The 144,179-nt window shown below is 39.1% G+C and overlaps 8 protein-coding genes across 9 annotated transcripts; 3 read left to right on the top strand and 5 right to left on the bottom strand.

The window, feature by feature from the left end:
- Positions 1–16,433: 16,433 nt before the first annotated feature.
- On the top strand, positions 16,434–23,519 carry efcab14 (EF-hand calcium binding domain 14). The gene is made up of 9 exons (XM_053329899.1): positions 16,434–17,097; positions 17,937–18,085; positions 18,203–18,348; positions 19,080–19,178; positions 19,302–19,415; positions 21,249–21,401; positions 21,509–21,599; positions 21,687–21,818; positions 21,927–23,519. The coding sequence occupies exons 1-9, from the start codon at positions 16,922–16,924 to the stop codon at positions 22,103–22,105; spliced, it is 1,239 nt and encodes a 412-aa protein (XP_053185874.1). The 5' UTR covers positions 16,434–16,921; the 3' UTR covers positions 22,106–23,519.
- A 16-nt stretch (positions 23,520–23,535) lies between these two features.
- znf830 (zinc finger protein 830) lies at positions 23,536–25,323 on the bottom strand. The gene has a single exon (XM_053329900.1). It carries the CDS (start codon positions 25,289–25,291, stop codon positions 24,248–24,250), a length of 1,044 nt encoding a protein of 347 aa, XP_053185875.1. The 5' UTR covers positions 25,292–25,323; the 3' UTR covers positions 23,536–24,247.
- A 2,506-nt stretch (positions 25,324–27,829) lies between these two features.
- Positions 27,830–39,586, top strand: LOC128368846 (ankyrin repeat domain-containing protein 13C-like). The gene is made up of 13 exons (XM_053329736.1): positions 27,830–28,647; positions 28,739–28,780; positions 30,440–30,544; positions 33,111–33,196; positions 33,406–33,451; positions 33,668–33,734; positions 33,900–34,044; positions 34,129–34,260; positions 35,516–35,677; positions 35,758–35,837; positions 36,007–36,105; positions 37,746–37,846; positions 37,939–39,586. Exons 1-13 carry the CDS (start codon positions 28,275–28,277, stop codon positions 38,067–38,069), a joined length of 1,569 nt encoding a protein of 522 aa, XP_053185711.1. The 5' UTR covers positions 27,830–28,274; the 3' UTR covers positions 38,070–39,586.
- Positions 39,587–40,102: 516 nt separating this feature from the next.
- LOC128368937 (serine/arginine-rich splicing factor 11-like) lies at positions 40,103–47,543 on the bottom strand. 2 transcript variants are annotated; one of them, XM_053329862.1, is made up of 12 exons: positions 47,259–47,543; positions 46,192–46,325; positions 43,869–43,984; positions 43,211–43,291; positions 42,984–43,021; positions 42,718–42,851; positions 42,510–42,582; positions 42,304–42,423; positions 42,112–42,201; positions 41,888–41,971; positions 40,840–41,011; positions 40,103–40,752 (listed from the first exon to the last, which is right to left on the bottom strand). In XM_053329862.1, the coding sequence occupies exons 1-12, from the start codon at positions 47,378–47,380 to the stop codon at positions 40,561–40,563; spliced, it is 1,356 nt and encodes a 451-aa protein (XP_053185837.1). In that variant the 5' UTR covers positions 47,381–47,543; the 3' UTR covers positions 40,103–40,560. The 2 variants fall into 2 exon arrangements, with proteins under 2 accessions (XP_053185837.1, XP_053185838.1); XM_053329863.1 differs by lacking the exons at positions 46,192–46,325; positions 47,259–47,543 and adding an exon at positions 44,229–46,153.
- A 3,875-nt stretch (positions 47,544–51,418) lies between these two features.
- On the top strand, positions 51,419–55,703 carry LOC128369662 (retinoid isomerohydrolase). Its single transcript, XM_053330740.1, has 14 exons — positions 51,419–51,529; positions 51,853–51,940; positions 52,127–52,277; positions 52,631–52,738; positions 52,879–53,020; positions 53,105–53,252; positions 53,790–53,871; positions 53,958–54,090; positions 54,206–54,345; positions 54,442–54,571; positions 54,662–54,776; positions 54,873–54,967; positions 55,063–55,174; positions 55,558–55,703. The coding sequence occupies exons 1-14, from the start codon at positions 51,419–51,421 to the stop codon at positions 55,701–55,703; spliced, it is 1,701 nt and encodes a 566-aa protein (XP_053186715.1).
- Positions 55,704–57,032: 1,329 nt separating this feature from the next.
- Positions 57,033–62,014, bottom strand: LOC128369261 (RING finger protein 11-like). Its single transcript, XM_053330267.1, has 3 exons — positions 61,372–62,014; positions 60,128–60,297; positions 57,033–58,962 (listed from the first exon to the last, which is right to left on the bottom strand). The coding sequence occupies exons 1-3, from the start codon at positions 61,492–61,494 to the stop codon at positions 58,791–58,793; spliced, it is 465 nt and encodes a 154-aa protein (XP_053186242.1). The 5' UTR covers positions 61,495–62,014; the 3' UTR covers positions 57,033–58,790.
- Positions 62,015–66,574: 4,560 nt separating this feature from the next.
- On the bottom strand, positions 66,575–117,616 carry LOC128369204 (voltage-dependent R-type calcium channel subunit alpha-1E-like). Its single transcript, XM_053330203.1, has 48 exons — positions 117,201–117,616; positions 111,539–111,808; positions 107,595–107,700; positions 106,943–107,082; positions 95,794–95,897; positions 94,859–95,017; positions 93,030–93,220; positions 92,842–92,945; positions 92,636–92,751; positions 90,938–90,991; positions 88,879–88,959; positions 88,519–88,728; positions 88,259–88,371; positions 87,657–87,769; positions 87,397–87,528; positions 87,030–87,099; positions 86,498–86,615; positions 85,506–85,573; positions 85,328–85,395; positions 81,960–82,718; positions 80,921–81,156; positions 80,567–80,699; positions 80,363–80,492; positions 78,522–78,581; positions 78,257–78,363; positions 77,743–77,754; positions 76,699–76,795; positions 76,437–76,597; positions 75,447–75,584; positions 75,019–75,220; positions 74,764–74,928; positions 73,814–73,924; positions 73,624–73,704; positions 73,230–73,352; positions 72,369–72,434; positions 72,190–72,281; positions 71,895–72,069; positions 71,685–71,812; positions 71,212–71,308; positions 70,984–71,089; positions 70,412–70,519; positions 70,225–70,325; positions 70,002–70,108; positions 69,814–69,907; positions 68,685–68,789; positions 68,159–68,294; positions 67,855–67,994; positions 66,575–67,099 (listed from the first exon to the last, which is right to left on the bottom strand). Exons 1-48 carry the CDS (start codon positions 117,614–117,616, stop codon positions 66,575–66,577), a joined length of 7,128 nt encoding a protein of 2,375 aa, XP_053186178.1.
- A 7,768-nt stretch (positions 117,617–125,384) lies between these two features.
- On the bottom strand, positions 125,385–136,601 carry klhl14 (kelch-like family member 14). Its single transcript, XM_053330052.1, has 8 exons — positions 135,703–136,601; positions 133,646–133,767; positions 129,237–129,326; positions 128,486–128,564; positions 127,570–127,760; positions 126,754–126,912; positions 125,698–125,855; positions 125,385–125,525 (listed from the first exon to the last, which is right to left on the bottom strand). Exons 1-8 carry the CDS (start codon positions 136,578–136,580, stop codon positions 125,385–125,387), a joined length of 1,818 nt encoding a protein of 605 aa, XP_053186027.1. The 5' UTR covers positions 136,581–136,601.
- Between the last annotated feature and the right edge of the window lie 7,578 nt (positions 136,602–144,179).

Genomic DNA, 144,179 nt, shown 5'->3' with positions numbered 1-144,179 from the left:
CTCCAAGTCATTATAAACTCTGGCTTGTGAGTGTGTCAGTCATTAAAAAAATGGCTGACATGATTCTTTACTTTTAAGAAAAGGAATATTTTTGCTGACTTTTACAGATAAGACGCTGTGTGATGACGTTGGAAAGTCAACATATTAACATCAAACACAAATAAGGACTTTTTTTAATGCTGTATTTTGGATATTTCAATTTAAAAGTAGATGTTTTGATATGGGTGATACATGGCACAAATTTCACCCAGCAAGAAATAGGACTTCAAAAACCACTGAGGTACAACTAACCTTTACAATCAAGAGAAGACAATTTTACCCAAACTCTAATATCATGGTAGCAATAATATTTTGTCCACCAGTTATTAAATATTACAAACGTCTCTCAAGATAAAACCTACACCATAAATTACAGCCTCCATAATATCAAATTAATATGAAATTGAATCAGCACCTCTCTCGAGCAAAAGCTGTTCATTATAACCTTTATTCGGTAGGATTTGTATTATTTGCTGTAGTATTAGACTGCAGTAGTATTTTAGCTTGGTGTACCAAATAGTGTATATTTAAAGAAGTATTAATATAAGCTGAAGTGCAGCACGACAAAATGTATAAATGAGTTATCTTGCAATTTAGCATTTTTTAATATTAACAATCACTGGCTCATGATTTCTTTTCTTTTCCTTTCTTTTCTATTTTCTTTCTCTTTTTTGCTCTATAATGTTGGCATGTTTTTATTTCTTTGACATACAGTGACCTACCTGCTATAAATAAAAGTTGTGCAGCTTTCTTCGTGCTAATTAAACTGAACAATAAATATCACAATACTATTTTTTATGGATTGTGTAATGCAGCAGAAGCTACAGTAGATGTTGAACTCTATAAAATTCACAGGCTTGGCACTGAAAAAAAATTGTCAAAAAGTCATAAAGTATTTACCTGTTTTGCTTGTGAGAGAACAAAAGGTTATTTTTTTCCCCCTATTTTTGGAAGATTTTATTTATAATCTAAATGTTAACTAGGACACGAAGGAAGCAAGCACAGAGGGAAAAACAAATTAACCATCTTCTCATCTGGTTTTTAATTTTTTCTGTCTCATCAAGTAAAGGTTAACCTTCATCTATGGCTAAAAGGATTTCAGAGCAGAAATATGCACCCTGGTGATTTAAGACGAGACAATTAGATTCATAACATAGATAGAAAATTAGCAAAGTTGAAAATTCAACATTGCGGGGGGAAAAAAAGTCTGACATTCTTTTGGCTTCCCTGTCAATTTGCATTATGTGTGATCTGTGCTCTGTGCCTCACTTTGAGCACACGTAGAGAAGCAGCTTGTGCTGTTTATAACCCTGAGCGACAGGGAGCAGTTTGACTGAAGCCTATTGAAAAAAAAAGCATAAAAACTTAGATCTCACTTGTGAAAGCTTCCCAAATTTAGGTCTAGCACCCATTCTTCACCCTGTAATCAATTTGAAATAGTCAAGCGCCATCAACCCTCTGACTCACACCTGAATGGTAAACACTTCTTGGCTCGTTTTGCCTTAACTGCAATTTGAGTCCTGCTGAGAAATTTGTAATAATTGCTTTCCCAACTATTTTTGTTACTTTCAGCCACATAACAGCGGTGTAGAAAACAGCTACAGTATCGGTAGCAACATCTGTGGTATTTTTTAAAACACACAAAGGCTGCAGCTGCTACTTACTGTGTAATATTTTTATACTCCTGAAGCTGTGTTAAATTCAATCAGCATGAGTCTACATTTCTGACCGTGTAGACATTTTTTTTTTTTTTTTTTTTGCCCATTCTGCCATGAAAAGCACCCTCTCTTTATGCTAAGTTTCTCTGTATGTTGTCAATACACGAAGTCCAAGCTTTCTTCAATCTGAGATTTGGGAATTAACATCATTTCAGGAAGACAGCAGGTGAAAATATAGATAGATAAACAGATAAATCAATGAACCATTTTTTATTTTATTATATATATATATAATCCATGACCATGTGCTATATGATCTTTTCAGCAAGCTGCTTCACTTTCATACAGTTACACACATTCAAATCTGCACGCCATGTCATTTCTACTCCTTCTTCTTCTACTCCTGGATGTTTTACATTGTTTCACTGTTTCTTCAATTTTAACTATTTTTGAATATAAAAATGTAATTATAAAATTGCATATTGAACGCAAATCATAGAAGTGGCAAAAAATGGTAAAAACATGTTTATTGTGTTTTTTTAATACCTTTTTTCATTAACTTAATTATTAATTAAAGGTGTGAATTAACATATATTGGATATCCATATAAAAATATTTCTAGTGCAGGACTTGTTTTGGTTTTGAATCTGACTTCATGCAATATCGGCAGAGGATTGGTAGAGTTTTGCAATTCCGGCAACAGGATGTCAGACAAAGGCAGAAGTTGGGATGCTGCTTGGCAGGAGATTCTCTATTTCTGCTGGTATTATGGACAAATTAGATACGCTGCAGGCCTACTTTTCCCCCTATGGAAATGACCCGCATAGTGTAATTTAGGAAATATGCAGTTAACAGCATAAACGCTCCACCTTCCCTAGTAATCCCTCCTGCTGAGGATTCAGTACAGACTGAGCAAACTGTTTTGCACTCATACACAGCAGTGAGGTTTCTATTCAGTGCTACCACGGCTGTGTTCATTGTTTAAAGGAGCTTTGCCTTTAATCCAGCAAAGAAGACTTTTTAGCAGTTCAGCTCTAAGGCTGTCTCTGTAAACATTTTTATTTAATCTCAAGTGAATGGCAATGATACTAGTATTTTCATGAGCAATGTACTTTTTCAGATGTATTGCCTTACATTAAGTACAATTCACCTGCCTGTCATTTTTTTTTTAAATAAAGGGTTTTAATTTAAAGAGAGAAAAGTAGTGAATAGAAGGAGTGGATTTTGTATGAAGCAGAGCTCATTATTGTGTGGGTCCTTATTTAGCAGGAGATAAATCCAGCAGGGTGGGTGCTCAGGCTAATAACTATTTCAAGTCCCAATAAAGCCCAAACATCTGATATGACTTAGCAGGCTGATAGCAGCTTGGCAAGGGAGCTCACACAAAATGTTGGAACCCCTTTTCCAGAGCCATCCTGTGACAAAATCCATCCCTGCGCACATTCATAATCACCTTTCTCTCATTTTATTTATTTACATCTTATTATATTGTTTGCACAAATATAACAAATGCCAAATCAGTCACTCTGCAGGTCATGATTTACTGGATGTAAATATGGCAGTTTTTGCTCTTCTGCCAACATCCTCATCAATCAAACCTTTAATTACCTGGATTTGATAATAGGGTAAATGTGGGAATAGTTTAGTTTTTTGGAAGTTTTCCATTAGATTTGGCTTCTCTTTTTGGTCTTTTTAAGCAAATAAACACATGTCCCCCCTCAGTATACTAATTATCTCGATTGTAGAATTTGGACTAAGTTAACCTTGAAAACACCCATTTTTTGCAGGAAAGTATTCTAAACACTAGATTGCAAATAAATCTGTTGCACATGGTGAATAATACAAGCCAGTGATTTCCAAAGTCACAAAGTCTTCCACATTTCTCAGATATTTTTTCACACTCTGTTCATGAAGGTCATTAAATGATCTTTTAAACATGTTTCAAAGCTGAGGTGGTTGGCCAAATTTACTCGTAATTTGGAATGAATAGCAACAAATTAGGTAGTAACACCAACAGGATTTCCAGAGTTACCTTGAGATTTTTTTTTAAAATTTAGCCTCAGTAAAAAATGTTAACCTCGAGAAAAAAAAAAGGAAAAGGACATTTTTGTCATTATAAGCATCACAGAACTGTTCAAGACCTTCAGCACTTTTACTGTCTTGTAACTAATTAAAACAACATCACATCTGTTACTAACATCACTGCAACCAACCAATCCCAACGCCCCGCCTTTGTCTTGTGAATGTCTACGAATCCATTGTACGTCGCTCTTTTATGAGCCACAGGTATTCTGCAACAGGGCACATTCGTCTTAGTGGGAGGTTACACACACACATTATCAGTCCTAATCCTCTTATTTCCTTTCTTCTTTCAAAAATGTGTCTTTCCTCTCGACCTCATCAGAGGAGGTAGTATTTCTGTGCTACATGTCGCCTGGCAGCTGCTGTAGGCTCACACTTCATTTTGCGGGGGATCCATGAACCTCAAGGTCCAGAGGAACACAAATAACACATGCTGCCGAAAATATAGAATATCTTTTTCCATGTGCTGCTCCTCTTTACCATAGGCTGCATCACAAAAAAGATCTCGCTGACTGAGAATGCTTTGAAGGTTTTAGTCATACCCAAATGTGCTGGTTTTCCTCTCATGCGCCTCGTCAAGGTTTCTCCCTCGTGCATCTGGATCGTGGATGCTGGGAGAGGATCTGCTACAAAGAGAATTGCAGATCAACTTCAGCTTGACAGTAGATGAATGCAGCCAAGCACAAAGAGCCTAAACAGCGATGCCTGCACCTCAGCATAACTCAGAAGCACATTTCGTTTAGCATGCGATGTGCTGAGAGGAAATTATGCCTGTTTGTAAAACAACTATTTGCAAATTTCCCATTTGTTTTCTTGCTATTACAGTATCTATAGAAAATAACAATAATGTTTGCTAACCGGGGGAACATCTTTGCAAAACTTGGGAATTGTTATGAGAATATTATTACACCATTCATAAAAGTGAATCATTTCTACAGACAGTGAATCGCAGGCATATGGCTGTGGTTTGCAGGCTAAAGCAGACAGACAAGGCTTTGTAGAATTAAGCCACACTGAGGGTGCAGTAATTGTTCTTGCCAAGCATGATGGTTCCAGTATCTTATAGACAGACACCCCTCATGAGCTTTTCATATACTGCACAGCCGGCAAAACTCCAGACAGCAATAGTTCTGCGGGCAATGCAGCTCTTTATTGGCAGAAATTGAGTGAGTCTAGCAGGAATCGAGCAAGTAAACGGGTGACCACAAACAAACAAATAGCGGCACAGTACGGCATTCAGATAGAAGAACCGCATGTTTCTGGAGACGAGGGAGAAGCTTTAAATATTTGTGATTTTGTTTTCCTCCTTAAACGCATACGTGTGTCAGTTTGTGTGACTGAGATGACATTGTCAAGGCAAACACATCTATTTTTATGTTTGTCTTATGTTTGTTGACGCCGACAGACACAAGCAGCTTCTTTTCACTCTCACTAAAAGTTTACAACTGAAGCGTAAATCTTATTATATGTCACATAATGTTTGAACATTTCAAAATATATTCAAAGGTTTTACACCTTTAAATACTATCGCCCATAAAGTTGGAATAATTTAGTTTACAATACTCTATTCCTATTTAAATTTTCATTCTGATATGTTCAGAGGAGAGATTGATTAATAAAGTTTTGGGAATATATACACTTTATTGTCACAATCATTTCATGGAAAGAGATAAAAATATTTTTATTACAACTTTATGGGTGACAGTGTATTTAAAAATGTTTGGCAACTATGAGTTTTTAAATAAGTGGAGGTTTTCTTGAATAATTCTATACAGTACGGTACAAGTGAAGACAGAAATAACCTCAAATGGCTGTGTGTATGGATGTGATTAGACCATTAGCCCAGTGTAACACTCTTTTTCCCCTTTCTCCAATCAGGTGCAACCTTGATTAACACGGAGCAGATGTTCATGTTAGTTCAAATCCCACATGTGTGAAGTCTGTGTGTGATTGAAACGGGCAATTTAAAAGCCAGATTCCAGAAATTAAGTGCAATGAGTAATATTTTCAATTCTCACACTTGTACATGTTACATTAGTCGAAGTAAAATGATTAAAGTTAAGATTCATTAAGATAATTACACTTCAGGGCAATCTATGTTAGGTAATACTGACTCTATAAGACAGTCACCAGAATATGTGTACAGATTTTCCAAATGTATTTTATTTCACATTAACACACATTTGCAGTGGATGTTAAACTGCACTCAAAAGATGGTCGACAGGCAGGCACTCACATGCACATACACATACATACACACACACACACACACACACAGACACAAACACACAAAATCCAGTTTGTGTAAATGCCAATACAATTTACAAATTACAGTGTGTGGGATAGGATGTCACATTTCACTCCCTGTATCCAAGAAGAAAAAAATGCTCTGTATTTGCCCTTGGCAGTATTTTGGGATTTTTTTCCAGTTTTTTTTGGAAACCACCCAATTTGTAACGGACAGATATAAGCCTTTAATAGTAGATTTGGAGGAAGCACAGATACATGTGCAGGAATATGAAAAGTGATACAACCATCACAAGAATGAAGATATAATAGTAAAACTACAGCAACTCTACAAACTTAGAATTTCCATTTCTGATAACAACAGCTATAGCTAACGGCGTAGCAGCATTTCACAACACAAAGCTCATCAGCCTGTGTCACAGATGAGCTGCAGTAAAGGGAGTCTGGTCTGCAGCAAGCTGGAGGTACTTTACAAAATAGCCGCTGTGTGAACAAAATCTAGGCCAGAGCAGTATTTCTGTTTACCACTATTTACCCCCACTGTGCACTCCGAGGGGTTTCAGGTACAATGGCTGCAAAATCCTGTCACGGCTTATAAAAACAGTTGTGGAAAATTAGCATCATTCTTGTCTTCACAGAGCGTCAATCTGCAGATATGCTGCCATCAATAAAATCAATTTCCTCTCTGTCATGCTTTAATCACTCACGTAAATAGATTTTAATCAAATCCGCAAAACTTTGATGTGTTTTTTCCATCTCGTCAACCATTTCTTCCTGTTCTTTAATTCTTCTTCTGCCCTCTCTTTACTGTACCGCAAATCAGTAAACTTGCTTGAAACCGTTGCCAAAAATGAGACAAAAAGTTGATTATGTGGATCTGAATAACCTCTTTTTTTCCTCCTTTCTTCTTCTTCTTAGCAAACAACAGAATAACCAGAAGAAGAAGAAGATACCTAGAGCACTGAAGACATGACCAGGAAAATGATTTCACAGACATGGATTAAACTAATCCTGGTCTAATACACCAAAAAAGAGAACTTTGGCTGTCGGTCTGTGAAACCAATCCTTAAATCTCATTGAATTGAAAACGTCTGATATTTCTGCTTTATACTGTATTACACAATATGGGCGACCTATCAGTACAACTGCTTTATTAATAGCAGGGTCGTATAAGCTTCTCTGTTGATTTACATAAACATGTTTACGAGTGATTTGAGGAGCAAAAGATTTACGTTTAACAATAAAAGTCAGACGGCTCTTGAATTTACTGTGCATATGGTTTGCACTTTCCACAAAATCCAATCAAACAGCTCTCTTCCCGTCTGATTTCTTGCCCTCTCTCATCCCTTTCATTTGCTTAATATATTAATCTATTCTCTTTTATCCATTTCAGATTATATCAGAGTGTTGCTTTATCACTGTAGTGGTGGCCTATACAGTTAAGTGTCGCTACAATGTGATTTCTGGTAAGAGACAAGAGAATGAATCGCTAAATCATGATGTTCCTGTCCAATACATTTTCTTTTATGGTGAACACACTGAGCGTTGAATATAATGTCATCTCCCTCCCTCTGTCAATGCTTTCACACTGAAAATATTTGCAGGCTACCCACCCACAATAACAAATGTAACAATGCCGTTAAATATTCATGATTACATGATCTCAAATGCATTTCGCTCCCTAAACATAGCTGACTGTGTATGTCCTGTTATCATTGCTGAGGCTGGCAGTGTGTAAAATATGAGCCCTATTACAATTATAAGACCTCTGCACAAGATACTACAGTCAATAAAATAAAAAAATATTTGTACTGCTGCCATTAGATTAAGCCGAGCCAGTGACTCTGAGCTGATCCGTCCTTGACTCAAACGTTGGCTCTATGCTGCGTTGCTCATGTCTCCGATTCTTTGATGTGAGAACATTGCCCCCTGCTGATTTCCTTTTGTACACTATCACAGGCCTGACAAGCCAAGCTAACTGACAGCAGACATGTCAGATGGGGTCACTTAGAAGATGCAGAACAATCACTATTAGCTTTGACAACTTTTTTTTTTTTTTTAGGTGGGGAGGGGGGAAAGACTTGGCTTTCATGTCATAACTCTGTGTGTCATTTCTTTGTGAGTCTCACAAGCTGCTGCTAATGTATGCTGTTAAAATATGTTTGGACTTTCCAAACCAAAGCTGTTGGAGAAATCACACAGAATAAAGTTTCAGTGGTCTAAATTATTCAGCTATATTCTAAATAAATATTAATTATGCAGCGAAAACATACTAATTGATTCAGTGTATCCTTATTCTCACTGCAACATTAAACCAACTGAAAACTTGGTTTCAAATCTGAACTATTTCTCCATCATTTTAAATATTCATGACTAAATAGTCAACAATCAAAGTTCAAGTTTGAGAAAAAAAACATCCCTAAGTGTTATTTATTTAGAGTTAAACACTAGAAAACTCTTGGCTTTATTCTAGTTGTGGTTAGAACAGATTTGATTGACAGTGGCCTGGAAACATAAAACACACAGCTGTCTTACCATCATCACATTTTCAGTCAAATATCACAAAATCCTGTCATTAAAGAGGACTAAATATGCTCATTTCCACTTCTAGATTTTTATTCTGGGACTCTATTGGCGTAGCTTTGCATGATAAAAAAATATTTTGAAAAAATCTGATCAATCTTATACTGGCCCTTTAGCTTCCAAAAGCTGCATCACCGCCAACTCCTACCATTAAAAAAAGATCAAAATTGTACGAGTAGGATTTCACTTCTTTTTCTCATTCTTTACTCCAAATGTGAACTCATCAAATCCGTCCATACATGTTCATGCCTGAATCCGATCCAGAATATGAGAATGGACAGCACGAACATCCACAGATACAAATATTACATCAAGATGTGTCTGTTTGGTAAATATTACACGTATTACCTACTTATTCTGTGACATAACAGTAAGTTACATGTCGGAAATGGGCTCAAATGACCACTGTAGTGAAGAACATCTGCTGTTTGAAGACATTAAGGTGAGCTTTAGGGAATTGTTTTTTTAATTTTTGAGAATTTTCAGGCATTTTATAAACCAAACAATCAAATAAATAATCAACAAAGAAAAGTGCTCATTAATCAATAATCCAATAATCATGAATTGCAACCCTATTTTGTTTCACCCTTTGATCATTCAGCAGAAAATTACATTTATCAGTTGTCAATAAAGATGCTGCAGCAGTGACTGATAATGAAGCAGTAAACCTGACATTTTAAACCACAATAAACTTAAAATATCTTCTCCAAGCTTGTCCCAGTTTTTCTGTTGGCATTTTTCACAAATGTAGCTAGCTATGGAGAAGATGATGTTCCCTAATTTTGATCCTGCCTACAAAGCTCTCACTATTGGCTGTTCACAGATGACTCAGGTGTAAAACTAGGCTACAGACAGAAATCTCTCAACAATTATGAAAACTGTTCTTTTAAAATTGTGCATTTACATAGAAGCTTATTTCTCATATAAAGAAAATATAATATCAAGGACTTTAATAACATCACATTAACACACTAACCTCAACAGTTCAGCTCCTTTAACTTTTCAGCACTAGTAGTTAATGGTATTTCATATGAATATGTTTATTAGTTAAATTTTTCCCATTTTAATAAAACATTTCTGTCTAGCACTCTTTCTCACTAATTCAAGATGCAAGGATTTTGTATTATCATTCTAGCCATGTAGAAACATGAAAGGGAACAAAATACCGTCTCAGGTTCCAGTAAGTACTTGTACTTGGTCAGCTACTTGAGAGTTTGTATAACGGCTCTTTTGAGTCACTGTTATCTAATGTTTGACTGTCTTACCTCACTTCTAAGTTACTTTGGATAAAGACCAAATGCCAAAATGTAAATGCAAAATGTAAATAAGTAATAACACTGAAGAGAAAAAATTCTAACTAAAATCAAAAAGATAACTAATTGAAAACAAGGCTTACGTTTTACTGTAAATAATGTGCTGTCTCCTGATTTACTGTAAACAATGTGCTGTTTCAGACAACAGCTGTTGGAAATAAAAACTTCATAAGCTTGAGAATGTATTACTAAGTGCCATGTGGGTCCAATTTCATTTGTCAGCATCACACGCTTTCCTGGCCGATGACATTTTCATGTCTACTAGTTGAGGCATCCAACATAATAGTTGAAAGATTCTAAATAAATGGTAAAACGCCTGGTGAGAGAAATTGGTATTCGAACAGCAGCCCTGCTTCCAACTGATGATAATCTGTATTCACACTGTCCTCCATGTCAGATGAAAGTCTTCAATTAGCACTTATTCTATCCAGTATTTCCTATCATGCCACCACTATTTACATTCTCTGTCAGCACCCAATGCAGCTCCCTGCCCAGTAGTTGCAGGAATCACTCCTGGTGAGAATATGAGTAACCCTGCTGTGAACAAAGTGCGAAAACAAGTGTTTTGTAGTAATCAGAGTCGTGGGTTTCAACGCCTGATGCTCCCTACCTCGTGGCTGTAGATGTGAGGAGCCATAAGTTGAAGTGTCATCCTTTCAGTCTTAACCCCGGATAAAAAATTCAGACTCCAGTGAAGAGATGAAACACCTCTGATGCTTTGATTTGCAGCCTCATGCTGGCGGGGGTTTGTACAGGCCCTCAGCATGATGCTTGTCCCCTCACCAGGTGTTCTTGGTGGAGATGAGCCACTGATTGAATTTTATTCTGCTACCTACATGACACTGCTGGATTCACAGTCAATTCATACAAAACAATACAGTAACTGCCTCCTTGTTTAATGCACTTAAATCAAAGGGCAGACAGAGGGGTCTGGCTAAGCTATGGTAATATTAGCTTTGTATGTGTGTGAGTGGCATTGTGCTATTGCTGTGAATTGACAAGCATTGCTTTGAACAATTATTTTGGGAGGATATTAAAGCATCAGTAGTAGACCACATCTCAAAAATCTAACTCATAGAGATACTGAAGAGCATCTCAGTTCCTCTGTGTGTTTGTCCAGTGTGAACATTTTTGGCCAAAGGACATACACACAAGTCTCAAGTCAAGCCAATGCCCATCACGTCTGGTATGTTTCACTAAACTCTGGCAAATGATTATTTCAGAATTATATCTCTTTATTCATCTTCTGTTTTTGCTCATGTTTAAAGAAAGCAAAGAGAGAAAGAAAAACAACAATCATGAAACAAGGTCTAATAACCCATACTCCTATATTTGAATGATGCTGTTTAAAATGTGTGAAATCATGGTGTTGCCATGGTAACACGGACAACCACTGACTCTATCAGTATCTAAATACTAATATATTTGTATACAGACAGTATGGTTGTATTTAGGCATTGTTTAAAAAAAATTGGATGGGATATAACATGATTTAGTTCTATGGTTATATTACGTAATCAACATCACCATGGTAGCAATAGCCATACCCAAAAGCAGGTTTAAGTCCCTCCCGCCTCTACCCTATGCTGGGTGGAGGGGGGGGGGGGGGGGGTGCAATATACTGGCAGCAACCTTGAGTATGCAGAATTTTCAGTGAGGCAATAACATTACATACATAACGTTACATTCAGTTTCAAGTTAATTGGTATTCAGCTCCATTAGGCTACATACAGATTCAATTGTTTAATGCAATTATTCAAGTTAAACAATTCAAATGATGTGATTCAAATTCAGGTCAAGTTCAAGGTGAGCGGTTCAAATTCAAATATAAATCATTCATATCCAGTTTCAAGTGACCCATATCTCTGCCCATAGGTGAGACAGAACAGGAAGATTTTGAAAGCTCATCCATACTGTGGTGTTTTTGGGGAAGCAGTAACCCAGAGTCACAGCAGCAGCACTGACCAGAGTAGCAGTTTCAAATCTACATTGAAATTCGATTTTATTTAAGCTCATACAAGCACAAAAAACATTGGATTAGCATTGGATCCACTGTTAGTTTTTAAACAGTAGCTAATGATTATTCTAGATATTTTACTTTTGTTACAGCTAAATAAATATATGAAATAAGTCAATGTGATTTGCTTCTTTCATTTATTTTCACAAAATAATACAGGCCTGGTCATATTTTAACTTAGTGATGTCATGATAGCCAGCTTTGTGTATGACTGGTTTTCTGGAGTCACATTTGTGTGTTGTGAAGCCAGTTAGGGCAAATAAACCTTTAATATGCTGAACTCCCATGTGACAGGGCTCTGGCTATTATTTTTATAGCTATATTTGATGTTTTACTGGCACATGTGGTCCTATTGAGGGCCCAGAGTCCAGGGCCACGGTTCACCACTGATGGAATCAAATAAAAGTATGTGATTGATTATTTCTGGAGCTTGCCCTGACACTACCTACTGATTTTGTATTCCTCCCACTTCTAATGTATTCAGTCTCTCCTCCACATTGGCACCAGACTATTTCCAGGTGTTTCAGCATACCATAGACCAGAACAATAATAGTAGGCATGAAAATTCTGACAGAATATAAATCACAGCAATCTTGATCATCATGATAGGAGGCAGGCTATGATTACTATGGAAATAAGTTAGTATAACTTTTAGTGTTTTTATCCTGTGTCCTGCTTCAGCTTTATGCAGAAAACTCAGTTATATTTGCAATTTGTTTGTGTTGTTGCACGTCCTTGTTTTATGTCTATGTTTTGAATTGGTGTGCTGTTGTTTCTTAGTTTTTTTGTGGTGAATAGGCCTATGTGCCAAATAGCATAGCTGGGTTGAACGTGCAGTTATGCCCCCACTCCCCCTCCCCTCCCCCCCATTTTTTTTAAAGGGCTGTTTCAAATTAAGTTTAAGGAGAAACAACATGCTCTACGTATCTCACTTGTAAATTTAAACCATATATGGCTAATAAATCAATCAATAAAAAAAACACACACACACATTTCGGGAACTTTCTATGTGCTACTTGCCAGAGAGTTGATGTTCTTACCTGCTCATCTGAAACTCCCCTGTGTGCCAGACCACTGACCTCTCTCCGTCTGTATCACTGTGAGGAAACCACATGAACCAGAAAAAAATGTCAGACACTTGTATGGACAACTCGTATATGTCTTTTAGCCTGCTCTACAGCGTTTGCTTGCCACAGTATTTTAACTCTTTGACCTCGTTATCTGTTCACCTGTGCCTCCTCTCCCTTCCCGGTCACCCTGCAGCTACATTCACCTTCTTGGATCTGAAATTTTTTTTAAAAATTAAAAAAAAGTTATAGGCCTACCTGATATTAGCAAAATGAGTAGCTCCAGTAATAGTCTGATTATGGCACGGCTAACGTTAGCCTAACTAGCTTACAATTCAGCTAACAAAAACCAAAAACTTATAATGGTTGGTTGGTCTTGTCACTCATCTTTTCATTTTGTACATAAACTTGCACGAGCATTAACTTGCAGAGAGGATGTGGGACAGCAGGTTGGGTGCAGCCAAGTCTCACAATACTGTAATGCTTATTAATTTAATTGATTCAAGAAAAAACAACCAATTATCATGTTTTTTAACAGTTAATGTTTTCCATTCATCATAATGTTGTGATATTTTCAAGAGGTCCTGGCAGCAGGCCTCCACTGTGAGGTCGCTACCGCTGCAGGCTCCACAGACCCAGGGTACCTTCACTGTCAGGACAGGAAATGGCATGCACGGGATACATTTCAAAATAAAATCGCGAATGCACTTCCGGTTGAATCGTTTTCCTGGGACAAAGCCATTCATAACCTATTAATTCAAAGAAAAAAAATAAAGCTTTTGATTTGGACAATTGAAGCATTAGCCGTTGTCTTTTTCAAAACACTTCTCATTAATGACTGCCATATATGTAGACTAATAGATACTGCGTAATTTTACAACGTAGTCATTACGAAAAACAAACAGTGGGTGAAATGACTCGGGGGTCAATTGTCTTTGTAGCCTACTATAAAGCTGAGGAAGGCCAAATAGTTGATCAATGAAAACAATGGAGGGCAGGAATAGCATTGGTCAGTGCAGAAATGTTCTTTTAAGTTATTAGGCTACTCATATTCATAAGCCAACATCTCATAAGATGTCATAGGCATACATTTTATTGTGTAGTATACAGTACTTCACTGCCTTTTCATTATCATTTAACTTTGACTTTATTGCACTGCTCTTTTTCTATATTTTTTTTTTCAATTTGTTTTTCTGTTTTATTATTCTGTATTTTTATTCTTAACCACCATAAATTTCATGTTTGGTTCTATGTCTATACCAATTATGTTCTTGTGCTGCTGGAACACCTAAGTACCACTATGGCAGAGAACAGTCGTTTGTTGGCCTCAGCCCACTCTGCTGCATGTCTGCAATCGTGAAGAATGCGATATTCACTTCCCGTCCCCCAGTGAAGTCCTCACTCATCCCTTCATTGCAGGAGGCCACCACAACTCTTGGTACGTGTTTGTGTATGTGTGCTGAGATGTAAATGACACTGGTAGTGATTTGAGTATATGTTGTCAGACAACAGTGTCAGAAGTGTCACAGAAGTGTCGGTATTAATTTATAATTGGAAGATTGCATCCTTGCGTATTGTTGGGCAAAGTCCAGTTTCCTGGCTGTCAATGTAACGATGAGGATTTGTCTTTTGGTAGCAACAAAACTTCAGAGTCAGCAGCCGTTCAATCCTTGAAGCACCAGGCCCAGCTACAGGATCCAAAAGCCATTCACTACACCAAACTGGAAAACAGGGCATCTCAGAAAAAAGTAATAATCCAAACCGATGAACTTAATATAAAACTATCTTTTGGGTAAATGACCCAAGATAATCTGTGTTATGAAACATTGAAAATATTATTTAACTTTGAAATGGGAATTTACAGTACTAACACATACTTATGGGACCAGCAGCTCACCAACTTTATTTGTGACCTTCATGAGGAAAATACAGACTAAATGAGGCAGCTTCCCATTGACTTTGTGATTAACTGCATGTGTTTTCATTTAGCAGAACAACTAGAGGCCTCAATTCCACACAGTGGCCATTAAGTCCCATAATGCCTCAGCCTGCAGGAGTCACAGCCAGCCTGCAAAACACAACCCACATCCATCCAGACCACCACAGTCCATCTCCCACAATCCCACAGTCAGTTGTGATCATGGTTCGTCCTGCCGCAGCTGGAAACAGAGTGGAGATGGAAAATCTGGAGAGTGCAAACAGGTGAGATGACTTCTTCTGTTCATCATATTTGATTCAGATAGAAGAGACAGTTGGGAGTATGTGTACCTCTGTATAAACTTTACATGACTATAACCAAGATTACCACACTAACTGTGCATGAGTGTGTTTAGTTTGCTGAACAAAACATTAAGAAATGAAGGACTGGCCTGCCACAGGATGGACTCTGACTGTGACCCTCCTGCCCCTGATCTGAAGGATGACGACACCAGTTACATCCATCCAGACCACCACAGTCCACCTCCCACGGTCAGTTGTGATCATGGTTCGTCCTGCAGCAGCTAAAGACAGACCGGAGATGGAAAATCAGGAGAGTGCAACCAGGTGAGATGACTTCTTCTGGGTCATGATACTCATGTTTCAGACAGAAGAGCCAATAGTTCAGGGAGGCTGTAATGTGACCAAAGTTTATATGTGTGTAAAGTTTACATGACACTTACAGGAATGTGTGTGTGTTTAGTTTGCAGGCTGGGCTGAATAACATGTCAGAGTCCTCAATGGACGTCCCTGAAAGTTACTCAACAGCTTGGACATCTGAGAACTCCACCACAACTGGTAAGAAACAGTGACCTCAGAGGACATTTGAGATATTTAATGTCCTTTGATTTTCAGATGACACCATGACCATAAACAAGGAGCAGAAGAAGAAGAACTGCTTCTGGCGCTTCTTCTTTTGGATGAAGAAGAATTTATGCTCCTGCTGGACGAAGAGGAAGAAGAGTCGAAGAGGATGAGGAAGGTGGGAAGTAAAGATTTGTAGCATGAATTTCTTTAAAAACCGTCACAGATCTTCAAGGGCAGCACGGAGGCTCAGTGGTTTGTACTGCGGCCTCACAGCAGAAGGTCCTGGCTAACCTTGTCTGTGTGGAGTTCGCATGCTCAGGTTAATTGGACATTATAAATTGTGTGTGTGTGTGTGTGTGTGTCCCAACAGTCCAAATGTCTTGCATGGGCTTAATTAGTACAGTGACACCATGTAAACCCAGGTCATGATTTATTTACAAAATATAAAAAATATTGTTTTCAAAGAATTAAAAACAGCAATATATATGTTAGATTTATTTTGTAATTAAATTAGGTAACGTGTAAATGTAACTAGTTACTCTCCAACACTGGATAAGTTTGTCTCTATTAATGACACAAATGTGAGTCCACACTAAGTTGGCAGCAGTGCGCACACTCAATAAAGCGGAAATATGAACTCGTCTTCCGGGCAGCAGCAGGACGGATAAGCTGGAAACACAGAGTCGTATATTTTGATTTTAGCATAGCTGGGTTACACTCCTATATTTTAAGACTTTTTGACTGTGTTTTCGAGGCTGGTAAATTTAACCCCAGCAGAGACGATGTGATATCACGGTAATGTTAGCCTGTCACTGTTAGCAAGCGTTAGCACGGCTAGCTAACGCCTGTGTTTTCCCCGGCAAGCTAGTCGGAAAAAGTTGTTTTAGACACGATTATTTAGGAGAGTAACGTTATGCTGCTCGGCTATTAAACATTTTAGTGGCAACAAGTCGGCAGAGTCCGATGTGTTTCATCCTGTTAGCCTCTTTTAAAATAACCTGAGCTAGCGAGAGGACGCTGAGTTAGCTTAGCTGAGACATTTACACGACATCATCCACCAAACTGGACAAAACATTGGATCTAGTCGGCTTTAAATCGGGCTCGGCGGGTTCGCTGACCCCCCAGAAAAAGATGAAGAAGAGGAAGGAGCTAAACGCCTTGATCGGACTCGGGGACAGTAAGAGGAAGAAGACCAAAAAGGGGTCCGGTCACAGGCTGCTCCGCACCGAGCCTCCGGACTCAGAGTCGGACTCGAGCTCGGACGACGATGAGTTCAACAACCTGAGCAGCGGAGCCAACTTTGGGAAGTAAGTGGTCGGGTTTATTAGGTTTTATTAGTGTGAACACCAAGCTTGTAAATCTGGCACATTTAAATGAATAAGAACATGATATGGGAATTTAAAATGCTACAAGGAAAAGTAGTTAATATAAATAATTAGTTATCCATTTATGTACAGCAACTTCCCACTGTAGATCATTCATGTAATTATGTTGACTTTAATGTCATCATTGTTTTTATTCAACTTTTATATATTTACCTCCAACCTTTATACCAGAGTACATTTACATTTGCTTTACATAGGTGTATTGGGTTATTAAGTGATATTAATAAACTCAAGTCTCAACTATTACCCACTGCTCTTAGATTGTCATATAGTTGTATACATTTTATTGTTTTTACTCTGTTCCTGCCTTGTGCCTTATGTCACATGATCTTTTACAATGTTATACTGTGCAATATGCTACACTTTGAAGCACCTTTTGTGATTTTGTGTTGTCGTGTATGTTTTGTTTTTCTGTGTTTATTATATATTGTTGTATAAGTGCAGCTGCACCTGGCAATTTTAGTCCAAAGTTCATCTTAATATAATGTATGTGCTGAAGCAAACCGCCCTTAATGAAGACAATCTGCAAGTGGAATATTTATTACATGATATCAGTCAGTAGAATTAATCTTAAGCACTTTGAGTAAGACATGATAGCAGAGACTATGTAGCAGCCACTATTTTGAAGCACCATTATTGCCTGAAACCTCATAATTCCCATGACATCGCGTGCAGCCTTCTGAAAATATCTCTTTCATCAATAATGAATAAAGCTGTGCAGTGTTTCATGTCTAACGTTACTACATTTCTTGTCTTTACAGGAGAAGCTACACGCAATGCTGTAATGTCTGCTACCCGCTGTTTCTGTTCATCATACTAGCTGCCTGTGTCATGGCCTGTGCTGGACTCATATGGATGCAGATCGCTCTGAAAGAAGATCTGGACTCCATGAAAGAAAAGTTGCACAGTAGTAAGACATAATGTTACACATCTACAGACCCCTTGTGAAAGCTCATGAGCCTTTATACACATACCTGTGGTTGTTTTAACACCGCTATTAACTTGTTGTAATGTTGTTTTGTAACAGTGGAGTCCACCCAAAAGGTGTCGTCAGGTGAAATACCAAAACTAAGTGAGGACCTGAAGAGCAAGGAGAGAAAGCTTGACGACATTGAGAACGGGGACAAGGGGTTGAGCAAACTCTGGTCTAACTTAACAGAAATGAACAGAAAGGTCAGTTGTCATTTTTGCCCAACCGTTTTGAAGCCAGCTTACAATTCACACTGCCACATATTAACTAGACAAACTGTTAAAGAATATCCAGATTTTCAGTGTTGGTCAGGTGATTCAGCTCTCATTAAGGGTACCTTTTTAATACTTCGCAGGTGAGAGTCTCTGTTCAATATAAAACATCATAAAAACATTGTGACACAAAGAATTGATTTATGTTAACAGTAATGGTGATTATTGGCTGTGACATAAGGCTGAATGAGTCATGTTTTCTTTGGTTTGTGTAGCCCAAGAAACAAAAGAAAAAGCAGTACAGAAAGCATTTTTGCAGATGCTACAATAACACACAGATTTAGTAAACCAGTTCTCCTTCCTTTAGTTAGAGAACTAGTGAGTGCCCAGTGGATTTCCTGTTTTTCAGTATGGCAATTATTTTCATGCTTAAAAGACAGCTTGGACTGGTTAAACAAGAACTGAATGTATGTCACAGGTAAACACAACTTAAGCTTTCATGTGGAGTTTTACATCAATATAAAGTTCTTTAATCACTGGACTAAAATATTTTTGTGCTCCTCCTGTAGAATTGATTTTAGCTACATTAAAGTCTTCAAACATGTTTTTTACCTTGACATAATAAGTATTTTGGAGGAATGTCAAATTTAAGGGGCAAAAGAGATTGAATGTTATATCTTTTGAGGTGTAACTGAATAATTTTTGTCATTTTTCTTGTGCAGATCAGTTTGCTGGATTCTGCCGTAAACCACTTAAAGGCCAACTTGAAATCAGCTGCTGATTTAGTCAGCCTGCCCACAACAGTTGAAGAGCTTCAAAAGGTAAAGCCGTAGGAAAGTGGAATAAAAAGGGACATTTGATTGAGGAAGAAAAATATTTCGAAAATTTGTCTCATAGACATCTGATTTGCATCGTTGATCACGCAGCATGTGTTTCCTTTCCAGAGTGTCGCTACAATTGGCAGCACGCTAACAAGTGTACAACACGATGTGAAGACTATGCAGGACGCCATTGAAAATCAAAAGAAAGATGATGATGGCTTAAAGAAGAAGACAATGGTAAACTCAAGCTTATGACATTTCTTTTTTTATCTAAACAATATACTACAGACAGTTTGAGTGCTGATGTGCAGATTAAATAAGATTTCAAGGTACAGGCCTCAACAGATTCATATGTGGGTTTTAATAATTCATCTGAAATCATTTTGTGGGCCTTCACCTAAAAAAATCTACATATCTTCCATTTCTTATAGATATTCTATTGACTCTATTTGAATCTTTTATACTATCCGGTTGTGTGCTACACATTTACAACATTACAGTTTTATACATTCACTCTTCCATTTAAATAAAAGTCTGAAATGAGCGGCAGAATAGTAAATGAGAATAGATTCACCAGATGTTTTAACTGTGTTGTTTAGCTACTAAAATCTCAAGGCATAGTTTTGAGCGGCTGGCAGACCTCACAGGAGAATCACAAGATACTTCCTTCGTAAACGATATAGCGCCGAGAGAGTTTCAGATGAGCAAAGCTGATGGATTTTTCATGAGCTGAAAGAAAGATGGATTACACTTATTTTGTTTGACAGCTTGTCTTTTTTCATTTACTTCTCTGTGGCCATGGAAAGTATTGCTGGAGGCTGCTTTTACCACACATATCATTCATGTATGAGCGTATAGGGGGGGGTGTAGCACTTGTTAACATTGCATTGTGCTCAAGTTAATGTCTAATGTACTACTTCTCAGCTGTAGTGGAGCCTGGGCATATTTATCTTGCTGAGATATGAGGCAAATCTACATGCATATGGCCAAGATGATACTGTTTATCTGCTTAGCTGTGGCCTGAATCCAAACCAGAAGCCAACGTGGTGAACTTTGAACCGCAGATGAATTTATTTGTTTACCCACACATGCACGCATGAGTTTACAGCTCTTGTCAAGCTTACATTGGAAAAGGTAATTTAGGTTAAGGAGGTTCTGTCATTTCTTGGATCCTTGTGTTGGCATTTCATTTATAATACATGAAACAAGTGCCAGTCTATTTTGGGAGCTTAGATTCTGTAGTTTGCAGAGTAAAACTAGGTCAAATATCTGAGACAACTGCAGAATATTTTCACCTCTTTATTTTTTTATAAGCAAAATTGGCTTGAAAGAGATGATCTGAGAATAATTACACTTTGATGTATTTTTTATACACCTCAATAATTATATGATCAGGAATGAATTGTTTGCTAGTCTCTTGAATTTTTAGATACGCTGTTAAGGGTATGTTAAGGGTAACTACACACAAAATCTTTACTTTTTTTTCTACACCGTACACATAATCACATAGCTCATTGCTGGCATTTTTTTTTTCAACAATACGTATTTATTGTAAAAAAAAATGTTTATGCTCAGGGTTTGCTTACTGCTGTCTGCTTGAGTTTTATCAATCAATGCAGCCAAACTTTCTGCCCCTCTCTAATTGTTTCGTTTTACCAGCCAAATATAAATAGTAGAACACTGGCTAACTGTACACTTAGTTTGTGCCACTCACACATAGGCGCTGTTAGCTTTAGCAATTCTGATAAGCAATAGCTGAAAGGCAACGTTGTACATGAATGTAGATTTATTCCTCTTCAGTTGCAGTAAGCACAACACTCGGGCAGGCATATAACTGCGCTATATTCAGAGCTTAAAATGATATTCAGAGAATTTGAGTGTGTAGTCACCTCTTAAACTTGTGAATATGAATTACTTTGTATACTATTTCTGACTACCAGCCTGGCACCTGACACCTGATCTCACTCATGATCTGCATACTTGAAACCAGATGCCTGTTGGTCTCTAAAATCTCGTTAGCAGATTAGCTGTTAGCAGGTTGCTTTACATGGATTTATTTTATTGTCATAGGACTTAACAGATCTGAGAAAAGCTGTGAGCGAGGCCAACAAGACAGAGGAGCAGCACCATACGTGGACTGATGAGCAGATCCACATCCTCCTCTCTACAGTCGCAGATCTTCATGTAAGAGTGTCAGCATTAGAGAATGGGTCAAAGCAGAGTGTGAGTATTATAACGTTTTTTACTTACCTTTTTTAAATAAAAATCTTATTATGCGTCTTAAATTTATGCATTTCACATTTTATCTTCCATGTGCTTTCCACTTAAAGGACAATGACGCAGCAAATCGACTGCCACATCAAACAACTGAGCCGGTGAAAGACGTTGCAACCACCATAGCAACACCTGGGAGTGTGCACGGTACAGTATAGGATAAAGCAGTTTGTTACAGTGTTTGGTTTTGTTTTGATTGTTTTTTGCCTCATGTTATTTATGCTATTTTCACAGAGGGATCCACACCACTGCCAGAGCCGCAGACGAGCAGACGTCCACGCTTCTTAACTCCAAACCGCGCTAAGAGAAATGCTGAGACAAGATGCCCAAAGAGGGTGTCCCTGCCTGGTGTCACTTCTCTGAAAGGTGCGTACACAAATACTACAAAGTTTTAAATCTCAGCATTTGGTAAAAGCTACAACCTGATTTTTTTTTTTTTAAATCTATCTAAATGAAAATTACTTCTTGTCACAGACCTGGAGGAAATCTTCCAACAGGCACGCATCGGACGTAATTCACTCGGCTTGACCTACCAAGACCTGAACAAAATATTTGGAACATCAACTCCCAGCGCTCGAACCTTGGAGTGCTTCGACAACGACAGGGACCAGAGGTACTCCTGGACGGAGCTGCGAGCCGCCATAGGCGTGTGAGCACATCATCGCTCGATGGCGGTGAACAGTATTGGACACCCAGCGGGGTCTGGGGTTCGGATTTCCCGACCCTTTTCTGTAATTGCTGCACTTTTTGTGAACTGAAATATTTATCATACTGATTGTGGAACAGTGGCGCTGGCATGCCCCCCCCCCCTCCCGCCCCCCTGGTCCATTCAGCACAACCTCAGCCACAAAATACAAGCTTACATTTTAAAATGAATCCATGGTTACCTGTATGCCGAATGTTCAGCGCTTATTTTAGCTAACCCCTTGGTTTATATGAATATACCATGGAAAAGAAGTGTTGTGAATAATTTTGAATCCAGTTTTCCACCTTCAACTTTCCTGCACCCAGGTTTTGTTTTTTAACCAATCTTGTCTCCTTTTTGATGTAACATTTTTGAATATTTAGCTTCTTTGGAGGCTGTAATTGTCAGTCTCTTGCAGTTTTCCTCGCCCATCGACACCACCAGGTACAACTCACCTGAACCTTATTTATAGAACCCGAGGTAGACTTTTATGAATGTTTACAAATGACTACTACAAACAGGATTTGTGAGAGGCTTCGGTTTAGTTTTTAGCCAGTTTCCTATCTTAACTGAAACACACAATTGAGCATGAGAGTGGTGACTTTTGTAAGTTAAACATAGTTTCAGACTATTTTCTGTTCATTGTGTTTTCCTCATTCATCATCTGTTAATCGCTACATTTTAATCGGGATCATACGTTAAGTCCATCTGTCCATTTATCTGTAGTGTTTTTTGTTTTTTTCTTCTCTTTTTTTGCTCTGTTTTTGCAGTTATACTAGATTTGAAGGGCTATGAACACTTTGAATCATTGAGTAAGATTTTTGAAGTGGTAATTTGAGGCATATGTAGCAATAACAAAAAGACTTAGATTATAGCTTCACTAAAAATCGCAGTAGATCTTTGGACGCAGACAGAAGGCACACCTAGCTCACAACGTGTAACAGGTAGTACAAGAAGCACTGACCATCACTCTTTACTTGATTCATTTTATTCCATTTTTATGGGCCTAATAATGGTGTCATACTTTAACATTGTTGTACTCTGTAAAAATGGTTTAAATGTATTCTCAACAAATTATCTTGTGAAGGGCGTTGGGTTGGTAAAAGTTTTCATTACCGTCTTAATCTCAACATTGTACATTTTTTAAAATAATTCTGTTGTGCTTTGCATGTTGCTTATAATGTAACATGAACAAATTATTTATAAACTTAACATAGTCAAATCCTTGTTTTTTTTTCCGCAGGACAATGGTTAGTTGTGCTCAACGTGTAACAGCTTTGGCCATCATGACAGAGATTTTGGGTCCATGCTGCTACTGTATGTGGGAGGTTTTATGAATGTGTTTTTGTGTGAGCACCAATGAATAAAAAGTTAAAAGGTTTGATTTGATGTCCGTCTGCTGTTTTAAGTCACAAACTAAGAAATCATGTCTTGCTGTGACACTCAACTGCATCACATTTAATCCAGTCGGAAATAAAGAAAAAGTACATGTGATCAAGACATATTTACAGTTGGTGGATTACCAAAAGGCTTTTACAAAATGAACCCCTCTAACATCTGTATTTCCAAGTCTTGAAGCAACAGTCAGGTGCCCATAATGAACTCTGGAAGAGCTTTTTCCTCGCTATAATAATTCCTCCTGTTAATACTGCCCTTAGTGCAAAAAAATGCATTTAAAAAATTAATCTGGAGAGATTATGAGGTTACAGCAGTCAGGGAAAAATATCAAGTGGATATCTGACACATTTACAGTCTTTTTAAATTCCCTGTTTGTGTTTCCTCTTGAGCAGTGGTGGAAGTATAGTAACAAAAAGAGACTATGGCACTCAAAAGACTGACATTGAAAAATATCTCCATAATTTGACTCGTGGACTGAAGCTTTGTATTAGCTTCAGATTAACTTTTACATACATTTTTGCACATGGGGCATTTGAAGGGGATCCTTTAACAGCCAGCAAATGACTATGACAAGAAAAAAAACTCCTTTAAATATACATTTGGGCTCCTGGCTGCTGTTTTAAGACAGACTTGTGTACCCATCCTTTAAACATAATGTACAAACATCAGATCAGTCACTGGTGGGTTTTTTTTATAGTTGAAAGTATGAAATTTATGCCAATGCCCCTTTGGCTCTCCAGTCCCGAGACAAAAGCCCCAGCAGCTCTTCTTCATTCTCCTCTTCCTCCTCCATGCTGGCATCAGTGTCCATAGGGTCATGCTTCCTGGGCAGAGGTTTGCTCTTCACCACATCTCTCTTGTCTCTCAGCAGCTCCACTCTCTTATAACACTCAATTTGTTCATCGATTTCGTCAATCTGACGTCCGAGGCGACCCTCCTCGTCGTCCTCTGCTACGATGGCCTCAGATTTTGTGTTCACTTGCCGTATCTCCTTTTGAAACTCTTCCCACTCCTTGTCCATTTGGTCTTTGGGTGCGTCCACGTTACGCACTTTGGCATCTCTCACAGGGTCGTCGAAGAAGCCCTCGGGTAGCGCCTCGGCTGTGTTTTCTTTCTTTTCTGGTGTTTTCTCCGTCGCGTCCGCTTTAAGGATGGATCCTGAGTGGGAGATGGCCGGGGTGGACGGGATGGAGCTGTCAAAGAAATCCGCTGGTAGTCCTGAAGCTTCAGTCGCCTGAGGAAGGGCGTCTGCTGCTGTCCCCGCCACTGCAGCCTCCTCTCCATCACTGTCCCCATCATACACCCCGGCTAACAGACTCAGACCTGCAGATGTTTGAGCAGCAGCTGGCTCTATCTTGCTGGGTTTCTGGAAGAAGTCTCCAGGCAGATCCGACGCAGCAGCCCGGCCTGCAGCCTGCACCGCCGGTTTCACCTTCTTCCCGTTGAGCTCCTCGTTGTCCGGTGCTTTCCTCTTCACCGGCTGACTCGGTGCTGGTGCTGGTGCCGGTGCTTGTTTCGCTCCTTTCAGCTCGGCAACTTTCTCTTTGTGCGGTTTACCGAGGACATGAGCCGGCCACAGGAGCTCCGACTTCACCTGCACGTTGCACAGGACGCAGCTGAGATGTCCCAGGCTGTTGTATTTGGCGAAAGGAGACTCAACACGCTTCTTCTCCGTCGTCTGTCTTTGTTTTTCACGCATTAATCGACGGAGCTCCTCCTGATTTACAACTTTCTTCCCCTTCTTGGAGGTCGCCATTCTTGAAAACAAGTTAGCTGCTTGCTTGGACGATAAAACGCGCGTCTCATAAAGATGACACAGGCGGAAAAACTTTATTAACAACACCAACAAACACAGTCTATGACGCTAAAGGATGTTTTCTTTTCCTAGGATGGCGAAGACATAACCCCGCCCTTCTCTGCCTCTGATTGCCTCAAACATAACCAACCCGATAAACAAAGGGAACGAGCTCTAGCCAATCAGTGGTGAAGGAGGGCGGGTCATGACTTCGCTATCCCAGGGAAAAAAAAGGCAAACAGCACAGTGAGAATTGGGAGGGGAAAAAATGAAATAAACTAATCACAAAACACAAGCATAAATAAAATAGTACAATGTAAAACAAACAATACAGAGGAGAAAAATAAATATATATAGTAAATAAGCAATATTGCAAACCATCTTAAATCATCTGGCAATGTTGTCCATTATTGTCCCAAGAGACGAGATGTCTTTTTAAAACTTTTTTGTTTTTTTTATATACTCTACAGCAGGCGTGTCAAACATACGGCCTGTGGACCAAACATTGGCCCAATGGATCTAATCCAGCCCACCAGATAACTTTGCAAAGTATGAAAATTGTAGAAAAGTAATAACATTTTTCCTGCTGCTTCAGAGGTTTTTTTCCACTAGAATACAATTCTCTGAAAAAACAATGAATATTGTCATAATATTTAAACCATTCATATAGCCTAGTTTGTGCAAAATGTTGTTAATAACGTCTGTGCAAAATAATCTGAAAAAAGGGCCATAATATGGTTGAAATTGCACAAATTTTTCTGAAGACATCCCAGGCTGTTCTTGTGTTTTGTAAATAGATGGGTTAGTAGCCTATAGAAAAGTTATTGCATGGTTTAATTCAAGCCCGGTTCATTGTCTGCATGCATGAGACAAAGATTTGCTCCAGAGTACTAGGTTCTTATACCTTTACAGATAGGTCAGGTATCTCCAGTAAGCATTTTAAGCAGAATGTGATACATACTTAGGGCTCTGCCAGCTATTCTGGTCTGATATTTGTCATTCGTAGACATGTTTTTCTAGACAGGGTGGCACCTTGCACATCCAAAATAAGACTGCTATACTGTTTGTAAAAATACATACTAACAATATGTTTGCCCCAAGAGACACAGCAATTGTGTCTATTAATTTCATTGTTGCTCAAAAATCAGATCATACTCTCTGTAATAGGGATCTTATAATCAATCAATCAATCAATCAATCAGTCTTTATTTGTATAGCGCCAAATCACAACAAAGTAATCTCAAGGCACTTTACACAGAGCAGGTTCTCAACTGAACTCTTCAGGTTTTAACTTTAAAGAGACCCAACATTCCCACATGAGCAACAGTGGCAAGAAAAAACTCAATTTTAATGTTAAGGAACCTCAGGCAAAACCAGGCTCAGAGTGGGCGGCCATCTGCCTCAACCGGTTGGGGTAGAGAGGAGAGAGAGGAAGGATAGGAGAGAGAAGCACAATGAAAATCAACAATGAAGCTAGTAGGTCCAGGACTGGAATCTGTCATCCGGACGTCTACAGGCCCAGATTACCTGTGAGACGAGAAAGCACAGACAACTCCGGGGGAAGAAGTTTAGGTTATTGAATGCATTAATAGTACATGAATGTTAATGGATATAGATGGATGGATAGAGAGAGGAACTCAGTGCATCATGGGAGTCCCCCAGCAATCTAAGCCTATAGCAGCAGCTAAGAGCTCTAAGAGCCCTAACTATAAGCTTTATCAAAAAGGAAAGTTTTAAGCCTACTCTTAAATGTAGGGAGGGTCTGCCCCTCGGACCAAATCTGGAAGATGGTTCCACAGGAGAGGAGCCTGATAGCTGAAGGCTCTGCCTCCCATTCTACTACTAGAAACCACAAGTAGGCCTGCATGCTGGGAGCACAGTGTTCTGGTAGGTACATAAGATACTATAAGCTCTTTGAGATATGATGGAGCCTGACCATTAAGAGCTTTGAAGGTGAAGACAAGGATTTTGAATTCTATTCTGAATTTTACGGGAAGCCAATGCAGTGAAGCCAAAATAGGAGTAATATGATCTCTCTTTCTAGTTTTTGTCAGAACACGAGCAGCTGCATTCTGGACCAGCTGGAGAGTCTTTAGAGACTTGTTAGGACAGCCTGATAATAATGAATTACAGTAGTCCAGCCTAGAAGTAACAAATGCATGGACTAGTTTTTTAGCATCATTTTGAGACAGGATATGTCTATTTTTTGCAATATTACACAGATGAAAGAAGGCAGTCCTTATAACTCTACAATATTAAAATTTGAGTCCAAATATATTACTTAAATACAGAAAACTGAGTACAGAATGGAAGGATTAAAGGACTGAACCTCCTTTTTGCTGGAACATCAAGGGGAAACAACTCGCATTCAAAGTATCGGAGGTTAAATAATATCGCGAGACTTGCTGCTGCTAATATGTTAGCTCAGCTGGCTAGCACCGACCCGTCCGCCTGAACATTTGCCGCAAAGCAAACGGAATCGGTACCTAAACGCAACGCAGCGTAGCGTATACCTAAGAAACGGTGGATGAGACAACGATGATGTAGCCGCTGCCTATTCGTTTTCATTCACAGTTGTACGTTTATTTAGTGCGTGTGTGTTTGTCTCTCTCTTTGTGTGTGTTTTTATGTTAAGCTTTATTTTGTGTGTTTTCAATACCGCACCCACCATGTTCATTTTTTATTGTGGGCTAACAAGCTAACCGTCTGCTGGGAGCTAATGTTTGCACTGGAGCTTAGCAGCATCAGCAGCAGGTGTAACGTTATTTGAACACCAGAGAGCAAACTGTTACTAGAGCTGCGATTTGTGTGCCATTGTTGAGCACCGTTATAGCTTGACTTTAACACCAAAATTTGCGGATATTGCATGTGATTTGTAGCCACATCTTTCACCCTTCTTGTAGCCTGGTAACGCGTTGGCCTGGTAACGTAAGTGTAGTTCATCATGACAGGCGAGAAGATACGCACCATGCGAAAGGACCACAACAAACCCAACAAAAATGAAGATATTATGGACACGTACGATGAAACTTCAAACGGGACTATCCCTAACGGTACCAGTAACCATTTTAAATTCAACAAGGCTTTCCAGAAATCAGTCAAAGCCTCGGTACTGCAACAGCAGCTCAACGCGAACAACATCAATGGTAATTCATCCTCAGTGGGCACCATTGTTAATGATGACAACAAGAATCCGATCATCCTGACTAATAATGAGGACTTGGAGTTTCCTGTTCACGAGTGCGTGTTCAAAGCTGATGTGAGGCGGCTCTCCTCTCTCATCAGGACCCATAGCATCTCCCAAAAAGATGTGCACGGTAAGTACCCTGCTATAATTATATTAATATTTGTTTTTAATTATTATAATGATTTATATGCACTCTTTTCTAACGTGTCTCTTTTTTTTAGGGAACACACCTCTTCACCTAGCTGTGATGATGGGCCACAAAGGTAAAGCTTTTTCTTTCTTTCTTTCTTTCTTTCTTTCTTTAATTTATAGACATTATTCACATTTTAGATACAGAAACCAAAAAGAGCAAAACAAAACAAAAAACAAATACCAAACACAGAAAAATGGAAACAAATATCAGGTCCAAGGCAAGCTTGCTTAATTAAAAAAACAACAACAAAAAGCAAAACATACATGATAGATATAATAATTATAAATAGTAATATTTGCTACAGTTTTTCTCCCAAATCTTTTTGGAGTCGTATGGAATAAGTAATTTGTTCTAAAACATGTAAATGTTTAACAATATTAACAAAAATATAACAGATATAGCTTGGCAGTTTTTCTGGAGCCAGTATTTTGTGATGGCCTTTTTGCTTGTTGCTAGTAAGACCTTTAGAAGATAAGTGTGATTTTTACTCAGTCCTTCCAGACAAAGATAAAGCTTAACAATAAAATAATAATAATGATAATGCATTTAATTTGTAATGCACTTTTAATACACAGTGAATCTCAAAGGGCGGCAGTGTTAAAACATATAACAAAGAAAATAGCAAGAGTAAAGATGAAAAAGTTAATGAATGTTATTAGCCTGTTTTAAAGAGTCTGTGGTCTGTGCTGTTGCAGAGCTTGGTGCCCAAAAAGCTACAACTAAATATTATTTTCATTATCGATTAATCTGTAATTCTTCTTCTCGATGAATCAATTAATTGTTTGGTCCTTAAAATGTCCACACACAAAAAAAGATGAAAAAATATTTCTCAAAGTGCAATGTGACATCCTCAAATATCCACACGACCACACCCAAAGATAGTATATTTGATTATTCGTTACTGTTACAGAAGAATAAAGAAACTAGAAAATATTCACATTTGAGAAGATGTGATGAGAGAAATTGAAAGTCTTCTTTTTAAAACGATAAATAGTTGGCAATTTATGTAAAGTATTAAAATGTATTGAACTTGCTTTTCATTCTCAGTAGCCCATTGTCATACACACAAGATTAACCAAAATACACAAAAGGCTCCCGAGTCATTTTTAATCTACCAATCTCTGTTTGAATCCAGGAAATTGCACTAAATCTCCTGTGCTCTGTGGCCTTGCATCTGTCCTAATGTGGCTTTATTGAGCAGTCTTTGGCACCCTCATTAAAGGCCCATTTTACAGCACTGTCAGCACAGTTCTTTTTTTGTTAGTTTTGTTTATTTGTTTTGTTTTTGAGGTAGCTTCCATACCCCTGCTACACTCAGTATGTCTTATCTGACCTCTAAGAGTGCAGAATAGTGCATTCATGTCAACTTTATTTCAGGGGCAAAATCACAAATAACAAATTTGCCTCAGAGGGTTTTACAAAGTGTACAGCACGCATGAAAAAACAGCTCCTCCGCAGGAAAGACGTAGTAGTTCCTGATATCATTGTTGATGATTAATAATGAGTACTACAAAATATGCATAATGAAGGTTAGACTTAGGGGTAACATGAAGCTTAGTAGTCAAAGTTAATACTGAAATCTTGAAATTCACTGTTTATATTTGGCATGACTGTTTAAAACCATGAAATGACAGTAAAGTGGGGACAGTACAGTAAACAGACAATAATGTAGACTTAATTACATTTGTGTTTACGAGATATATATTTGTGTGTGTGTTTTTTCCTTCAGAGTGTGCCCTCCTGCTTCTGGCCCATAATGCACCTGTAAAGATAAAGAACGCACAGGGATGGAGTCCTCTAGCTGAAGCCATCAGCTACGGAGACAGACAGATGAGTAAGTTATGTGAACAGAGCTCTCAGTTACCGCCTTGGTTTTCATATTTTAATGTATTTATGGCACCTGGCACTCGCACACCCTCACATTTGAACATTTAAATCCGACACCGCCTGTTTTAATTGTCCCATTTATTTAGAACGATGTCCACTTAAATCCATATTCGTGGACTACTTGGTCATTCTGACACCTTTAATGGCTTTCTATATGAATGCTCATGTTGTAGCTGCGTTTGTCAATGTCAGCGTGTTTATTTGTTTTGCTGACCGACTCAAAAATAGATTTCGGGATGAGAAAAGGAAGTTGAAATATTTATGTGACGCTCTCCGGTTTAATAAAGTGGATTAGATAATCTCATTGCAAATATTTATCTCCCAGAGTCCTGGAGTTTCTGATATTAGGTGAACAAATCGGTTTAACTGGCCTCAGCTGGAGTCCAGTGAAGCTGCAGAGAACATCTTAAGATACAAGAAAGAATTACAACATCTTACTTACATTATAATTATTAGCATAATTAACCAGTTAATCTGTGTTATGGTTAATTCTTCTGTCACTGCATTCAAATCAAGGAGACTAAATGTTTTTCAGTGTTTGAGCGTCGAGTGTTTGAACGACTGACTTCTTTATGGGTCATTTAACTGTTTAAAGATTGCGACTGCAGTCTGAATGTCGGTCCAGCTAAAGAGCTAAAGGTGGGGGATTTTCTCTGAGCGCTCGTCATCCAGATGGGTTGGAACGGAGCCTGAATGATGGCTTAGTGTTAGGAAGCCCAGAGCTTACAGCCTGGTCACTACCCTGCTTAATGATGCTGCTGCTTTTAGATCTGACATCCTGTGAAAAGAGACAAATGACATGTGAAAAGCAGCAGCTAATGGCTTTGGGATGAATTCACTGCTCTGTTCTTTTTCCTGGTGCTGTGTTAATTTTGTATAGACCAGTGAAGATAAAAGAGAAGATGAAGGCCAGGCTGAGAACCTCTGTGCTACTGAAGGGGCCGCTGAATAATTTACAGGGTCTCAAGTTTTTTTGTGACGAAGCTGAGCTGGCTCATTTCTGTTGTCGCTGTGTAGATAACCTCGCTGCAAATCGTCAGCATCCACATCTTAAACAGCCTGTGAGGCAGTTTGAAAAATGACCCTCAACCTTGTTAGTATGCATGTCGACTTTCCATCCCTGCTGTGGCAGGCCGGCTTGGGACCGGGACCAGGAGTTTCGCTTTGAGAAGGTCACATCACTCACAAGGGTGAAGGGGGGAGACGGGGGAGGCAAAGAGGGGGGCTGGGCACATTAACATCATCAACAAGGACATGCAAAGAAAGTCAAACTCGAGTGATGTGGTGTATTTAGATTTAGGTCTTTGGTTAAATGAAAAGCAGCTTTTAGCGAAGGGGACAAGTGGAGACTAACGTGTGCTTAATACCAAACATGTGGGTCACAGTTTTTCACGAATCACTGCAGTCATGTCATCAGTCATCATCACCTCTCGCTTTAACACATGTGAGCGTTGTGTCAGCAGCTTTCTCGCTGGGTCATCTCCGTGTGCAGTGACGAGTGCAGCAAGCGCCTTGTCAGCACTCCACAGTCCAGTCCACTCTCAGTCCAGTATTTCCCCCAGGTCAAGTTAACCAGGATGCATCTGAGATACATTATATTCATATTTTATCAGGGCTGCACAGCAACACATCCAGGACGACTGAAGTGGTCAGTAGATATGCGAGAGAGCGGGCTGTACTCCATGGGAGCAGTGGGTTGTGTCATCTGATCTAGTCCCTGCTGCACTAATGCATGTAATATGAAATATGTTCCCTCTGAACAGGAATTAGCTGGAGCTTTACTGTATATCTCCAACACTGGTGCAGCATCGAACTGGCTGTTAGATTTGTGGCTTCTATGTGGAGGGTTTCTGGTGGACAGGCAAAAAAAAAAAGAAGAAATACATGAATAAGACTCATCTCTCCCTCAATATGATGCAACATCGGACATTGCAGGGAAAGAAACCCGACTGATACTGATCTTTTTTTAGGTTTATAATGATGGAAAAAAAATATCATGGTGATAAAGTGGCCAATATTCATTTAAAATCTCACACTTAACATAAAGAAACACTGGTGGTAAAGAATCCTTCAGTTAGATGTTTTTTTAATTATGTTTTGTGGGAATTTTTGCCTTTTATTTGATAGTAGATGGCATAGAGGCCGACAGGAAACAGGGAGAGAGAGAGGGGAATGACATGAAGCAAAGGTCCCTGATTGGAGTCAAACCAGGGACACTGCAACTATGTGGCATGTGCAGGAACCACTCAGCAACCAAAACGCTCCCCAAATTTTATAATTAAAGAATTATGATCAAGTGAAATTCTACAGTTAAAAACTAAACTTGTCAGTGCACTTCGGTGGAAAAACTAGCTCAGCCGATAATCTAGTTCACGAGCCAAATTCTCTTAACACGACCATATGCTGATGTAAGAACTGGACCGCACACTTAATGACAGTGGATCTTCCAGATGTGAATGTGTGTAACCGAGTTGATTCTTTCTCATCCTCTCTCTTTTTTTTTTCTTCCTCAGTCACAGCCATACTGCGGAAGTTAAAGCAGCAGTCCAGGGAGAGCGTGGAGGATAAGAGGCCAAAATTACTGAAAGCTCTTAGGGAGGTGAGAATCACACTTACTCCACTCCCACAGATGCTGATACCACACCAAACGTTTGCTCCGTTGTGTTAAAATCTCCTCAGGCTTTGATTTGCATAAATTACAACTGCCTGTCCTTGAATATGCGTAATAACTGCTGAAATGTATAATTAGAAATCTTCACTGTGGTGTACTCTTTTCCTCCAGTAGCATGTGTGTTTGCTTCTCTGCAGCTTGGTGACTTTTATCTGGAGCTGCACTGGGATTTTCAGAGCTGGGGTGAGTTTTAATTCATGACATAAACCAAACATGGGTGAATGTTGTATTCTCACACATTTTTGAAGCATCGTAGCTGTTCAGAGCTTAAATTTTAAATCATTTTGCTGATTTGTTGTTGTTTGGTTCAACTGTTGCTTTACCTAAAGACTCAATTTAATTAAATCAGTCAAAAACTTACAGCAGCCAAAGTCATTCACACTCTTCTCTGTATTGTAGTGCCTTTGTTGTCGCGGATGCTGCCATCTGATGCTTGTAAAATCTACAAGCAGGGCATCAACATTAGGTAAGACATCAAATATTAGTCGAAGGCTGTTGCTGCACCTGTGAGAGGATGTGTTTCACAGAGTGCTTAAATCAGAAAATGTTACAAAATTCAGGTCATGGACTTCTTTTAGATATAAAAAGTAGGACATAATCTTCACATATAGTCTCCTCTCTCCTAATTTAGACTTGACACCACTCTCATAGACTTCACTGATATGAAATGTCAGCGTGGAGATCTTAGCTTCATTTTCAACGGCGAAGCTGCTCCCTCGCAGTCCTTTGTGGTTCTGGACAACGAAGCAAAAGTGTACCAAAGAATACACCATGAGGTGAGCAAGCAGTATCGTTAGACGTCTGTTTCATGTTATATAAATAGAAATAGGACGACCTAACTTTCCCTGTTGTGCCTGAAGGAGTCAGAAATGGAGACTGAAGAAGAGGTGGATATTCTGATGAGCAGCGACGTCTACTCCGCAACTCTGTCCACAAAGTCAATCTCTTTCTCCCGCAGTCAGATCGGCTGGCTTTTCAGAGAGGATAAAACAGTAAGTTTTATGTTGTAATTATGATGAGCACAAAGAGATGTAGTCTGGTGTCTGCATGACACATTTCACATAAGTTAGCCACATATATATAAAAAAAAAAGTGGACAGTAAAATGTTTTTAAAGTACCAGTCAAAAGTTTGCACACACTTTCTCTTTCAAGTGAATGGAAAAGTGTGTCTAAACTTTTGACTGGTACTGTACATAAATTCCTATATAAAAGTTGAATAAAGTGGGTGGAGGAAAATACATAAAATTAAAAGACGAAAGGAAATATAAAGAATTGGTTCACAAAAGTTACAATAAGAAAACCTTTACTGTTAAGCTGCTGTATTAAAGATATATTTTAAAAGCCAGTTCACAGGCTTTTGATTGTTTATTCCACATTGTTGTTCCTACGACAACACTCAAAGCAAGTGAACTTCTGCTATACAATTTAACGTCCCAAAAAATAATGCGAATGAGGCCTGGTTGTTAATAGCAGTGGTTCCCAACCATTTTTAATGTAGTACCATCTAAAATAAACTTAAGTTAATTTCTTTCCCTCTCCTGAGTCCTGAGGGTGTAAAAGCCCGTAGATCTGCAGCAATTAGTCGATGATTGATGGAAAAATTATGGGCAACTATTTTGATAATCAATGCATTGCTGAAGATTTGCTGTTTTTTCTTCAACATTATAAAACATAATTTTAAACACTTCAGGTTCTGGACTGTCGGCCATACAATAAAAATGAATTGAAGGCGTCACAGAGGGCTATAAGAAACTGTGAATGGTCTATCAGATGCAAAACAATGAATCGAGAAGATAATCAGCAGAGTAATTCATAACTAAAATTACCATTTTTGCAGCAGTAGTATCCAATACTTCACTGACAATCAGATCTCAGAGAAAAGAAACTTGCTATTGTATGTGTTGCGTCTTCTTTCTTGTCCCAAGTCCCCTATAGTGTAAAGAAAAGACCCATCATATTTCTCTGTATGGCCTCTGCAGCACAGTCAGTGTTTTTGAAGTGTTTTCTTGCTCTATGAATCTGAAAGGCCTGTGCCTACATTCAGTGGTTTTATAAACTCAAGCAGAGATTTCACTCTTTGTGGGGATGAGAGAATTTTTAGTCTTCTGAAAAGAGTCAGTATTGTCCTGCCCTCAGGCTACTGCTCACTGTATTTGAAGGATTCAGCAGTGGGATTGAAAGTCAACGGGTAACTCTTGATTGAAATTGTACCATCTGCTTGTTTTATTTGTCTTTTTCCTCTATAGGAGAGAGTCGGAAACTTCCTGGCTGACTTCTATTCAGTCAACGGTCTGATGCTGGAGTCAAGAAAACGGCGAGAACACCTAAGTGAAGAAGATATCCTGAGGAACAAAGCAATCATGGAAAGCTTAAGTAAAGGAGGCAGCATCAGCGAACAAAACTTTGAGGTGAGCTGAAAGGAATTCAACATGTAAAGATGCTCTAATGACTGCGATTACACCACTGACTGATATTTTCTCTCTCGTAGCCTGTGAGAAGGCAGTCTCTCACAGCTCCAGCCCCAAACACAATTTCTTGGGAAGAATACATCACCGCAGAGCACGGAAAGTACGCATCTACTGTGTCTTTTTTTACAATTTCATCAGTCCTCATTATAATTTATTCAGGGCTGTTACAAGAAATTCTTTATAAATTCTTAATCTGAAGTCCTCGTGAACCAATGAGGATCATGAAAAGCAACGTCTTTGTGTGTTTGTCTGTCTCTCCCCTCCTTCAGGCCACCTCATCTTGGGAGAGAGCTCGTGTGCAAGGAAAGCAAGAAGAACTTCAAAGCCACCGTAGCCATGAGCCAGGATTTTCCTCTAGGCATCGAGTCGTAAGTACATCCCTTCCTCCTTAGATCTATTTACAAAGCTTTCTGCACAGATTGATCTTGGGTGAATACACTTGGGTACACATGGAATATTAGAAGAAGGGGGGCGGTGTAGAGATGAAATGATTCGTATCAGATAATTGGGCCAGGTAGACTCAAAAGCTTCTCTGATTGTGTGTGACAGCTGCCAATTAGATGCTAACAAAATCAGCTGCTTCTCCATACAAGAAAAAAAAACAAAACCGTTTTGCATAATTGTTTAACTCGATAAGGCCACCACGTTATTTCTATGTCATGTTTAACGCATGCATCTGCAAACTTGCTGCATTTGTGTTGAAGTTCTCCTTGATCTGCTTCTCCTGGATTGAACCTCATTTGTGAATTTCTTTGCCCAAGTGAATAACTATTTTTGAGGCTGATAATTGAGCTGCAACCATTAGTCGATTAGTTCATGAACAGAAGATTACGTGGAAACTATTTTGATAATTGAATAATCAGCTACGCATTCTTTCAACCAAAAATACCAAACATTTGTTGATTCCAGGCTCTCAAATTTGAGAATATGTTGCATTTCTTGGTCTGACATTACTGTAGCTTTAATATTTAAGACATATGACATCACCTTGCACTCTAGAATGTTTTGATTAGTGTTTTTCAACGTTTTCCTATGTTTACTGACCCAATAATTCATCATTTAATTGTTAAAATAATTGCCAGATTAATCTATAATAAAAAATAATCATTAGTTATATATCCATAAACACATATATTATAGAAGAACTCCATTTGGCTTATTAAATAAACTGTGACTAGTATTTTACAGTGAGATATTTAAACTGGTCAGTCCTCTCTGGTGGACATACTCTGTGACGGTGACACACGGTGAGGTCATTATTGTAAATTTGGATCCTGATTAGTTGTTACCATGACAACAGCTACTCCTCCGGTGGTCCAAAAGTAATTTCCTGATACAGATGAATCTGCAATAACCTAATATTGGCGGATGTTTATGGATAATTGATTTGTTTTGTATTTGTCATACATACACATACAGACAATGGCAGTGAGTCGTTTCCCCGGTAACAGACTGAGTAGAAAAAGAGCTTTGACTCAAACATGATGTGTTTGTTTTTTATTTATGATGTAACATGTTACAGCACGGTACAATATTTCCATGACATAAAACAAATGGCTTTTTCTCCTTTTCTGAATGAACCTTACCAGAGAAAATAAAACCTCCTCCTTTATTAAGATAATGGATTTTAAATGGGATTTTGTGCTTATGTAATGTTAAAAAATGCTGTAGAGAAACTATTTTATTTTGTAAGATGATGTACACAGACATACATGTTGCATCTCCTTAAAGAGTCGCAAGCTAAAAAAAACTTGTGCAACACTGAGTTATTCCTCATGATTGTTCCATACTAGTTTAGTCTGATTCAGCTACCCGAGAAGAAGTACAGTAGGGCCCTAACCCTCACCTTTTTTTTTTTTTCTTCACTCAAGATCTCAAATTGCAGTCGCATTTAATCACTTCATTGTTGTTGTTCAGATTTGCGAGGTCGTCCGTACCTGACAGGAAATGTTGGCGAAGAAAAGCTGTGAAACACACAATGTACTGATTCACTCTCCTCCGCCTCCAGGTTACTAAATGTGTTGGAGGTCATCGCCCCGTTCAAGCACTTCAACAAACTCCGAGAGTTTGTTCAGATGAAGCTTCCGCCCGGGTTTCCAGTCAAACTCGGTACGTGTGTGTCAACCTACCGCTGTGCTCCTGTGAGCTTGAGGGGGGAACGATCTCAAAATAACCTTTTTATTCTGTTTTCTCCCTCGCAGACATCCCCGTCTTCCCCACCATCACAGCAACTGTCACCTTTCAGGAATTCCGCTACGACGACTTTGAAGAGTCTATTTTCTTCATCCCCGCTGAATACAAAGAAGATCCTAGCCGCTTTCCCGACCTCTGACCTGTAAACACAACTTACACACAGGAAATGACCAGCGAATATGTTTAGGGAAACATGAGGAATCAAGTGTTGTTTTACTCCTATTAATATATATTATCTGATTAAAAAAGAAAAAGGAAAAAAAAGGGAACTGGTCTTATAGATCAGTTATTGTTCATTATGCTGATGGATCCAAAGCAAATCAATGCAAGCAGATGTTACAGAGTGCCATCTCACACATAGATGCGTACCGGCAGTCGTTTTTTTGTGAAATGAGTGATAGCTTTCATTGTACTCGCTGTTCGCCAGCTGAGAAGTTTAAATCTGTGCTGCTGTTCTCTCCCATGAAAGCTGTCAGACGACACAGCCTGGACTCGTCATTGTCACAATTTTAATGACTATATCTACTCTCTCCCCTCATCTCAAAGGACTGATGACTGACTTCTCATTCTCAAAACTGCTATGACATCGTCATCTGTAAATAATTCACCTTCTCATCTGTACTTCATAACAAAAAGAATCACAAATATTGCTATATCCTTAAACTGAGCTTAATATTCATTTATAAATTATGTATTATATAAATATACATATATATATAAACTCATGGAGTAACACTGTGTAGCAATACATTTCCAGTACTTAAGAATGTTTTTAACCAGCTGGGAGAAGGTTTAGCATAAAACACATTCTTAACAGTTCGTATATTCAAGCCTTTCCCCGGTTCAGGACGCAACCTCCTGTATTTTCAGGTTAGCTCATGTTACCTCTCGGCCGTCTCCATGTTTGTCGTGATAGTATGAATTCTGTGCTCGGTGTGAGTGAATAATTGTACTGTATCGAGGATTGTTGTATGTACGTTTGTGTGTGGGAGAACCCAGGTGGGATATCAGGGAAACTGTTCTTAGTTTAATACTGCACTGATATTAAGTATATTTAAGGCATGCTATGGCTGTGTTGGCCTGTTGGATCTCATGCATCTTTAAGCTATATTCTCTGAACATTTGTTACATTACCTGCAGACTTATTGGTATTTAGATTAAGGAAGAACTGAAAAATTCTAACACTAACACTTTGAAACACCTTTTTAGTGCTTATTAAATCTCTCCTTAATAGTAGTCTGCATATAATTTTCCTTTGTTTTTTTTCTTTTTTGTTTTTGTGGGGTTTTTTTTGTTTTTTTGTTTTTTTTACAACGGAGAGTGAACTAAGCTGTGAAGTTGATATTGCTGGATATCCCAAAACTGTCCAGAGGAGAAATAATCTGATCTGTTGAGTTGTCTCTGGCTTCAGCTAATATGTACTGCAACCATACCTACTTCACATCCCTTTAAATAAAGCACCAGCATCATGTTTCAAATGACTTTGTGTAAGTATAATTCAAAGACACCGTTCTACACCAGGCCTCCAGGTGGATGATATGACAATGTGTATCGTAATACGAGCCGACGGAAAGTTGTTAACTATCAGATATTTTGCCATACTGTTTAATTGTGTAGCTGTACCACTGACATGCTCAGAGTTTATTTTGTAGGCAATGTTACAAATAAATGAGCAGCCTGCCTAGTCATGACTGCTTAATGGCTATATTGGATTTTTTATGACTTTGCATAAATGTAATGAAGTACCTTGCCAGATCTTAAAGGTCTGGATTGCTCAAAAAACACCATGATGGGGATTTTATGTGTTTTTTCCCACCATGCTTCCAAATGCTTAAGGTTCAATCAATGGTATTAAATTTGTTCTCCCATCAAAAACCTTGCAATAGTGTTTATCATTGTTGGAGAAGGATTTAAATCTTTTACTTGAGTTTAATTTAGTAAAAGTCCTGCACTGAAAATACATAATGTAATACCAGATACATGCTTCTCATTAAACAGAATAATCCCTGTGATACTAAATGTATTTGTGATTATTTCTCTATTAATGTGTAGATAAAAAGAAGCTGTTTATCATGTTAACAATTTGAGTATAATCTGGATCAATGCATATTTTACTAAATGATAAAATATAAAATTACTGCATATCACCACACAACCATGAATTCAAGTCTTGCTTCTCCAAATTGTTTTTATTATATAAAAGAAATCCTTGATAAAACAATCAACACTTTCAAATAAGAAGAAGCAAAAGCAATATCTTTAGATAAGGTGAGAAAGAGGCCTGAGCAACACGTCACAATACACAACAAAAATGTAAAGATACAATATATGTGAAGAAATGACAACACAAGTTCAAGAGAAACAAAGCAAAGCGAGTCTACTTCTGGTTTCAACCGATTACATTTGTAAAGAAAACACCACAAACTGAGAGGAACACAATATGTCAGGAAAACTCGAGGCAAAAATGACTTAATAATTCTGCAGGAAATGGCTCTTCTGTGCAGGGAAAAAAAAAAAAACTAAACATTGAGCACACTTTTCACATTTCAGATTAACCCCAGTGCGGGTGAAAAAGTCGTAACACGTTCACAAATGAAAGAGATCATGTGGGACGAAGCGGGACGGCGCACTCAGTCGCTGACGTCCATGTCTTCTTCATGGCGATCGTCAGCGCCGTTCACTTTAGAGTGCTTCCTGTGCCGCGACGTGCCGTTACCTTCTACAGACCGAGGCGACAGAGCGGAGTCGTCTGAATCCTTCCTGTCCTCCCCGTCCTTCTCGCTGTCGTAGCCTTGTTCTTCTTCATCGTAGTCCCTCGTGATCTGTGCAAGGAAACAAGTGGATGCAACATTTTAAAGCACTGGTAAATCACAGCAGCAGAGCTCGTGGTGCATAAAGCAGCTGCCGACCTTTACATCGCCTTTCTCTCCATCCGATTTCCTCTCCCGCTCCCGCTCTCGTTCTTTGTCTTTACTTTTCATTTTCTTGCTGATGGAGCGCTCGGGTTCATCTCGACCACGCTCCTTATCGCTCCTGCGGTCCCGGTCTTTTTCCTTGTCCCTTTTCTTCTCCTTCTTGTGCCTGGAACAGAGTGGAGAGAATAGAGCTATTGTTTTTTTGTCTTCATGATCTAGAAAATAGGAATTAGCCACAAATATTTCACTTCAGCACACTCATACCTGCTGTTCACCTGAATAATAAACTGCACTGGGCTGTCAAATTCACTATATAAGAAAAGACAGAGCAGACTATCTGCTGCAGAGACTCAAGTCTTTGGGAGAGCAGAGCGCACTCCTGATGACCTTTTATGACTCTGGGGGAGCAGCTCTCGACTGCTGACAGGAAGAAACTTAACAGAGTGCTTAAGAAAGCCAGCTCCGTCGTGGGATGCCTCCCTCGACCCGGTGGAGGTGGTGGGAGAACTGAGAATGATGGCTGAACTATCCTCCCTGATGCAGAACACGTCCCGCCCCGTGCAGGACGGCACTGGGCAGCTCCTTCAGCAGCAGGCTGCTTCACCCGCAGTGTGTGAAAGATACTGTAGGTCCTTCCTGCTGCTGTCAGACTTTATAATGAGCACTGCTCCCAGTAGACCACACACACACACACAGCAAAACTGACAAATTCACTCAAGCAATATCAATAAAAATTAAACTGAGCAATATTAATGTTTCATATATGCAATAATGTGAATTCAAACCACTGAGTCTACTGATGTATTTATCATATCTTGCTTTATCACTGATGCTTCTTGTTCTTGATATGGCGCTATCGCCTTTGTTGTTGTAACGCTGCTAATTTCCCCGCTGTGGGATTAGCATAAAAGAAAGAAGAAAGTCTGCACACTGTCGCTCCCTTTACAAACACTGGTTTAATGTGATAACCAGGTGAGTGACGTTTCGAGCTGAACTGACTCCCACTGTGGGTTTAGTAAAGGATTATCTAATCTTATCTAACCTTCGAGGAGATGGAGACCTGGAAATTCTCCTTTTTGGGGACTTCTTAGGAGATCGGCTGCTGCTGCGACTTCTCCTGCGTCTCCTGTGTGACACAACAGCAAAAAAAAAAAAAAAGAGAAGTTAATACCCTCACTTGAAAAAAACAGCTCTGGGAAGTTACAGTATAAAAGCTTGTGTGTGTCCATTTAACTGAATTCCAACAAAGCACCCGACTTTACTCACCGGCTCACGCTGCGTGACCTCCTGGTGGTGCTGTAGCTTTTAGGTGGCGTTTTGGATCTTCTTCTCCCCGAGTCGTCTTTCTTTCTATCTCTGTGAATAAATTGAATGTCTTAAATTTAGACATGCTCCATCCTCAACTATTAATCCCTTAAAAGGAGGCTTAAAAAGCAGCCTTTGAGATGGTTAACTCACCTGGATCTGCTTTTCGATCGTCTGCTTCGTTCTCTGGAGTGGGTCCGTCTCCTGCGTGGGCTTTTGGAGCGCCTCCTGCTTCTCGAGGTCGATCGTCGCCTCGATCTGCTCCTGGTTCTCCTGCAAACAAACATTCACAGACTATTTAACTTCATCCTAAAACATACAAAAATCTTGTCCATTTCACAAGTTTAACAGTAGTTCACCTGTGTCTTGAATGTGATCTGGACCTCCTTCTTCTGGATCTGGACCGGGAGCGCTTCTTTTTGCTCTCCTTATCTGCAGGAGAGCAGAAGCAGATATAGATTAGTATTCATAGGTGCAATATAACGTGTTCAAAATAAGATGATGTTAATTATCACTGATCAACATCGCAATGCGGAGAAAACATCCTCTAAACGTTTGAGAACTCACTTCCAGGTTCAATAGCGGCAGAAATGAGCGACTGGGCCTCTCGAACTCTCTTCATGGCCTCTTCAATTTCTTTATTAGATGCGTCGGCCTTCAAGCTTTGATTCAGATTTAATCCTGCAGCCAAGGGATTCAGTCTAAACAAAGCAATATTAATTAGTTGAGTCATTATTACAACAAACATGCTCACACATCTATTTCTTTCCCCTGGTGTTAAACCTGCATTCACAACTTTCAGGGCACAGATGAGCTTCTTCATACTGACTTACTTTGGATCTGTCATGAGCTTTAACAGCTGATCAGCAGCCTGTAAAGAGACAAACAAATGGGAAAGGTTTGTTTGATGAAATCAGGGGGGTAGGATTGGGTAGGGACGGTAGGGACACATCCCTACCAATATCCAACCACTACTGTGTAGTCCCTATCGAAACACCCGCTGTCCGTAGTGTTTAGGCAATGATTATGGTACGCAAAGAGTTAACAGTCGACCTCTCACCTGGGGATTCATGGAGGGTCCTGGGAATCCAAATGCAGCCATTGCATCCATGTTTGGACCACCGAAGGGGTTTGCTCCAATCTGAAATTACACACACACACACACACACACACACACACACACACACACACACACACACACACACACACACACACACACACACACACACACACACACACACACACACACACACACAGTACTTGTATTATGCCAGCCTATTGTTGAGACTTAGATTAGAGTATCATTATCTCCACATTTTGATAGATGATGACAACGTGGCCATCTTTAACCATTTATTTGCTAATCGCTTTCAAACAAAAGATAACATGGCCTACCAACAACTGTCAATTTTCAAGCTTGAAAACTGCCACTTTTGTTACATTAATTTCCCCCCACTAACTGCCATGCTCACTTTAGACCTCTAAGAAGGAAACCAAACTCAAAAATTAACTCTGACTTTGAAGCCAACATGGATGAGGAGGCCTTTCAGTGCCTAGGAAAGAATAACTACAATCTCTGTGACAACTGGGCAAACTCCTTCTGCTGATGAAGCTCATTTCATATGATCGCTGCTAAATTATTTTTAAATGAAATTGCAAAAATAACAATCTGATATCTGACAGAGAACTGGTACCAAACAGTGAGTATGAGATCTTACAGTTGGATTGGGGATGGGGTTGGGTGTTGGAAGAAGTCCTCCCCCTGGCAGAATTCCTGCAACAGCATTTGCTGGCGCCAACAGTGACAAAGCTTTCGCCTCATCTGGAATAGATCCTATAGGGAAATAAAAACAGGCATTAGGAGAGAACGACATCTTCTCACGCATCAACTATAGAGAAGACATTTTTGGAAAAGGACAAAAAAAGTCTTCACACTGCATTTCTTCAAATTAGGTTCAAAATGGTTACCTTATAGATCTTTAGAAGACTTCCCTTAATTCAACATAATAATTGCAGTGACATAACTATTGCTGGAATAAATCACACTACTCCAATGAACACTGCCAAGAATATATCACCTGAACGTGTTTTTTAAGTCATGAACCAAACGTTAGCAAGCACAGCTGCTTCTCCAGTTGGGTGTGCCCTCAATTTTCATATAGACGTTTACTGAAACAAGCGACTCACGTTGGCGGCTTCGCTACTAAAAGCACACAGAGAAAAATCGAGATACAAACAAAGAGAAATTTAGGGATTTGGCAAGAACACTATACAAGCCATCAGTGTCTACTTACCAAAAACACATATCAGAGGATATAGTGGAAAATACTAAATGACAATAGCAGAGTTCAGGGTAGGTAGTGTGTCTGCTGTACATCATTATTCTAGTATCCTTACCTGTCACTGCATCAATTAACCAAACCTAGGCAAAGGATGATTGGTTTGATTAATTTGAGCTACCACAGTCAAATAAAAAACTCTATTTTTATATGTAAAATTCCTCTGATTTCATTTTTTTTTTTTTTTTTAAATGGGCCAAAATGAATAAATAAAGACCTCATAATCATCTCATAGAAAAACCAACCCCAAAAACAACTTTCACAAAAAGACATAACCAAAATTTGGACACACAACAATGACAACATGTAAATAAAAGAGCACACTGGAGAGAGAAATTTCTGCAGGAGACAAAACTGTTGGATGGTATTTTCAGCAGGGCCTGGTATACAGGACTGGCTGAGCCAGGAAAAAGAACTGTAAAACACAACAACAAAAGAAAACCACTGTTAAAGAGAATACTGTACCAACATTGTGTCATGTCGGGTGGGCATCTTAGACAACTTAAGACGAGATGTAGTATGACTATTATATAATATAACCAATCATTGACTCAGGTTCCCCTTGTTAATACCCAAATTATTATAAATTAATCAATAAACATCCAGTCTTTTTGTGTAACCTATGGCCACCAGACCAAAATAACTTACTGCCTTTCAAATTTATTTCGTAGTGCCACCTATGGAAATCAAAGACTGAACTATATCAGGTTTGGCTGCACAGACAAAACATGTTGGAATAAATCATTGTTTGTTTTGTTTCTTTCATGGGATTTTTTGACATTAAATATATATTTATGACTTTGACAGCCTTGTTCTTTGAGAAACAACACTTAAACCATCAAGTGAAGTGGCTAAGAAGTGTTTACGAGTGTGGCAAAAGAGTGCAGGATGAGCATTCTTTCAGGTTATGCCCCCAGTATCTGACCTTCATACTCTTAACTAAACCACCTAGAAAGGATCAAATTAGGCAGAAGAAAAGAGAAAAAGAGAAGGCAGAGAAAGAATAGAGGACACAAAAAGAGAGGGGTGGGGCTTGAATGCTTCCTGGCCTTTGCATATGTCTACAATCCCCTGTTGGCAGGCAGAGGACCACTTTCAGCCATCAACGAGGGGGCTGCTTTTGCCTTCTTCACTACAAAAACCACACACACACACACACATACACACACACACACAAATAACAGAGAGAAGTTTAACAGAGGATAGTCCAATATGGGGGAGAAAATAAAATGCATATGGTTAAATGTTTACATAACTTCACTTCTGAACTTTGAGGGGTCTGCAGCGCCCACAGCTGGGGAATGTTCAACTCCTACTCTGTAAAGCAGATTTTGGTATACTGCGCTTTCTAAAATACAAAGCAAAAAAAGGTGTTTTTTTTCTAGGCAGAAAAATAAAGCCAGATATGTATTTTTTCCAGGAAATTAAATCCAATACATCAAGAGAGTTGAACAGTATACCAAAAACCTGAGATTAGTGGTCTACTTTCCACACTTCTTCCATGAGCTATAGACAATGGGAGGGAGTGTCATTTACATGTCCATCACAAATAATCTATTCACTTGCGCAATTCACTATTGGGAAGACGAAATCTTTTTTTTTTTTTTCTTTTACTCTTTTTACATTGTCCCTATTCAAGAGTCATGCCATTCAATCCAATCATCAAGGACCACTCATACATGGGATTCATTATGAGACAAACCTTCAGCAAACGGCACCACGATCAACGCTCGGTCCACAAAGACGGTGTTTGTCAGATGTTGAGACACTCCGACAGACTCCGGCTCCTGGAACTTCACGAAGCACACCCGCGACGTCACCGGCATCGGAGAATCACTGAGGAAATGAAATATGTCGTTATTAACAAATGAGTCCTTGTTTTATTGTGTCTTATGGTGATCTAATACAGTCAGATTACAGTCTTCCCTTTAAGGGGACAAGGTGAACTCAAGCCAGGATAGCAAAATTCCCCCCCACAGCATAACAGAGCCACCGGATCCCCTCACTGTAGGGGTCAAGCATTTCAGACCTGTATCAAGTTTTCCATTAATTTGTCACCCATCTGTATTTTTTTGAACATTATGCAAACCAACACCTAGGCATGTAAAACTTATGTATGAGTAAACCTGATATGGTTAAAAAGTACTGGGATAGTGGGAAATAATATTTTTTACTTAAAAAGTAATACTTTTGATTCTAGATATATCTTGCATTACACTGCCTCACCTCATCTTTTTTTTTTTTAAATAACTTCAATTTCCTTTTGGCGGAAATGAACTTCCATATTTAATGTTACACTGGGGAAAATGTAACAAGGCCAACATTAACAAGATGGAAGTAGACGATAATGAAATACAGTAAGGAGATGATGAAAATAAAACAAAAACACATTTAAATAAATAAATAAAATAATGAAATACAGTAAGGAGATGATGACAATAAAAACAAAACATATATAAACAAATGAATACAATACTCAAAATACAGTAAGGAGATGATGAAAATAAAAACAAAACACATATAAATAAATAAAATAAAGTAATATAAAATAAAATAAAAAGACAGTAACAATAAACAAATGACATCACATAAAAGCAAATCTGTGCAAATGTGTTTTTAAACACCAGAAAAACGCCATTAAATCTGGACTCAGGTTAGCATGTCAAGCCAACCTTTCCGCTAAGATACACTCTTTAACAAACTACACAGCTGATATGTGAGTGCTTTATTTCTAACGTGAAGTAGTAAATGACTAATCAGTGTACTCACTCTGGAGGAAACAGCTTCAGCTCTTCGATGGTTCCCAGAAACCCGAACAGTGTCCTCATCTGCTCCGATGTGGTGCTCGGCGACACATTGGTCACCTGGACTACCTTCGTGGTGTAACTCATGTTTTAAACAACAAAACACAGCATAAACAATGACACTAAGGTTAACCACTCGAGTTTACGAACAGTAAAGCGTGTCTGCTAGTGATTAAATCAGCCTGTATGAGGACAATTAGCTGGCTAGCTGTTAGCTTTCCACCACAACAAGACTCCAGCTATAATTAGAGACAGAGGAGTGCGCATGCGTAGAACTGACCCCAGCTGCTGTAAAATAAGATAAGATATTCCTTTATTAGTCCCACAATGGGGATATTTGCATTGTTACAGCAGCAGTGGACAGCAAAATAGAATATAAGAGCAGCAATAAGAAAAGAATAAAGAACAATAAATAATAAATACAAAAACAATAAGAACAATAATAAATAATATGTAATATGTAATAAAGATAATCATGGCATTATTTACAAGAGTAATATTGGTATTGAGTGGTAATATACCAGAGGTGATATTTTTCTTGCACAGATTAAAGTGAAAATTAAATTTACATAAAAAAAAAAATCAATCTCATATATTGATTATGTGTATTATATAGCGACAAATAATCAACACTAACTGTAATCCATTACAGTTTCTGAGAAAAAAAAATTAAATCACAGTTACTTAAATGTTGATGATTATAAAGGAGGTTACATCTGAAGTTAGACCTTTAAGATTTTGCTCAGGGGGAGGGTTTTTTCCCTCAATATTTAATATGTCACTGAAAACATCTATGTCTGTTTTTAGTTCTTTGAAATATATATATATATATATATATATATATATATATATATATACATAGTAAATAAATCATGACATGGGCTTATTTGGAGCACACATAGGTTTAAATGGTGTCACGGTACCATAAATATCTTTATATTCCAAAACCTACATGAACTAATGAATACATTTTCAAATGAGCGATAAATCTTGCTTTATAGGAAATGATCTTCCTTATAAATCATTTCAGTATCCATGAAAAACACCTGAACTTTTGGTTGGCTTAATGGGTACACTTACCCCAATAGTTGAAAACATTCATTAGAAAATTACAAAAGTAATCAAATGTAATACGTTGCACTACCTTTGATTAAGTAAATAGTTACATTACTTATTACAATTTAAATAGGGTGACTAGTAATCTGTAAACTATTACATTTCCAAAGTAACCTTTATAGCAGCTGTCATCTGCTATAAACATCCAGCAGAGGTCGCCCTCTGTTTTGAACTTGACATAAACAAGAAATGTGATATGAATGGGATCACATTAAGAGCACAGGGCCAGCACCTTTGCCACACTTGTAACATCACCATCATAACCTGCATACTGCTTCTCTTCTGTAGACCCCCCTACTGTTTTCACAGATAGGGTTGATTGGGGTCAGGGTTGGAAGAAGTATTCAGATCACTTATAAGTATCAATACCACAATGTAAAAAAATACTTTATTATAAGTAAAAGCCCTGCATTCAAAATCTAACTTGAGTAAAAATGCATAGCCAACATTGTATTGTTGAAGCTGCTCGAGGTGGAGGTCATTTGAACTACTTTGTAAGGGTCCCAAAATAAATCCGAGGGGTCTTGAGGTGATCGACTGGGTAAGAAACAAGAAAGAAAAACAAAGCTCTGATACATAATACTGATTTATTTGAAACCATGTGACAGGAAATCTCTCTTGGTGGAAGTGCAAACAACTCATAGCCCTCTGTGACATGCCAAACAGACACAAATACACATTTATTTTATACACACAAACCAGAAAGTTTGGGAATCAATTGTTTAATCTTTAATAATACAGTGTGATTTATGAGCTCAGTATTATGTTTTATGTTGTTTATGTTTATCATAATTTAAAAACCTCTTAAATGTAGTGGAGTGGAAATATAAAGTAGCATACAAGGGGAAAGCTCAAGTAAAGTACGAGTACCTGAGAATTGTACTGATGCAGTACTTGAGTAAAGTTACTTTCCACCTCTGGTTTGGGTTGATATGTGTTTATTAGATTATGATTTTATAACCAGGATTGTATAACCTTTCAGCACTCCCATATTTTGCTGTGTGGCAATTTGTTTAAACATACATTAATTTAACAATGTGCCTCATCTAAGCACAAAACTGAAATAATAGAGGCTGTAAAACTTGACTTTGGCACTGACCCTCTTTAAGACAGGGCCTCAAGATCAGGTAATCTAGACCCACCTTGAAGTCATTATAATATAATTTTGTGCATCAGTGATGCATATTATCAAACACATTGTCAATTAAATTAACACAAAAGGACAGAGTTTTTATGGCTTCGGAATAGGTGCCTGATTTGTTTGGCCTTGCTTTGGTTCTATTTGTATCTTTGTATTTGTATAACCACAGAACATCATCTGTTTTCTTTTTGTATCTACATCTGGCTTAGACTATATAAACATTAAGCAGAAAAGGTCATTCTTGGCTTTGGACATTTTAATTCAACATAAAAGTCTTAATTTAAGATCAACAAACATCTGTCTCCATCTTGTCTCCATTTAGATCAGGGAAAACAATGGAAATGTCGAGGACCTTATCGTTCTATCTCTGACAAAATCTGATATCTTGTCTTTTTTTACTTAAGTGTTGTTAGTAAGCCTAAAACCAAAAATGGTCTACTTCATTGTTATTTCAACTGTATCACATGGTCTTCATCAGCGGCTGGTGTTGGCTCAGAGATGAATCTGTTGGGGGAGATGGCTCTTTAGATATGAGGCTGGATCTCATCATCTCCATGACAACTGAGCAAACTCCCTTCGCAGATGAAGGCTATGTGATATGGCTTACAGCTATAAAAAAAAAAGCAGATCAAATGACCTTGATTTTAGACTTTCAAACTGCTATTTCCAAGGTCAAGAATTACCGTTATGCTTTTGAAAGCTGCTATGAATGAAATCATAGCAGCTACTGAGCTCATATGTCAGCAGATCTGTGTCCATGGTTGAAAGCCCTGGAAAAGGCTAGCAAATTTAACTTAAGAGTAATTGCCAAAATGCATGATTGTTTCCCATAGCTAGAAAGCTCGACGTGTGATTAAAAAGTGATGCTCTTTTAAAGGTCTTGCCTGGGTTTGATTCCCTGTGACAGTAAAAAAAAATAACACTTCCTGAGGTATGACTAAACACCAACTGAACAAAAGAAGTTATAAACTTTCTTTCTGGAAAAAAGAAGACGTAATCACAAAAATGTTGCATATTACTAATTAAATTCAGTCCACCCTGTATTTAACAATCTAACATGTGTTTAGGGTCAAGAAATGCCTTCAAAATCTTGCCAGAGACACAACAGCGACTGGCAAAACTCTCTCTACTAATGGTGTTTTTTCCCAGGAGAAACAATACAGCTTTTGTCTTGAGGCTACGTAGAGAATAATCCCTACACCTGGATTATGGTTGCACTGACACAAGCAAATTGAGGCATTTTGTGTTCAGACCAAAGAACAATTGGCGTCATTTAATCTAATAAGCATTGTGCGTAACTGCCATTGAACAATATCTTCTAATAATAGCAACTGTTATTGTTGGGTCATGTTGAATATTATTTTTATCTTTGGTGTAATCCTTTGTTTTCTCAGAAAGCTTTTAATTTATCCAAATAAAGTTGCAGTATTCTCCTGAAATACAAGCAGGTTTTAGTCAGTTTATGGTTCTTTGTATACATTTAGACCTTTAATAGTTTAATAGGTGAGCAGTTGTTGCTCATGTAAGCAAGATTGTCAGTTATGTGGATGGTAATTAATCTGAATTACTGCATATAAATCCGCATTGGGTTCTGTTGTTTTTAAAGGCTTGCTTTATGCTGTATTAACGCCTTTACATTGCATCAGTACTCTGAAATATACTTTGTGTGACTCAGCACTGCTATATCTTAAGGGCCGCAATATGAACAATAGATACAATTGAAAAAAGAAATCACATGTACCATTGCAACACATTTTCCAATTCTCTACAATAGATATTCTCTGCAATAAATCCGGTTTCAGAGGGGTGGTCATTGAGTCATCCAGCAGAGGATATTGGCACAATGGGATTCTTGTTCATGGTGCGACATGATTGGCCAGGAGAAAAAGGTTTACAGCACAGATTGGAGTGACTGTGAGAGGGACTGGACGAATAAATACGCCAAATCCACTGAGAGGTCAGAGACTTTCAATTCAGAAGTGACCAGAGGTTTTCCTAAGAGTTTGCTTTGTGTGTTGCCACAACAAGAAGGAGAAACCATGGCTAGCAGGTGAGTTTCTTATTAAATAGAATTTTAAAATGGGGACTGAATATTTGAATAGCTCTTAAATTTCCTTGACTTGATCCTGTGACTTTACACAATGACTTGAATGCTTAGTGTCTGCAGCTTTTTAAGCTCTTGAGGTATTTAAAAGCTTAGACCATAAACTGCATAACCTGTCAGAAAGATGTTTTACATGGACTACAACATTTAACTTCATCCACTTGACTGTAATGATGTTTCCCGTCCTGATTTATCGAGAACAGATTTGAACATCCAGCTGGTGGCTACAGGAAGATTTTTGAGACATGCGAGGAGTTGTCTGAGGTTCTTCCAGCAACAGTGACAGGTTTGTTTGCAAGTTTAAGACAAAAAAATACACTGCAGGCAAATTATTCTTTGACATCCCTCAGGAAGCACATTCCTGTAACTCATTAGAGACTGAGACTACAGCTCTCTGAATGCATCTTCACAAACATATTCTACAAATTTAAAAAATGAACTGATTTCTATTTGTTGTCTTGTCGTTTTACAGGTAGGATCCCCACATTTCTGAAAGGAAGTCTTCTCCGTTTGGGACCCGGCCTTTTTGAGGTTGGGGATGAGCCCTTCTATCATCTCTTTGATGGCCAGGCCCTCATGCACAAATTCGATTTCAAGAATGGACAGGTCACCTACTATCGAAAGTAAGATTTTAAAGAGAGTACCAGCATTTTGCCATGTTTCAGTCCATTACTGACAATAATTTTCCAATAATGTTTTTGATTTTGGAACCTGCCTTCTGAGTCGCCATTAGTTTCCACTCAACGCCAAAATCAATCTGCAGATACTTGAAATCTCAATCATACAATGACATCATGACTTTGACAAAACAGACATGTCATTGTAACACCTGAATGTGCCCGACAGTTAAAGATTTGGTGTTAAAATAATTCGGACCTTGAGTATATTGAACAATGATTTTTTTTTTCTTTTAAAAATGGATATATTGTGTATTGGCATATATTTTATTAATTTCTTTATGCTCTCCTCTATTCAGGTTTGTCAGAACAGATGCTTATGTGCGAGCTATCACAGAGAAGCGTGTGGTCATCACTGAGTTTGGCACATTTGCATACCCTGATCCCTGCAAAAACATTTTCTCCAGGTGAACACACAGCTTTTTTATTTCCTCAATCCTCATCGGTGTCAATTTCCCTCTCATCATTACACACCTGACCTTTAAAAGCTTGTATTTATTTTGAACATCTTTATATATGGATTTGTAATATTTTCCTCTGTCTGCAGGTTTTTCTCTTACTTCAAGGGTGTTGAGGTCACAGACAACTGCCTGGTGAATGTATTTCCTGTTGGTGAGGATTTTTATGCTGTAACAGAAACCAACTACATCACTAAAGTAAACCCTGACACCTTGGAGACACTGAAGAAGGTATATCAGAAACAAATTATTTTAGCTCTTATAAACGTCTGAGCTGGTTTATTCTTCATAATGAGCTTTTCTTTCTCTATGTAGGTTGATATGTGCAACTATATCAACATTAACGGAGTGACAGCCCACCCCCATATCGAGAGAGATGGCACTGTGTACAACATTGGGAACTGCATGGGGAAAGGAGCAACTCTGGCCTACAACATTGTCAAAATACCACCAACACAGAAAGGTTGGCATCAGCGGTGGCAGCATGTGACAATAAACACACACAGGCTCTTAAACAGCAGTGGCCTCTCGGGGTTAAATCAGTCTGTTAAAGCAGCAGTGACCTCTCAAACACACAGATTTCAAAAGATTTTGTCATTACAGTCAGTCGCCCTCAGCCTGCTAAACTGAAGTACTTCAAAATGACTCTTTATTGAATGGAGAATACATGAGTTCACCTTTTTAGACATTATTTGGAAAAAAGAACATAGCATTTATTGTTTCATTTTAAATAGAAATTATAATAGGAAATATCTTGACACTTCTCATTTGAGGCAGCATTGGTTGGGGCTGAAGACTCCAAGTTGAAATGATTAAAAAATCTGGTGATATGAAGTTAGAAAGATAAGACGTTACCATACCTCTGTAGCCCACTTCTCATCTTTGCTTGAGGCTACATTAGCATTGTGGGTAGTGAAGGTTCTGGGTTTTGAAAAAAAATGATATTATGAAATATCTTCATACCTGTATCATCACAAGATTCTTTTGTCATCCTTCTTAGACAAGTCTGATCCCATCGAGAAATCCAAGGTGGTGGTGCAGTTCCCCAGTGCTGAGAGGTTCAAGCCCTCCTACGTGCACAGGTGTGTGGTGTATACTGTAGCTGACAGGATTGATGTCAGTGGTATCGCTTTAAGTGTAGGTTTTGATGCTCTCTCCTCAATTTCAGCTTCGGTATGTCAGAAAACTACTTTGTCTTTGTGGAGACTCCTGTGAAAATCAACCTGCTGAAATTCTTGAGTGCCTGGAGCATCCGAGGCTCCAACTACATGGACTGCTTTGAGTCCAATGAGAGCCAAGGGGTAAGAAAATGACAACAGATTGATATGTTTGGTCATTTTAAATGTACTAACCATTCATTATCATTAGCTCTTCTCCTGAAATCTCATAATGTTTATTTTCATGTACGTTTTAAAGACATTGTTCCACATTGCCAAGAAGGACCCAGGGGAGTACATCGACCACAAGTTCAAAGGGGCAGCCATTGGCATGTTTCATCACATCAATACTTATGAGGACAATGGCTTCATTGTTTTTGACCTCTGCGCGTGGAAGGGGTAATTAGGACTTTTTGGATTTACTAAGCCGTAGCCTATATCATCTGTAGAATTGCTTGATACACAGATATTGCTGTCATCCCTCCATTCTTGTAGCTTTGAGTTTGTCTATAACTATCTGTGGCTGGCCAACCTGAGAGCCAACTGGGACGAGGTGAAGAAGGCGGCCATGATGGCGCCCCAGCCAGAGGTCCGCAGATATGTTATTCCCCTGGATGTCCACAAGGTGACCCATCTTACTCATAGAAAAGAGTTCAATTGTCATCCTTGAGGAGTTTCATCTTGTTTCATTTTGTCATTTTACCTTTTGTTGTAGGAGGAGCAGGGGAAGAACCTTGTCAGCCTGCCATACACCACGGCCACAGCTGTGATGCACGCTGACGGGACAATCTGGCTGGAGCCTGAGGTGCTGTTCTCTGGACCTCGCCAAGGTACCAGCAAACACACATCAAAATGAATTCACTCAGTATTTAAAAGATGCCTAGAGGAATGTCTTACTCATGTAACCACTGGCATGTTGTTTGTAGCTTTTGAGTTCCCTCAGATCAACTATGAGAGATACGCAGGGAAGAATTACACATACTCATACGGCCTGGGTCTCAACCATTTCATACCAGACAGGGTATGTTAACAAAACACCTCCAATGGTTAAAGACTCAAAATGTAGCAAACAGCTTCCTCTTTCATTTACTTTTTTTGGTCTTGTCTTTTGTTTAGATCTGCAAGTTGAATGTGAAGACCAAGGAGACCTGGGTATGGCAAGAGCCAGACTCCTATCCCTCAGAGCCCCTGTTTGTTCAGACCCCTGATGGGATCGATGAGGATGATGGTATGTCATTAGCAATAAAAATGTACTATGGAAGGTTTGTTTTAAGGTAAATTACTGGTAATTTAGGAGGGACTTGCTGAAGGGGAAATCCAGCTGTACAAAGTCTGTTAAACTGCCTCAATGATGTCATTTGAGGACGTATGAAAATCTGGGGGTATGAAGTTAGAAAGAAGTGAGGTTTTCATACCTCTGTAGCCCATTCCTCATCTTTGCTTAAGGCTCCATTATCCACTGCTAACATAACATAGTTTTGACAAGGAGGAAGAAAACATGGAATAAAAAGGTGATGATTTTATCCTTTTTTAAAAAACTATCCTCTGCGAGTCTGACAATATTAAAGGAGGTTAACGCTAAATCAAGAACTCTGTCTGCTCTGTCCACAGGTGTGCTGCTGACCATTGTGGCGGCTCCTGGGTCCACGAGACCAGCATACCTCCTCATCCTCAATGCCAAGGATCTGTCTGAGGTCGCCAGAGCAGAGGTGGAGTGCTCCATTCCCGTCACCTTTCACGGGATGTACAAACCGTAATGATGCATTGCTCAGGGTGTCAACAGTAGTTAACCATTCCAGGGTTATCAATTGCTACTCAGAGTTAGAACGAGGATAAATAATGACTAAATACATCATGTCAAGAAAAATACATCTTTATGAGGGAAAATGATTGTCCCCATTTGCTGTCAGTGTGGGGTGTTAAAGAAAAATTTAAACTATTGAGTGAATGAATGTTTCTGAGATTCTATGCCCCAACTTCATGTACTAGAATTCATAACCCTGAATTGTTAGTATTGGTTTAACGCAAAAATGTACAAATTTGTCCACATGCTGTTTCACAAGAGTATTTAATTGTTGGAAAAATAAACTTCTAAATAAACTCAAAATAAAATCAAAACATGCTGTTGTTTTCTCCTTTGTCATGTGGCCTGTTTATTAGCTATTTAGTAGCTGGCTAACTGGACAAAGAGAGACTCCTTCATGTGGGATTCAAGCCTCCATCATGCAAAAATGTTTTTAAACAACACATTCAATCCCTCACAGCTCCAGGGCTGCTGATGCTGCATCTTCCTGTTTGAATCTGGTAAAAAGATGTTTGGAGAAAGGGGGCACAGTGATCTATATTTGTAGTGTTTTCTTAGAAAAAGCAAGCATTTCTCTTGATATGTCACAGATCCATTGGAGGTTCAGCCAAGACGATCAGCACAAACAATCCTTCAGCCAAAATTCTTGAGATATTTGCAGAGATTTAATGTTGCCACACAAAATCGCATTACTGTGTTTAAAGGACTGACCTTTCTATGTCTGTCCTTATTGTGTTACTCAAAGTCCTCTCAATCTCAAAGCTGATTAACTGTGTCAGTGCTTAATCTTCAGAAAGAAAGAAAGACAGCATTTTGCAATTACTACATAAAGATGGATGTGTGACACAATGAATAAGAGGTCTATTTCATCTGCATGGATACGTCTCAGCAGGGTCAGATGAGATTTTACTTACTACTTTTTTTTTTTTTTTAATTCCAATCTCAGATGTTTTTGTGTCTCTAATAAAATGCTTTTACTCACATGGACACATTTCCTCACCAGCTGATGCAAACACAGGAAACAAAGCATTTAACATTACTAATGTGGTTTTTGGCTTGCCACATCAGTCAAATGGGGAACTCTGATTATGTAGTCACATTTTTTAACTCCACTGCCAGATTTTAGGATTGCATTAACGAAAGGCTAAAAGAATATTTTGCAATTGTGTATTACTCATAATCTCTCATTTTAGTAATCCAATGCCACAAAAAATGCATTCAGTCACCTTTTCTAGCAGGGAGTGGAGTGGCTGCCTATTATTTAAATAAAAAATACGAATCATATTTTTTCCTCATTTATTTTTTTACATGAGGGCTTGTTAGCCTTCCAAAAATTAAAAAGAAACAAACAAACAAAAAAAGAAATAAAACAAGATTACAGGAAATATTAATTTTCAGGATAGGTTTAAACTTAAATTGAAAAACACAGCAAAGGAAAGCTCAATGGAAAAACATGATATCTCATTTAAAACTCTCACACCATAAGAGAAGTCTCTCACACTCTGAAATTCAGTTGAGACAGAGGTTTGCACAATCAGGCTTCAACCAGTGTAACAGCTATACTGTCCCAAGTACACAATTAAGTTTACACAAATGTAACAAAAAATATGAAAGGTAAAACAGACAGTAACAGACAGCCACACTACCACCAAACATTTCCTTGTAACTGCTGCTACAATGTAGGGAAATAAAGCAACAAATAAACATCAATCATTGTGTAATAAAACAAAAAAAAGTGATGTAAAATAAAGAAAGTGACATTGTATTTTTGTGGATTTGAAATTAAACATCTTAAAATTCACCTTACGTCTTGCCTCGTCCTTTTTTAAACCGGAGCAAGCCTCTGTCCCTTCACTTCCACACAAAAACACACAAGTCAAATCAAGCAGAGCGAAGCAGAGGCTCACACTACTGAATCACAGATTTCATGAAATACATCTCCAGACTTACTGTAATGTGATAAGTAACTACTGACAGCTTTGAAAATATCTTTATCGGCTATATAACTTTTGCATCTCAGGAAAAAACAGGAATGAAGTATTGATAGTGCAAGGTTATAAGGTACATATATTAATATATTGTTTTAGATACTGTCCTATAAGTAAAGTGCAAATATCTGGATCAGATGAAAGTGTGTGCAAGCATTTCTAATCTTTTTTTACTGACTGATCCACCTGCCCATGCACAAATGAGCCCTTTACATTGGCTGCCAGCTACGTTACACACTGTCTGGTGAAACATTCACGTTACACAACAATGGTTTCCTTTTTCAACACAAAACGTTATTTTTTTTCTGGCCATTTAAGAGCAACCAAAGACAGATATCATACAGCCTGTGTATTTAAAATTTTTGGGTGAAACCTGCAGCGTGTGCACATATTTTTGTGTAATTCTGGCCAATCGAGCAGAAAAAAGCTAAATTTCTTCTGTATTATTTAACACGAAAAGTGCCAGCTTCACTTGTGTATTCCCATATCTCCAAGTGTAGGGCCATTTTAACATGAGAGTGTGTGTTAATGGAGATCAAAATGTCGAGGAAGTCTTTGCAATCTCTCTGCAGTTTGGTCAATAATTTGTTAACCTAATTGTCCATTTAGATGACGAGTAAGTGGGAATGGAGGTGAACTGGGGTCGGCTGGAAAGTAACACCACTGAGACCAGCTCAAGTGGGAATGCACAGTCACCAAACAGCTCGCAGACACACAAATCCCACATGCTCTCCACATAACACGACACTGGACACTGCTTCAGCACAACAAACACACACACAAACACAGTCATGCAGGGTTGTCTGGAAACAGTTTCTTACTGACTCGTGTTGATGTTTAAGACCAGCTTATTTAATGCCAGACCAGGGGGCATGGAAGGCCAACATTTGGTGAGTGAATTTTGACATTTTGAAAGTGCAAGACGACATCCAACATAATTTTTCAGCTCCTCTCACTGTTTGAGAGGGCAGTTGTTGGGTTTGTGTGTAGGTTTGGAGCTGGAGGGGCCACGCTGATCTAAGCACGGGGAGGGGGGGGGGGGGGGGCAGGGATCAGTTGGTCTCGTAGGTGGAGAGCAGGGCAGCATCCACGGGCTCCATGCAGGAGGGGCAGGTGAAGGATCTCATCAGCCAGTCATCTATACAGTCCATGTGGTAGATATGCATACATGGCAGAAACCGGATAGGGTCCCCGTACACAAAGTCCAGCATACAGATCACGCATCTGCAATCAGATGAAATAAAGAGTTTAAAACACACCTGTATACAGCAGTCACTGAGATATGATAATACAGCTCTACAAACAAAATGTTTTAGTAACTTAATCCTCTTTTTAAGACTTCAGTGTTAATAAATCTAAATGACAAATTAACTGGGAATAATTTTGGTATTTGATCATTTAGGTCATTAAACTAATACAAATTCCCAAATATTCTCTGGATCCAGCTTGTCAAAATGTGGAGATGTGATGCTATTCCTGTTTTATTTAATTACCAATACATTTTTTGGACTGTTCGTTGGCCAACACAAACACTTTTAGGGTGTCGTCCTGAACTCAGGGAAATGACAGATTCCTGTGCTCTTTTATGACATTTTATAGACTCAGTAATTAAAAATATATTGTTAGATTTAACAATAATCAAATTGTTAGTTGTAGGCCAACATATATGAGTAATGTCTCTGACCTTGTTTGATTGGTCAAAGCATATCTTATATGATGGTCAATATATTGACCTGTCTAAAGATTTTAATGATATTAGTATCAAACTATCAATCATGTTCATTATTGATCAGCAAAACAGTTAAGTGGTTCAGCTCTAAAATGTCTGCAAATAGTAAAAAGTTACAATCACTGTTTTCCAAAACCCAAAGACACATCTTTAAATTGCTTGTTTTGTTCAATCAGCAGTCCAAAATATAAACATTTATACAACAATTATTATTATTATTATTATATTAAACAAAAAAAAATCTGTATAACCCAACATTTCAGAAGCTGGTAGCTTTCACCTTTAAGTCAGGTTATATTTATACAGCCCGATCACAAACTTACTTCAGTGGGCTTTATAATCCTTGAGTTTGACTTAATGATGAATAGATTTTCAAAATAATCATTCATTTTCTGGTATTTGTCACATTAATTAATAATTTCTGCACAAGTAAAATTAAACAATCACAGCTTCACTCGTATACGCTTGACCACTGGGCATGTTAGGAATGATTCGTTTCCCATGGACAATCTAATGTGTCCTTATCTGATAATAAATATTAATCACACAGGGTTAAGACTGCAAAAGATATTATATCTGAATAAGTTCATAATGCCCAGCTCTAATGATCTATAACTTTCCTGTGTGTAAACATGTCACATGAAAAAAAAAAATCCTCACTCTCTGATCTTTTTCTCAGAGCCGTCTTGCCCTCCATCATAAACGCCCTTGGGCAGGTGCTGGATCAGGCCAATGCGCTGAGCTATGCGGATCTGCTCCTCCTCTGTCAGCTGGGTGGCCAGACGGGCCTGACTGGGCGTAGGATGGTACATCGGCATGTGAGCCTGCTCCTGGTAAAGAGACACAGAAACACAAAAATGACACAGTCCGTTCACTTGGTATAACTACACAAAGTGGTCTGACTGGTCTGGCTCTGTGGATGAGTCATGATCAGAATTATCTATATTGGCCAACTATGATCATGCACACAAGGTATTTAAGTCTGGTTTAGTGGCTCTCAATGTACCTACACAAATAACACAGCAATCTTGATAATGGGTCCAATGACGTGTTTTTTTTTTGTGTGTCCATGTGGTGTAGTCAAATTCAAAGGGGTTAAAATTTGAAAATTAACATATGAATAACTTGCGCATATTATTTTTTTGTGGACTTAGTATGAAATTTCTGCTTTTAATCCATTTTGAGAGAATATTTTAGATGATTAAAGCAAAATGTCTAAGTGGTGTAACCATAAAAAACTTTGTATGCCAAATTATCAACAAAACACCATATCACCTAGTTTGGCATGATCCTACATTATAACTGTTTTATATTAAATAAAGGTAATGGAATACTATTCATATATATAATATTTTAATCTGGGGAATCATATAAATCAGGAACCATTTCATTTTTTTTTTAAATTAAGTAATTATTTGTATGAGTACACTTAAATACACTGTGGGTGCATAACATATTTAATAGTTATCATTATTTTGTGGTTACACCATTTGACATTTTCAGGCGCATTCAGTTTTAGTTTTGGTTAAAAATGGTGCAAATGTCATTCAAATGACATAAAACAACACATTTTTTTTGAGTCACTCATCTTGCCAACCTTTATTTGCCACTGACCCAAATATACCCTAGGAATGACTATATACAGGTGAAACTGGATACTAATAGTGCAAGAAGTGAAGGAGTGCTGAGATAAATGTTATTTATGTAACTGTCTGTGAGATTAAACATTAAAACAAACACTTTTCTCTTCCCTAGTGTCTGTTTTGGACCTGGGGTCGTTTAGAAGAAGCTCAAAGACATGAAGCTGGTTTACTGTCATAAGAACGGACAAAGCTAGATAAGGCAAATACTTTTTATTGTTTCCTTTGAGTAAACAACCTGAGGGTTTAACTGATAAGTCTCACCTGGTAGGGTGGAGGAGGCTCGAGGTCTGGATCTGTCCCGTCCCCGAAACTCGCCCTGTCTGACTGGGAATCATGAAGCAGAGAGATATCGTCGGATGTCGGAGACTTGAGACAGTTGCCCATATCTTCGTGTTGTCCCCGTCCTGTCCTGGCTGGCGTTAATAATGAGGATCTTTGTTGCTAAAGTTGCGCTCGGGTTTTTGCTGCTTAGTTGTGTTTTTCTGGCAACTCAGAAACCATTAATGTTCACTTCATCTACCAGCTGCTAAAGAAACAGTGTGCATGATTATAATAGCTCCTAGTTAAACGCTCAGATGCTCGAGGAAGTGTCCCCTCTAGTTTTTCTTCATGTTTACACGGACATCCAGCTGAAAAACAAAACAAAGAACTCCTGCTAAAGCCAGCTAGCAGCCGAGCTAGCTACTTTTTCGCTAGCCAGCTGAGCGACTTCCTTGAAAAGTGTCGCTCATTCCTTCGTAGGAATCAAAATTTCAGTCAAATATCTACTTCAGTGGCGACTGTGGCTGTAAGGCTGCACGGTCTGAATGTCGGACACTGGCGACATTTCCGCGTTTTAACTTGGTGAGTGATATTAAACAGTTTGCTTCCTTGCTAGCTCTTTTTTCTTCCACCGGAGGACAGGTTATCGGTCCGCTGGCTATGACGTAAGGGTGAGATCCTGCCCGCTGATTGGACGAATTGTCACACGTAATCTCAAGAGAACGACCAAGTCCCGCCCCCTCTCAGTGACAAAAACAAACACGAAAAAAAATGTTATGATTATTATTATTATTAATAATAATAATAAATCATTCAAATAAATAATCAACAACAACAGTAACAATTTTAATAATGGTCATTTTAATTTTAAATCTATGTTGTATAAAAAATAGTCACGAAAGGAGCAGAAATTCAATGAAGACATACATTGGAATAACGTTTAGTCATGATATACTAATTAATGCAGCATCCCCTAAATTAAACGCACTTGTACCGTTTAGACATTATAACATTTTGATTTTAAACATTTAAACATCTACTTGTAACTGCTTTGTATAATTATATTTTATGTATTTCTTCTTCTTCTTCTTATTGATTTATTTTTCTTCTTGACTTCTTTTTTGCTATTGTTTTCCTTTTCAGTCCTAACTTGTTTCGATGTCATTGTAAATGAGGGCTGCCCTCAAAGATCTCAATCTCTCAACAATCTCCCAATGAGGATAAATAAAGTTTTAGTACTACTTCTACTAATATAAACTGTTTATGTCCAATTAGGCTGAATATATACTTGCATAATTAAAAACAAACAACTGATGAAAAAACTACTGATATCAATATTATTAAAGCATAATATAAAATCATCAGAAGGGTATTTCATCTAGGTTTATAAGTAGGACACAACTGTTTTCCAGCGAAGGGAAATTCTCATGTTATAGCCTTTTTGAATGACATAATTAAAATATAATGCACAATAAAGTATATAATATAAAGTGTAATAAATATAAATATTATTATGTGATATAATCTATGGATATAATCCTGTACAATATGTTTTTTTGTAATGTTCTTGGTTCTTTGTACTCCAGAAGCCCAGAGGTATTACATTAAAAACACACTATTATATATTTAACAGACACAATTAAATTAAGTTTACAGTATGGGAAAAAAACATGATCAGACCAGAATTGTGCAATAAAGTAAAATTGGAGAAAGTACGAGCAATCGTTGGGAGTGGTCACCCCAGGTATTTGTATTGTTGTTTGGCTGCATTGCATTTTAATTATCCTAAGAAACTTATTCATATGTTCACATTTATCCAGAAAATAGTAATGTGTCTTGATGATAGTAAATCACTTAATCAGTTCCTACTGAAATTTAATTGTTGAAAGAGTGAACTAAGCAACAAGTTTGAATACACACACATGCTTTAACTGTACATATATGGATCTGCTTCTGTCAGCCTGTTACTGATGATCTTTTGACAAAGAGACGTTACAACATTTTAAAGGTATACTCCTGTGAAAACCTGTTTTGGTATCAAAGAGCTTGCATGTTTAAAAGGTAGCTTGGAAATGTTTCACTTGCTCTTAAATAACAGTTTTTGTTTCAATGGATGCCAGGGTTTATCCAATTTCTATTGAAACTTAAAAAGCATGATCCACCTATGAATTGTCCATCCATATGCTCAGTATGTTTCCTCCAAGCTTAAAGTGAGTGAAGGATATTCAGTACAAACATGTATGCCAAGCACTCCTTTATATCTTGTTTCATTGCCTCATCAACCTCACCTCACCTATTTTATGTACTATTGATCCCTTAAACTTTTCTTTTTTCCCTTTTTCTTGAATTATAGTTTTTTTTCTTGTATTTGCACTGTTTCTGAGACTCTGAAAGTAACTGTGCTGCAAATGGAAATAAATTGTTACCTTTTCCATAAGAATTTAGTGCACAGTTAATGATGTCTTTTTAACTTTATGGATGTGCTGTTATCTGTCCAGGGTTCTTTGATAATTGCTGCAGCTGAATAATAATAATAGTAAAAATAACAACAACAACAACAACCACAACAATCATCATACTTGTTGCTGCTGCTGAATATTTTGATATATAAAATGTCAGAATCACAATCCTCAGATTTCTTGTTTGTCAGATCAACAGTCTAAACCCCCAAACGTTTAATTTGCTATAATAAAAGACAAAGATAAGAAACAAATCTCACAACTGAAAAGCTGTAACTAGATAATGTTTGAAATTATTGCCTGAAAGTAAGTGAAAACCATAAATTGAGCATCAAAATTATTTTCCTACAATCAATTTATCATTTCAGCTCTACAGTATGTACTGTAAGATGTGTTTTTCCTGTTCTCAGCCTGATGTTGGAAATACGTGTTAATGTGAAATAACTGCTTTTTTTTTTTTTTTTTTTACATTTTTAGAGAAAGGAGGATCGAGGTATGATAAATGCTTGGAGGGAAACTCTGGTAGTGAGTGGCGTTTAGAGTTTATCTGCTGGTCTAAAAAAACTGTCTACTTCAGCCTCAACCTGATGACTTCACACACACTGATAAAATCAGAAACCTGTAAAAACTGTCACTTTGACTTTGACTGCAGATCACACAATGACTCTGTTCTATTCTAAGTGTCCCCAGTAGTCTACAAGTGTGACAGAGAGCCAGCCTGCACAATACCAGGACCGTGAAACTGAACTGAATTAAACCATCAATCATTTTATTGTTTACACTTGTGCTTTTCTTACTGTGAGCTGTCAAAATGTCCTGCCAGTTGAACACAGTGTGTAGGTGCCCATACAGCTGTTAGAGGAGGGCTAGTTAAGCATATTAAGTGAAAACCCCTGGGTGTGTACGCCTTAAAAAACAATTATATATTATAATTGTATTTCTTAAAATCCTTTTTGATTTGTTTCTATAAAAATTGAGTTTAATGTTGTCTTTTTTCCACATGTAAGCTATACATGCATCTTTTTTTTCACTATTGTTATGATATATGAGCACAATATGGAAATATGTTGCGGACAAAAAAGATTTGAGGTGAAAGCTGTTTATAGCCTCTGTTTTATTTATCTCTGTATTTGCCAGCGCTGAAATCTAAAGGACTTTAAGAAAACCATTAATGTCTCATAATGTAACACAATATAAAACAGCATCTGCATCCCTCAGATACCTCCATGTTCAGTGTTTGCAAACAACAAACATCAGCACAAAATGACAGTTTCTAGATATACTTACACTGGTTTCTGAGTTTCTGAGTTATTACTTTAGCTTCATAGTCTCACTTATCAAGGTGTTGTCAGCCCTTGTCAGAAATAAAAACACATCCAATAACTGTGACAACTTGAGGACACCTTTATTTGTATATACAGCTATTGTACACATAAAAACCCACAAGTATTTGCATTCCAGGAACTTATGATACAAATCTCCATGTTTTTGGTTAAGTGAGTTTCACAGAATCAGCCTTCTTCAGGCAAAATAAAACAAATACACAAACCTTAAAATGAACATTCCTTTACCTTTAAAGCTCGTCAGCTTATACTGTTTTTTTTCTCTAAATGTTACAAACAGCATAATTTCTCTGTACATTATTAGTAAGTAATAGAGCAATGTTAATTTGTGAAGCAAATGTGTCATGGCATGTCTACAGTGTTTCTACAGTTATTGTCTGCAATGATTCAATATCCACAAGGAAGAAAAAAAGGATGAAAATGGATGAAAGATCTTTTTTTATTTTTTTTTATCTCATATCATATTTATTATTAGCGTAATGTAGATCATACACCCAACAATTTCCAAAACTGAATGGTAAATATAATTGCTGGAAAATTCTCATTAAAGGGTGCAGAGTGGCAAAAATAACAGAAACAGGTTGTCTTAGAAGATGAAAATGAAGGAAAAATTTCAATTTTAAAGGTTCAAGAGTTGGTGGAGGCATGATTTAACAATGACGCAGGGTGGAAATAACAGATAAGCATCTTCTCTATGTTATCCTATAAGTGTATCCATATCTCACAACTTATTATGTTTAATACCAAAGGAATTGCCAAAAAGAAAAAATGATGGGGAAAATCAGGCAGTTTTTCCCCTGCACATTCATTCATACTGTAAAAAAATCCAGCATTATTGAGTGTTACTTATTAGTACCCACATTGTCTGGTAAAGTATCACATCGCCTTCTGATGGCTAGTTGTATTGATACGGTCTAAGAAAATGGCAATGGTGTGATGATCACAATGTATTTACAAAAACAATTAATTTATAAGAAAATGTAGTTACATATTCACACACCCCACAGGTAAACACTGTTTAGAGCAACACTGAATCATTTAGAAACATCTTCAGAAATGGAAAATACCTATTGACACAAATGATATAATTTGATTCATTCATTTCATTTATTTTCTGCATCTCGCAACTATTCGAGATGAATTATTACTCTCTATCATCAAGTAGAAGTCAGGAAATAGACCTTATTTATAGTCAGTGTTCTGTGTGAATTGGCAACTACAGTTTCAGGAAGTATTGTTCTTGTTTTGGGTTCACATTTTATCACACATCCAGAAGGCTCATGGCCTTGATGTACTGATGTAAGAAGAGTCACATTAACCTTCACTCTATACACTGTAGTACAGCGTCCTCTAACACCTCTCTGGGATTCCCCCTCCTCCCCCACGCTGCGCCTCCTGTCCCTAGCACCTGTCGTCCTCCTCTGTGTCGCTGAGTGGATCACAGCCCGCAACAGAGGCTGTCTGCGCCAGACGTTTTCGAAAATGTCCATTTGGGACCTGCCAGCCAGTCCGCAAGCACGGGCGGGCCGAGCTGATGGTGTTTGAGCGTCCCAAGCTGCAGGCCACAGCCGCCTCGAAGGTCAACGTCTCCATTGGACCAGAGGGGTCCGGGCTGTGGTCGTCCTCTTGTGAGGCTAGGAATGGCTCGGAGGGGTAACGACGAGGCGGGGATGGGTGTAGGCCAGCCTCGCTACCCCTCTCACCTGCGACCCCTGCCTGGCACTCCCAGGTGAGCTTGCCCCGCCTCATGGTCTCTGGGCTGCCCTGCTCGTCCTCATCTTCACCAACGGAGGGGTGTGTGCGGCACACGAGTGGGGAGTAGGAGATGTGAGGGCGAGAGCGGGTTGGGGTCTGTGATGAAGGTCGTCGGCCACTGGGGGTGCTGGACTCTGAGGTGGAGGGCACCGGACTGTCGGAGCTGTTACCCTGAGGACAAGAATAAAGACAAAAATTACGTCAGCTGACTTAAACCCATCAATTTAAACAGAAGGGAGAATTTTTAACGAGTAATGCCCCAATCTCCTCCATACCACCATCCATCTTCCATACTTCAACTATTTATTTAGTTTATTGTTTTACATTTTCTGGTTTATTGTGGACTGCGGATGTAAGATAAATTTATCTTACAAAAATAAAAGTAAAAAGAGCTCACAGCTCAGTCGGTGGAAGTCTCTATATGCACTTTCAAATAGCCAGAGTAGGAATGTCCCGTCCGACATGATTTAAAGAGTCTGTATAATGTGAAATACAGAGAGATTTACCTGGAGGTGAGAGGCTTAATCAGTATTGTGTGAACTTGTTTGGCAAGACCTCGCATGTAACAGACATATTTCATTTATATGTAAAAGTTCCACGCTGCAGGTTTAAACTAAAAGATTATTTCCATTGTGGTCCTCTTAAGATGAAAAGGGGAAAGAGAGTGAATTTTCAAGTATGGCAAGACGAGCTTTAGACTGCATCATCTGTTTTATAATTACAAAATGCTTAATTACACTTATGCATCCATTATATATATTAAAAGACTCTCCCGTCATAGGTTCTCATCAATCATCTCTGATGGTGTACAAACAACAAAGATTCATATGTGAACACTGATAACTCACCAGATAGAATCAGGCAAATTTATTAGTTCATTTTCAATTACACAGACTTCACAGTGTTTTTGGTCCAAACTGACCAACCTGTTTATCTTGGGTGTGTTCTCTCTCTACGCTGGAGGAGCGTGACGGCTGCTGGCTTCTTTCCTCTGAGTTACAACGAGATGTGTCTGGAGAGAGGAGGTGACAGCACTCCTTGGACCGGCCACGCTCAGACCGAGAAACTTGAGAGAGAGAGAGAGAGACATTTAGGAGAGGACAAAATGATAGATTAAGAGACGAAGGGATGGATCATTCAACTAATATATACAGGGCTGGCTCCGTTTGATTAGTAGTAGTGATATGACTTAACAACCTAATCTGATGAAAACAGGTGAGCAGGACTAACCGGCAGCCTTGTAGCTTTTGTGACGAGGTCGATACACTCGCTCTGGACTTTTCTCCTCCTGCCAAAGACCGTTTGCCCGCTGATCCGCAACAGTGGAGACGGAACGCTTCAGGGAGCCGCTCGCAACCTCCGTCTGCTTGTATGTGAAAACACAGACAAACACACAAGCACAGTAAACGTACACAAAGAAAACGTTAAAAATACTCTAATTACATGGAGATGATTTCATTCAGGAACAGGCTTTGAACAAATTCTCTTGCATGCGTTACTCAGTTTAGTTTAGTCTTTCTTCTATTCTGGAGATGACAGAGATGAGATCGAGGTAAGGAGGCGAGGCATCAGCATTCACGGATCAAACCCCCGTTCTAACATTTCATTGAGCCTCAGTCAGACTCCCAAAGTAGCAAAAGACTGATTTGAACTTCTTGTGCACGTAAGGAACAAGGCACTTTGGCATAAGAGCCCATGCAGCCACTGAAGTCCTCGAGATCCAGCACAGAGGCCGTGTCATGGAAGATGTGTGTACCTGCGACTCTACAGCCAGACGGGGCATGGAAGAGGCCCGCACACACAGGCCCCTCCCTAGCGGAAGCTCCAGTGGGGTTTCAATCCCCCTACTGCACTCGCCCACCTAGGTGAGTACAAAGACAGAGAGGAGGGCAAGGGGAGACAGCACGAATCAGGCTCGTCCCCGCCAGGACTGCCTCTTAACACGGAGGGCCAGCTCAGGTGAAAGGAGGGCGAAAAAGCCATTTCATATCACTGAGGGTCTATCTGTCATAGCCATCACCATCGCCATCCAATCAGAAGCCATTCCAGCCAAAAATATGAACAGGTTAACAACTAGCAAACAGGAAAACTGACTTCAAGGAATAGAAACAGTGTGAGGTTGTATAAGTGTGGAGTGTAAAAGAAGACAATAAAATGGACATTACAAGGAAAGATGGGGTTCCATGTTTCAGCTCGGAGGGACATACAGTCATGCATGTTCAGGTCTTATAGCTACACAAACAGAGCTAGACAACATCTGTCTAGGGGCAGAACGCATTCCTCTGCAAGAACAAACATTATTGAGCAAATATTTCAGAGTCATTTCACATCATTCATCTAGCAAGCGGTGTAGACCAGTCAAATCAGACAGTAAAAGACAAAGCAAAACATCAAAAGTTTGACAGTCTGCCTTTACTATTCTGACCTCTACGGAACTAAAAGACAGGAGCACAGAGAGCCAGCGATGCCGTGCCCTGCAAGGCACTGTGAGAGCCGCAGCAATTTCACAAATCAATTCATATTTATAATGTTTTTTGTGGGGTTAGACGTTTGTAAATAAATGTTGTGCTTTGGAAATTGTTTCAGATGCAAATGTGCGTCTTAAGACAGTGATTCCCAACCTGGGAGGCAGGGCAAGATAAAACTGAGGGTCGTAAAATTAATAAAAAGGTAATAACATATTTCTGCTGCATTGACCTCTAAAATTATTTTAAAATAATCTGAGATGGAAAATTTGCTGTTTTTTTAAACTGAGGACCTGAGAGGTGGCAAGAAGAAAATGCTTTGTGATAAAAAGGTTGTAAGTCAAAAAGATTGGGAACCACTGCTCTAAGACGTAGTTGTTGCGATAATGGTTGTTTGCTTATAATTGTCCCATTTCTTACCTGCTGCTGACCAGCTTCAGTGTCTGAACTTATAGGCTGCAAAAACAGTTCCTGGGGTGAGATGGGGCTCAAAGCCACAAAGCCTCCTCTTGTCCTAAATTGGGAGAGAGAAAAGAGTAAACAATCACATAAAAAGAGACACACATACAGATATAACCTGACACAGCTGCACACATGAATGGACTCACAGTGCTGAGCCAGCGCTGTGGGCCATCATCGGCAGCGGCTGGGTGTTGGAGAGGATGTCCTCCGGGAGGGTCGAGGCATCCAGACGCTTGAACATCAAGCTAGCCTTCTGAAATTAGAGAAACAGAACGCCGCGAGGCAAACACAAGTCAGAGAGCTCCTTTTCAATGTCGTTTTTCAGGCCCTGTTAAGGTAAAAGAATCTGTCGCAGCATGTTGAGCTGACCTGAGCTTCTAGCTGTTGTCGGAGCTTCTTGGCTTTGTTCTGTTTGAAGTAGTCCATTATCATCATCGAAGCATAGATCTTACCCACTGTCATGTCCGTATCTGTGAGGGCAAACACACTACATTAACTGTTACTGCATGTTTCTCTGGATTATATCGACTGTTGCCTCCGTAGTTTAGAGCCAGACCTTTGTTGATAGGTACCAGTAGGTCCAATGTCTTCTGGGGCAGATAAGGCCAAATGATACTGATCTCCTTTTGTAGTTCAGCATCCAGAGCGATACGATCCTCCCCACCTGGGAAAAACATTTACATTCAGCCACTCTGGCAAATATATGTGATCAATGCCATTAAGTCTGCAACAACCAATCAGCAACTATTTGATCATCAAATAAGTCATTTTTTAACATAAAGTAGACAAAACAAGCAATCTGAAGACGTCATCTTGGGCTTTAAGAAATCATAATAGACAATCACTTCATTAGGTACACATGTGCAATCAAATTTATTAATTAAACACTATAATTCCTCTTTTTGGTACCTTTAACTGGATGATAGCACATGAAGAGATAATACAGAAAAACTAAATTATATAAAATATGTCTTCATAGGAGAAGTTTAAACATGTCTTTATATGTGCTTATAACTTGATTATAGTGTGTTATATAATACTTAATAATGAAAATCATCATTAGTTGTAGCTCTGGGTGTCATATAATATACATAACATGTTTGCAACATGCTTGTCAGTGACCCTGACCTCTTGCTATTTTGATGTCCAACGCAGTGCGGATGAGTGACATCAGCGTTGAGGTGAAGTGGACAGACATGTCTTCGTCCACAGGCATGTTCATCAGCACCAACCTCTGAGAGCCAATGAGGACAGATGGACCGAGGGAGACCGAAGGAGAAGATATTTTTATGTGAGAGTTTTCATTTCATTAAACACAAGTGATCAGGGATGAGAGGACAGTGGGGTTTTTTTTACCTTATAGGCGATCTTGGCAGGACATTTTTTGCCCAGGCCCAGGGGTGGGGACATGTGAGTTAACATCTCGTACATGGCGGTGTAGTGGATACGACCACTTCAGAAACAAACATAGGTGATGAGTGAGTAGAGGCACAGACAGAGAGGAAGAGAAGTGGCAGAAAAATTCACATCTAATACAGATGAAAAGAAGCTGTGAGTATTCTTTTAGAGGGTTTGTACTTAGCATTCAAATATTTAATGATTTTCACAAGTTTTTCTTTTTCTCTCAAAAGCTGACTTTAGTGTTGCTCCATTGGACTTGGAGGCAAATCTATCTTGTACTCAGCATGACAGTTCATTTCTCTGAAACTTTAAGACATTTCACTCACATTGCTGCCCCCTGCTGGATAAAGATCGAACATGACTATTGAAACTAGGGGGAATTAAAAAAAAAAAAGTAAATCAGCAGCAAGAACAAGATCAAGTCTCACCATGCTAAACGATCGTACTCTCCCCAGATTCGGACAAACTCGTCCAGGTGATGGGGACCCAGGATTGAGGAGTCTCGTGTTAGGTACTCAAAGTTATCCATAATCACAGCCACAAACAGATTCAGCATCTAAAAAGTAACATAATAGAAGATCTGATGAGGAAGGCAGAGAGCAAGACCACAGAAAATTTGACAAAAGATATGAACTGACCAGGAATGAGCTGAAGAAAATGAATGAGACAAAGTAGCAGTAAGCAAAGTCGGTCCCGCAACCTCCCTCGTGGTCTGGAGATATGGTGAGGGGGGAGATTGACGGGTCTGGTTCACACTCCTGACCCGCCAGACAAGAGAGCATAATCTCTTGCCAGGATTCGCCTGTCGCACTCCTGGTGGTTTAAACACAGACAAACACCTACTTGACATCAAATGAAGATAAACTTAGCAGAAAAATAGCCTGATGATCATTTTTATAAACTGTCTTGGAAGATATTTTTTGACGGGCCCACCTGAAGAGCAGCATCAGTGCGCTGAAAAAGGTCTTAAAATTGTTGTGCTGATTGATGTGACTCTCATCATTTAGCTTGATGTTTCCAAACACCTGCATGAAACAGCTTCAGTAAGACGATAATCTTTTTCTGATATTAAAGAAGTGCAATTAATATGATTACTAGTTGAAAAAACATACCTGCATTCCGATGATGGCGTATATGAAGAAAAGCATAGCGATGAGAAGACAGACGTATGGAAGAGCCTGTTGGAGAAAAGGCAGCAAGACAGATAATTATCTAACATTTGTCGTCTAAAAAATATTATTATAACACTTTTATGAGACAATTAAAATGACAAGAAAAGGAAGCAGACCCTGTAGTCCAGTTCAGACCAAGAATTCACAGTTTCAGATCATTGCAGGGAAAGTTATAGCAGCCAAACGGCTTGTAGCAAAGTCAGCATTTATATTAGATATTATTAGTTATTTTTTGTGGGGTTTTTTTACATTTTAGATTTTTTTTCCTGTTTTTTAAATACCCTATATAAATGCTGCTTGTAATGTGTTTTATGATGACCCTAATGAAGGCCACAAGCTGAAACATGTTGGCCTGTTAATAAAGTTAAAGTAAAAGCTTTGACTTTCTTCAGACTTTTTTCCTTCTCCATGCATCTTGGAAGTAGGTGAAGTTGTGCCAGAAAGCTCCACCCTGTTTCTACAGAGTTATGGATAGAGGAAAAGAAAGCCTCAAAAAATCATGTTTTCTTGCTGTTTCATCAATACTAGTAATGCAACTGTAGCAAGTAAATCACTTTCACTATCCTTGTTCATATTTCAAGATGCTACAAATTATATCCAGCTACAAAAAAAAAAGCCTGAACAGCTATCAGTTAGAGCAGAGGTACAGGGAGTCATTACTATGGAAACGATACACCATCTCGTCTAGTCACATTTGTGTAATCTGGCAGGTTTTTGCAGTCCTGCTTATTGCAAGTCGTTGCAGGTTTCAACTTGGCTCATTATGAATCTTAGATCTGAACTGGACTTAAAATGTCTGACCTTGAACGATTGTACGAAGGTCCACAGCAAGATACGAATGGTGTAACCCTGTCTCAGCAGCTTGATCAACCTGGCTGTTCGGAAAAGCTTCAGGAAACTCATGTTGATGTTGGTGGTCACCGACTGCACAAAACGGTTAGAGATAGAACGATGAGAGAGAGAGAAATAAAGAAAGAGAGAGAGAGAGAGGCAGACAGAGGGGGAGAGACAGGACGTAAAACACAGATGGCGAAATTCATCACAACATGACTTAAGTTGTGTTTAGAGGCAGGGATCGTAACACATGAAGAAACTTGGAAAGAAAGAATACTGTGTTTAAATCTTGCTATTAGAGTGTTTTTTTTCTTAGGGTCACAACATTGTGAAAATGAATGGTGTCTTGGCAGTGTCGTACCTGTAAATCCACAATTATCTCGGTGATGCTGCCAAGAACGGTGATGAAATCAAAAATATTCCAAGTATCTCGAAAGTAGTTCTGCGGTAAAGACAAGGTGGAAACAATTTGACTATACATATAGACAAATTTGATATTAGTTTAGCTATACTAAACTCATCATTCAATCTTTTCTTGTGTAAATACTCACCACTAAACCAAATGCCATGATCTTCAGTATGCACTCCAGGGAGAAGAGAACAGTGAAGGCTGTGTTCAGGTGTTTCAGGACTGTGTCGTAGGCTGTCGGGGCTGAGTGGTACTGAAGAAAACAAGACAAAAGGTCACAAAGTCAGATAGAGATGTCATCACTACATTAATGATGTCATTCATTTTCACATTGAAGACGAGATTTTGCTGAACCACAAACTCTTAAAACAAACACGGTGGATGTGTAAATGTTTTTAGCTCACACTGTACATTACTGCTGCTGACCATTTTCAAAAGGACACAACAACTTAAAGACTGATCTTCTACCTTCCACATTGCATTTGGTTTCAGTAATTATTGGCTGTAAAAGTACACCAACAGAGATTTAAAAACTTTTGTGAAATGAATGTGCTACACGGTTTGTGAGTTGGTTTGTTTTCTTTAAGTTAAAGTCTTAAGCCAGAGATGGTCTATTCTGGTTCTGCCTGAGGTTTCTTTCTGCTAAAATTGAGTTTTTTCTTGCCACTGTTGCTCATGTGGGAATGTTGGGTCTCTTTAAAATTAAAACCTGAAGAGTTCGGTTCAGAACCTGCTTTATGTGTAAAATGCCTTGAGATTACTTTGTTGTGATTTGGCGCTATACAAATAAAGATTGATTGATTGATTGATTGATTGATGTCAGGTTTCCTTAACTGCAACAACAAGGAAGATTGTTCAAATCAGCACTTGCTTTTAACTGCATTACCTCCTGTTCACAATGTAGCTTTAAAAAATGGAAAACAAAAGCTAGAACGTGTGCAATTAAAAAAAAAAAGTTTTACTCTCAAGTCTCTGCAGGTGTTTCTAGCATGCAATGAATGAGTTCACAAAGTCGAGTATTTAGAAAACACAAGCATCATCCTTTAAGGTGTCATTATTACTGAATGAATTCTGCAGTCGAGAGTGTTTTACCTTCATCATGAGTACCACAGTGTTGAGTGCGATCATGACCAACACTGTGTACTCAAAAGAGGGCGACGCCACAAAGTGCCACAGCCTGTACTGGAAGGTTTGTCTGTTCTGGGGCATGTAGCGAGTCATCGGCTTGGCACTGATGGCAAAGTCAATACAAGCCCTCTGTAACAGAAACAAACATGAAGATGATCTTTAACTGCGTGAATTCATGTCCATGTGTGTGTCTGCATGTAAGATTTCACTGCTCCACACCTCGTTCTTCTCCAGACTGCACTCCTGAATCATCTTGTCACCCTGCTCCTGGAACGTGATGATGATAAGAGCCACAAAGATGTTGACGAAGAAGAACGGAAAGACCACAAAGTAGACCACATAGAAAACTGACATCTCCATCCGGTTCCCTCGACTTGGCCCCATGCTTTCCTCTGTAACGTCAGTAGAGTGCTGTAGGACCCTGGCAGAAAAAAAGACAGAGGAAAATGAAATATCCTCTGAAGCATTAAAACCCAAAATGCTTCAAAATTTCAATTTATTTACATTTTTTATCCTTTAATCTAACATTTGTTGTGAAATTGTGCATTTCCAGTGGTAATGACAAAGCATTAATAACTGGAGTACATAATGAAAAGCTGCAAAGAGTTGCAAAAGTAGCAGTTAAAAGCATTAAAAAATACACTTACTGAGGCCATCCCTCTCCAGTAGAGACAGTGAAAAGAGTGAGGAGCGCCCAGCAGACGTTGTCGTAGTGGAACTCGTGTCTCCTCCACTCTCTCCTCTTCACCTCCTTTTTGTCTCTGCTGTAGTCAATGTAGTAGCCTCTGTGGAGAACAAAGCAGCCCACAGGTCATCATTATTTCCCTTGATTCACTGATTAAACCAGTACCTTTAATGAAGTGAAAGCTATTAAAGCAGTCTTTGTATTGTATTGTGTGCTATTTGTGACAGGACTTCATGTAGATTTAGACCGTAGCTCTCTCTCGTACAGTACCAGTCAAAAGGTTGGACACACTTTCTCATTCAAGTGATTGCGAAAGTGTGTCCAAACTTTTGACGTTCTTGCCAGCCAGATTTTATAAATGGGTTAGTTGTGTTTTTAAATGTGATCAGTTAAAATATTAAGTTGTTGTTTATGTTAAATCCTTGCAAGACATGTCTGTAGTATATGTTGGTCATTTTGTGTCCTTCCTTTTCCTTCTGTTTTTGGGTGGTTAGTCTTAGTATTGAAAATGTAATTTGAGTAGTTTGTTAAGTCTTTCGGTTATTTTTTGTAAGAGCTGGTAGTTTTGTGATTTTGGCCTGGGTTTCCTCTGAAGTTCACTTTACTACAAACCCTCTCGGCCCCTTATATCAATCACTGCTGGCCTTCTGTACACCCCCATGTCCAACCTTCGCAGTTATGGGGACATAACCCCCTCCACCAAGACCTCGGCTGTTTTCAAATCCTGTCTCTAGATCCATCTCTTCTCCACCGTATTCTCTTAGCCCCCCCATCTATCCTTGTGTTTATGTTATGTTTGTCTCACTAACTCCGCCCCTTAGTGAATCGTGTAGTGTAAAACAACTTTGAATTCTTGAGAAGTACTATATAAGTATCATGTATCATAAAAATAAAAACTATAACAACCCTGGTAGGAAGGAACAGTGAGACTGGTTAAGAAATATCCACTTACTGGCATTCCTTCTCTGAGTTCATGGAGCTGTCGGTACAGTAGAAGAACTTCCCCTTAAAGAGCTGCACAGCAATGACAGCAAAGATGAACATGAAGAGCTGGTACACGATGAGGATGTTGAAGACGTTCTTCAGAGATGTGACCACGCAGTCAAAGACAGCCTGCGGAGACGAAGGAGGACAAAACAAAAACAATCTGTCAGAGAGCTGTGCGATAACACTGAAATACTGGAGAGTGTTTTTAGATGTAAATATCACGTTACCTTGAGTTTGGGAAGTCTTTTGATAGTTTTAAGAGGTCGCAGGACCCTCAGAACTCTGAGGGACTTTATTGTCTTGATGTCTCGACCTTTGTTGTTTCTGTTGACAGTAAAACGCAGCATTTAGTCACATATTTGTGGACTCATACATTAATGCACCAGGACACATGGAACTGACACATTTTTAACAGTTGAGAAAAAACATAGTTGAAGTAAAAAATGGACATAAAAGCTTATCAATACACATTTTATACACAATGAAACACAGAACTTCACTTTGAGTATGTTTGTACAGAGCTTGGCAGGTGTCAAGGATAATAGTTTTGGTAACTGATGAAATTTGTGGCAGCACGGTGGTGTCGAGGTGAACGTTGTAGCCTTTGTGGGTTCCCTCTGGGTACACCAACTTCCTCCCACAGCCCAAATACATGCAGGTTAGGTTAATTGGTGACTCTAAATTGCTTGTAGGTGTGAATATGAGTGTGGACAGTTGTCTCTCTCTAACTGTCCAGGGTGTACCACGCCTCCATCTCCCCTGTGACCCTCTAGAGGATAAACAGTAAAGAATATGGATGAATGGCTTTAATCTGTGCCCTCAAATTATTGAGCTAGAGCCTTCATACTTATTCCCTTCAAATTAGGCTATGGCTGTGGTGTTTTAGCATAGCTTCCCTCAAGGTAAAAGCATTAATTTATAGTAATTATTTAATTTGTCATTGTAGTAAACCCAAGTTTGAGCTGCATGGATGTATTTAGATTTTGGACCAAAAGATGACAAACTTTGGGCTTTTGTTTTTATAGAAAACATTATGTTCTTTTAACAGATTAGGTATTTGGGGGTAGAAATTCATATTTACAAATAAACAAAGATGTTTACCCCTGATACGTGCCAGGCTCTGCAATTTGGTGAGATTTAGAAGACACAAAAAAGAAATAAAAACACACTGAAAACAAAGAAAGGAAAAATCAAGTCACAGGACAATAAAAGACGTGATAAGTGAGAAGTTTATGGGAGAAGTTTACGTTTAGTGTGACTGAAATTTTTACCCCATCACATTGCTGGTCGCCCCAACAGTGAAAAAATCCACAGGAACAACAGAGAAAAAAATTGAGGCATAAAGAGAAATACACTGTGAGCAAAGCTCAAAAGATCACAGTTATATTCACAACAGAGAAATAAACATACGGTACGGTCCTCTACGGTACAACGGAAGGAACAAAAGGCTCAGTAAGTGATTTATCACACTCACATTGAGAGAGACAACAAAAATAATTATTGCAGAGGCTTTTTAACATTAGGCATGATAGTCCACCCATGTGTAAACCCAGAATTACATAGAAATCCATGTTTTCCATTTGTTGTGAGGCTGAATCTGCGTTACTGCACAGGACCATGCATGCCTCCATATTTGCAGTGTTTGAGCTGACCCTTTGTCAATGAAGCTTTTCTTTAAAGCTGAAAAAGTGTCTTTGAGGGAAGGTTGTTTTTAACAATACTGTAAGCTCAAAAAACGATTTGCTGCAGTGAGTCATCACCAGGCAGCACTATGTAGTGACTCACGTTAGAGCAAAGGCTATCAGAGCTCCCACCACCACAATGAAGTCCAGGATGTTCCACATGTCTCGGAAATAAGAGCCATCGTGCAGAATGAGACCCTGGTCTATCATCTGGAGGACAAACACACACCCACACAGACACATAAGGTGAACGGATTGAATACGCACAGGGACCAAAATCTATGAGTAAATCTACAGTAAGTTCAGTTATTTAAAAGTATGATAGGTGTTAAAACAGAGAAAATATGTGTTTTATTTTAGGTTCCCACCTTAATGATCATTTCAAAGGTGAACACTCCGGTGAAGACATAATCAAAATAACGAAGGACCTGGGTAATTCAAAAACAAGAAACACATCTTAAAAACTTTTATCAACCAAAAAAGACTTTTCTGAAGGTGCACTGTCTCATTCAGCATCACTCCGACACTCACATTCACTCACACAGCTTCACAGGAATACGTAGATAAAACTTACATTAGTCCCATCCAGTCAGAGGCAATGAACTTGTTACCGCTGGTAGGCATGTTTCTCACGCCTTAATGGTGGGTTTGCCTCTAAATAAACCTTTACAGGATGAATCACTATGTTTGCAGGAAGTGTCAAAGCGTGGCTATAAGATATGTAAGGATGTAGTAAGAGTCTCTGCCTCCCATGTCACTTGAGTCATTCATCACCCCAATATATGTGCTTGCCAAAAATACCATAAAGGGATATTTCAGTGATGAATCAGATTTATAAAACAATGGTCAAAGTCAACACAGCACACGTCAATATATCCTGATTTTTGTCACTATTGAGAGGGAAGCTCCAAAAAAGTGTGATCCTACATTTCCCATAATGCAAATCAATAGCAATGTTTGTTTAATCACATTACAGGTTGGTCTTGTTGGTCAGGTTTGTTTGTTTTTTCTTCTATATTATCAATTTAGAAATCGAATACATGTTTCAGTTAGTTTCCTAGTTGTAATTACGACTTGGATGCTCACATTAATGCTTTTGACAGGCCGTGAACTCATTATTATGATGACTATGATATGACATAAACATGGAATCAGAGGAAATCACACAGCGAGTAGCACCGGCGACGATTAGTAAACTGAGTCAGTGGAAAGCCCCTTTAAGTGTTTGTGACATATTTTGGATTATAATAACTCAATTCAAACAAAGAGTGGTGTCCAGTCTGTGGCACCAGAGTGGGAAATGACAGGCAGCCATACACAGATGGTGTTAAATATTCTATAGTAAATGAATGTGACTACTCTGTCTCTCTCATAGCCAAACACAGTGTAGCTTTTACTAGTTTGTACTTATTTGGTCACTCTTGACACTTTTCATGATACTGAGTTGTGAAAAACAAACAGCACAGCTACTTCCCTGGCAAAACTGTCGATTCTCACCCTGTATGTGCGTGAAATCAAATGTGTCACGACACACTGTTGTCGACACAGTGTTATGTCAACTTGAGATCAAACAGTGAACCTGAGAGATTTGAATTGAGCTAAAACGCCATCAGTGGTATTACACTAAGGGAGATTTTTTTGGTCAAACTGTTAAAATGTCTACTTGAAGATAAATGTCATAAAAGATAATCAAAACCACATATCAATGCGACTGCAGGAAAGGGATCCCATTCATTTTGTACGGAGAACTGCAGGGTGCATGATGGATACAGCACGGTGAGCTAATGACATTTATGTATTATATCCATGGTTGACAAACCAACCATCATATCTGAATTTGCATATTATAACTCAACCTAAACTATATAAATGAGGTCCATCCAGCGCAATATGGCCGACTGACAAAAATCACATGAAACTGTCAAACTGGGCCATGCTGATCAAATATAAATCAATATTCTGTTACTACATTGCATATTTCTTGCATCAAGTGTTTTCAGAAACATACTTTAGTGTTCCGTTTAGATGCAAAATGAAATAGTTTCAGATCCGTTGTTTGTTTGTGTCTGCAACATCAGATTAATTTAATGTTGCTGACAGCAGTACCTCTTTATACCAGGTAAACTTTTCTCTTGTCCCTGTATTGATCCCACACATCTGATATCAGAAAATGAACACAACTATTTTCAGCTTCTTCTTTTGATTTCACCTTGTTTCTATCTGAATTGGTGCACACAGGGTCCTCAGCAGCCAGTGCAATGCTGCTCGCCACGATCACCAGAAGGATTGACATCTCAAAGTAGCGCATCGTAACCACGTAGTGGCAGATCCTTCTGATTCTGCGGATCAATGAAGGGGAAGGCGTTAATTGTTGGTTTGATGACAGAGGATTTTTTATGTTTGAGTATCTTACGGGTTGGAGGCCTTAAAGATGAACATGCTGTCAGGAGCTACAGGTTTGGGAGTGATCGGAGGTTCTTCATCCTCTGTCTCTTCGTCCATGTCGTTCTGGTCAGACTGGTACGCCTCCAACTCTTTGCTGTTCACTAAAAAGCAGAGAGAAGTGAGAGAGGACAAAAATGCTTTAGCTGTACATGGACAGCAATGACAAAGAAAGAAGCATGTGAGTCACCAGCAACAGAGTGGTACTATTACCGGATGTCAGAGCACCTACTCACAGTGTCACAGAGTGATACTGACACTAAATCCCACTTTATGATGCACAGTAAAGGAGTGTGACAGCAGAGAGAAGTGATCACAGCGCTACCTGTCATTGGTGTGAGCTCCAGCAGCGGCTGTGCAGACATTTCGATGGCCACGCTTCCCTCCAGGTTGGACTTGTCACGGTTGAGGGAACCTGGGTGGTTCTCAGATTTAATCGCACACACAGTGAACTCTGTTGCCTCTATAGCGGTCTCCACTGGTTCATACTGGTCTGTGTGCCCACCTTCACCCTGCTCTGCCCAGTCCAGCTGCTCACACTGAGGAGGATCAGGAATGTCTCTGAAAAAATAGGAAAGGAATGATCACTAAACAGTTATAGTAGAAAGAAGTTGTATCAATTATCTTGACCTCTTGTATATTTCTACCATCCTTTTCTTGTTGTATAATTATCAGATAACGGTGCATTTGATCTGAAATGTCACTCTCTATATTGTACTCTCAGTATGTTTTTGGTGGCTCTACAGATCCACCACTTTGGTCCAGACTGAAATATCTCAGTAAGGATTGAACAAATTGCCAAGAAATTTTGAGCAGAAATTCATGATCTCAAGAGGATGAAGCCCAATTTTTGATGACTCTCTCCAACCTCTCTGAAATGTCACAAAATCTGTTACGTGGCACAACATTTTGCAGAGGCTAAGATGATAAAATGGTAAACATTAAACCTGTTAAACATCACCATGTTAGCATTTGTCACTGTGAACATGCAAGCATGGCTGTAGTCTTGTTTCTTTTAAAGGATACATTCACATAAGTCTGTCTTAAAAAAATGCTCACTTGCCCATATATACATTTAAAGACTTAATATTCACTGTAATTGTTCCTCTTATCTATATTGGCTGTAAACAGATCCCTTTCTAAGGTGACGGGAAGCAAAATTGCATTTTTATTCACATCTCCTCCTTTGGAGCATTACAAAGAACTAATAACACTTTCAATGGATATTTGGGCATGTGAGTAATGTTTTATGATACATTTAAAACATAAAAAAGCCATAAAGAAAACAAGTTTCAATTCTCTTTCAGAGGTTTGAGAGGGTCTTTTGACATATTTTTTTGTATAATATAAGAGAACAGCCTTACCTGCTACAGTCTTCTCCAACATCTGCATACGGGTTGATGATGCCACAGTCATCTTGGACTGACCCTCCTTCTCCCTCTGCTTTTTCTCTCTCCTCTCTTTCTTCCTTTTCTTCCCTTTCATCTATCTTCCGTTCATGGCTGAATGATCGTCTGACTTGTTGCACCTCATGTGGCGTCCGGGTATAGTCCAGACTCTTGGCCTCAGTGCGGGCCTCACGGTGACGGTGGCGTCTGTGCCGCGCCCCTTCATCCGGCCCCTGACTGGGCCTGAACTTTCGGGCCACCCTGTGCCTGCCCCCACCTGTATTCCGGTGGTTAGCTCCTCCAGTTTTCTCCTCAGACAGGTTTACTAGAGGCTCAGAAGTCGGAGGCTCAGGTATGGGGATGGATATGGACATCGGGGGCTCAGGGAGGGGCATCCCCACAGACATGGGTGACTCAGGTAGATGAGCAGGGCTGGCCTCTGTGGAGAGCGTGGAATGGTGTGCAATGGTGGGAGTTTCAGCTGTTTCCTCTGTGGGGCTGCTGAACAGCTCCTCTTTGCTTGCCTGCTGGCGCCGTTTGCGTAGCTGGTTGGCCCTCTGCTCCCACACTGACATGTTAACTTTTCCCCTCCTCTGTCGGCGATTGGCGAAGGCGTTGGAGCCATTGAGTGGCTGCTCGTCTGCGGCTCCTGGACCACCCTCTGCCTCATCTGGGAAAGCTGGTCGGCCTCGGTGTATTGCCCGTTTCCTGTAGAGGTAGGGTCTTCTTCTCCCACTAAGGAGCACAATATACACGGCATCACTATTTATTGGCATCACACCTTTAAAGGAATAATTTGACATTTTGGAGATGTGCTTATTTGCTGCCTTGCAGAGAGTAAGATGAGAAGATCAATGCCACAAAAATATGAAGCTATCACCAGCAGCAGGTTAGCTCAGCTTAGCATACAGACTATGAACAGGGAGAACAGCTATCCCGGTTCTGTCCAAAGATAAGTTGTTATATGAAGGACTATTTCTTGGCCGGGAGCAGTGACTTCCTGGAGTCTCAGCTGGTTGCCTGGCAACCTTGCAGTGACCAAAAGAAATAGTCCCACAAATAATCCCTAATAAAACAGCAAAGTATAACCATTATATTTGTTGGACAGAGCCAGGCTAGCTGTTTCACCTGCTCTCAGTCTTCATGCTAAGCTAACCTGCTTCTTATTGAACAGATAGATATGACAGTGGTATCAATCCTCTAACATAACCATTTGCAAGACAGTAAATATTTCCCAAAATGTAAACTACTGCTTCAAAAAACTATTGAAAACAAAACAAAGAAAGAAAAAAACAACAACTACTGTTATAGCATACCGGTTGTACATTAATACTCAAACAACTGAAATTTGCAAGAAAAGGACAGTCCTTTTCATACATAATGTTAGTTGATAAGTAACACAAACAATTTCCCATGGAAAAAATATGCAAAATACATTCAAAAATTAAAAAAATATATACCTGAGAGGTAAAGACAGATAAAAAGAAAAAGAGAAAAACTAAACTCACAATAACAAAAAGGGGGGAGGTGCAGGATTAAAGTAAACATAGTGTAACATCTAGAAAATAATAATAATAACAATCTCAATAATTGATTAAGGAAACTTTGAAAAATTTGAGTGACAGAGATGCATACAATTTTACTTACTGGTGTTCAGATTCTTTTGTTGTCCATGTAATCAATGAGTGATTATTTGAAAACAAGACATTAGTGTTGTGCAACATACACAGAACATTTGTTGTGGCTCAGTCCAAAATATTTCCAGGGGCATAAAACTTTAAAGGAAGGTGTAAACACACCAGAAATCATACAATTATGATGAATTATTTAAGTTTAATTTGAGGGGGAAATCTGGTTTACGCCAATTACTATTTTCAAACTTACAGTACGTAGGTTAAGACTGTTTTCAGTCATGATACGCAACATTTCGGTCAGTGCCACATAACAGGCATAAAACAAGACAACATGATGGAACCAGCAAAACACAGCAATACATATCAAAATCTGCATCTTGATAGCTGCAACACATACAGGACTAACATTTAAATATGTAACAGACAAATGATACATTCAGTGTCAAAGCTAGAGTTTTTTTGTTGTTTTTTGTATGTTTTAGCTTATGCCACGTTATTTTTTATTCCTGGTAATCCATCATAGGTTTTTAGGGAAACTATTAGTGTCTATTCTTTTTAAGTGTGGTATAAAAATCAACTTGCAGAGACCTAAACACTCAGGATCAGTCCCTTCATTACTCAAGCAATTTTCAAGGCTCTGCATATTGAGTTTAACAGATTGTGCTAGCATGAAGATATGCCTATAGATTGATAAATAGAAATAAAGTTATGTACTAAAATCATTGGTGCAAATGTAAATGCACAGAGTTTGTAATTAATGGGTTAAAACATGCAAAAACAATTAGTACAGTGCTTTAGCCAGTCATGTCAGTGCTCCAAAAAAGGCATGTGTGCGTCCTTGCAGTTTATTCAAGTACACTTCAGCAATGGCTGTTTTAGGAAACTGTCACTAATGCCCCTGATGATCATGTAGTAGTTTTTGTCTCCCTACAAATCTGTGTGGCCAGCATGACAGTGGAGTCAGGAGCCAAAATCTGACACACTCCAAAGTGTGTCTCCTCCCAGTAGAGTGACACGTTCCCAAAACCTTTGAAAAATGCCTCGTGCCCTCCTCCGCCCAATTTACTGGATCATTGGACCTGCAGGAAGGTCAACAGGTCACTGAGAGGAGGAAGGTCGGTGAAGAATTACTTCTCTCATTAACAAAAGAGGCTGCCCATTACAAATAGCAGGCCAAGACAGTCACACAGGGAGTTTCAGTGATGCTGTCTATAGAGGGTCATGCTTTTTGATCAGGCACATTCAATACACATTCATAGCTGTCACAATGATGCCTAAAGCATGCCTTTCCAACTTTGCATTCACCATGCAAGTGAAAGAGGAAAATGCTGTTTAGCATTCACCAGTTAAACCAACACCTGGTTCTCTGTGCCCACAACCAATCATTTTGCAGAAATATATCGATGTTATTGGCTAATCTCACTGATTTCTAGACATCTCCGATCCAATAAGATATGTAACTTGTGTGAACCTCCGTCAGCATCCACATCTTAAGTAAGTCTTTCACTACTTGTGCCTGCTGCAAAAAGACAAAACTGTGAGCGATCGTGACATGATTATTTAGTCCAATTCCAGTTTTTTCTTTTGCTCAAGAGGAGAGTTGATTTGAGAAACAGTCGTACACCGGAGAGAGTATCAAAGAACTACTTAAGGGCTGTGAATGCTCTGGGTATCTCATCCCAAAACAGTGACTATTAACCAATAACTTACTCAGATATTAAGCCATCTCTTCCTCTGGCGTACCTCTGGTTGAAGAATTCCTCTTCCTCCTCTTCATCCTGACAAAAACAAATACAAAAGTAGTGATTTACTTTAATGATGACATACACAATAAAAACTAATTCTTTTACCTGTAAAATGGCAGAACACAGATGAAAACAGGGCAAACCTTTGTCAGCTCCTGTGCGTTGGCCAGATTATCCACGGCGATGGCCAAAAAGACGTTGAGCAGCGTGTCTGTCATGAAGGCAGTTAAGAACAAAACACGCTAGAGTTTGGGAATCTGTCAGGATTTTTACTCCCCTCTGTTTTAGATGAACGTATATTGATCAGATTGAAATACATTTTGAGTGTGCGACGAACAAATTCCAAATCAATGTCCACTTACTAGTTTTTTTTTCTTTTTTTTGTTCATCAGTGACTAGAGTGACTAGAAATGACTCAGGTAGTAGGATAACATCTGATGACTTATTTCTAATTTCTAGCACAGGAAATGAATGGTCTCCTTGATATGACCTTTGACCCTGTCCCAGCTGATGCTGTTTCTTGCATTCGGTCTGTTGTTCATGGTTGTTGCAGTTTCACTTTCGTTGTTTCCCATATACCACCACTGGCGTACCTCTATATGACCACACTCTCTATCAAACAAAACTAATGTCACATGACCACACCTGAACCAGTTCTATAACCTGACCAGGAGATTTGGTAAATGGACCATTGGGGACAGGTTGAGATTATTTGGTCCTAGCAGATGAAGCTCCTTAAATGTTCACCGAAGCACACAATATTTTTCATTGGATCACTTTTAGAAAATACAGCCTGTCTTTGTCATTTGTGGAGGTTCACCGAAGAACCCTTTTAATCCTGAATATTGATTCAGACATTATGTTTATTCCACTATATTCATTTTATAGTTATAGTTACTAGTTACTTTTCAGATTCAACAAATGATTCCACATCTGTCAACTAAATTTGAGCCTGTTAGCTTAGCTTAGCAACCCTTGTACTATGCTGATCTTACTATATACTTGTAAGTACTGTAGTACTTGTGATGGAGTATTTTTACAATGATTTTACTACTTTTATTGAAGTAAAAGATTTAAATAACTCCTCAACCACTGATCATGTACAGGTGTTGCAGTTTTATCAAAGGAAGGATACAATTTCCAAACAGGGTGAGCACTATAAAGTAGATTGATGACCACATGCCATACTGCACACCACCCTGCGAGCGAATCCCATTATACATCACCTCGTTCCAGTCCTCACCAGTCAAAATCTGTGGGCAAATGCATTGAATACTCAGCATTATTAATTATCCTGATCATATTTGATTAAAGGGAACACCGGCCTAAAAATACACCAAACAGTAGACATATACCATGTCTACAAACCAGTTCAAGATATACAATTAAAAATGGCAGAGAGAAAGCTAATTACTGTATACGCGGATCAAAACACTCCATCACAGCGTGGTTGGTTTTGCAGCAGATCTGATGTGGATTCGTTCACGTTTCACTTGTCTGATATTCATGTGCGCATATGTGTGCATGGATGTGTGGGAAGATAGAGGAGGCAGGGGGTGGAGAGCGAGTGAGCAGAGTTGTTTAATCTGCGCCTGGGGTGAGAAATATCCCAGGGTGCAATGTGTCATGGAGAGCAGGCAGAATGAGGGGATCTGTGGGAGCCAAACCTGAAACACTGTCATGATGGCAGCTGGAAACGTGTCAAAGTTGGTGGGAGTGTAATCTTCAAAGATGAACCTAGAGGAAAGGCAGATAGAAAGCAGGGTCAGATATGACCAAGGGAAAGATAAAGGAGGAGGAAGAAGAGGAGGAGGAGGATGCAGAGCTATTTTCATCCGGATATGTAATTTCCTCTCCTCTCCATCAAAGACACCATTGAAGAAACCGCTGTTCAAATCGCAAGTTGTAGATATTGTTTCAACAATCTGATATGTAGGTTAAACACACTGCAGAAATCAGCACCACAGAACAAAAACAGAAGAGATTTGTCATTGATGATTAAGATGTGAAGATGTCAGTTTTGATATCTCTTACCTTCCTCCAAAAAGCTGCATCCCCAGCAGAGCGAACACCACGATAAAGAGGAAGAGGAGAAAAAGCAGGCTGATGATGGACTTCATGGAGCTCATGAGGGACACAACCAGGTTCCTGAGAGAGGCCCAGTATCTGACAGGAAGAAATAACACGTGTCTTTTTCAACTGAGATCTATAAAAATACTACTACTCTACAACCCAGGTGTAGCTCAGCTGATATCTTGTGCTTTTCATGTGAACAGTCTTGTTACCCGACTTACTTAGTGATCTTGAAAATTCTCAGTAGTCTCAGCGCCCTCAGTACACTGATGCCAAATGACATGCCGGGCCTGAAGAAACCCCAAACCACCTCAAAAATGCTGCCAACAATAACCTGTAAAACACATCACACACATATAATGAAAATAAAAGACTTGGCTCCATCTGACCAGCAGAAAAAACAGTCAGGAGCAGATGAGAAATGCCAGAGAGATTTGGGTGTGATTGAGTCACCCACCACCATACTGCACATGTAATGACATGTATGTGGCACAGTTATTGATCTTAACCCTTTGACAGTATATTGTGGTCCTGGAAGACATAAAGATCACAGCTAACCAACCTATAAAACAGCTAAAGTATATGGCAAAGATAAGAGCGAGTGATGTGTGCATGATTTCAACTGCTACTTCCTCCCCTTTTTGGCTTACAAGAAGTTAAACCACCTTTATCAAGTAATTAAGATTACCCAAATTCCCTAATTTTGGACAAGATATTCAACATTTTCATTGCTGATATAAAACAGAATCTCCCTTTTCCCAGAAAGTCCCTTTTTGCTTTTCTAGTGTAGTACAGAGGCAGTATAAGAGATGAATGATCTCACCCCACAGTCGAAGCAGTTGAAAGATGAATGGAAGTAGAGCCGGAAACCCAGACCATAAATTTTCAAAAACATCTCAGCCAAAAACAGCCCCAGGAAAACAAACTCTGCATAGTCTGGAGTTGAGAAAAAAAGGGGAAAAAAGCAATTAAATCAAAATAGGATGTCTATCTGCTAAAAATAAAGCATTTATCAGACATGACCTGGATTACTCTTCTGGTAGTAAGTAATAAAATAATAAATAAATAAATAAAATAACCCACAGAGGAAGATGGTCAGCCAGTCGGGCTGGTTGTGGTGGACTATGGCCACACAGATGGTGTTGAGAGCAACCAGACTGAGCACCATCAAGTAAAAAGTGTCTGTCTTCACCATGCGGCGGATGGAGATGCGTAACATGCGCTCTTTACGCCTCAGGTACGCAGCGGGTCCACGACGGCCGCTGCGGAAGTTCATCCTTGATCGTGACATGCCTGAAAGAATGAGAGATAATCAGAGGAGAGAAAAAGAAAAACAAGGCAGGAGGTTTAAGAGCGTAGATAAAATATACTTAACTGCTCAGAAAAGGAGATATTATTAAGAAAGGAGGAAGAAGCCTTCTCGAAAATAAGTTTTTCACTCACTGGCAGTCGACATGTCCGTATACTTGTCATCGCCCGGTGCTCCTCTCCGTGCACCAGTCTTCTTACTGGCTCTCTTTAGCACTAAAATGTTACACAGAAACTCAAGTTTACCAACCTTCTCAGTGTCTGAATTTAAAGAAATTGCAAAAGAAATGAAAACCACAAATGACTATATAATTCCTGCTGAAGTATACCAAAGCTATTTTGTTTTGTGGTTTAATTTCTCATTACATTAATCATTACATTTGATCACTGAATGGGAAAACATGCACACAATGTGAATAAACTAACATTGATAATTAATAATAAACATTAATAATGGACATGGCTGCTCATAGTGAGTTAGTTTAGCCCATCTCATATGGGATTTCAAGACCTTCTGTATATCAGACATTGAAAACTCAATAATAATACAGGACAGCTTCTTGTAACACATATACTACACTAAACCAAAAGTAAAACATTACCATATATAGTATAATATATATATATATACTCATCTACTGTAAATAATATTAGGTATTGTGTTTGTGTGTGAAATTTCAGATCTATTGTTGCTAAAAATAGCAGAGAAAGAAAAGCTAAAGTTTTTCCAAATAAAGATCTGGTTTCTTCATGTTTCAGGTTTTCTCTGGATCACTTGAAGTCCAACTGAAATCAAATTTTAGCATTTCTATTTGCAGTCAAAAATAAAAGTCATCAATAGTTTTTTATCATCAAAAGGAAGAAAAAAAAGGTCTTTGGGGAAAATATCATAAGTACTCATTTTCCTCTCCGCCGTCTGGAGGAGCGTGTTGGTGTCTGTGTTTGATTGACAGCAGCTGGCAGGCTGAGCTCCAGCAGGGGACGAGAGACAAAGTAAACAAACTTCTTGAGCTGTATACAGTACGAGTCATGAGCAGACAGTGTGCTGTTCACAGTGATTTTGAAGAATAAGGAACATTTTTCCCCACTGAGTGTTTGTTTTGGTCGCTCGTTCAACAAGCTAAGGTGCAGGATGAGATATGTGTCCATATTTATAAGTTAGAAAAGAAGGAGACTTTAGCAGAAAAGCTAATCTGGGTTGTTGTTTAGAGTCTGAGGCTGCTGTCTGGTTGTTAGTCATTGCTGCTTTATGCAAATATGGTTTCAAAGTAAGCAATTTGATTGGCTGTATGGAAACATAGACAGATCTCCATCTGTGCAGAGAACTAACAGTATCCCAACAAATGAATCCAAAACAAAGGAGCACTATCATAAAACCAAAAATATATAAAATATATAATTTTCCCTTTTGGTTCATGATTTAAGAATGATGAGTGATTTACAGAGCAGATATATGTGCTGTAGCAGAAAACACATGCAATATAAATTCAGCTGGACTGCATGTGGGGGTGTCAGTCAATCATTTATGTTAAACCCTCAGTATATAAATTGTACTGTATTATTTAATTATCTTCCAGTATTTTTATACCAAGACCAAGACAAAAATATATTAGCACATTTAGTCCGTGGCAGCTCATCAAAGAGAAAAAAAAACAGTGTCTGCATTTAAATTAGCATCCAAGTGTTTTTGTGGTCAGTTTAGCCCACAGTCAAGTTAGTTTCACCGATGAGAGTTGCTGTAATATTAAATGTAGCATGACACACTGGGATTGTTGCTATGGTTACTTACAGCTTACACAATGATTTAGAGACGTGGTTATAACTGCTACTGGAAGCATATTTGACATGTCCAAATATGCAGTCTTTACAGACACCAGTTAATCTGATCAGACAGAGGAGTGTTTTCTGTGGCTTTTAATTCACTAACAGAGCACCAACAAAAGTGTGGATTTGAAATTATTTCATAGATAATATAAAACCAGGAGAACTGGGATGGTGTCGGTGAAGGAGGAGTGGATTGAAGGTCTGGAGGAAAACGATAAAAATAAGGAGGGGAGGGTTGAGGGATGAAAGAAATAGGATGTGTACAAGGTGTGGTCTTTTCTCCTGAACTTAGTTATTAAACTTCATTAATTACAGTCACAGATGTTAGCAGCTGTAGATGTTATCAGTTATCTGGAGTGTGTGAACTTACCATCTAACGGTGATCTCCCCGAACTTTTATTCTCCTCTGCAAGCATGACCTCCTCTGTAATACAATAAAACTGGAGATTATACACAGACGTATCTGTTTTTATCTAAAATAAATAATTAGATATAGAAATGTACGTCTCAGAGTTGTGTTCTCTCAGATGTCTGCAAACATTTACGGGAACTGAGGCCAATCTGATGTAAATGCTACTTTCAGAAGCCTGTATGACCTTCATCAGAGAAAGCTCTTATTCTCTATTATATACTCTCCCCATCTCTCTCTCTCTCTCTCTCTCTTCCCACACTCTCCCACATCTACGCACACGCCAATATGCACAGCGGCTCTCTCACATACACACGCATGTCAACACAAAAACACACACAACACGCGTGCGCCTAAAGACATGCACACAAATTTAAGTCAGTGAGTCAGTATCACCTTTTTCTCACCCTCTACTTGCGTGGGAGATGAGCAATGTAGATTGCCATTACAGCACTTTGTGTGCAACTCGACAGAGCTACTCTACGTCCAAAAACTCTGAAAGAGTCTGTAGTCAGAGCAATCACTGAAAACTAGCTGTTTCACATGTACATTAATCTATCAGATCATGTATTATCTAAAACATGATTCTAATCATGTATCAGGTGTAATTACTGTGGTATGCTTTTTTATCACAATGTAGTTTGTTCTTAATTACTGTACATATTGTATACATTTCATCATTTTAGGATGCCTAACAACATTAGGCAAAGGGACTAATTAACTGTTGATTGATGTACAGTGGCCCTTTCAAATAAAATGAATTAAAATTGAAAATTGAAATCTAAACATCTTAATATTGTCCTAAGGAACATTTCAACATTTGGTAAATACAGGTATTTGATTTTTTGTTGAAAGTTAGATGAAAATATTGATACTACTCTCATATCTGTGGCCAGAGGACAGTTAGTGTAACAGCTAGCTGAACCAAAGTTCAGAAAAATACCTAGCAGCACTTCTAAAGCTCACTCATTAACACATTAACCTGTATACAAACCAAGGTGTAAAAATGACAGTTTGATTTGCAGCGGGTTATTTTCTAGACTATATCTTAAACCAACATAGAGACTGACTCCTGGCTGTAGTTTCATATCCACAGTATAGACGTGAAAGTGGTGTCAATCTTCTTATCTAAATCTCGACAAGAAGACGAATAAGTGTTTGCCAAGATGTCAAACTATTTCTTTTCTTGCTTTGTACTGATTCACACAGTCATTGTGTCACTGTCAGTGTTTTATGCTTTCTATGTTGCCTTACTTTTAAACTGATTATACATTTATTAAGTGTAAAGGTGGGAAAGAAATTATATAAGAGACGGTCACACTCATCCACAGCTCTTCCACAAGCACTTATTATGCATGTATATGTCTGAAGGCTTTTGCACATCTGGTCATGACAATCTTTAAAAGGCTATTAAAAGTAAAAAAGTGTGAATCCATATGGAATAAAGTACTGCAGGGCTGACTAGAAAGTTGAATTTAGAGTTAGTTTAAGTGACAGGACAGTCGTACCAGTCATTTTTAGTCCAGGAACAGCTGTGATCAAAATATCCCAGAGCAAGACAAAATCCTGCCTGCTCACTGTATTCCTTTACTGTATGCAGCTGTATACCTCCATGCAGCTAAGTCATAAATGCGTGTAAAATTGTCAGCTGCCCAGTACCTGCCCTGTCTATCCAGGCTCGGTAGCCGTTCAGTTCTCTCTCCACCTGCTGCTGACGGCGCAACTTCATGAAGGCTCGCCTGTTCTCCACCCTCTCCCTCTCCTTGGCAAATTCTCTGAGGAGGGAAGCATAAAAACTGTTCATATATCATCCATAATACAGACAGACACACCAACATTACACACATAGGAAGAGTCATACTCACCCAGACAGGACACCCAACACCAGGTTCAGCACAAAGAACGAACCAATAATGATGAGAGGAATGAAGTACATCCAGTTCCATGTGGTGCCCAAAGCGTCATTAGTCTGAAATTAAAGATATTACACATGAACACCATCAATTAACATGATGTTTTTGGGATTCATTTGAAGACTTCACCCTGAACTTACATTATAGAGAACGGCCGTCCATCCCTCCATGGTGATGCACTGGAAGACGGTGAGAACAGCAAACAGGATGTTGTCAAACTGGGTGATGCCATCATTGGGTCCGATCCAGGTGTCGTTGCAGTCGTACCTCTCCGGACATTTTCTTACTCCACATGCGAACGCCAACTCAGATGAGTCAACAGTCTCATTTTCTATATAAAAAGATATACATAATGTCCAGATTAATAGAAATTCATGTATTAGTCTGGGCATTAGGTTACTGATTCATCACAAGCTCATTGCAACTGATCCTCCCAGTGAAAACTATTGATTAGTCAAATATTATATCGTGTTTGACTGCTCTGATTCTCCATACACAGAATCTACACCACATGCTGTCATGATGCATGTGGTATACATCTATGCCTCGCACTCCAGTCATGTCCCGTTTTTGCCAACCATCTGGTATCACCAAATATCAACTCTACCCTCTGACACTGCAGGAGTTTCAAGTTAAAGGAATAATTTGTCATGTAGGAAAATCCGCTTATTCTATTTATTTTTGAGAATTAGATGAGGAGAGAAGAGGAGTCTGTTTAATATTAACCCAGGGCCAGCAGCTGGTTAGTTTATCTTAGCATAAAGATTGGAAGTAGGCAGAAACTGCTAGCCCTGCTCTGTAAAAAGGTAACATCTACCTACTAGAACCTGAAAAGCTTACCAATTAACACATTATACCTTTTAAACAAACAGCAAATATGTTGAAACAAGTGAGATATAACCTGTTCCTGTCTATTTTAAACTAAGCTAATCAGCCGAAAAACAAAGTGGCTTGGATCGAGCCACACAACACTATTCCAGCCAATCAGCAAGGGGCGTTAATGCTTGTGCACAGGACAGGGGGAACTAATCAGAGCAGCTGTCTGTGTGAGGACATGACAGTCTCTTGTCTCCAGCACCCGCTGAATGGTGGGGAAGGGCTGGCGATTCTGAGAAAGAGGCTGTGGCCAATTCATATAAAAAGCGTTTTTAAAAGCGTTCGTACATCTCATGGAACAGATACACTTCCATTTTATTAAAAGTATTAATCCACACCGATTTTCTATTTCTATTGCATTTACTTAAATGTAACCTGAGTAAGTAGCTGTTCAAATCACACAAATATCCCACTGTATTAGCAGTATCTACACTGACTGATCATTCTCCAGAATCACTGACTCTACCTTTTAAGGGATTGGTGGATATATTGTTCATGCTCTGAATTCTTTGAAATGATTCAGGCTTTATGTCTCGATCCATCTTCGAGTAGTGTTGGGCGATGACAGTAAATGCTATGGTGTGGCTTGTGATTACAGAGTAGTTGTTGACTAATTAAGTTGTAGCTAAATCAGACAGCAACAACTCTAATAATACCTCTGAGCTCCCTGCTACTGTAATCTATGAAAGCCTCAGTTTCTCAAACAAAGATGTTCACACCCTCTGTTTGAGAACAATGAATAAACCACACATATACCTGCTGGCACACCAGCTGTAGTTCAACATAAATAAAACAAAAGCAACACAGCAGAGCTACATTCTTCTAAAGGCGTTCATATTGTGATAGAAGCAGGTGCCGCTTGGGACAGGGGGTAAACCTGCCACCAGATGGTGAGGTGGTCAGCCAAAATTCATCCTTAGACATTTAGACTGTTGGCTATCTGACTGCCTTCCAAGAATTACTACAAGAAGGTGATAATTGTTGTAATTTGTACAATTGGAAACATTATTTTAGTGCCTGATACCAAAACCTGCTGTTTACAGTAACGTTTCAAATATCCACACATTTGTCCCCTTTCACATGCAAGTCATACCGAGGATTTCGGCAGATGGCAGGCATGTTTGGTGAAGCTTCCCGCTGTAGAACTCCAGGCCGATGATTGCAAACATGAGGATGGCGAAGAACAAGAGAAGGCCGATCTGGAGCAGCGGGATCATGGCCTTCATGATGGACTTCAAGACAATCTGCAGGCCTAAAGGTGTCCACAAAGAAAAAGAGGATCTGATTTAAAGGTAACATCAGTGAGGTTTATTTTTGTCATGCTTACAAATGAGAATTACAACTCCACTAAGATATTAAGTTGTACAACCTACTGTATTGTAGTGCAGGTTGGGTTTATTTCTCAGTATTTTTAGTCTCAATTATTAAACGTATTATTCTGCTAACATGAGATTTCAGAGTACATACAGGCTACTGCATATAGATGAACTAAACTGTATAGAGACACATTACTACTGTAAACTGACTGTAACTACAACTGAAAATGCAGTAATTAAATGTCCAGATTGACAAAAACTGCCATTTCAACTGCTTTTCAACTTATTCTTAAACATGTTTTAACATGTTTAAGCAATTTTTAACAAATTTTTATAACATATTTCTGGTGCACATCAGTATACTTACAATGTAGCGCATACAACAGTGGGTTTAAAGGGTTAGTGTTAGGGTTAACTCTCTTTATTAATAGAGAAATTATATCAATGCTTACTCTAAATCATAGATGTCAAGTCTAAAAGACGTTATTCATGCACAAAAGATCTTTGATGGTCAACCTTGTACTGTCTAAGCAACAGTGAATGTTTTTTGTGTTTGACTGAATCTATTGAGAAAGTAACTTTTTAACCACACACATCAAACAACCAGCTTTGGATATAAAAAACGATCCATGATGATGATGATGTAACTTGCAGTATTAGACCCGTTTGTTGGACCTTACAGCACAAGATCAGAGGTCAGTAACTGACTCACTGGGGATGCCGGAGACGAGTTTTAGCGGCCTCAGGACTCTTACAGCCCTCAGTGTCCGAAGGTCTACGGGGATGTTCATGTGGGCACCAGCAGTGGCCAAGATCCTGATGAAAACGCACACACACATAGACAGACAGAGTATGTATACGATACACTTGACTCAGAGATATAATCTGTTCTTTAGCTGTCATCATGTGTGATGGCCTTCAAGGAAGACATGTGGGTCAAAATAGAAAAATATGCAACAGGGACATAAAAAAAGATCCATTAGCTTGGAGCTTAATATGGTGCAAAGCCTCTCTTTCCTTCCTCCGGATTAATTCTTTTTGTTCATGGTGTCTGACAAATTTAATCACCAAAATAGGTAAAGGGCAACAAATGTGTGTAAGTAAAAAGGCAAATAATAAACCAATTTGACAGCCATTGAATGCTACAGTATATCCATTTAGTGTATTACAGATGCAGACTTGTACTGTACGGTGAGAGACAAAGAATGCACAGCCACATACACCTGGCAGGCATCTCTACTCGCATCTGCCCACGCGCACATTGATGTCCCTCCGCCTACACACAAACACTGAAAAACAGCATTCACCAACAGGAGCTCTTGACAGGCAGTTGCTCACCAGAAATGATGTTTCTTGTAGCAATGAAAAAAAATGATAATGCTATGACATATTTTACAAAAGTGTAAATCTGTAGTAGTATTTCAACAAATCTGCAATAAGCCAGCTACAATTTGCATCTAAATTTGATATCAGCTGAGCTAATTTGGTGACACGTAACCATGGATGCTTTCACTGATGAGAGGGTCAATATCAACTGCTAATTTGCTAAGTAATATTTTAATTGAGCTGTGAAAATTATCCTAGAAATCATCATTATTTTACAGATTTGTCCATCTCTGTGTGTGTGTATGTGTGTCTCTCTCTTTCTCTCTAGCACACATACACACACCGATACAAATATACAAACTGATAAAATCTTTGGACAGCGTGGGGAAGTGTGGGGGAGGGTATAAATGTGTGTGTGTGTGTGTGTGTGTGTGTGTGTGTGTGTGTGTGTGTGTGTGAGCGAGAGAGCAGGGGGTAGGAAGCACATGGCAGAAACTCAAGTGTGGGCCCACGCAGAATCTCTCCTGAAAGAAGTGGGAGGGAGAGAGGCCGAGAGTGAGTGAGTGAGTGAGTGAGTGAGTGAGTGAGTGAGTGAGTGAGTGAGTGAGTGAGGTGTTCACACTTATGCAGTTGAATCTGAAAACACTGATTAAAGTCTTCAAAGCTCTCTGTGCTCATCATAATGTTGAAGGACTTTTAACTCTTTAACTCTTAACATTAACCATCAATAATGTCGACTGAGCGATTGGAACAGCCGTTAAGATTGTCACCACCGAGGTGTGAACATTTTCTTTTCACACTTACATTTTCAAATGTGAGATGGTAACTTTGGAGTATTTTCACAAAAATTGGCTTTAGTGGGCGACAGTGTTGCATGGGTAGAAGGCCAAGACTGAAAAAAAGCTTTATCTGCATTATTCAAGGTGAGTGATTGGCACATCTCATTTCCTGAAACTGGGGGTAAGTAGAAGTGTTTCTGCAAATGTTGTAATATTGATGACACGAGTTGAAGTGTGGGTGCAATCTGGAAAAGTGACTGAGGCAGGATGATTACTTTATTTGCTGGAAGATGCTGCATCACCAGGTGAGTTTGGATTGGTTTAAATAATGACCCATCACATTAAATCATTTCCTTTCCTTTTAAGGTTTTAATGAGACAATTACGTAGAGAAAACTTATATCTGTAATCCCAAATCAACACAAATATTTGTCATGGCAAACTTTAAACACTTGAAATGTGGTAATAGGTCAAATTAATTTATTTGTAGAGCACATTAAGGGACCACCGATGTAAATTCATATACAGAAAAAGTAATTCAATTTAAAAAATATGAAAACACATAAAAATGTAACAGACACAAAGCAATCATGTAGTCATACTGACGATTCAGGAAACTCAAAAGAAGTTCAACAGTCTGAGAGCGAAAAAGGAAAAGGCCGTCCTCTTCTGTTCTGTCCTGTCTGTGCTCTCCAAAAGGTTCATCACTCTTCCTATACGGCACAAGTGGGTTTATTTGTACTCATAAAATTAGGAAATGGGCCTGAACACACACAAAAAGACAAAGGTGGTGTTGCAACTGCATGAACCCTCCTGCTGACTTTACAAACTAGCAAACACACTAATAATTCAATCACAATGAGATTATGACAATACTCAGATTTATTATTATATGTATAATTATTATGATGTTATTTTTTAATCAGATTAAGGTTAAAATTGGAGCAAAATGTGAGTGATTAACAAACATTACAAATTACTAGGGCATGAACAAACCTTAGCCTAGTTTCTTAATTTCTGCATCTTGACTCTGTGCCTATGTCGGGGTGTTGTCTCTACACACCACCGGCAGCATGGCTAGTGGTGGTTGGATATCAAATTAAATTAAAGCAATCAGCAAGACAAACAATAAACATCAATTAAGTCTCTCTGTTTCCTTTCTCTTATTTTGAAGGTACTAATGAAGCTACACAACATTCGCCATTACCTGAGTGTGGTTATTAGCAGTAATTGGGTTTTACAGTGCATGTAAATGTCCTGCAGTGAGTAAGTGAGCCAGCGAGCGAGCGTCAGACAAAGAAATGACACAGTGAGAGACATTGAGACGGCACGGGAGCAGAGGAGTGGGAGTCTGTGGAAATAGCCTTCAAACCAAACACTCTGAACAAAGGCAGGCAGCAGCAGCAGCTCCTTCAAGGCTGCACTTTGAGCACAACAATTCAGTGGAGGCTCCCTCAAAATTAAAGCAAATATTCTGTCTGCTTGTGGTTGCTCATGAATCATCGCTACACACACACACACACACACACACATACACACACACAAACACACACAGGGGTCATTTTCTTTTGTTTAAAGATTGTTTGCCTGTCTGAGACAAAATTCAGACCACAATTTCAGAGTCTTTCAGCTTGAGATACTAAATAGATATATTACATTTGCAAAATCTGGACAGACAAAAAATCCACGAGCAACTAAAAGGGCCAGTTCTATATTGGTTTACATTTTATTTACAAGTTAGGAGCTTTTTGTCTCTAATGTGAAATTCAGGTCTAACAACAGAAAGACTTCCTGGATTCATGGATCCATGGTACTTGCTTCTTAAGTCTTCTATTCTGCTGACCAGATGAAGAACTGCATGTCCCAGTTTTCAGTACTTCACAACAGGCTAAAGATTAGTGCTCATTGTAGCTGTGCTCAGAACAACTCAGGATTCAACAAGATCGGCCTTTCATCATCGTAAAAATATAACAAAAGGGAGACGACCATGTGGGTATTATAATAAATTGTATTAAAATGTGTAATAAAGTCATAAAATGCCAAAAACCAAACAAAAATTTGCTTCCACCGGCTCCTCCGAGATTCAAATTAAAAAAAGAAAAGAAAAAAATATATATATATATATGATCTGTTTAGCTTCAAGAGTAAAATAAATAATACTGTATTAATTAAAATCATGATATAGACTGGTAAGATCCCAAAATAACAATAATAACCTAATTTAGTAAATCACTAGTTTGAAACCAGCTAGGAGTTACTAAGAACTTTAAATGAGCACACGCACAACCCAGTCCTGATGTTTAAATATGACCTAGAAAAAAACGAATGCATGCCTTTTATTAGTTTACTGAAATGAACCTTTTTCCTGGAGTAGAAACTCTTACACCAGTTCTTTAGATATTACATTTGCTTGTTAAAATCCAACTGCTTGTATATAAACCACAAAATGTCTTAGCCCCAAAATATATTACTGACCTGTTGAACAATATGAAACAACTGGACTTCTTAAATCATCAGCACCATATGACACAAACTAACAGAGAATAAGGTGTGTCTTAACTCCCAAATATTACACTTATTCCATCTTTCTCTTTTGTACATCAAGATTGTCACTAAATTTGTGCACATGTTCACTTTTTCCTTTTTTTAGCAGTTTGAAAATGTTGTTCGGACATCAATGATATCGTCCCGCTTGGCTAATCCTGCATTTTGTCAGCACTCCTGAAAAAATCCAGTTTTGAGTGAAACTTGACTCGATATAAAGAATTCATAATGACATTAAACCTGACAGAGATGTGTAAAATCTCATACTGATAACATCACTAGCAGGGCTCCCAGTACAGTAAAGAGGCCTTAAAACACATAGGGTAACTACACAAACACGCCACTCTACAGATTCAACCCTTTAACAATTATTCAAGTTATTTTTCATGCTGAGAGGCTAATCTCTTCCTAGTTGGCTCTTTATTTGAAGCACTGTTGTACAGTATTGTACTAAACTGGCTCTGGAGAGGCTGAATTCATTACATGCACAGAATGCAGCCTCTCCCACACACTGCCACCTACACTAAGAACACCACCAAAAAACTACAGTAATCAGCAGCATCACGTTGCTCACCATTTCAGCTCAGCTCCGCATATGGTAATGTGCAGCTGAGACAACATCAACACAATCCCATCAACAAATTAATGGCTTTGTATTAAATCTGGAAAACAACATAAACCATGCGTCTAATGGCAACATTAATACTGTTCTGTTGAATCGAGATTACATAAAAAAAGAGGCATTTATTCACTATTAGTCACAGAATAAATGGCTGGGTGTATGTTTTCCCAAAGAAAACCCACCAGGGACTGGAAGCTATTGTTTATTCAGTTCAATTATGAGAGCAAAATTAGAGCTGAGACCACTACCACCACCCTTTAAAACTCCAGGCACAATACATGTGATGCTGACGAGACTGTGCAGTTTGACTCTCTTATTCCTGATCTGAGTCATTGCCATGGTTGAAACACTTTGGGCTGCAATGTGCATCTGAAATTTGACTTGAAGATTTGAGTTTTACAGATGTGTAGCAGGACTGGTGCTGACACTTATCAAGTAGCATATACAGTGCAGATAGTTCAGAGTACATACAAAGTATCCTGTATGAATAACACACTGAAACACACACACACACACACATACACAAGATTGAATCACCAACGAGGCAAAGTAGAGGCACAAAAAGTCCCTCCGGTGAGTTGGCTTTAGTTTAATTGCAAATTTGAGGGTTCTGTGTCAAAATCTAGTTTACACAAAAATCCTTTTTCAGGTTTTAATCTAGTTCTGATCTAATCCCAAATAGAAACATATTACCTCTGAAGCCCCCCCACTTGCTCCCATTACAGCACAGAATCATTTTCAAAATTAATGGTTTGGCTCTCTCGTATATATCTGACCTGCTCACTGACTACAGTCCAACCGGACCCCTCAGGACCACTGGTAGTTGTCGTCTAACTGTGCCCACAATAAGATCCAGGTCTTCAGAGGGAGCTTTTAGTTACTTTGGTTCTGTTCTCTGGAGCAAACTTTGGTTTCAAATGTTGTATTTGTGTATTTTTTGCTTAAATAGATTTTTGTCAATTGATTTTCTACACCTTGAACTGCTGTTGTGCATGAAAAGTGTCACACTAATAAAGTCGACTTCACTTGTGTGTTAATCCTTCTGTTTTCTTGGTTTGTGATAAATATACAGTATGTTAAACAATTATACTGAGTATATATCTATATCAAAATACTTGTCTTTTCTCATCCTATAAAATATTTTGATGTTATTCTTGATAACTCATTCTGAACTTGTGTGTTGTAGCAGCTAGCACGGCGATATCAACAGACTGAGATGTGTGTTTGGATGTCAGTCAGCAAAAACGGCTTTTGTTTACATTTCCAAAAAAGTACAACACAGCAGGGAGGCTAGAGACACAACCTGTCATTTCACATTTGCTCTCACTTTTCTTTATCTTGTTTAATTTCATTACCACAACTTCACAGATATACAAAAAAAGGTGGAGCCAGAGTGTAGCATTTAGGTGTTTTTTTTTGGGTTCAGGATAAATAACAACATACCTTGGGCATCGGCAACCTAAAAGATAAATCCGACCGTGCATGAGCACACACATGAACGCTACAGATGAAAGCTGCTTTGGCATGTTAAGACAGACACACAAAAGTGAGAAAAGTCTCACTCTTGTGTGTCTATCTTTGAGCCAGATGGCTAATGAATCACTCCCAACTCCCACCAAGTTGTATTATTCATCCTGTCTAAAGAGCAACAATTTTAGCAAAGTGTCACACTCCGTAAGAGGGACAGTAGACTGGGGCAACAAGCAAAAGCTGATACCCTTCATAAGATGTTATCGGAAGCTGGCACACACACACACACACACACACACACACACACACACACACACACACGCGCACGCGCACACACACACACACACATACACACACACACACACTGATGGTCTAATGTGGGATTTGTCAGAGCTAATCTAACAACATGAGGGCAACAGGTCCACTGGCAACAATCTGTACCTGCAGCCTTATAAATGAAGTAACAAGCACTCACACACACATACACGTACGAGTCATCTGGGAGACATTTTATTGCTAATCAAAGCATCAAGTCCACCTGTGCCAATCTGTTTGCCGCAGGATATAATTGACCATTTTAGGATTCTCACTGAATTAAATTGGTTTGTTCTAGCTGTGGTCTTTTTTGCTACACACTCTTCACTCAGATTAAGGATTTTAATTGAGCTCAGAGTCCCAGCAGATTCGCTTCTAGCAATTCATTAATATGAAATGGAATGAATGCCGCCAGCGCTGGCCCAGTGGCCTCGATTTTATTCCCAGCCGGCCTCTGACACATGTGTGTTTTCTTTTAAGTCTGACTTACTTGTACTGTGCCACCAGAGTGAGAGAGAGAGAGTCATAACGTCTGTGTGTGTGTGTGTGTGTGTGTGTGTGTGTGTGTGTGTGTGTGTGTGTGTGTGTGTGTGTGTGTGTAAGAGAGACAGGAGACAGCAGCATATGTGCTACCAGAAAATGTGTCAGATAGGTGGCAGGAAACCAGGTCGTCAGTTACCAAATCCAGCTGTGGCTGAAATTGGGCAAGATGATCTGTGGGCTGCAGAGAGTACACTGACGACTTTGTGCATTTTATACTGTAAGTGACATGATTTCAGCTGTGTAACAGGAGTTTAACTTCAACAGTCGGGTCCACAGAAACAAAAGGAACGCCACAATTTAACCAAAAACCTTTCAAACTTTTTCTCCAGTAACTTAATCTTTTTTTCTTTTTTTTTACTCTAACTTTTAATAAACCTTTTTTCTTATTCTCTCTTATTTTATTTATTTATTCAATTCTTTATTGCCACGTATTTTATTTTTAATTTTTAAGCATTTTTATCATTTTCATTTTCTCTTGCGTGCATTGGTCTCCAGTTTTGTCTTTAAATTGTTCTTTGTTTTATTCCTTATTAAAATAACTATTATTAATATTGTTGTTATTTTTCTCTCTCTTTTTATTTTGTCATTTGTCCTGTCTTATTATCAGCTTGTCAATCAAATAACTGTTAAGCACTTTGAACTATACTAGTCTGCATGAAAGGTGCGATATAAATAAGATTTGATTGATTGATTGATTGATTGACTGATCCACTGAAGAACTGATTCATGTGTGCTCTAATTCATGCAATCCTCCACTACTGCAGACGTAAGACACACAGTATATGTGTGTGTATGTTTTTGTAATAAATATGAAGAGGAAGAGGACTGATACACATACACTGCATGTCTGTCCATCCTGGGAGAAGGATCCCTCCTATGTTGCTGTTCTTGAGGTGTCTTAAGGTGCATTTTTGGGGTGGATTTTCCCCCCCTATCCGAATAGAGGGTCTAAGAATAAAAGATGATGGATTGCTGTACAGACTACGAAGCCCTCTGAGGTAAATATGTGATTTATGATATTAGGCTATACAAATAAAATTGACATGACAAACCATAGCTCACTAACTACAGCATGAGCACTCCATCACACTGCTGCACTACTTGCACCACTGGCCTTAAAGTGATATTCCACCTAAACTGCTACATTAAATCACCTTTGATCACCTTTAAAGTTCCATTTAGAGTTTAACAGTGGCTGATAAAAGTTTAGTTTCACAGGAGAATTAAAGACATAAAACAAACAAGCAGTGTATTTGGTTTACTTTGTCTAAATAATGACTAGAACATAATGAGAAATGGATTATGCTGCAGGCAAAGTTTGTATTCTTGAGTCTTTGTTCATGTTTTAATTATTTTTCCACCATAAAAATGTGTCACCATTGGAATCCATTGTAACTCATATTAATTCAAGTCAGCCACTGCTGCTCCTTTGTGAAATCAACACTTGGAAACTACATATTAAAAACCTAACTGACAGTTTACATTAATATTTTAGGTTTTTTGAAGTCATTTTTACATCTTCTCCGCATGTCGACTCAGCCGCGGCACAGTCGTGTTTTCCAGTTTAAAAAACGCTTTGAACACACAACTAGTCAAATGCTGGAGGCTAATGAGCGACTTAAAAGTTAGCCTGTTACTTTGTACCCGACAGTGCTTTGTTTCTTGTGGCTAACGATCCATTTATTGCGACATTGAAAGCAAAATTATATGTTGCAAACTTGACAGTTGCCTAATGGGAAAAACAACGTATCCCACTGATGCAAGCAGTGCTGTTAAGGTAACAGCTGTTCCACTATTCTTTAAAAACACTTCGACCTCATGAATTCAGTGAAATCTGTCAACAACACAGCTGTTCATCGTTCAGTCCGGCACTAACTGGTCTGTAAACGTAATGCTGATGTCCCTTTTATGTAAGAGGCAGAGAGAGAGAGAGAGAGAGAGAGAGACAGAAAGACAGTGAAATAAGAGATACAGAGAAAAAGAAAGATGTGGGTGTCAGGTTGAAATGAGATGTCAACATGCCAACAGCAATTTTCCCTGAATGCAGAGTACTGTACACTTAGACATAAACAGTACATCAGTACTAACAATGCTTAACTCCTGCGCAAATAATTCACTAAAGCCAGTCTTTTGGGAACAAAGTATCTCATTATGTGTTTCCTTGGGTTTATCTATCCATCCTCTTTTCTCTTCCCCCCTTGTTTTCCCTCTCTTTTCTTCTCTCTTTCTCTCAACCATCTATCCATTCTTTCTATGCTTTTGCATAACATCTCCAGCGCTGCATTCACATTTAATTCACAGAGGTCCTGGGGGCGAACCGAAGCAGGTTTTAGACACAACTGCCAATCCACTTATCCACCCACCTAAAGCTGACTGCAGAGACTGACTGTGCCATGGAAACACACATTTTCCTGCATTTATGTGTTATGTTTTCCTGTGGCTGTATGTAGTGAATAAATGTATATGCTTACAGAGAAAAATCAACACACCAACAATAAACAACGGGCCCACCATTGCTAAACATGTAGTGTAGTAATATTGTCAGACTTGAGGTACAGCATCGGAGGGACTTACAGCCTTTATACTGCAGCTTGTGCACGCATGGCAAATATATTGATAGGAGTTGATAGAAGCGACGTCACATGCATGAATGCACCAACATCGCTTGACAATCAGTGTCTGAAATTAATCTTTTGGTTCGCCAACCAGAGCCTGGTTAACGTAAAATGAATTCTGTCATCACTAATTGCAGAATTGGTTGCTGAGGTTTAATTTAAAACGTTTTTAGCTCTTGTACAATCAGTCGAGTTTGTAATTCATCATGGAGTTCAACCAAATTCAAAATTGAAATGGAGCATTTGGAGGCAAAACTCCAAAAACACACACATACATGCACATGTAGAGAAAGCACCTCTATTGAAGTTAGTAGTTACATTTGGAATCGGGATATTACAAAGCTACTTCATCCAACTTTCATCCTAAAGCTCAAGGTGAGATAAGAAAGGAAAACACCTGCAATATTCCACGTATATCTTTCTTGTTGACAATAAATTCCATAAAAACAAAATGAACAATTAATGTGAGTATCGTCTCTGTGTTCTTCTTCTCACCATTGTTTTATAAAAGCTAATCAAAACACATCACCTAGATAACTAAGTGACATGTTCCTCCATTATGATTACTTATCTTTCAGTGACATTTGATACAAAAACTACAGAGCCCAGCTGCTTCAAGAAATAACTGAGCCTTTAAATCAATTTAACTATATTTGTTACCCATTTTTTAAAAAAGATGTATTATTTTTAGTAAGAACAAATGGGTCTGGGGCTAAAGTCAGAAAGTATTGATACATGATATGGATATGGGTAAACACATTCTTGATTGTCTTCTTATAGGTATTTTTTAACCTTAAGAAAACTATAGAATAAAGTCAATGTTATCCTTAAAGTTTGTGGAAGTTCAGAAATTGTGAGATTATAATTTCAGTGTGAGTATAACATGAGTACCTGGAAGAAAAATGGGGCTGTTATCATTTCAGCTACATTTATCCATATGTTATATTTGTCCCAGAAGTATCTCTCATGATATCAAATGCATATTGCCATGCAGAGTGATACTAATGCTGTATGTACCTGTATGTAGCTAAGTAATGGAGACAGGATTTCAGAGAGCAGCGTGTGAAATATTGTAGGAGTAGCAGAAAACCTACATCTTTCTCCTCTAAAGCTGTAGGTAGCTCAAAACACCCAGCATTCATAAAATCCTCAATAATAACAACAGAATTACACTGTAATCCTCATTCAACTAATAGACTCTTTTCACAGGATTTACACATGTCATAGCAGGAAAAGCACAAAAAAGCACAGGTGTAATTAATAATGTTAATGACGGCTCACTGGAATGGCTCACTGGGACTCTTAATGGAACTGAGCCATCGTTAATCTTATTAGTTAGACCTGTGCATTTCCAGGAATAACTGCTATGAAAAATGTCTATTATGTGTCCAGGCAGAAGCAAAACAGGAGGAAAGCTATGAAGGAAGTTTAGATGTTACTAAGAAGCACTTGCTTTGCTCTTATTTGATTGTTTCACAGTCATAGAGCAGTATGGAAATGTAAAAAAGTTACAGCTGCAAACTATGACTGGTTTGTCTTCTGAAGGCAGACTTTGCCAGTGTGCTTGGCAAGTAATAACTGATGAATCCTCAGAAAAAGTTTAAAACAGACATTTTCATTACGGAGACCAGCAGCTGGTTTCACTCACCCACTGAGCACAACTATGAAGTCCATGACATTCCAGCCATTCCTCAGGTAGGAGCCTTTATGGAAAACAAAACCGAGAGCCACCAGCTTGATCCCCGCCTCGAAGCAGAAGATCCCAATAAAGTATGGCTCTGTCTTCTCCTGTTGAAATAATGCACAAGAACAGGTCAGCAGAGTCTAATAAACTAATACTGGATACAGTATATTATAGCTGTGAACAAGGCCATAATAACAAAACTAAACTGTATAATTTCATCATTAGATGTGCATGCAGCAGAAGCTTAGAAAACCACGTCATGATAGATTACATATGGACATTTTCACGGTTTAAACAAAATCATCACTGGAAAGCAGTAAAATCACAACACTAATTAGAGGTAATTTTTCATGTGTCCTACCTTAAAACCTTTCCTCAACCATTTCTGTGTAAAACTATCCACCACCTCATTTAGATCAGGCGCTGTGACCAGATGCAAATATCTAATTCTTAACTGAAACAGCGGTGCTCGTTTAGGGTTAACAAACATTTTCCGCACAAAAACTAACTTCTTCAACTTCTCTCAGTCATTCTGGTTTGTTTTTTACCTCCCTGCGTGTATGCTCATCTCACAATGACTTTGCTCAGAAACCATGTTGACAGATTTTGTCCTCACCAGTCTCTTTGCCATGGGGGTCTTATCTTCTCCGGGGAGGTGCTGCTCCAAGGCCAGTACGACACAGTTGGCGGTGATGGTGGCCAGGATCATGTACTCAAATGGTGTAAAGGCGGCAAAGTTAAGGACAGTACTTTTATGGCAACACTGGCACAAAAACCTGACACATTAAAACAAACAGGTAATAAACTGCAAAAATAGAAAAAGCATCCTGTGTGTGTGGTTTTATGGAAAGGGGGAAAAAAAACCTTGGATGGATGGATGACTAAATGACAGATGAATTATCGCATGGTTCATATTCTCTGGTATTGGAAGCAATCTGTTAGAGAGATTGCAGTATCCATGGCAACCTGCTTTTAAAAGTGCTTTTCATGAGGAGAAAAGGTGCAGGTTAGGGAGGAAAAGAGAGCGCTGTGAAGTCACCTTGGCCTAACTGGTCTAACTACAGCAAACACTTCACATAGCTGCTTTCAATGCCTACAGCTGCAACCACAGCAGACCACAGAGCATTTTACATCACTTTTAGTGTTTTTTATGATAGATTGATATCTTCAAAGTACCATATTATTGCTACTATGACTGTTTAATTTTTAGTTATATTATTTGTTTGTGGCACATTACAGCAGAAACAATGAGATATTCAACCACAGTTTAAACGTGGAAATATTGTATACTACGGTTACAGTCTTTTTCTGATTGTATGGTGTATCTTTCAATAAACCAATGAATTATTCTTTTGGTCAATAATAAAGGAAAAATGCAAAACATTCTGTGTTTCCGGCATCTCCAATTTGAGGATTTTCTGCTTTATATGATCGTACATATATTTTGGACAGTTGGTCAAACAAAATAAACAATTTCAAGACATCATGTTGGATAGTGGGAGACTCCGATGAGTATTTTGCACTGTTTTCTAACATTTTATAGACTTAAAAATTACTCAACTGTGAAAAAATATCAATAATGGAAACAATTATTGTTTACAGCACTGATCAAATGCATAGCTCATTATGACTTGTAAAAGCAAAGCAAGTAGACAAGTATTTGGATTATAGATTCATCATGAATTGTAATTTTTCAATCAAAAATGACAAACATGGACAAGCAACAAGCATCTAAGTTGTTTTTCTTTGTCTCATATGAACAAACGTGTTGTCTTGTCTTTGGGTAGAGGAACAAAAAAGATAATTTGATGACATCACCTTGGGTTTTGGGGAAATCAGGAAAGTTCTTTTTTTTTCTTTTACAATTTCTGACCTATTATCAATCAAATGATGATCAGTGGATCAAAAAATAATTGGCTTATTAAACAACAATGAAAACTGATAATAATTTTTTACATTAAAATGTTTTGATGCAAAGCAGTCACAAGTCAATTATCTCACTCTCTTAAATCTGTCTTTCCAAATGTTTCAAAAGAGCATTTTTGCACAATGTTGACTTTGATCACAGCTGTCACAGGGCTGATTTGAGCAGCTATTCAAGTGTGAACAACTTTACTCCTCTAACTTTTTATTGTCTGAATCTCTTCGACTTTTCCGGGGCAGAAAACTGATTCTACTGAACTGTGGACATTGTGGTCATGCACTATGTAACTCAACTACTCAGCGCTCAACTTTTAAGTTCACATTATTTCTTGCACTGCTTCTACAGTTTATTCAACACATGGACCTTGGTGGATTTTCATGCAGCAATAATATCTGTATGTGTACATCTGTATATTTACTGTATATATGACCCTCAGGTTTTGTGTACATATGAGACCCTGCTTGACTGGACGTGCCCTAACGCTTGTATGTGCTTGTGACTTTCAGTCCCTTGAAGTTCCCATGAGGCAGCTGCTCCTTGTTATTAATTTTCCTGCCTTGAGTGAAATGGGGTCATTGACTCACAGAGGAGTGCTGAGATGGGGGCCTGTGGGACCCACACTGACTCACATTGACAAGTCCACATTGTTGCCACTGAAAGCAGCTGAAAATAGCTGAAGTGGGAAACACTTAACAAATCTCCCCCACTCTGTCACTACCTGTTACCTGTTACAATACATGCCAGTTATTATACTGTACATGTTTTAGCCCATTTAGGAGAAATAACCCACATTTCAGCAATTTGCACATCATGCTGTTGTGGTCTTCATAATTGAATCTATTTTTTTTCCAGGCAGTCACTGATTTCTATTTATTTCAGTACAATATAAAAATCAATTTACTGACTTTTGAAAGGTGTAAGAAATAATATAATGTCAAACTGAGTAACTTCCGAATCAGAGTAGAGGTGCAACTAGTGTTTGCAACACAGATGAATGGAAACCAGTGGCTGTCTGGCAGGAAGGACAAATCCAAATTTGAAATACAAATTATGTAGCATTTAAAAATGGCCAGTGGTGATATTAAGAAGTAATTATTTTCATTACTGATTAATCTGTCAGTTATGTCCAAGGTAATGTCCAAAACCGAGATACACAGTTTAAAATGATATAAAACAGAAAAAAGCAGATAAATCTCACATTAAATGAGCTGCAAGAGACAAAAAAGACCAAATTGTTCATCCATAATCCAAATAGTTGCAAATTCCTATTTTTTAAACGTATTGATTAATTGACTAATTGTTGCAGCTCTAGTATACACAGGAAGACTTGCAGTAACATTGGTATGATTCCTTAGAGATGTGTAACTTATTTAACTCTATAGTGTAAAGAATCCAAGTCCCACCAAATACTAAACTTGTGGGAAATGTTGCAATAAACAAATACCATTGCTATGAATGTATATGAATCTGTTTTAAACTCCCAGCCTCCAAACTTGGACACAATGTGCAGAAATGTGGGTCTCGCCCAGTCGATACTCTGACACGTGCTGCTCATAACAGCCCACGATCCACCACAGTACAACTGGCCAGCTCTCTCCCACATACCTCTGGCTCTGTGATACCAACCAACAGTCACATTATTGTGCTGCCAGTGGCCAGCTAGTCTTGACCACTAGCCCCACTCCCACACACCCACAGAGCCTGTGGTTAGGTAACAGTGGGAGACTGGCACACTGCACAGGAGGGGGTGTAAGACAGGAGGAGAAGTGGGTAGATATGGCAACTGAGTGATGATATTGAGCTGATACTGCTATCAAAACCTCTGAATATGTACACTACTTATCAGGAAATAACTTCAAACATGAATGAATGGAGGTATATACAAATAAACTAAAATAAACAAGTAGCGCTAATGAATTCTTATGTTTGGCCTGTAATTAGTGACTGCACTCACATTCTGTTCACATTACATGAGTCTGATGGAGAGGAAAAGAAACACTTCCCTGATCATCTTTGTTAGATCTAGAGAAGTTCAGGAAAGAGAAACAGTTGGCCGACGGTACAGCGGGAAGCAGAGAAACGCTGCCTGCATGGTGGATCTGAACTGACACCTACTCATGGCCAGGTTCATATTCCAATGAGCACTAAGGCAGCAGCTATGTGCCTACATGCCACCCCCACAGTGAGCAGAGCTGCTTCTAATGATCACCACATGCCAACTTTCTGTCTTCTGCCAGCACTGGAGCACATGGAGCCTAAAACTACAGCAAAAAACAAAACAAAACACAACATTTGGAGTTACTAAACCGAGTTATGGGGGGAGGGGGCAATTTAAGTGACGTTATTCCAGCTGTTGATTAAACTGACAGGTGGAAATTATGGGTGATATTATGCAAATAAGCTAATATAATGAAAAAAGAGGCAGCAGCATATACTGAAAATCATGAGAAGCCATGCAAAACAGATTTACAGCTTGTGGGGTTGCACTTTAAATTGCACTTTTGGCGTTTGGAGTAAATAGGCAGTGTTTGGATTCTTCCTGGCGCTGTCCATGGTGCTGAACTGACAACAGCGTCTTCTCTACAACAAACTATGAAAGCAACTTTGACATAATCATGTTTTTAGTGAAAGGATATGGCCACTCAATGATTCGCCGTGCGTATTTCCTAATGATGTTATCCTCTGCGAATATGAAGAGTGACCTGTTGACGGTGAGGCAGTTCTGCCGGTGGGGGACGGGGTTGTACAGAGCCATGGTCCGGGCCCGCTGCGCCTTGGCTTGTTTCATGGAAGCTGTGAGTCCGGCCGCCACCGCCGCTGCGTCCTGCCCGTCCCCGCCGTGCTCCAAGTCCCCATCCCCGGAATCCACAGTGCTGGGAGCGGACTCGTCTCCAAACCGAGCCATTCTACAAACAGATGAGGAGACCGTCGGCTTAAGAGTGTTTTACTAAACACGACTTCTTGCAAAGGAAAATGCAAAGTGGAGCTAAGCGACAAAAAATGATCCACCTTCAATCCACTGACAGCGTCTCGAGCGCCAAAATCCCCCCCAAAAGTTGCCGATTTCTATCACTCCATATCCACAAGAAGAAAAAAAAGGGTTATATCATTCAGCTGGATTATATTTTAGAGGAAAATATCATTATCCATTTACTTAATGACGACTCAGGTGAAGAGGTTGCAAAAAAAAACCATGAGCATCTCTATTATTCCATCTGTTTAACAGCGCGTTACAATCAGCTCTGAACAACTTTTAATGTGAGCGCGTCTCTAAACTCAAAGCAGCGAAGGAGGAGAAAAAAAAAGAAACACAGATCCACCGAGTTTACCTTGCAGTTTCCAATTAACATCCAAGCTCGTTTTGATCTGACAAACCAGGAGCCGCGTGATCAAAAACTACTGTGCGCTCATCAGATGGAGAGATCCGAGGGAAGTCTTGGCAAACTTTACGCATCTTCTCAACCCGGTAAACTTGACAAAAAGGAAGCTCTGAATTGAAAGGAAGCCCGTTTAAACCCGTCTCAACCAGCTACTTAAAGAAACTGCAGGAAACTGTTCTCCAATCAGTCACAAAATGTAGCGGGAGACTTGCTTGATCTTACAATCTTATCACCTGCTGGTAACATTATCAGGCAGGCAGGAGCGCATAAGCACGGGCAGCCCCCTCCCACAATATAATTTCATGATGGCGATTTCAAAATTCATCTGAATGAAAACTGGAAGAGAGGAGGGACATATACTTTGTTACCATAGCAATTGGAGTTTGCTGAGGATGAACAAAAACATTGTTTTTTAAATAGGGCCTACAGTAGGATGTGTGGGTATGTGGTTCAAAACCAATTATGTAAAGATGTTTGTGGGTGATGTGGGAAGAAAAGAGGGTGTGAAAAAACATTTATCAGTAATACTAGAAGCAGAGGCAATGCACAAAAAAGGGCAACAAGTGTGTGACTAGGACTAGCAAGTAAAACTGATTATTTCATATGTGCCACCGACTTCTTTAACACTCCAAACTTGACATATTTCCCCCCAATGTGTAAACTGAGGGTGTCATTTAAACACCAGTTGACAGTCGAGAGCATTGTCATATTTTCATTAATGGAAACAGACTTGTACTATTAAAACATTTAAAAACTAGGCCATTGTGCTAATATTGGAGCAAAAGTCAGGAGTAAAAATAGAGCACGAAATAGCCTAGATCTTAGGGCTGCTCCCTTTTTGAGGGAGAAGAGAAGAAAGCCGGGTTTTTTTTCACACTCCGTGCCACAAGTGAGACCTCGTTAGGCGAGTGGGCTCTCTCGCTCCATCTGCTGCTCTCCTCCCTTTGCCACTGTTTCCTGAAGATGACCACTTCAGCCCCCACAGACATGATATTATTCAACCGTGTCTTGTTTTCCTGCTTGAAAACGGCTTTTTTGTCGCGTTAAATAAATGCAATTAAAATCAACCCACAGCATCAGTCCACTTGATATCCTGACACGAATATTCACCTCACAGGTATCACAGGGTGCAGACGGGCAGCGTGTGAGGGCTCAGACTGAGTGGGGGGATTGTGAAAGCAGCTGAGAGGGAGTGACAAATGTATGCTTGGCAAACAAGTCTGGGGGAGAAGAGGAAAGAAAAAAAGATTTAACAGGATCTATGAGTAAGTCCCTAAATGAGCTCTGAAAACTCAGCCATGACTCTGTTACCTCCTCTTCCTAATCTGCATAAGGCAGGCGGGTGTGTCACTTCATGCAAAGCAGGAGGGCAACAAAAGGCTACACTGACCTATTGAGAGGAGAATGTAAAAATAGCAGATGATAGGATGATAATTAGCTTGTAATGTGGTCATATGTGCAGGAAGCGTCTGTACAATACAACAACATGTCTCATTAACTGCACATTCATCTGCACTTTCTATTAAAATAGTCTTGCATAAGCACTCATTACTAAAAAACAGCATTCATGTTGCCCAACAAAAATATTTGCCCATCTCTGCAAACATTACATATATCTCTGTGTGTGTGTGTGTGTCTCTCTCTCTCTAGCTCTCTCTTTGCTGTTGTTTCCATAGCGACATAGCTCTCTTGAATTCCTGCTCAGTTCTTTTCATTTCTGCCAATAAAAGCCATGTTGCACAATAGAGCAACCTCTTCCTACAGAAATCTGTTTCTCCTGACACACACACACACACATACATACACACACACACAAATACACACACACACACACACTTCCCCATCAGGGTCACCGGACATCTTTTAAGAAGCAAACTGACAGACAAAGCATCGTCACTATCACTGATGATCCATACACAGATGTAGTCTGCTTTAAGAGTGCTCGGCTTGTGTTCTGTTCGTCAGCCTACTCAAAGGTTTCTGAAAATAGCTTTTTAAACTGATAGCGGAAGATTAACCAAAAGCTTGTCTCATATTGCTCGGGCCTTAGCAAAGTTTGGATGGGATGAAATGAGCAGAGAGGGACAGACTCCTGCAGCTTACTACAGGACAAGGAAAGTAGACGTGGGGTGGAGAGCACAGGCAGTTTGCGATGCATTTTTATGTCCATCTTCTTTAGAAACGCAGCATATATAAATGCAGACAGACAAAGACAGGCTGCAGGTGACATACACTGACTTAAAATGTTAATGGGCGTACTTTGTGCCAGAACTCCGAAGAGCATTTATATAATTGCAGACAGGCTTTCGCCCAACATTGACTGGAGTGGTTTTAGCATTTTATTTTTCTCTCTGTTCCCTAGCAACAGGCATCCTCTAGATCTGAGTTATGTCAGTTTGATTCGACCAATAACTGCTGCTTATATCATCGCAGATCAGCATGACACCATGCCAATTTACCTTGAGACATGCAAACATTGTGATTGTGGTTCCACAGCAATGCTCATAGCTTAAAATGTTGGGTATCCATCAGTAAAGCTCCAAGAAAAGTTCTGTGTGAGAAAAAAAAGCGTCTTTCTCAGTCATCACCCTATGGTTCATCAAAATGTCATTAATGTTTCAATTTTGTTCATAATAATCATTCAACATTTTGCAGGCAGGATCAACAATGCCCAAACTCAAATGCTCACACACTGCATCCCTGCTGGTCCTCTAATTTGATTCCCTAGCATCCCCTAATGGACAAATAACCACAATACATGCAGCGCTCTGAAATCATCCAGCTTTTGTTATGTGCTATAGCTGCTCATGCAGTCAACACCTACAGATTGGAAATAAAAGGATATGTACATAGCTGTAATCAGGGAAGAAAAAAAGTAACGTGTGTCCTGCTTTTGTGTATGTGTGTGTGTGTGTGTGTGTGAGCATGTGAGCTAAAGACGAAGGGCAAAAGAGAGAGAATGACAGCACACCAGTAAAGTGGATGTGGAGTGGGTGTTGGAGGTGCAGTGGAGTAAAGAGAAAGCAGAGGATGGAGGAAGGAGGAATGGGGGGAGAGGAGGGCTTGTTGGTGGGTTGGGGGTTATGCTCATGGAGTACCACTCCACGTTAGAGTGGTGGGAAGCAGATAATCAGAGCGATGTGGCTGCGGAGTTCAAAAGTTCACAAGCAAGCACCCTCAGCTCTGCCATTAATAACACTACCTAGCATCTGATTAGAGGAAAACTACAGACAGCAATGTAACACAGGCATGAAAAAAAACATAGAATCAACTCAGGAGCTTTCTGATGAAAGCAGCGGGGACTGATTTGGTGATTCATTGGTGGACACTATAACAATGCTTGGAACAAAGGCATCTGTACTATGTACTGTGACTACAGACACTTTGCAGAGAAGCTACAAAATACGTGCTATTTACTACTTTCTACTGTAATGGTTTTTCACATTGAATTCTTGCGCTGTTGATATTTTACTTCAATGTATCTGTTAAAGCTGCATTGAGTTTTGAACACTTGGGGGGGAAAAAGAATCCAAGACTGACATACTAGTAGCTTATTAAAACAGATATAACAGATATAACATGAGCATCCCGTTGCAGTCGTATTTTTGCCAGCTGACTGATGTTAGTTGCCTTTTAGCTCTAAATATCTGCAGTTTTATATCCTGCTAGATGGTCAGCTTTGTTCACTAGTCGCCAGTTTACTTTGGCTCTGTCATTTCTTGTTTCCAAATTTAATTTCAAGGGTGAACTTTGCATGTTTTTGGCCCCTTGGGGGCAGTAAAACAAGTTGAAATCCCAACATTGACACATTATAAATGTATAAAGTTGATGTGATGAAAATATTAGCAAACAACTGCTAATTTAGCAGACACAGAGCAACATTGATTTGATTGTTGTGTTTTTGGTCACCTAATAAATGTAGGTCCAACATTAACTCTCCTCTAAGCTGTTTTGGTCTCCACTGACTCCAGAGGAAAATATCTGTATTTTTAGCTGCTCTATGTTCCAATATGTTCACCAGCTAGTAGCTTACTCTGTCTGTCTGTCAGCGGTTTGGGTGCTGAGCAGGTAGCATACAGCGGGGTTATCAGGGCTTTTCTCACTGAAAAACAACGACCTGCTGTGTCTGGTAACGAGATTTCATACAAAACAGAAAAGTTGGAGGCTGTAGAGAAACATGAAAGTGAAACAAAGTCCAAAGACGTTCAAAGACGTGATAAATCTATAGGGGTTTGTCACTACAAGCAACACCTGTCATGTTACACATAGTCACCTCATCCCACTGTTCCAAAAAATATTGATTAGTGCAGCTTTAAATAAGTCAGTAATGCCCTATACTGTATATATTCTGTATCTTCTTGCTACACTGATGAATCTACAATATAAGTAGCTACAGTATGTTGGCCTTATTCACTTTACACTTTTTGAGCCATGCCAGCATTAACGATGGCTGGATTCCACATCCATCTCCACAATCCTGTTATTATGCATGCTTTCTCTCTTGCTTGGTTTACATGGACACTATTGAGGAATAACACCATCATCAATGTTATTAATTACGCTTGTGCTTTTCCTGCTATGACAAGTCAAAATTTCAGTCAACTGATCAAAATATTCATATCAAAGATACCGGTTTTAATCATTGCATCATTACTTAACGTGACATTTCTCTATATATTCTATATCCGAGTGCATAATTTTCTGCACATTCCCATGACATTTCATATAAACAGATTTTTATTAGTATTTAAAATGAGGTGTGATGACGGACCCAAAGAGGTTTGACAGGTTGAAAAGTTGCACATGCATATATGGATTCCTTCACACCGATACTTTCATCCTCCTCCATGTAGATTTATCATCTTAACACATATAATTTAAAATGAACCTCTTGCCTCTGAATCTCTTTTATACTTACTCCCACTCCTTCCTGCGGGCTTGCGGCGTGCTCTGGATTTTGTGTGCCTGGTGAGCCATGATGATATCCTTTTGCTCCACGAGTCCCCCACGCCGCCGTAGCATGCCTTGGGGGCTCAGGGACCCCGAACCTTGGTCGGACGAGCCCTCGTCCCTACCATAGGGCACATCAAAGCTCGCTGCTCGGGGAGGTAGCTCCAAGTGCTCAGAGTCTGCATGGGGGACCTGAAGGGAGCAGGAGCGGGCTCCTTGTGCCAGGCCAGGACGGGGAGTGGGGCTGGGCTTCCTCCAGGCCTCAGGCTCGGGGAGGGACAGAGAGGACTGGACATGCATCCCTCTACTTGGACCACAGCTGGATGGAGAGTGGAGGTTGGGTGTGAGGGAGAGGGAGAGGGACTGGTCTGAACTGGTGAACATCTCTGCAAAGGTCTGGAGTTGGCCGCTTCACCATAATGCTACAAATGGAAAGCAAACACAAAAAGAGGCAGAAATGATGAATGAAAATAGATTATACGCTGGTTCATACGACAGAACACAGTTTGACATCCTGCCTGCCTCCTTCATTTGTCTATGTTGTGTGTTTGGCCTGAAAGTGATCTGTTGTTCTGTTGTTTAAAACCGAGCAAAGTCAGCATGGCACCTTCAGATTCCCACATTTTTATTAATAATAGTCATCAAAATTCATTAAAGGAATAGTTTAACATTTTGGGAACTACACATTATTGAAGGGAGTTACAATAGAATACCGCATCTGTATGTTAAATATGCAGCTACAGCAAGCAGCTGGTTATCTTAGCTTAGCATAAAGACTGGCCAGCTGGGTTTGTCAAAAGGTGACAAAATCTGCCCACCAGCACCTCTAAACCTCAAATATGAACATTTTGCATTCTGTTGGGTAGCTGTGGCTCAGGAGGTAGAGTGGGTTGTCCAATAATTGGAAGTTCAGCTCCTCCAGTCCAAATGTCGGAGTGTCCTTGGGCAAGATATTGAACCCCAAATTGCTCCCGGCTGTGCCATCAGTGTGTGAATATGTGTGTGAATAGGTCAATGTGGCTTGTAGCGTAAAAGCATGTTGAGTGGTTGGAAGACTAGAAAGGTGCCATATAAATGCAGTCCATTGACCATTTGTTGGTCTACTTATCTCTGGTTATGTGCCACACTATTTCTTGAGCATGACTTGGTCTCTATGTTGTGTCATAGTCCTTGTCAATATGCGTTTACCTTAGCCTCAACACAACCTGATATCTCTACTAACCACAACCTAACCTATGTCCCAACAGCAACTGTGGAAGGGGTACACAACAGCAAACATGCAAAGGGAGATTTTGAAAAGTGACTTCAAGACAGGAATGGGCAAGAAATAATAACCCTCTAACTTAGATTTTTTGGCATAGATTAGTAAATTAATTAAAGGTTAATATTAACACTAATTAGTGAGCTTTAAAGGTTGGTGGACTTTGTCATGTTTGGACAGAGCCAGGCTAGAGGTTTCCCTTTTTTTCCAATCTTTATGCTAAGCTAAGCTAACCAGCTGCTGGTTGTAGCATCATATTTAGCATATAGACATGGGAGTAGTATCAATATTCATATCTAACTCTCAGCATGAAAGCAAATAGGTGTATTTTCCAATATGGCAAACTGTTCATGTAAAGGTTGGCAATGAAATATAGTAGGAAATATACTGATTGACAGATTTCTCCTTGACAAAAAATGACTTTTCCTGTTAGACAATGCAGCTTAAATATAGAATAAATGTCACCAATTATCGCGCTCTTTCTAAAGGAGTGCCTCTGCCTACAGGATCTTTGATACTAGCAGTGCATATGTTTGAATGAACAAAAGCTTTGAAACAGCATCCGTGCAGAAATAGCACCTGTAATAGTGTTAGTGGGTGGTATAAGACTTCTGAGACAGTGGGTCTGGTAAAAGTAATGGGGGAGACATTTAGAAAGAAATGTTAAAATCTAATAAACACTGGTCACAGGTTAGACGCTCTTGCCTAGTTTTGTTTCCAGAATATCAGCTTAAAAAAACTGTTAAACCATTATACTGTTGTTGCTCCTGTTCTCCGGTTATGTGTGTGTGTGTGTGTATGTGTGTGTATGTGTGTGTAACTGACAGAGAAATAAGGAGGAGATGAGGTGGCAAGGCTGGAAAACAGCAAGTTTGAGACGAGCCAGTCAGACACAGACGAAACAAGGCTGTTTCCACTGAGCCGGAGCTGAAGAGAAGATGACTGAGTGCGGGAGAGCTGAAGCAAAAGGCTCAGTGAGTCACTCATCAGCAGCACGGCCCCACAGACATGAACTGGACACAGTCTGAGTTGAGCTCTGCCCTCAGCCACAGCACAGCGCCCGTCTGAAAGCCAGCAGAGGCTACAAGGTCAGCGCACACATTTACACGGGTGGCTTGATCGCATTTTTATGCTGCTGACGGGCGGGCTGCCTCTGATTTTAGCACAGCCATGCAAGTTCAGAGATATTCGACACCTTGTATTATCAGTCAGTCTTTGAGCTGGAGCTGTGGGGAAATTAAATGTCAAGGCACTTGTATCAACAAGCACAAGCAGAGGCATCAAAAACTAGGAGGGTGTGCAGGGTGGATCCATTTAAACTGTGTTACTAATTCAAACAAATATGATATTAATCATGAATGGCAGCTTGCATTAAGGTTGTTTTGTTTTAAATCAACATGAGCAGCACTGGACATCAATAAGCCTACTGCAGTGTGACTACAGACAAGTATTACTGCTGCACCCTATCTGTATGATTCATTAAAGTTGCACAGCACTTGTTTGGAGAGATGCTCTTCTGTTTTAAATTTAAATGTGAGCCTTTAGCTGTGATCTCTCTTGCTTTAATTAGTGTAGAGCCTACTGAAACAACAAACCCCCACCCCCATCCCACACACCCCCTCACTCACTCCTCGTATTTGTGCACGTCAGCTACAGGTCGACAATCGTTTCAAATACAATAACTCCTGTTAACAGGTATTGCTAATTAGGCAGCTCTTTCTTCCTTTCTTCTCGCTGAGTTCAGTGTTTTTACGCACAGCCAAGTGAGGAGAGGAGAAAGACGCGGAGCAGTCATAACAAGTAAGATGAAGAAGATGCGAAAAATGAACCCAGGAGGAAGGAGATGATGTGAATGCAGTGCGTGCGACCGACAGGAGACAAAAAATATCAATTAACTCAATGAATGATTAATGAATTTGATAGCTTTACCTTGAGGTGACGCGCACTCCTCCATCGTCAGAGAGCCCCGATTCAGGTGGATCCTAAATTCAAGCTCTTCTCCAAGTCCAAGTTTAGGTGGTTTGAGAATGATTTCGCGAGGATTCCTGGAGTGGTGATTACCGCCGTGTGGCTATAAATACTGCGGGGTGGCTGGGAGCCAGAGGAGTGTAGCACAGATGAACGTAAACGAGCATGGTGACAGGAGCGAAGCATGGGAATAAAATCCCCATCATCTTCACTGGCTGCCGGGATATGAGTCACTTTAAGTCTGAGTCAGTGCCCGGTGTCTTCAAACAACTTACTTAATTGACTTAATTGAATTGTTCTGTCAGAGGAAGTTATTTACCTGTCCTCGGATCAAATGAGTGGAAGTGAGGGAGATAAATGCAACAGGTCTGTTCGTTGGAAACTGTGATGTGAAGTGTGTGAGCAGCACACCGCAGTCTGACTCAGATAGTTACCACTAGATGGTGGACTGTAGCCACACACCTGAGAGACGGGAGGTTCAAGTTCTTGATAAGAAGGATGAGCTTTCAGATCAAAAGCGATCAAAAGGAGAGCCTCCATCCTCATATTTCTACCCATACTCTTCACTTATACAGTTTCCTGTGAGGGGAATAAAAGAAAAACACAAAAAACACACCAGTTTGTGCACAAGCAGGGCCGTGCCAAGACTTTAGGGGGCCCAAAGTATATTTTGACCCCCACACCGGCCACCCACCCTCTGAGCCCCATGCCCACAATAAATACATAAATACACATTGCTCATTATTATTATCAAAACTGTAGCATTGACTGTAGCAATAAATTTGGATGAAATGACAGCTCCTCCAAAAGTGAAGTTAAAACATCTCAATCGCCCCCTGGTGGCTGACTGCATTATAGGTCATAAGTCCCACCCCTCCATGTTAGCATAGGGCCACACTAAAAAAATCAAGTACTTTTTTCTCATAAGATTGTTATATATATTTGTTTTTAAGGGAGTTGGAGGGGTGGGGGGGGGCAAACTCTACTGCACAGGCTCTGGCTCCAAATGATGTCACACAAACAAGATGGAAAGAAGATATTTAAGATATTTTGGCTTCACTTTTGCATAGCAGCAGGAAGTGGAGGCACGTCACCCATATTCATAGTTATTGCAGGTGACACAGACGACTAGATATACTATATATCAAACCAGATGTCACCCCTACACCCCAAGAAGGTTAAGGCTATATTTGTCTCTTTTTTTGTGCAAAAATGTGTAAAAGAACATCAACTCACCAAAGTTATTCTGCAGGTCTGTTACAGCCCAACATTTTCGAAATGATCTCCTGAAAGTTTCCTGTAAAAATCTCAAGTGTGTAATTCAGAGATGAGTTAATTAAAGTTAATTTTAGATTTTAAATTACATTTTATCATATCCACCTTACATTTCTAAATCAGAATATGGGTGGAACTGAATGATTTTAGGTGCTGTTGTATTCCAGTTTCAGTCCTATGTCCTATGTAACATCTTTAATAATGAATATGAATAATTTCTTGTTCTGTAAGTGTTGTATCACCACATCAGTCAAATGCCTAAGGAAATGTTACAACTGACTTGTGTTTACTGACTAAATACCTAGTTGTAGATTCATTTTGATAGTCGATGCATCGCTATTGTATGTCTTAGATAACTTATTTGTTTTTCTGCAATCTAGAAAAACAAATTTTGTAATTTTGAGCTATATCAGTAGATTAATTGCTGTCACTGTTTAAGGAAAGGCAACATGATGTTAGCTTACACGAAGATATTACACAGATGTAAACACAGCTGTCTGAATTAGCCAAAACTGTATTATAGACAGTAAAAATACATTTTCTTTCCAATTCTTCTGCATATTTATAATCTTTCACCATTGCTATTAAGGTGTACTTACATTTCTCTTTTTGCTCACACTTTAAACCACAGAAGTGTCTCTGTATAATAATGAAGCTAAAAGTCAAGGACAAAGAAGACTTTTTTTTCTGTGATTAAACAAGCCATAATGGTCCTTTCTGTTAATTAAAAGGTCATCTGTGTTCATTTTAACCAATCCTGTTATTCCCTAAACTGATGAAGAGGTGTTAGCAGTGGGACAGAAACCATCTGCCACCACCAACACTGAAGGGAAAATGAAGACCTCAAATCTACACGCTTGCATTAAAACTGTATCTCTCCATCTAAAACCTCTTCATTTTTGTCCTGGGAGGGCTCTGTGTATCTTTGTCTTAATCATAATTATGATGTGAGTTTCTTTCATTACACAGGGTCTCCTCAGGTGTTGAATTTGTAGAAATCAGATCTAGTTATCCCTGATTAGAGGAAGCTCTTTAAACTGCAGTGTCTGAGGTGTTGTTAAGACATGCGTTTTCTGAGGATTTCATAAAATGAAGAACACAGAGTATTTTCTAGTATTCCAACACCATATTGTGTAAATTAGATATGGATTTATGTAATCTAGCAGAATCATCTCGGTGAGGAAATAATTGCGGTCTTATCCTCTAGGCACATGGCCAAGTGGATGCAGATACTCATGAAGTGGAGACGCCAAGCAGAGAGACTGATGCCATTGAAGGAAAACAACCATCAGAAAAAGAAAAAAAAAAGACGAAACAAAAAAAACCATCAGGTGTATGTGCAGGGGGACGCACATGCTGTTTGGTGCATGAGACAGTTGGTAGTAAATGATTGGCAAATCAAATCTGGTCTGGCATGAGAGGCTGCCCTGAGGGGTGAACATCAGGTTGGCTTTGTACGCTTCTTGGTTTGCATTTTAGATTTTTGGTCGGTGTGATGCTTTGCTTTTTATCTTAAGGTGTTTCAAGCTCAGATTTATTAATATATCTTATCTTTTTGCAGTATGGAGACATGTTTTTCTTTGGTATCATGTAGGTATCAAACTATGGGAGGTGTCAAGGTCTAAAGAGGTGAAACACCAGTGAAATAAATCTCTATTTGACTCAAACTGTTATGAATTACACTCCCATCTAGCAAAAGCAATATCGTCCTCAGAAGAAGTATCAAGAGTTCGCTTTAGCCAGATGGACAATCAGCTGAGCACAAAGCAAGCAGAGAGATGGAAAATGCTTTGCTCATCTATCCAAAATTGTAAAAGAATTTGAAATGTCTTCTTGAGCTGTGAATATTTGGCATTCACTGCATCTAAACTGGTTCTCAAACTTTTTTGCCTCTGTTTCATTTGATTGAAAGTACAAAAACTAGAGAATATTTAGTAAAAAAAAAGAAGAAAAAAAAGGAGAATTTCCATTTGAGGGCAATGAAGATGAAAGTTGAAGGGTTGTGACTCTGTGGTAGTCTGTGATATTAACAGAAGAAATAAATAAACTTTGTTTTTGTATTTAAAGCTGCTAAATCTCCAATCAAAATTTTGTTTGATCTCACTGCTTCACATCTCGTCGAGTAAAAAGTAACCCTGTCCGAAACGTCAAAGAACTGGATGAGCTGTTTTAATCATCAAGAGTCAATTTATTTTCATATTCTAAAATGCAAAGGACATAACAGGATTTGAGAATAAATCCAAGGTTGAGTGCACAAAAATGTTTCACTGCAAGCGATTATGTACAAGAATGAACTCAACAAACCTTTACAGAATCCAACAGGTACTGCATCGATATTTAGAGTCAACTTTTTGAACTGAATAACGTAGACTAGACTGGATTCATTTGTGCTGAAGATAGCTTTTTTTTTTCAAACACAGTACATTAATTCATTTACATTTCAGTGAACTTCGCCTTGCTGAATTAAAAGTTCACTATTAGTGCATTAAGGATCTCTGTATGTTCATTTGTTTTTCATACATAGAAGATTAAAGTCCTGTAATGCTGCAGCCTCATAAATAGGCCTGTTTACATTAACTTTTCACAGGAGAACAAACCAATGTCCTCTCCATCTGTTCGCCTGTTTAACCAAACATGCCACCCACAAATACATTGGCTAGCAATTACAATTTGATTGTACCATCAGTGTATAATCAATGTGAACAATAGTGCGTCATATGAATATTAAGAATCAATGGTAAACCTTAAATTGATTATGCCTTGCAGCATGAAGAATAATTGCCACAAACATTTGGCAAGATTTTTCCTGTCGAGCAGATAACCTGTGAGGAAATATCTGTTTGACAAGTTATACAGAAACACAACTTCAGCCTGGGTGTAAAAGTTAATTAGTTAAAAGTTAGGGCTGGGTGATATGGATGGACAGATCTTAATGTTACTGTCTTTTTTTTTTCTTTTTTTTTAACAGTGTATTTTTACTCATACCATGTCAGTTACATTATGACTTTTTTTCTGGAAATGTTCCCACTTTGGACACATAAATATGTTCATTTTTAGAGAAAGATGACAAAACAGTTTGTGGTGGGATAAGTGCACAATCCAGCCAGAGAAAAAGAGAGTAACAACATGAGTGATGAAGAATATTTATACATTTTGATAATCACTATTATGTATGTAACTCACCCAGCCCTAGTTTAACCCCATGATACTCTGGGACTGATCACTTTTTCTCCATTCGTCAGTCCGTGAAACAACACTGCATTTAGCTGGAATTATGCCTCTATTGAATACAAGATACAATGGATTTGAAAGCTATAATTCAGTTCAACACTATGCGTGCTATAAGAGAAGCCAAAAACACTTACTATCAGTTTAAATAAAACCAAATATGAAACTGACCATTTCTCAGAACACAGATGAGTTTAAATACATGAGTTACACAATTTGTCTCTTTTTTTTTTCAAACCGTCATTAGGGAATAACGAAAGTGCTCTGGTCAAACCTGTAAAAAAATAATTTATACACACCCCCGTCATCTGACTGCGGGGTTCGTCACAAAATTGTTGACAACTGTTTTGCTTATTGATGGTCCTCCATCCAATCACTGTGGCACTCCATGCCCTCACCTCCCTTCGGTTGGATTAGTTGTCATTTGTTAAAAGGAAGACAGGCAGGCAGTATGACGGTGGAACAGGCTGGGCCCGCTAAGGGCTCTGCCACCTCTCCCTCCAACTCTGTCCATGTTCCTTTCTCTGGGCTGTAGCAGATGGTAGAAGACTTATAGGCTCCCTGAGGAAAAAAAGACAATTCAGTCATTCTCTTCAATCCTCTTGGTGCTGTTGGGGTTTCTGGCTCTGCTGTAGAACAACTCAGTTTGATAAAAAACACATCTAGTAAAAAAAACAAAACAGCAAAGACATATTTAATGTAAAACAATCTAATCTGATCTGTGAGACCATACCATGCTCCAGCTGTAGCCCCCAACGAGGAAGATGCTGTCATCCAAAACGGCACAGCCAGGACCACTGCGACCCTCCAGGATGGGTGTTTGCAGGATGTTCCACTGGTCAGCCTTCGGGTCATAACACTCCACCAACATGACGTCTAGATGGGAGAAACCTGTGAGAGCGAAAAGAAAGTAGGTTACCATAGCGATTCCAGTGCAGTTAACAGGCGTTGTCATTTTAAGTTTAGGTTAATATTTAACGTTAATGAGTGATGGGCTCTGACATGACCACAACATTTTCAGCTGTCAACAGTCTGGTTGTTTTACATGAGAAGTTTCTGTCTGTGCTGTTCTCTGTTGTTTGAAGTGGATGTAGCTCAATTAGAAAAAGGAGGGTTTTTTTATTGTGCTACCAGGTGATTTTTAATCAGATCTGCAAACTACACCATCACAGTCCTGATGAGGATTTTAACTCTAATTGTTTCATATTCATCTCAAATATTTAATATTATGGAGACATTAAAAAAAAAATGAAATCAGATTTTAAATATCCCACCCTACCAGAGCATGAAGACAAGATGAAGCAATTTTATTTATAGATCTATAGATTTATAGAGTTCTTTACATTAAAATGGACATACAAACACACACACACACCCGGTAAAAACAGTAAAGAACCTACGTCCACCCCACAGATTTGGACCAGGTTTGTAATTTGTACACCATGTAAATTCACGTCACATCTTTTTAATTAAACAGAGGAGTGAAAGACTGTATTTCAAAGAAAAAAACACATTAGTTCAGCTTTTCATGATTCCCATTCAAATGCATTCAGTTATGAATTCAGAATGCGCAACACATAACTGTAATTTGATTTTTTTTCCTCCCATATTGTACCTTGAATGATGAAGTGTGAAAGAGAAGAGGGACTAAAGGGAGCACAGTGTAATGAAGGTCATGGTCGCCTGCTCATAATGGCAGCATCTCTTTCATACAATTAAAAAAAAAAAAAAAAAAAGTATAAATCTTGACCTGTTTCTGTTCATTTCCTGAATTGCTCCAGTACTTTACCTTTCAAATGGTTTCCCCCAATAGCATATAGGCGGTCGTTCATTCCAGCCAGGGCGTGAATGGCACGCTTTGTGTTCATGTCCTGTTTCCGAGCCCACACATCCATTACCGGGTCGTAACAGTAAAGCCAGGACACGTACTCTCCATTGTGCACTCCACCTGCAACAGGTAAACACAGCACGAAACCTTTAATATGAGGCATCATGTAGCTGCTCATATAATACACATCTGTGCACTGATGAATGGTAGCCCTTATTTAAAAAAAGCGGGTCAAGAGGATGTGAATGTATTGATTTAGTGTTGTACCTCATTGTTACCAGTGTTCACATGGTAAAATGATCAGTTTTCCATCCACATGTGCTTATACAGTAACCTATTGGCTCTTTGTGATAGATATTTACATGTATGTTTTTTTGGCTGGCTTTTCTACAGCGTTAATGGCGTCTTCTCCAACCAACTGTTTTAAATAACTGTTTCCACTCAAGGTTTGCCGTCTTTGTTCCCTTCTTTTAGTTTTATAATCTAATGACTGACGTGGTGCATAGCACAATAGTCCTGTCATGAAGTTAACGGATGATTCAGTCAGACGTTCTGAGTCTTTTTTTATTTAAATGTCATTTAAACAAAAGATATGATTATAGATTTGAAGAAGTAGAAGTATTGCACAGACGTTGTATAGAAGTTACATATTGAGTTATTCTACAGTAAAGCGTTGTATTCAGACAAGAAAGAAACAGTTTGCAGTATGTTAAAGTGTTTTTAAGGAAAAAGAAGACGTGACTGTAACCATGACTGAGTGACAGGATCTCGCCTGACCTGATATGTAGATCTTCCCATTGTGCACCGCTCCTGCATGGGCGGCCAGCGGCTGCGGCAGAGACGACACGTAGTTCCACTCGTTAGTCTCCAGGTTGTAGGATTCCACGCTGGAGAGGTAGCCCGTCTCGTTCCTACCACCAATCACGTACAGGTGCTTATCCAGGCGGCAGGCAAAGAAACTGGCTCTCCTGAGGAGGAAGTGTCACCCAGACAACATCATTAAACCAGCAATGACAGCATTCATTCAAGGCTTCCCCACAGTTAGCGTGTAGAGTGGAAATCATTCAGGAAACAGATCACAACTACTAACAATGCTTCATCATTAGATTTTAAATAAGTGAACTGACAAAAATGTGTTTTTATGCCAGTGCTGTGGTTGTGCTATTAACAATTTATAAAAATCTAAGTAGAATTTCAAATACAAAAGAAAATGCACATTAGTATATGCATAAAAACATGTTTTAAAAGATATTCTAATAGATATTTTTTAATTTAATTGTTTAATTGTTTTCTTTAATAAAATACAGCAAGCTTTGAGCAGTTCTGCAAAGACCAATGAAACCCCCTCCCCCAGTGTCATAGTACATCAAAAGATGTATATATACAATGTTTCCTTTTGGCAATGAGACTTTTTGTGTATGTTGAAACAAATATTCTGCATTAGCAATCAATAGAAGTAGTGGGTGGTGCTGGTGACCATTGTTTTTCATGAGGTGGAAAAATGTTCTGGTGATGTCAACAATAAATGAAATATATAATGTAAAAGCGTTACCTAATGAAGTGGCTGTTGAGTATATACTATTTTATACTAAACACAGCAGCGTTTAAAGAGTGTGCCCCCCCCCCCCCCCCCCGCCCCCCAAAAAAAAAGCACCAAATGAGCTCATCTGTAATCAATTAAAAATGGTCTCACCTCTCCTGCATAGGAGGCAGCTGTATCCAACTGTTGAATCTGGGATCGTAGCGGCTGACAAAGTTAGTGCTGTGCTTTCCTGCAAAACAGACAGAAATCAAGATAAATGACAACTTATCGGATCTGATTGACTGACTCACAGCCGAAGTCTTTGTAATATACTGATAAAATGTACAACTGTGACTGTGAAGGTATTCTCTTAAATATAAACATATGATCAGAAAACTACCACACACGCTTTTTTCCAGTGTTATTATGTGCTGCTTTTCACTTTTCATTAGAGCTCACAAGTATTGACAGAAGTCGAGTTTCTTCCAATCCTAGAATTGATTGGATCTTGGATGATAATTTGTTGATGTGTATTTCCATTGTGTTGATTTTACAGCAGCTGTGTTATTATGATACTTAGGTAGGAAAAGAACAAAAAGGCAGAATCAGGTTTTTCATCATCATTTACAGTCTTTGTTTCTTACTTCAGTAGTTGTGTCACTACCATTTCACTAAAAGCACTCTTAACACCACAAATATTTCAGCGTTGATAACAGTTATTTTTCTGTGCCAATTATTGACAAGTGTTGGAGTGTTTTTGGAGTGTTGTTTGTCCACTTAGAGCTGATCTGGCTCTGGGATGAGTGTTTGAAGCTACATTAGTAAGTGTTACATTAACACTGATTCAGAGTGCTCTCTTTATTAAGTTAACACCAACAAATTTTGACGTGAGTAATCACTGAAGGGCGGGTCGTTACCGTACCGTTAGGGTTCCACTGGTCCTCTCCACCCATTAGCATCAGGAAGTTCTCCACCTCCACCACGCAGTGATGGGCGCTGTTGTAAGGCATTACTAGACGAGACACAAAAAACAATGGCATCAATCACTAAAACATGAGAATGATAGAAATCAGTGGTATGCAAAAAGTGGCTCATGAATGAAATCTGGCCCTCAAACAATTTGGCCCACTGAGGAAGACTTCATTTTTCTCTTTTGTAATTTACATCATAGCTTTTGGGTGATTTTTCATAAATCCACTGCTAATGTAAATCCCAATAAACATGACTTTATGTCAGCTGATAATGATCACATGGGGAGAGGAATGTAAACCAAAGCCACTGCTTCTTGCTCTGTGCCAGGCTATTTAGGTCAGACAATGAACAGCTGTAACCCCCCCCCAAAATAACTCTTGATGTAAATAAAACAAGCGCCCTGTGGATTCAAACTGTTTTAATTCAACAGCTTTAGCCTATTTACCCATTACAGATTTGTGTCTCACTTAACTTAAAGAAGCAGACAAAAACAACAACAGCAGTGTGCTTATGTTCAACTATAAATGAAGATCACTGTTTCTCCTGTGGATATCCTATCAATTACATCTCAATTCTGAAAACACTGAACATACTGTATATTTGCTTTTTATTTTGTATGAACATAAGCTGCTATGACTCTATTAGCACTTTCAAATTGAGGTGACATTTAGGATTGTATCCCTTAAAGATATAATCCTAGTTTTATAATTCAGTTGTTCTTCATAACAACCAACAAAACATACAGAAAACACAAGACCTGTAAAACTACAACAGCCACCGAACAACAATGAAAACCACTGATCCAATCCATTGTCAATCCCTGATGTAGATCTACTGGACTGAACAAAAGAAGTGAGTCACAATAAAATGAGGCTCCTGTTTATGCAACATTATCTGTCTTTGCACTTTGAACTTTTTAATAACTAGTATTCCTGCTGGCAGTGAGTGCTCACAGCACATACCTTCATGTCAAGATTTAATTGTGATTGAACTATAATGACACAGGTAAACATCTATTTCACAATCCTCGGTGTGAGTCATTGTTAGAGCGTTTATTCCCCCTCCTCACTGCCTTTGTATTATAACCTTCCAATCATCCGTCTACAGGAAGTGATTTCTTGTGGGGAATCAAGTCTGTTGACTCCAAAATAGGAACAAATTAAATGGTCTACTGTTTGTCATGATAATAATACTGTTATAATCTATCTATCTATCTATCTATCTATCTATCTATCTATCTATCTATCTAAGTTTCACCTGACATTAAGACTGTCTGGTGTGAATCTCACTGTGAAACACTTTTTATTCTCTCGTTGCTTTAAAAATATGCCATGGTAACTATTCATATGACGGTATATTAAGTGCATTCAGCACATGTATCTTTAGTGTATCATGCTGCTCATCACGTGTTAGCACAAGATAGCAAACACAGCTACGAGCCCACAGCTGCAGGGGGACCCCTCGTGGAGGATTTTCCCCCTTGTGTATGTTTTTGTGCTCCCCTCGTCTCCTCCATCTTCTTTTGCTGAAGTGACCCCATTGAGATGTAGAGAAATGGTCTTAGGTGACAGTCATAATGAACATGATCGTGTTCACTCAATAAATCTCAGGCCCGGTGCTTTTTGAGCACAAATCAGTGAAATGTTAAAGCCCACCTGTCTGTCTCCATCAGTCATTTCCACTGTCACCTCCCCATCGCCTGATGGATCACAGTTGCTGCAAAATTAGACAGCCTTGAATCTCATTTCTTTCCAATTGGCCTCTCCCTGCAATCTCACTCTGGCTGGCTGACATGTGCCGCTCCTCTATGGGAGGGGAGTCTCAGATAGCAACTAATACTACATACACTAAACACAGCTTTATCTTGAACGAGAGGATTAGGTTGCCTGCCTCCACTGCACCTCAAAGACAAGTGCCATATGACTGCCAAATTCCCTTACATGCTATTTACATTATCATTCAGTCAGCAGTATATAGGACATGGATGGGCGGCTTTTTATTTGATGTCTAGCGACTTGTACTCATAGTAAAAATCATCTCGTGTCCATGTGAAAAGAAGATTATCGCCTTACAGTGTGTCGCTACAGTATGAAGAGTACTATGGGAGGATTTAGGGCATTTGCCCAGCCTCTACAGGTGCCTCAGATACAGGTGAGCAGTAGAAGCTTAGCCAGGCTATAATGATTAAGACCACTCCAATAGTAGTGTTGTGCAGTGAGAAAAAAATAAAGCATGTTGTTTCTTTTTCTCTCTACACTGTAAAAGAGTTTATTGTGAATTATCACCTGAGAATGTGCTTGAAATCCGTCTACCTATTTGTCCCCCCTCACCTAAATCTGCCACTAACCCCAGGGGTGAACAGCCATAGAAAGGAAGGACGAGCACGTCCTCTATGAGATGGACGCCATCACTCCAGTCCACAGTGAGCTCTAGGGCTCACTAGAGGGAGTCAGAAACCTCTGCATAGAGGCACAGCCGGGGTCGGTTGAATGACTCCACAGCTAATGCACCACTGCCGCTCGAGCTCTGACGTGCCTTTAACACCATTACAATTGCATCCCACTGAGCTGAATTCCTTTGTTCTAGGTTGTGCTGCATAGATGAGGTCCATTTCCAAATGTGGGATTTTAATATCAGTTTGGTTTAAAGAGGCAGAGGGAACAGTCCAGCTCCGAGCCTGTGCCTGCCTTTGTCTTGTGTTCGTCCACGCTGCTGTGGGTACACTAGATGGCAAACTTTACACTGGAATCACCAAGCAGTGGATATATCTGACACAACGAGGGGGATCAGATTCTTCCCAAATTGTGTTGATGAATGTCTTAATCAAAGGCTGTCCCTCTCAGGTTTCGCCTCATTGAAAAGTTATGATTGAATGTTAATAATCTTCTATTCCACATCCATTGTGTGGAAGCTACATCAGATAGTCACTGATGTGTTAAGGGGATGATTTTGCAGTTTTGTCCTTCCACTTGGCCACGGACCATTTGAGTGTTAACGTTTTAGTTTTGAGTGATGGAAATCCCTATTGACCTTTTGCTTGTTGCAGTTTATACCCATGAGTGTGAATTTAATGAGAAAATGACAATCTAAACACCACTGAGCTTCAGGCTGTTGTGTATGAACGCCTCCTTTAGTGGCATGCACCCTGATAAATTTGGACAAACAGGAGCTAAAATACCAGACGACTGCCAAGAAATGTTATGATTCAAGCGTGGACAGAAACCATGTCCAAACTTCTTCGCCTGTGAATTTTAGAGACAACAATATCATACCAGATTTGTTGAAAAAAAACCTCTTCCCATGTGAGAATATAAACTGACAGAAAACAGACCTACAGCTAATGTGAATGAATGAAGAGACACTGCTGAGATATGGCTCCCACCAAAACAAAGGACAAAAACTCAATATGTCCAGCAATGATGATGCAAAGGACAAATATGGTTTCCCATTAGCTCTTGTTTGACCTTTACAGTATGGCAACGATATAGTGGTGAGCCTTAAAAGGTCAAGGAAGACAAGGAAGAAGAAGAAGAAGAAAAAAAGAGTATGGTATACTTTCCACAGATGTGTGTTGTAGGAATTCCTCACGCAGGCTTCACATATTTTCTCCACAGACACTGACATATTTTAACACGATAGATTTTCAGAGGGAATTATGACAACTTGCCTTCAATATGATATCATGGAGTTATTATCATAAAGTATAAATCCCTAAAGGTTAGAGAATATGTCTTTATTTTCAAGAGCTATTCCATTTAGTCAATTACAATAATTATAAATAAGCTTTTTAATGTTTGTATCAACATTACAGCCACTGTGTCCACCTGACCTTTATTGTCTATTTGGCATTTGCTTTATCTTGTTGAAAGCCAATATCAATAGTGACACTGGGTCAACAGGCTAATTCCATGCTGTGTATTGTTATGTATGGGGTAATTCAATCGCATGTATTGATCAGTGTGATCAAATAATCAAGCTACATTTAAAAGCTATTCAGGAAAAGATGCCATTCATTATTGTTCCGTCTCTGCCATAATATATCATTAGATTCAAGTAAATCTCATCATGCGTCTTGCCAGCATATTTCAGCAAAAACAAGGGAAACCGAGCATGAAACTCCACAGTGCTGTGAAGTCACGCTCTGATTAAAAACTTATATTAAAAGTGATAGTGATACATTATTACCTGAAGGATTTAGGGAACTCCTTCCCTCATTTTCCGTGGAAATTAACCTGTGTTAAAGTCATCCATAGGAACAACTATTCCTCATCATAAAAGCCACGAACACAAGATGCCTCAGGTTAAAAAAAAAAGAAAAGAAAAAAAAGAAGAAGAAGCAGCAGGGCCTTTGCTACTCACTTGTGAGGATCTTCCATGTCTTTTTCTCATCGTCATAGTACTGGACCAAATTGCTGGGGAGACGATCAGGTCCAGGGGGCAAACCACCCACCAGTAACAGCAGTCTCTTATTGGAGCGGATTCTGTAATGTCAAAAGTGTGTATGTGTGTGAACAAGTGTTAAGAAACAACAACACAGGTATCAAGACTTGGAATAAAACACCTTAAGGCCCAAATGAGCACACCTTTAATTTACTCAGTTTACATAATTTTTCATTTTGCAAATACTCACTGTATTAATTAATCAATTAGTGAATAAACTAAAGGATAAACGCATGGTTAAATTAATAAATGCTCCAACAACTACTGAACTTGAGACTACTAATCAGGCAATATGGTGTGTTACCACATTTATTACAATTAACAAAAAATTGCTCAACGGCGTACTTATCCGTTTGATGTGTTATTGAACGGTTATTGTGCTCTAAAGATATCTTTTCAATTAGCTGTGAAGCGAAGATGGTCCTGCAGGGTGCCATGCTGGAGGCTAAAAGCGCAATTGAGTACATAAACCTGCCTATACAATGTCTCCATTTCATTGGCTGCAATGATTCATGTGACATCTCTGAGCCAGTTGTGAGATATTTCCTGCTGTTTGTATATGATATATAACCTCAAAGCTGCACACTTTATTGTACATTAATGACCATTATCTGCCTCCTAATGGATTTCAACACAAATCTACCAATTAATCACAATATCCAGTAAAAAGATTAAGAGTAGCTGGCCTTTATATTCAGACACATTCACCTTTTTTCCCATTTTCATATTGTACTTTTTTATGCTTGGGTAAATCACCGGCGTCTCGGTACATTCTCTCTGCTACTGGCCCACTCGGAAGTGTTTTGGGGTTATTCATATGCAAATGAGCCCCTGGACATAGATAATGGTGATTAATTGAGAGGAGAGAAACAGTGGCATGTGAAACTAATTATGAGGATTCCTGATTCCTTGCTCATTTAGGTTCCATATGTGGGAATAGATATGTTATTGGGATAATGTGGGATTAGAAACATGTAAAATGACTCCACGTCCAGATCCTTTGTGTAAAATTAGATTTTCAAGTTCAGATTTACAGATTCTCTGATGCCACAGCTTCACTTTTCTCTCTGTTCACAGATGTATAAATTCAAAATACTGATACCTTCACTGTTCAAAAGATTTTCATCTACGACTTTCTAACTACAAACAGCTCTGTTGACAAAACCTGACAACAGTGCTGTCAATCAATCAACTTACTGACAATATATGTTTACCTACAAGCTCCTTAAAGTGCTGATCTGGACAAACATGGAGGCAAGCTGTGCAGCGTGACTTATTTCTGTGAGTGAGACATGTGCATCTAACATGAATGAGGAGCATCCACCGATCATCCCTGATTCAAAATGAAACCTGCATTTTCAAGTATAATACACACATTTAAATGTACTAAATTCCCTTTCACTGTATTATATTTTGGTTTACTGTACAATCAATAACTGGGATGTCCTTGTGCTTAGAATTGTTATGTAATTACCTGGTGATTGTAGTAACAATTTAATTTAAAATTATATTCATGAGTTGCCTCAAATCAAATGCATAACCTTTATCTAGTTTGTTGCATCTTGTCTACACTGATTAGAGAGCAATTACACAGATGTGTGAGGAAATAAAGAGTTGTTTAGTCTTCACTAAAACATAAGGTAACCTGGTAATTATGGATACAGTGTGGCAGAGAGGAGATCAAGCCCCAAGCTGGATTTTTTTTTTTTTTTTTTTTACAGGAAAACCCCACAAAACTGGGCCTCTTACTCACACCTCTGACTGACCACCTACATGATCCTCACTACACAGTCGGTCTTACCAGCGAGTGGGCTTCACTTGAGTCAGCAATTTGTTCAAATTTAACAAGTGGGAGGCATTTAATTCGGCATTTTAATTCACCCACTCTCAAATAGCTCAGTGCTCTGCATGTGTGTAGGTGAACTCATGTCTGTGTGTTTCTCTGTTTCTGTATTGTTTGTCTGTGTCTTCCTCACCTGCTGGCCGTGGTCTGCCTGCAGTGCTGCCTGAAGGGCATCAGGTGATAGTTCATGGCATCCAGGAGTAGTTTCTGGCACACAGGGTCACTCCTCATGAAGTCAACAGACTGCACCCTCTCCACAAGCTCTGGGGCAGGTATGAGGGCGAAGCGCAGCCTCTTCATAAGGTCCGGCGCATAGTGCATACGAGTCTCCCGGTCATGCTCCAGCCAGAGGACTGACATCTGGAAGAGAGCCAGCTCTGACTCCACCGGGGGTGGCAGAGCATCTAGCATGGCACACATCTCCTCAAAGTTCAGCAGCAGCACATCCTCCACCAGGTACTTGTTGGCCAGCTTCTTGGTCTCATCCAGTCCATGGAGTGCAGCAATCTTGCAGATCTGCTTGTAGTTCTGCACAGAGATCTGGTCGTTGAGGAACTGCACACTTAGCTTGGTAATCTGGGGGATGTTGAGAATCTTGCTGACTGACAGCACCTCTTCCACTGTGTCCAGGGAAAGAGTCACATTGGCAGTGTACAGGTACTCCAGTACTAATCGTAGTCCAATGGAGGAGCAGCCCTGGAGAACCAGGTTATTGATGGGCCTGGCGCTGGGGGTCACCAGTTTGTCATCGGGAGAGGATGAGGGGGTCCCACTGCTGCCCTGGTCTCCTTTGCTCCCCTCGTTGTTGATTACATTATGGGAGGAGAAGAGAGACCTGAAATACTGGGAGCAGGATGCCAGTACGGCTTTGTGGCAGTGGAACTGCTGTCCCTGGGCAGTGAGAGTCACATCACAGAAAAGCTGCTTTCTCCACAAGAGATTGAGCCCATGCAGCAGGGTGTCACTGTGTGTTGGGTCAAAGGTGGATGTTCTATCACCCGATCTGGACATGACTTCCTGACTGTGAACGCCACCTAGGCAACAAATAAACCATGCAAGCCATTTACCTCAGGCCATTTATTAGCACAACACACGCAGACGCTATCAGTCAACTATTACAATAGAAAACGATTTCGCAGGACAAGTTATTGAACAGATCGCCCGTCCATCCAGCGGGGAACAATCGTCATGCCATGCCTGCCGGCGACAACCTACATCCAGCACGGCTTCAGTCGCTTTCAACTTTGAGCTGTGGTCGTAAAGCAACAAACAAAAACGCAGTAGTTCCCACAGTGTGCCACTCTTATTCATTCTTTTTCTCGAGATTAAATGGAGGCTGTCTGTGGTTTTTTGAAGGGCGCTGTCAAAACAAAACAAGGATACGGAGATGCTGCGGCGCTTCCCCCCCTCGGCGGCTGAAGTTGTCGGATAAGGAAAAAAGAGACAACCGCCACGGTGGACGGATAACATGCAGCATTCAGCTAACACTTATCCCGTCTCCTATCTTGCTGCACACCCCCCCTCAACAATGAGGACATTAACACATCGCACAGGTTTACGGAGTCATACAAAAGCAATTAGTTTGTCTCCGAGCCGTCAGCAGCAGCAGCAATACGGGTGCGTTTCGCGTTTAGCCTGCATGAGTTAAGCGGACGTGAGTATCGACAAATATCCAGTGAAATGCAGCTTTCGCTAAAGTTAAAATGCAATATACGTTATCTAGTGTTTCTTCTGCAGCGCAAAACAAAGCTATTTCTATGTGCGTAATGTGTGTAAACTTGACACAAGCGTGCTGTAACGTTGTCGCCAGATTCACTAAAAGCGCCTGTCACAACTAAATGATGTGAGCAGCTCGCCTGAGAAGGAGCCAAACTTACCTGACTTCAGCTCTTGACCAAAAAAAAGAAAGTAAGCTTCAGGTTCCCAAATAATCTGACTTGAATTTCCTTTGTTCTCCTTTTAAAAAGAAATGTCCTTTTTTTCCTTTAAAGTCTATGGTCGGTGGTGTCTCAAAATAACCATTGATTCCAACTCATAAAGTCACTATTTCACGTTATTTGTTGACGTTGATCATTTGTTCTTCTGAATTAACAAGAAGTGTGTGAGTGTGTGAGAGGGAGCTGTGCTTTCTGCAAGAGAAGAAGAAGAAGAAATATACGTGTGACAAATTATGCTACCAAGAAACAACACATCATTATCCTTGGGCCTGGGGCTCAGTGAGTCGTAACGAGAGTAATAGGAAATCCACGGTTGGGGAGAGAAACGGTCGTGCATGGCCGGTGGAGAGAGACCATGCAGGGGTATGGATGCTGGAGAGACTCGCAAAATTATGGCTCAAGGCTATTGTAAAAACTGTCGAGCGTAAATGACTGCGATTTCAAACATCTATGGAAGAAAGAAAAGAGAAAGGGGGAGAAAAACCGAGTCTTTCCCTCGCTGTTATAGAGAGAACCGTCAAGTTTTAGTGCGCATTGCTAATTAGTCAATTTCTCTCTGCCTTCACAGCCCGACGACTTTGCTGCTGAGCTGAAACTGCTAATTTCTGGGACCAGCCTTTTTTTGGCTGTGAACTGGATGGATGAATGGCTTGTCTCGCACAAATGACAAAAAGCCCCTGCCTTAATCTCCATCGCCAAAATAACCCCTCATCTCATTCTGCTCCTGCTAGTCCTTCAAAAGAAGGTGCTCTACACAAACTCAAGTTTTGCATCTGTATCATAAATAGTGTATGCACCATAATATCCAGACTATGTTTATAATGTTGCATTTAAAGCATCTTTCCCCCCCTTCTATTATCCATATGAGACACATACCCTATGAAACACAGCATAAACCCAAAGTGATGTAAAGTTATAAAACAACATACACATAAAAAAAAAAAAATCAAACATAACATGTAGTATTTTCATGTCTGATCAGTTCAGTGTTTCACAACCCAGGAGGCCAGAAAACACAAAGGGCTGAAACCTAATACAACATCCATCAGTGCACAGAGGTGTGTTGCACAGTATGTGAAAGTCTCCATATTCTATATACCTGCACACTTTCAGCTCCTCAGAGTCTACATGACCTGTCGTTATACACTAAAACAACCCGACTGATGACTCACAGTCAGAATGAGACTCCTAGTTGTCTTATACAAGTCTAATGTCTAATGTTACTCTTTATCACAAACAAGCAACAAACTACATGCTGTGAGCCACAAGGTAGTTTCAGTCTTGTGTTGTAAATCTACAATATCATGTGTCAGTGTCATATCACTTTAGGCTGACTTCAACCACAGTAGAAAAAACTCCCTTCAGTTTTGTCCTGGTCCAGGTTTGAGCTCCACATTTAAAAAAAACAAAAAAACAACTTGAAAAAGAAGACATGTAATGTTATTCTCTATTTTGACCGTATCCCTCCTAGGACCCTGTACACGAATGAATGAATTATATCAGGTAATATAATCCTAATCGTTGGCAGGTTAGAAAAGCGAACGACATCCATGCAAACAAAGCAAAACAACATTCTTGCAAATCCAATCAAAAACTGTTCAAAATGACTTATTAGCACAGAATAAACTGTCAATTAAATAAAGAGCTCAATTAGAGTAAAAAAAAAAAAAAGCAACTTACACACACAGAACTCCCGTGGGACCAGAAGTGACAGATACCTCACAAGTTATGAAATGACAGATAGGGATAAATGGCTTTGTTCATGTACTATGAAATAGAGCAACACCATGCTACCGTCAGGCAGTAACAGGCCACATATAGGTAGCATTTTTAACAGATAGAGCTAGAATATTGTTTGATGTTTGAGTATTTGACAAGCACTCAGCCTGCATATCCCCCACTTGTAGTTATACTGAACACATTCATTCTACATGAACTCGGCGAGCTGACTGATTAAACTGTGAACTGCATCTCAAATAACAGTCATCACTATCAAGGAAAACAATATTATACAGTGATATCAAAGAATCACTAACAAAGGTGTTCAGTATTGTTGTTTACTATATATTTTTTTCTTTTTTAAAAAGGACTTGTCACTGCAGAACATTAAAGTAGCTCGCTGTATTTCACTTCAGAGTCTCATACTGTTATCTTTACTAGCACTCAGTTGGCACTACATTACCCAAGTCTCGAGCGAGCTATTCTAACGCAATAAAATGACCATTTCCAACTCTTTCAGCTCTTTGTAGCAACTCAGTCTCCTGAGGCCACTGGTCTTCAGATTGCAGGGCGTTTATGGTTGTAAGTTGTTGCAGCGTGGGGGGGGGGGGGGGGGGGGGGGGTCATCAGATAAGAGAAGAATTTCTAGACTAATTAAACCCTTTGAGACAAAGAATCACACTACAGTGATTTACAACTCTCTGTACCAGTTAACCCGACTCATATTTATCTGTCATATTATACAGATACCATTATCTACCTCTATGGGTAAAAAAAAAGTCTGAACATTTTTTTTTTGTCCAGTAAACATGAAAGGAGGCTATTACTGTAAATTACAACACTTAGATTAGATTTATATAGTTTTTCACTCATAGTTTAGTGGTAGTAAAAGGAGTCAACTGCTAAATAAAGGTACACAATAATCCTAGCCACTGTCCATACTTTATACAGTGCAATGGTGTAATAAGCTCCATGAATGAGCCTGTGCATCCTCAGTTACTACACAACTTTATGTGTAATGCTCGCATTATAATATGCTGTCATATTGCTTTTTAACACTGCAACTCTGTACCTATAACAGCACATACAGATAAAACAAAAGGCAGACATTTTTGTGACCTTGGATAACTGATTAAAAAGTGAACATTTAATCTAATCAGTGCAATGAGACAAAACAAAAGAAGCTCCAAAGTTGTGAATAGCAAAGTCTACCAGGCATAATTCCTTTTTGCTGGCTGCTGCAGAGGGGTATGCTAAGATAGAAAGTATTATTTTCCTAAATGGAAGGTGTCAGATGGTCACGGAAATGTGATCGGCTGTTCAAGATCACTGCTTCCCATCTGCAATTTGTGACGTGTGAAAGATTCAGCCCAAATGTGCTCACCAAGCGTAAATCCTCAGCACTTTCTCTTATCGTGGAAAAGCAAGATAACCAGCTGTTTACAGATCAGAGAACATATCATATTAATATCATGGAGAGGGTGATATCATCTTGTTTGTAAAATATTTTGTTAACTAAGTGTGGTGTGGTATAGCAACCTATAAAGTGTAAGCTGTAATTTATGTGTTAGTGAAAGTGTTGTAGTTTAAAGGCTTTTTTTCCCTGATAAAGAAAATTAAAAATGCTGTTAGCAGCCTCTAAAATGACAAAATTAATGCAAATTGCAGGTTACAGTAAATACTAAATGATAAGACTTTCGGCAGGTACATTTGAATTTAAAGACCCCCCTTCAATCCCAGTTAACAGCAGCAGCTTTCCTTTGATTCTTCATCTGTCACCGTGTATTTGATCTGATTTCAGGAGAGTTGACAATTATCTGTGTGAAATGATATTATAATGTGATGAGTGTGATTTGGGTATTATAAGACTAGAAACAGTTATAACAGTATTTTAGGGGATCAGAAGATTTTGATTGAGAGTTGCTGCCTCAGAGTCTCTTACTTTAACTGTGTGGCAATTGTTTTATACATAACCTCCTGAGAGTAGTTTCATAATGAAGGGAACAAATGAGTTAACTTGGATCATAGTTTAAATGTATATAGGTGAGGAGAAGGTGAAAGGGTCAGCTTAAGTTTAATGAACTTTAAACAAATGTTTACCTGATTAAATGTTTTTAATATGTATTTTGATAGTGGGACTGATTAGCGTATACTTGTCATCTCAGATCAAAGTTAGTCAGATATGATTCACAAAACGTCCACTGTGTAATAAATTGGAAGCACTTATATTTGCCATTCAGGGAGTATGGGAGGCCTGCTGTTTTAAACCCCTAGATCCCCACACATGGCGTAGCCACCGCAGACACGGCTCAGAGAGTCAGCCGGCAGCCGGGAGGTGAGCAGAAAGGAACAGGCGGTGTCCCCTCCAGAGTGAGCACAGGAGCGTGTGTGTGTGTGTGTTTACGGTATGTGTGTGTGTGTGTGGCATTCTCAAATGACAAAAGGATACCAGTTGTGCAGTTCAGGTGGGAGGAGACACTGAGGTGGTATGGAGACTCACCTGAGGGAAAGTCTGGACTGTTGGGACTGGGGTTGTAGTGGGGACCCAGAGTGTGTAGGGGCCGCAGGAGGCCACTGTGCCGTGGAGGAGGTTTGGGGGCTGAAGGGAGAGGGGGGCTGCTGTTGCGCAGTCTCCCCAGCGTGATGCATCTACCTTCAGGGTGGCAGCAGGCGTGGAGTGGGGTGCGATGGAGCGAGCACGGGCTCAGTGGCGCGGTCACCTAGGGACGCTGAAGCTGCTGTAGCAGGACTGATAGTTATTCCTTGAGAGAATTGCAAGATGAGCCCCATTGTATTAGCAACCCCCCTCTACTAAAAACTGTATCAATGTTCTCAAGCCTTTAAAGAGTAAAGTTGGGGTGCAAAATATTTCACACCTATCGAAAAAGCAAATGCAGAATGCCTTTAAGCTCTGTGTTTAACAAAAGGAACACACAATGTTATACATCTATAATCTTTCTTGGACAAATAAAATGTGAAATACAATAAACACAGTTTCTCTAATTGTGCATAATATTCCAAAACAGTATGTTCACTGTGAAGCAGAATTGCTCTTGTCGGAGTTAAACTTCAGTAAATTTCTTTGGCAATGGGAAGCCAGCAAATTATTCCATACTGATTTGAAATTCTCAGACATTAAGCTTTTAATTTCCAAGCCATACTTTTGTGTTGCGACTGTTTGAGTCGTATCTTTTAGAAATTCTCTGTGTCTAATATGGTCAGCACTCCCAATTATTCACTCCACTGACAAGTGAAACAAATGGGACCAACCAGTGCATTCTGTATTATCTACACCCCTTGGATTCCCTGACAATAATTAATACAATGGCAAGCTGCTGTTACCAGCCCCAACGACATGAGCTCAACAACATAAGCTCTCCCTTTCCAAGAGCTCTTGAGAGGAAATTACATCCAGTAGTGAGGTCACATTGTGGCCTCTAGCAGTCAGGTCATATCATCATAGTGTCTGTGAGCCTAGATCAGATAAAGGTCCTATTGTATGGTGCTGTTAACATCACCCGGTCATTACTCACGTCATTACACCATGAATGTAAGGTGCATGGAATATGTCAAGAATAATATGAATACAGACCTGACCATGGAGGTATATACACAGCCTTTAACATCAGAGGCTGCCCCATATACTGTATATCAAAGAAGTGCATTAATATGCCACATGATCTTACTGAAGCAGCAGTGCTGACCACTTCACTGGTATGGTCACACACCATTATGTAGTCATTTGCTCATATTTCTGATAAACAAGGAAAGAACATTCCTAATATATCTCATAAATAGCATATACTGTATGTATGCATATGATCTGGCACATGCAGATTATTTAGGTCTATATACTGCAGGGTTTTAATAATAATAAACCTTTGCCTCAGTATAAAACATACATACAGAAATATCTGGACTAATATGTCCTTTTAAAGAGATGTCATGCAATCATACTAACCTCTCTTATTTTAGCCTACAAGGATATTAACAGGGTTTTTTTTAATTATAGAGGAGCGCATTCCCCCAACATCCATTAAAGGAATGCCATGCTAATTTTAAATCCTCACAGCAGGCATTGGCTTCAACACAAGAAAAGTGGATGAGTTTCTCTTTAACAGCTGTAATTTGTGTTTTCCAATCACCATGCTGATTTCTGCTCATTATACTCCGGTTTCACACCGGTAAGTGAGCAAAGTTTGGATTGATTGACTCTAATTAACTAAAAAATGTTCCAAGCCACGGATTTATTATCATGCTAGCTAGCCACAAATGTCAGAGACTTTCACAAATTATTATCCTGTTAAGATAAATATCTTTGAAATCAAATGAGTGTGGAAACACAAGGAACACGTATTGTTATTCTGATGAATTTGTTTGGCATGTTTTCTGTGGAGTTCCACATTAAAGACTCACCTGGGCAAACACACATTTTCAGTGTATTGTTAGGCTGTACAATATGACTGAATGACAGGTGCTTTAGTTACTTAAACTTTAAAGGAATACAAACCCTAATAACCTACTTTACAGTCTAAATGCTGCATGGAATTGACTATAAACAATGTTTAAAATGACATAGTCAATTAATTTAAATCTTCTCCATCAGATAAAAGACATTAACAGCTACTATATTAAGCAGTGCAGCTCTGCCTCGTCCACTCTGTTAACAGAAGACCTATCCCCTCTTGTGTGCTCGAAACTTGGCAGAATCTCCCTCATTGATATTTTAGACACAGTAGCACCTCTCTCAACTCACATTCTTTCTTTGACTCCATCAGCTCCATGGCTCAACTCTTCACTTGCTCATGAACAAAGACAGAACCGTTGGAGTGGACACCTCCATTTTCCTAGTTTAAAAAAAAAAAAAATCTCAAACAGAATTTTGGTTAGCTCCAGAAGACAGAACGATGCTCTGACTCACTTGGCTTCACGTCAGTGATGAGAAGTGATCACT

The sequence above is a fragment of the Scomber japonicus genome, chromosome 12 (genome assembly GCF_027409825.1).
Source record: "Scomber japonicus isolate fScoJap1 chromosome 12, fScoJap1.pri, whole genome shotgun sequence".
NCBI lineage: Eukaryota > Metazoa > Chordata > Actinopteri > Scombriformes > Scombridae > Scomber > Scomber japonicus.
This window is presented reverse-complemented; position numbering and strand designations above follow the sequence as displayed.

What these genes read in the sequence shown, in the direction of transcription:
- efcab14 (XM_053329899.1), top strand. Translation starts at nt 16,922, where the DNA reads ATGAAGAAGAGGAAGGAGCTAAACGCCTTGATCGGACTCGGGGACAGT. An exon ending in TAACAGAAATGAACAGAAAG is followed by an intron (nt 18,349 to 19,079) that starts GTCAGTTGTCAT and finishes TTTCTTGTGCAG; the next exon opens with ATCAGTTTGCTGGATTCTGC. An exon ending in GCTTAAAGAAGAAGACAATG is followed by an intron (nt 19,416 to 21,248) that starts GTAAACTCAAGC and finishes TTATTGTCATAG; the next exon opens with GACTTAACAGATCTGAGAAA.
- znf830 (XM_053329900.1), bottom strand. Translation starts at nt 25,291, where the DNA reads ATGGCGACCTCCAAGAAGGGGAAGAAAGTTGTAAATCAGGAGGAGCTC.
- LOC128368846 (XM_053329736.1), top strand. Translation starts at nt 28,275, where the DNA reads ATGACAGGCGAGAAGATACGCACCATGCGAAAGGACCACAACAAACCC. An exon ending in CTACGGAGACAGACAGATGA is followed by an intron (nt 30,545 to 33,110) that starts GTAAGTTATGTG and finishes TTTCTTCCTCAG; the next exon opens with TCACAGCCATACTGCGGAAG. An exon ending in ACCAAAGAATACACCATGAG is followed by an intron (nt 34,045 to 34,128) that starts GTGAGCAAGCAG and finishes TTGTGCCTGAAG; the next exon opens with GAGTCAGAAATGGAGACTGA.
- LOC128368937 (XM_053329862.1), bottom strand. Translation starts at nt 47,380, where the DNA reads ATGAGTTACACCACGAAGGTAGTCCAGGTGACCAATGTGTCGCCGAGC. An exon ending in CTGAAGCTGTTTCCTCCAGA is followed by an intron (nt 46,326 to 47,258) that starts GTGAGTACACTG and finishes TCATTTCCTCAG; the next exon opens with TGATTCTCCGATGCCGGTGA. An exon ending in AAGCTCATGACAGATCCAAA is followed by an intron (nt 42,852 to 42,983) that starts GTAAGTCAGTAT and finishes TGCTTTGTTTAG; the next exon opens with ACTGAATCCCTTGGCTGCAG.
- LOC128369662 (XM_053330740.1), top strand. Translation starts at nt 51,419, where the DNA reads ATGATTGGCCAGGAGAAAAAGGTTTACAGCACAGATTGGAGTGACTGT. An exon ending in CAGAGACTTTCAATTCAGAA is followed by an intron (nt 51,530 to 51,852) that starts GTGACCAGAGGT and finishes TGATTTATCGAG; the next exon opens with AACAGATTTGAACATCCAGC. An exon ending in AGTCCAATGAGAGCCAAGGG is followed by an intron (nt 54,091 to 54,205) that starts GTAAGAAAATGA and finishes TACGTTTTAAAG; the next exon opens with ACATTGTTCCACATTGCCAA.
- LOC128369261 (XM_053330267.1), bottom strand. Translation starts at nt 61,494, where the DNA reads ATGGGCAACTGTCTCAAGTCTCCGACATCCGACGATATCTCTCTGCTT. An exon ending in AGCCTCCTCCACCCTACCAG is followed by an intron (nt 60,298 to 61,371) that starts GTGAGACTTATC and finishes TCTCTTTACCAG; the next exon opens with GAGCAGGCTCACATGCCGAT. An exon ending in TCTGAGAAAAAGATCAGAGA is followed by an intron (nt 58,963 to 60,127) that starts GTGAGGATTTTT and finishes ATCTGATTGCAG; the next exon opens with ATGCGTGATCTGTATGCTGG.
- LOC128369204 (XM_053330203.1), bottom strand. Translation starts at nt 117,616, where the DNA reads ATGTTCACCAGTTCAGACCAGTCCCTCTCCCTCTCCCTCACACCCAAC. An exon ending in GGAGCTCACACCAATGACAG is followed by an intron (nt 80,700 to 80,920) that starts GTAGCGCTGTGA and finishes TCTGCTTTTTAG; the next exon opens with TGAACAGCAAAGAGTTGGAG. An exon ending in AGATAATTGTGGATTTACAG is followed by an intron (nt 73,353 to 73,623) that starts GTACGACACTGC and finishes CGTTTTGTGCAG; the next exon opens with TCGGTGACCACCAACATCAA.
- klhl14 (XM_053330052.1), bottom strand. Translation starts at nt 136,580, where the DNA reads ATGTCCAGATCGGGTGATAGAACATCCACCTTTGACCCAACACACAGT. An exon ending in GGACCAGTGGAACCCTAACG is followed by an intron (nt 128,565 to 129,236) that starts GTACGGTAACGA and finishes TCTGTTTTGCAG; the next exon opens with GAAAGCACAGCACTAACTTT. An exon ending in GGGGCTACAGCTGGAGCATG is followed by an intron (nt 125,526 to 125,697) that starts GTATGGTCTCAC and finishes TTTTTTCCTCAG; the next exon opens with GGAGCCTATAAGTCTTCTAC.